General features: G+C 37.5%; 1 protein-coding gene and 2 pseudogenes across 2 annotated transcripts; 1 reads left to right on the top strand and 2 right to left on the bottom strand.

Annotated features, from left to right (window-relative positions):
- Positions 1-51,738: 51,738 nt before the first annotated feature.
- On the top strand, positions 51,739-52,765 carry LOC103542369 (etoposide-induced protein 2.4 homolog pseudogene; annotated as a pseudogene).
- A 22,603-nt stretch (positions 52,766-75,368) lies between these two features.
- OPRK1 (opioid receptor kappa 1) lies at positions 75,369-107,958 on the bottom strand. 2 transcript variants are annotated; one of them, XM_070631645.1, is made up of 4 exons: positions 107,628-107,958; positions 106,949-107,253; positions 90,447-90,799; positions 75,369-79,494 (listed from the first exon to the last, which is right to left on the bottom strand). In XM_070631645.1, the coding sequence occupies exons 2-4, from the start codon at positions 107,203-107,205 to the stop codon at positions 78,962-78,964; spliced, it is 1,143 nt and encodes a 380-aa protein (XP_070487746.1). In that variant the 5' UTR covers positions 107,206-107,253; positions 107,628-107,958; the 3' UTR covers positions 75,369-78,961. The 2 variants fall into 2 exon arrangements, with proteins under 2 accessions (XP_070487746.1, XP_008507474.1); XM_008509252.2 differs by lacking the exon at positions 106,949-107,253 and having other exon boundaries at positions 107,628-107,920.
- Positions 91,185-98,763, bottom strand: LOC139085234 (glyceraldehyde-3-phosphate dehydrogenase pseudogene; annotated as a pseudogene).
- Positions 107,959-144,179: the final 36,221 nt, after the last annotated feature.

Below are 144,179 nucleotides of genomic sequence, written 5' to 3'. Positions count from 1 at the left end.
TGGACACCATGTCTTCTCAGAGAAGGTAAACAATAGAAAGAATAAATAAATGGGACTTCATCAGACTAAAGAGCTTCTTCAAGGCAAATGAAAACAGGACTGAAACAAGAAAACAACCCACTAACTGGGAAAAAATATTTGCAAGTCATATATCTGACAAAGGCTTAATATCCATAATATATATAGAACTCTCACAACTCAACAACAAAAACTCAAACAACCCAATCAAAAAATGGGCTGGAGACATGAACAGACATTTCTCCAAAGAAGATATACGGATGGCCAATAGGCACATGAAAAGATGCGCATCATCGCTGATCATCAGGGAAATGCAAATCAAAACTACACTAAGATATCACCTTACACCCGTTAGAATGACAAAAATATCTAAATCTAATAGTAACAAATGTTGGAGAGGTTGTGGAGAGAATGGAACCCTCATACACTGCTGGTGGGAATGCAAACTAGTGCAGCCACTATGAAGAACAGTATGGAGATTCCTCAAAAAATTAAAAATAGAACTACCATACGATCCAGCCACTCCACTACTGGGTGTCTATCCAAAGAGCTTGAAGTCAGCAATTCCAAAAATCCTATGCACTCCAATGTTCATCGCAGCATTATTTACAATAGCCAAGACATGGAAGCAACCTAAGTGCCCATCAACTGATGAATGGATAAAGAAGTTGTGGTACATATATACAATGGAATGCTACTCAGCTGCAAAACAGAACAAAATCATCCCATTTGCAACAACATGGATGGACCTTGAGGGAACTATGTTAAGTGAAATAAGCCAGTTAGAGAAGGATAATCTCTGTATGACTCCACTCATATGAGGAATTTAAAAATGTGGACAAAGAGAAAAGATTAGTGGCTACCACGGGAAAGGTGGGGAGGGAGGTGGGCACAAAGGGTGAAGGGGTGCACCTACAACACGAATGACAAACACTAATGTACAACTGAAATTTCACAAGATTGTAACCTATCATTAACTCAATGAAAAAAAACGATTAATAATCATATTCTGTAGGGAACATTTTGTTTCTAAAAAATCCATTTTCCATTGCTGTTAGAAGCTATGAAAATAACAAGGCCATAAGAGCACACTCATGATGTGCTGTCGCTTGAAGAGGAACTTGGCGTTACTGTCACGAGGTGTGAGGTTTGAGTGGCTAAAACAATTACGTCTTTCTAGCCAATAGTGCATATAACATGGATTTTTCAGAGGGGGACATTTAGTGGGGTTCAGGTGGAGTACATACCCAAACCGCCAGCTACACACAGAGAGACATTCCTAGGTATAAATAAGTGGAAAGTGTTCTGCTGTAGTCTATTGAGGTCTAATATGTGTCTTCTTGGGTATTTTCATCAGTGTAATTAGGTTGATGATTCTCACTTGTGCCTCACTCATACCAGGGGAATAAATGGAAACTACACAGACTAGAGGCCTTTAGGGCCAAGGGATTGGGGCTATTCTGACTGGCAAATATCCTTCAAAACTCAATCACTCTGCCTACATATTTGTGTTCTTCAAGTTAATTAGATTTTTTGGTAAACCATGGTTCTGTGTATATGTATGTGGTCTTGGTCTTTTTATTTATTTACTTTTTGGTGAGGAAGATTGGCCCTGAGCTAACATCTGTTGTCAATCTTCCTCTTTTTGCTTGAGGAAGGTTGTCCTTGAGCTAACGTCTATGCCAATCTTCCCCCAGTTTGTATGTGGGATGCCACAACAGTATGGCTTGATGGGTGTGTAAATCCATGCCCAAGATCCGACCCCACAAACCCCCAGGCCACTGAAGTGGAGTACATGAACTTAACCACTACACCACCAGGCCGGCTCCAGGTCTTGGTCTTTTGCAATTCAAAGTGCAATGAATTTTAATGTTAGAGAGTATGAAAAGTTCATTGAAATGATTTCAGATTCCACATTGTGACTAACATTAAGAAACTACCACTTGTCTAGTTTTGGTGTAGTATCAAAGGAGATCCAGTATGTAGAGAAAAACTCATTGGCCTAGGGCCCCATTCTCGGTTTTTCAGTTAGAATGAACTTTAGAAAACACAAATCTGATCTGTGTCCTGTCCTTCCCAACACAACCAAAACAGAGAATGTCAATGAATTACTCATCCACTTAAGATGCAGCCCAGACATCTCGGTATGATTTTCAAGAACTAATATTTGATATCTCCTCACCTCTTCAGTTTCACCTTTTGTAATTTCTCCTTTGCATTCTACATTTGCAATTTCCCCAATGTTCAATTCGCTGGGGAGTATTTTTTTATTATTATTATATGTTCTAAGCCTAAAAAAAGTTTTAATATATGGACTTTACTACTTTCATAATATTTATCATCTAGAAAGTGATTTCATAAGTATTATTTCTTTTATTCTTACAAGAACACAATATGTGATATTATCCTATGACAAATTTACAATTTAGGGACTGAGACTTATAGGAGTTAAGTAATTCCCTTCAGATCACAGTTATTAAGTAAATAGGACTTGTACTTAAGTATCAGTCTTATGATCTAACCTCCCTGATAGTTCACTGGACCAATATGGTCCAAGAACGCCTACATCTATCTAACATTTAGAGCTCTGTTATCCTTTTGCCAATCTCAGAATCTTGGGATTTCAGCCAGTTCCAAATGATTCATCTGACTTGAATGGTTCTATATCACCCATTAATTATACCAGGTCACCATAAAGAACCTCCCAGAACCTGATCAACTTTACCAGCTATATTACTCCTAAAGTGTAATGTTAATTAATTCAGTGTGAATTATTACTTCTAGAGAGTAAATAACTCTATTAATACGATATATACATATTTTATATTATCCAACTTAAAAGTTCTTCAGCCTAGAAAATGTCAAGAAATTATGTTTCTTTGAGTTAGTTTTAATCCACAACCTGGTGATTAATAATTAACATTTGAAGAACAATAATAGGGCTGGACTCTTAGCAGTAACTTGCATATTTAAATAACCAAATCAAAAGCCCACACTCTGCTGTGTTGACCACAAGCCTTCAGCTACTTCCACCACATTCAACACCAGAGGTTTACCAGTTGGCATAATGGACATTAGGAATAACTTTTCATTAGCAAAATGAATGGTGTGCATGAACAGAACGTAAGATCTTACACAAATTATAAGGAATGGTAACTCCTTAAGCTTCCCATCTGGCCCTGGATTCAGAGATTGTAAAAGGATTTTATCCCTGGTCTCTGGCTAGAAGGTTAGCCAAATTAGCCAATGGAGTATAACCTTATCTGCCTTAAAAGAGTCTTTCTTACAGGGAAGTGGCACCTAAATTGATAGAGCTTAAGGCTCACTAATATTGGTGTGCATGGCAGGGTTTGGTAAAAGCATGCCTTACTTGTTACCTATTTCTGGGTTTTGGTATTATGTAAAGGAAACCTATAACACTGACCCACTTTAACCATTAGAAGCTACAAATATTTACCCCTCAAAAATCTGATAATTGTGAGTGACCAACTTGGCTTAGGTCAGTTTTCAATAGCTCCTATCTAAATCTATTGTTAAGCCTTATGAAAAACTTAGAAAATTGCTGCTTCATAAGTAATATTGAAGCAAATAATATAGAGTTACTTGCAGTTTTGCATATTTAAAGACTACAGGGAACAGGACTGATTCTCACTTTTTACTTTATGGACTTCTGTATTATTCAAATTACACAATTACTATTATTCTGTATAATTCAAATTATATAATTATTAGTATGTATTATTCAAATTATGCAGTGAAAATATATTACCTTTTAATAAAAAAAGTCAAACAGTAGAAAATAACTAAATTAATTTTATGCTAAGATCGATGTAGGACTGCAACTTCTTGCTACAACTTCTAATTGCAAATTTTTGAGCTCACCAAAATAGCGTTATCTTCTCAATAACTTACGTAGGAAATGTTATTTACTTGAACTCATATATTATTTTTATGTATATGATAATTTCTTTTAAGCCGGAATGACACAGTTCTTTTATAAAACTGAAAAGCTCAGTTAAGATTCTTGTCATCTTCACATTCCATAAAACTGAATTCCTACCCTCTTTTGGAAAAGACAATAGGCAACATGCCAAGAATAATCAGGAATATAACAAAAGGTGAAAAATTATAAAAACTGTAATGTAGTAAATTTATTTTGTTTTATGGATAAAAGCTGAAAGTTAGAGACTTTATTTTATAACCTTTAAAATATCTCCATTGCTTAGGCATGATACTGTTTTTTGCTATATATGTACTTGATTTATTAAATGAACATAGGGTTCCCATCTCAGTCAGTGTGCCTACATATTTGAAAATTGGCTTAAAAAGTCAACTTTTTGTATTATTATGGATTTTTTAAAAGAAGCCAAGTCATTCTTGCTAGCTTTGACGTTTCCTGTAATAATTAAAAGTGAAAGATAAAGATATATTAGTGTATCAGCAAAGGTTCTTCAGTTCCCGGGTTTATTGCAAATCTAGGAAGGGAAAGCTAGACTATAAAAATAACACCAGAATCATTTAAAATATGGAATAAACATTGCAGCTGTGAGAGAAAGACCATATTCTCAGAGGGCAGCCCCCTGGGGCCTACGTAATCATGTAGTAGATTCTGACTTCAGAGCTCCTATATCCTTCCCACTTCTAAGAAAAAAGAAAGTAAGAAAGGATAAATTTCAGAAGTAGAATGAATGCAAGGAAGTACCATTCATTCTACTGCCCTTCATTGTTGGCAAAAGAAAGCTGCACTTCTAATATCAAAGCACGTGTCTTCTGGTTATCTTTTTCTTTACTACATCTGCTCTATGAATAGTCTGGCTTCCTGAAAAGTCAACTTTCTTACCACCTGCTTTTAATTCTCCTCATGTAGACTTCCAGGCTTATGCTTTTTACAAAAGAACATGAAGTACTAAAGGTGACATTCCATTATCAGCATTTTTCCATTTGAAATAAAGGAATTGGTCCCTTTCTAGACTCAAAGTGAATAGAAAAACAATAGCTCTAAATATTCTCCACCCTCACGTAAGTGTTCCCGCAGTTATGTATATAAAACAAATGTCTTTGAATATTGAAATACACACTTTCGTATCCAAGAGAGTTTTTGGACTAGTGCTTCCCAATTTGAATGCAAATTTTATATTGACATGTCAGTTAAATTTGAAAATGCATATTTACAAATTATATGATTTTTGGTCAACAATTATTTATTTGGCTAGATTTATCACCTAAGTAGCTTATGCAGTCATAGAAAACTATAAAAATTATTTGCCTAAGTAACTGAGTGTTTTAAATTCTACAAGTTCTTCCCAATACTTGGAATGAAGTGGTGTGGGCCTCAACAGTTTCTAGTCACATGCCCCCGGGGCAGTAATAATGTCTACTAGCTTATAATCTTCTGTATACTCCACCCTTTGTCTGCATAGGATGTAGTTCCAGAAATCCGTCAAAGAGAAAGGGAGAGAGATTATCAGCTGATTTTGCTCATGCATGGAGCACTTGGGATGGCTGATTTTAGGGATGTAGGAAAGTTTCCCTTAGACCCCAAACTTCTTTCTGAGTGCCTGATTCATGACCTAAAATCCTACTATAAAATATTCATTTCTTCAAGTTAGCCTGTCTTGCTTAATTGCAAGGTAAACATCCTTTCCAGGTGGTAACTATACAACCATTTCCCATTGAATTGAGACCTAAGCTCTCAAACTCATGCTCCTTCACACTGCTTAGTTATCTCTTGGTGACTAGGATTCATTTTCTTCAATAGCTAGTTAATTTTATTATGCAGGCCCTGTTCAATTTTATGACTTTCTAAAGTGAACTTTGGTGGAAAACAAAATCTTCATTTTGAGGTACCCTAAATTCTAAACTCATCATCTTATCCACAGGTGAGAGTCAGTTCCTAAAAGCCAAGGTCCTCTTGTCAGAGCCTAGATCTGCCGCTTACTACCTATATTACATGTTTTTAGTAGTCTATTTGTCAGTTATTTCCTTGATAAAATATGTATAATGGCACCTAGCTTCAGAGGGGAGATAAACATTGAATGGTATACTGCATGTAAACAGAAATGGCTTAAATATTACCCAGCACAGACTGAGTACTCAATACATGCTAAATAGCTATATAATTCAATTTCTCTACCTCACTCACCAATCTCCATCAAATATTCTCTTTCCTGATAAAATCAAAACTTGCAACTTCAGGCTCTTGTTTCAATTTGATTATCCTTATATTGCAATACATCATGATATCAGATTACTTACCAAGTCGTATAGCTTAGAAATTTCAGAGTTGAAAAAAAAATGCTCCACTATAAAAGTAATAAGTGTAATGACAAAAATTTTGAAAATTACATTTTTCAGAGCTCTGGAAATTAATGAAAGGCTTTCAGAAACTTAATGGTGATTTATTTAGGAAAAATGGCTTACTCTTAGTAAGAAAGTGGTCTCTGTGGCATTTTCCAGAAAAGTTACTAAACAAATGACAGCAACAACAAATAGCAAATAGTAAGCCCTAAAGGAAGAAGTCTGATTTATAGAGTTGCAACATTATATCATTTGAAATATCCAATTTTCAACAAAAAAACTTATGAGACATTCAAAGAAACAGCAAAGTATGGACCATGTAAAAAGCAGTCAATAGGAACTGTCATGGAGGAAGTCAGATGTTAGACTTAGCAGATAAAGACTTTGAATTAGAATTATAAATATCTTCAAAGAACTACAGAAGATCATAGCTGAAGAATTAAAGAAAAGTGTGATGTCTTACCAAATAAAGAACATCAATAAAGATATGAAATTATAAAAGGAACTAAACAGAAATTCTGGAGTGGAAAAGTACAATATTTGAAGTGAATAATTCACTAGAATGTCTCAACAGCAGATTAGAGCTGGCAGAAGAAATAATCACAGAACTTGTAAATGGGTCAATTGAGATAATTCAATATGAGGAACAGAGAGAAAAAAAAGAATGAAAAGCATGAACAAAGCCTCAGATCTGTGGAACACCATCAAGTTTGTCAACATCAAAATGGAGTCCCATAGCAGAAAAGAGAGAAAGAAGCACAAGGAATATTCTAAGAAATAATGGCTGAAAGTGTTCCAAATTTGAGGAAAAACATTAATCTACGTATCCAAAAATGTCAATGAATCCAAGTAGGATAAATTCAAAGAGATCTATACCTAGATGCATCATAACTAAACTGTTGAAAACTAAAACCAAAAGAGAATTTTGAAAGTGCCAAGAGAAAAATGACTTACATGAACAAGGGATCCTCAATAAGATTAACAGTGGACATCATATAAAAAAACACGTAGACAGAAGGCATTGGGATGATATATTCAAACTGCTGAAACAAATCCTATAGATGATAAAGAAGTGATTTTTTCTAGACATGTAAACTCCTTTCCCCTCCATTTTCAGGTCATCACTGCATCTCATCAGACAATTGCTGTAAAGCCCATTTGTTCTTCATGTCTCAGTTTTTCACTGCTTCTAATTATGATATGTGTCCTACTGTCAAGTTATTATTTTCTAAAGAGCTACTCATGTTATCTCCACTCCTGAAAATATGCCTACTATAAGATATCAAAACACTATAGAGACATACATAGTAAAACTTAAATTTCCCTCTACCCTCAAACTTACATTCTTCTCTCTCTAAAAATAGCTAGTCTCAATCAGGTGGCATATTCTTGCCTTACCTGTGCTTATGTATACATTTAATTGTAAAGATCATACCTGAGTACATTAAATGTAGTGCAGTGTAAATAATAAGAGTATAGACTCTATGACCTGATGGCTTTGGTTCAAATATTGCCTCTTACTTCTTACTGTCTAAACTTAGGCATGTTCCTTTACCATTCTTTGACTCTATTTTTTCATATATAAAAATGGGGATGAAAATTTTACCTCCTTCATAGAGCTATTGTGAGGGTTTAAATACTGCAACAGGAAAGTGCTATCAGACCTTTCAGACAACTGTGCTGGGGCCCCCCACACCCAATAAAGTGACTGAAGGATCCATAGAAGCCACACACAGCTGAGCATTACAACCAGCTTGCCAAGAGGACAGCCTAGCCTCCCTGGGCACCTGAAGCAAGAGCAACCCTGGACAACAGGACACATGTAGCCCACACAGTGGTCACTCCTGGAACATTTGGGCTTGTGATGAGAAGGAAGCTCACTGCTGGGCATCATAAGGCATCTCTTACATAAGCCCACCTCTCCAAGATCAGGAGATGTAGCTGACTCACCTAATACACAGATATAAGCACAGAGAAAGAGGCAAAATGAGGAGGCAAAGGAATACATTTCAAGTAAGGGAACAGGACAAAATCCCCCAAAAGAACTAAATGAAACAGAAATAAACAATCTACATGAAAAACAGTCCAAACAAAAAGTCATAAGGATGCTCACTGATCTTTGGAGAAGAATGCATGAACTGAGTGAGAACCTAAACAAAGAATCAGAAATTATAAAAAAGAACAAGTTAGAAATGAATCCTACAATACTAGAAATGAAAAATTCACTAGAGGGACTCAATAACAGACTAGGTGATACAGAAGCATGGACCAGCAAGCTAGATGAAAGACTAGAGGAACTCACCCAAGCTGAACAGATAAAAGGAAAAAGAATTAAAGAGAACAAGAACAGTCTAAGGGGAGTCTGGAACAATATCAAGCACACTAACATTCATATTCTAGGTGTTCCAGAAGGAGAAGAGAGAGACAAAGGGGTAGAGAATCTATTTGAATAAATAATAGCCAAAAAGTTTCCTAACCTAAGGAAGGAAACAGACATTCAGGTACAGGAAGCACAGAGAGCACCAAACAAGATAATCCCGAAGAGGAACACACCAAGACACATTACAATTAAAATGTCAAGAATTAAAGATAAAGAGAGAATCCTAAAAGCTGAAAGATAAAGGCAACATGTTGTATACAAAGGAAACCCCATAAAGCTGTCAGCTGACTTCTCAGCAGAAATCTTACATGATATAGTTAAAGTGCTGAAAGGAAAAAACCTACAGCCAAGAATACTCTATCAGGCAAGGTTATCATTCAGAATGGAAGGAGAGAGAAAGAGTTTACCAGACAAGCAAAAATTAAAGGAGTTTATCACTAAGAAACCAGTTTTACAAGAAACGCTACAGAGACTTATTTAAGTGTAAAAGAGGAGACCACAAATAGGAATAACAAAATTATCAAAAAAAAAAACGCAATAAAATCACTTGTAAGGGCAAAATACAGTAAAGGTACCAGATCAACCACCTATGAAGATATGAAGTTAAAAGACAAAAGTTCTAAAATTACCTATTTTCATGATAAGAGGGTAACAGATACACACACAAAAAAGAGGTTAGATATGATATCAAAAACATAATATGTGAGAGGAACAGAGTAAAAGAGTAGAGCTTTCAGAAAGAGGTCAAACTAAAGAGACCATCAAATTAATATAGATTGCTATATACATAGGTTAGTATATATGAACGTTATGGCAATCACAAACCAGAAATCTATAATAAATACCAAAAAAATTACACCTTTCTGAACCAAAACATAACACTGAAGAAAGCCATCAAACCACAAGGGAAGAGAGCAAGAGAAGAAGAAGGGAACAGAGAAGAACTAGTAAAACACTCAGAAAAAAAATAATAAAACGGCAATAAATACATACTTTTCAATAGCTACTTTAAATGTCAATAACTAAATCTTACAATCAAAAAGTGTATGGTGGCTGATTGGATAAAAAGCAAGACCCATGTATGTGCTGCATACGAGACACACTTCAGACCTAAAGACACTCACAAACTGAAAGTGAAAGGATGGGAAAAAGATATTCCATGCAAATGGCAATGAAAAGAAAGCTGGGGTAGCAAAACTTATATTGGGCAAAATAGACTTTAAACAAAAACTGTAACAAGAGACAAGGAGGGTCACTATATATATATATATATATATATATATATATATATATAAAGGGAAAAATCCAACAAGAGGATTTAACACTTGTAAATATTTATGCCCCCAAAATAGGAGCACCTAAATATATAAATCAATTACTAACAGACATAAAAGGAGAAATAGATAGTAACACAATAATAGTAAGGACTTTAAGACTCCACTTATACCAGTGGATAGATCACCCAAACAGAAGTTCAATAGGGAAACATTGGCCTTAAATGACACATTGGAACGGATGGATGGAGTATATATATATACAGAAATATTCCATCCAAAAACCACAGAATACATGTTCTTTGCAAATGCACATGGGACATTCTCCAGGATAGATCACATATTATGCCACGAAACAAGTCTCAATAAATTTAAAAAGTTTCAAATAATACAAAGCATCTTTCCTGACCACAACAGTATGAAATTAGAAATCAACTACAGGAAGAAAAGCCACAAATATATGTGGAGATTAAACAAAATGCTGCTGAACAATGATTGGGTCAATGAAAAAATCAAAGGAGAAATCAAAAAATACCTGGAGATAAATGAAAGTGAAAATATGAGATGCCAAAATTTACAGGATACAGCAAAAGTGGTGTAAGAGGGAAGTTTGTACCTCAACAACAGGCCTACCTCAACAAACAAGAAAATCTCAAATAAACAATCTAAGAGTGCACCTAAAGGAACTAGAAAAAGAAGAACAAACAAAGCCCAGAATCAGTGGAAGGAAGGAAATGTTAAAAACCAGAGCAGACATAAAGGAAATAGAGACTAAAAAAAAATAGAAAAAATTCAATGAAACCAAGAGTTGGTTCTTTGAAAAGATAAACAAAATTGACAAACATTTAGCCAGACTTACCAAGAAAAAAAGAGAGAAGGCTCAAATAAATAAAATCAGAAGTTAAAGAGGAGAAATTACAATGGATAGTTCAGAAATACAAAAGATTATAAAAGAATACTACAAAAAGCTATACACCAACAAATTGGATAATCAAGAAAAAAATGGATAAATTCTTAGAATCATACAAACCTCCAAAACTGAACCAAGAAGAAATAGAGAATGTGTATAGATCAATCACCAGTAAGAAGATCAAAACAGTAATCAAAATCTCTGAAAAAGTAAAAATACACAAGCAGACATCTTCCCTGGTGAATTCTACCAAACATTCAAAGAAGACTTGAAACCTATCCTTCTCAAACTCTTCCAAAGAAGTGAAGAATGGTGGAAGCTTCCAGACTCATCCTATGAAGGAACATTACTCCTATACCAAAACCAGGCAAGGACAACACAAAAAAAGAAAATTATAGGCCAATATCACTGATGAACATTGATGCAAAAATCCTCAACAAAATACTAGCAAATTGAATACAACAATATGTTAAAAAGATCATACACCATGATCAAGTGGGATTTATCACAGGGATGCAGGGAGGGTTCAACATCTGTGACTCAATCAATGTGATATACCACATGAGCAAAATGAAGAATAAAATTCACATGATCATCTCAATAGATGCAGAGAAAGCATTTGACAAGATACAACATCTATTTATGATAAAAACTCTGAATAAAGTAGCTATAGAAGGAAAGTGGCTCAACATAATAGAGGCCACATATGACAAACCCATAGCTAATATCATTCTCAGTGGAGAAAAATGGAAAGCTATCCCTCTAAGAAGAAGAACCAGATATGGATGCCCCATTTCACCACTCTTATTTAACATAGTATTAGAAGTCCTAGCCAGAGCAATCAGGCAAGAAAAAGAAATCAAGTGATCCAAATTGGAGAGGAAGAAGTGAAGCTATCACTATTTGCAGATGACATGATTTCTTATATAGAAAACCCTAAAGAACACACCAAAAAACTTTGAGAAATGGTAAATGAATATGGTAAAGTTTCAGGATGCAAAATCAACATACAAAACTCAGTTGCATTTCTATACACTAACAACAAAGTAGCAGAAATAGAAATTAAGAATATAATCCCATTTACAGTTGCAATGAAAAGAATAAAATACCTAGGAATAAACTTAACCAAAGAGGTGAAAGATCTGTACACTGAAAACTATAAAACATTGTTGAAAGAAACTGAGGAAGGCACAAAGAAATAAAAATATACTCCATGCTCTCAGATTGGAAGAATTAACATGGTAAAATGTCCATACTTCCTAAAGCAATCTACAGACTCAAGGCAATCCCTATCAAAGTCCCAATGACATTTTTCAGAAAAATAGAACAAATAATCCTAAAATTTATATGGAACAACAAAAGACCCCACATAGCCAAAGGAACCCTGAGAAAAAAAGAGCAAAGCTGGAGATATCACACTCTCTGATTTCAAATTATACTACAAAGCTATAGTAACCAAACAGCGTGGTACTGGCACAAAACCAGGCACGTAGATCAATGTAACAGAACTGAGAGGCCAGAAATAAACCCACACATCTATGGACAGGTAATTTCAACAAGGGAGCCAGGAACATACGATGGAGAAAGGAAAATCTCTGCAGTAAATGGTGTTGGGAAAACTGGAAAGCCACATGCAAAAGAATGAAAGTAGACTATTATCCTACACCGTACACAAAAATTAATTCAAAATGGATTAAAGACTTGGCTGTAAGACCTGAAACCGTGAAACTTCTAGTAGAAAACATAGGCAGTACACTCTTCAAGATCAGTCTTAGCAGCACATTTTCAAGTACTATGTCTGACTAGGCAAGGGAAACAACCGAAAAAATAAACTAATGGGACCACATCAAACTAAAAAGCTTCTGCACAGCAAAGTAAACCCTCAACAAAATGAAAAGACAACCTAACAACTGGGAGAAGATATTTGCAAACTGTATATCTGATAAGGAGTTAATACTCAATATATACAAAGAACTCATATGTCTCAACAACAAAAAAAACTAATAACTCAATTAAAAAATGGGCAAAAGATATAAACAGACATTTCTCCAAAGAAGATATACAGATGGCCAACAGGTACATGAAAGGATGTTCAACATCATTAACTATCAGGGAAACGCAAGTCAAATGTACAATGATATATCACTTCCCTCCTGTCAGAATGGCTATAATTAACAAGAAAGGAAACAAGTGTTAGAGAGGCTGTGGAGAGAAGGGAACTCTCCTGCACTGCTGATGGGAGTGCAAACTGGTGCAGCCTTTATGCAAAACAGTATGGGGGTTCGTCAAAAATTTAAAAATAGAACTACCATACAATCCAGCTATTTCTCAGCTATACTGAGTACTTATTCAAAGAAGATGTAATATGAATACGTAAAGATACATGAACCTCTATGTCCACTGCAGCATTATTCACTATAGCCAAGACTTGGAAGCAAGCTAAGTGCCCATCAAGGGACGAATGGATAATGATGTGGTATATATACATAACGGAATACTACTCAGCTAGAAAAAAAGGATGAAATCCAGCCATTTGTGACAACGTGGATGGTCCTTGAGGGTATTATGCTAAGTGAAATGAGTCAGAGGGAGAAAGTCAAATACCGTATGATCTCATTCATAAATAGAAGAGAAAAACAACATCAAACAATCACATAGAGACAGAGATTGTATTGGTGGTTACCAGAGGGGAAGGGTGGAGGCAGGAGGGCAAAAGGGATGATTAGGCACATGTATGTGGTGGATTGTAATTAGTGTTTGGTGGTGAACATGATGCAGTCTATATAGCAAGTGAAAAATAATGATGTACATCTGAAATTTATATAATGTTATACACCATGTTATCACAATTAAAATTAAATAGATAAATGCTTTAATACATATAAAATGCTTAGAATAGTTCCAAATGCAGAATAATCTTTCAATAATTGTCAACTATAGTCCACTATAAATAATTTTTCACATAAGAAAGATTATGATGAACATGTTATTCTAGGGCTTGTCTTATTTTATATCACAATATATAGAGTTCATTTGATTTCAAAACATGTAAATCCACTTTATTATTTCTAAAGTCTACATAGTATTCTTTAATATGCATGTGACATAATTTAGCTATCCTCTCTTTTAAAGATATGTTACTCTTAATTTTTGGTATTATTAACCATTCTACAGTCATCCATTTTTGTAATTGGAATGTGTTTCTATAGAATAGATTTCTAGAAGAATAAGTTCTGGGTCAAAGAGCATGTAATTTAAAAAATCTTTTATCTAAGTGCCAAATTTCCTTCAAAATCGCTAGTCCAGGTTTTACTCACTATAATAGGGTGTGATAGCTAGGGTGTTGTTATGAGTGCAATGTACACACAAGGAGACTAAAGCTTCAAGACGTTAAGTAACTTTTCTCAATAGTTAACAAGTGGCATGGTCACTATGTGCTTATTCTTAAATCTTAAACTCAAGTATGCTTTTCTTCTTAAATCTTGGCTTTTATAAAAGTGATCATAATTAACATTTATTTGAGCACTTTTCATGTGTTTGTCATATGATTTACATGAAAAATTATCTTGCAGCACAGATGATTTTATTACCCTTTTCAGTGACGATGGTGAGGCTCAAAAGGTCACACAGCTACAACTGAAAAAGCTAGCGTTTGCACTCAGGCCTCACAGCTCCCCAGGCTGCCTCTCACCTTCCTATGGTCATTCTAGTCCATTGTTAAGCAAAACATCATTATGCACTGTATGATTATATTATTATAATAATAAAATACAATTATATAGTGCATCAATATATTACATATCAATATTTATGTATCAATATTAATTTTTTATATAATACATTGAATAAAATACATTACAATTTTGAATAGTTGCCTCCTGGAAGGGGAACTGGATCTGGGAAACAGAGGAACTTTATCTTTTGCAACTTTTGGATTTTGTACTATGTTCATATATATCTATTTTAAAAGTAAACTATTTTTAAAATAATTAAATTAACAAATATACAACTATTATATGTGTGTATATATTAAATTTACAACTAGTACACAAATACATATCTCTATATCTCTCTATATACACAAAATTATGGTAATGCTATTATAAATTAAACTATTATCTCTATTCCCCAGATTTTAGAATTCTGTTAGCACTGGAGAAGACTCAGACAGACTGCAATCTGAAATGAGATAATAAGTGCAACATGCATTTAGGGGCAACTCCTGGTGACAGAAGGAAGTGGTTTTGTTAATGCATTTTTATACTTAAGTCATATTTTACAATGCATAGATGGATAGATAGATAGATGTAGACCTTTTATTCTTTTTAAGAGGAAGATCCAAGAGCTGTTAGAATACCAAATGTCCCAGAAGCATGAATTCCACCTGGGGCAGAGCCTTGAAGGGCTCCCAGAACCGTAGGATGAGTTAAGGCAATGATTTCTTTCCTGTACTTCCATGAAGTCCATGGCGTTGACATACATGGTCCCTCCATGGAAACTTCCTAAGCTTTGTGGAGAGCAGCTGCCTCATCAGCATCTTCTGGATGAAGCTGTCCCATAACTTTATTGTGGAAGAACACCCAGGCCCTGTCCTCAGAGCTGAGGATGTCTTAGGAAGCCAGCGTTCCCTCCTGGACATGTTCTGCCTCAACTCATTTGAGTACTCAGGACATTTGGTGTCAACCATACGCCACACAGGTATGGAGTCTGGCCATTCCAGCTGGCATGTCCTTGTAGGTCAGTAGAGAGGTTTGGGAGAATCTGGGCACAAGCAATACGCCTTGATTCAGGTGTACATGAGGCTTGAGGCTGTCTGGTTTTAGTCACAGAAGTGAGACAGAAGCTTATGTATTGAAACCAAGTCATGGAATCAGAAAAAAATGAGCTAATTCTATGTCACATAAGCTATGGAAGTATGCTTTTAAAATCCATGACTAGGAATAGGATTGCTCATTTGCCCAGAGGAGAAAGGTGCCTGCAGTTGGAATGAAGTTGCCCAGTTGTCTACAATGGGGAGGAGTTGAAGGGCAGAGTAAGCTTCTATATAAAGTTCCATATATCAAATCCAGTGCATCTTTGATAACTTACATATTGTATATAAAAACATGTAGTTGCTAATATGTAGTTGACCTAAAAAGAATGTACTGGTAATTTGAGCATCTAATAATAATTTATTTGCTCAGTTATAGCAACTATTGTAATAATAATTTTGTCTTACTTTAATACTCCAAGAGCTTTGCAAAATAATTTGCATGAGTTAGTACTTCCTTTCTATTTTCCTTGAATTAGTGATTTCTTTTTATTTCAGTACATTTTCCCAAAGTTTGTACAGTATTGCATTGACAACAGGCTAAACAATGTATCAAGTATACCCTAACTTTATGCTAGTCATCTTGCAGGCACAATCATCGTCTTGATTTAAACAATAGGCTAATTGGGACTTTGAGTCTAGACAAGTGCAATATAGACCTTCCTTAACTTGCAATGGGGTTGCATCCTGATAAACTCATGGTAAGTTGAAAATATTGTAGGTCAATAATGCATTTAATGCACCCAAACTACTGAATATCATACCTTAGCCTAACCTAACTTAAACGTGCTTGGAACACTTAGATTAGCCTACAGTTGGGAAAAGTCAACTAAGGCAAAGCCTATTTTACAACAAAATGTTGAGTATCTCATGTAATTTATTGAAAACCGTACTGAAAGTGAAAAACGGAATGGTTGTCTGGGTACAGAAAGGTCATAGGTGTATCCGTTGTTTGCCCTTGCAATTGTGTGACTGACTGGGAGCTGCAACTGATGCTCTACACCAGGAGCATTTCCTTAATGAAAATGTTAATTTTGTGTGTGTTTTTTTTATTCACAGGTTTTCATTTCCATGAATTCTAAATGAATGTAACCATTCTCTTGTCTCCCATATTCCTTAAAAAGAATTTTTAAGGAATTTTAGGTACTATTAAGCAACAATTACTTCTTTCCCCCCCTTCCATTTCCTCCTGTTGTCACAAGGCATTTCCCACACAGGTCAGCCAAGTAAGAAATATGCCACAAGATGAAAACTGTTGCAGGCTTCTTAATGTATAAAGATTTTCATTTCTTTTTCTTCACGTATCAGAAAGACTGTGAAGAACAATTTTCTGGCATCCATATTGGGTGTTTTTCACCATAAACACTGAGAGCTAAATGCACCACTACTTTCTCCATCTGACTGTCAGGCACAGGATTACTTATTGTCACATCAGGGGAGACGTAAGATGGAAAGAAACTAGAATGAAAAATACAACTTCAGGCCCAGTAGCAGGATGCTCATTTTCCAAACTCTCACTTCAAAGCCCAGGGAAGCTTGTTGCTCACTTGCAAAACAGAAAACATCTTGATGGCCTCTACTGATAATTATCTGACAAAATTTGGTGCTGAATGTTGTGGCCATATGCCAGTTACCAGTAGGAAGGTGGCAGAGGAGAGAGATTGAATCAATACAGCATAAACAACTCAGAACTCAAAACTGGGGCTCACATAATTTAAGATCATTTTTAGGAAACTTGTGAACACTAAACATCCTCTCTTCATAAAAATTAGACATATGGACCCCAGAGAAAAATTCGTGTTAGGATTTTAGGGATACATAGATCGCCGATTCATTACTCCTAATTTAGAAGGATTAATCTGTGGCATAATTTACACAAGTACTGCTTCCATAATGAGGAAATAAGAAAAAAGAAAAAATACTTTGGTAAGTATTTACCGAAATGAACCTGATTAAAAGAATTGACTTTAAACACAGTACGTACTTCAAGCAGTTCTACAAAAACATCAATCGTTTAATCAAACCATCCAACTGTTCTTTGAGTGTCCACTGCTCTAAGCACTGGTACAACAATGCTTAGATTAATACAAGTCCCTGCTTGGCCCAGAGAGGGAGGAAGACATCAGAACCCAGACATTTAGAAACTTCCAGGGCAGAGATGTGTGTGAAGTGCAGAGAAGATAGCATTCCGGTTTACCAGACAGATCAGTGGTGAACTCTATCTGCTTTTAACTTGGAATTCCTCCTTCCTTCTGTTGTTCCCATGCAGTTTGCACATGTGATTCATGAGCTTAATCTGTCTGAGCAATCTAGGAGTTATGGGCTCTCCAATTTCAAGCACAGAATGAATAAATAGCCAAGTGAGGCAACCTAAGCTAAACCTTTAATTTAGATCTGCTGTCATTTAAGTCTTCAGGTGATTAGTCTTTCTAATAAGAGACAGTCACTGCAAGGGTCTCTCTCTTTGGAAAAGCAATGTAGTGTTCAGAGTCTCTCTAGGAGAACCTAGGTCATAACCTCAAGAAGTGGGTATAGATTTTGATGATGGGGAGCCTGTAAGTGCTCTGAGGCAATCATTTGTGCCTAATTTTTCATCCCATTGTAGGTACCAGTTTCTGCTAGCTGTGCTGAACTTAGGCCCATAATAGAGAACAATCAAATTCTGGATCCAATTCCAGCTGGCAGGACTTTACACAGTGCAATGCTTAGTGAATTTATAAGAAAAATGAACTCTGTGGGAGTATTCGAATAAAGTGAAAAAAGTGACATAAAACAATGACACTAAAGAGCCATGCCTTAGCAGACCATATTCTTTAAAAAATGAAACTTTTTTATTACAGAAAATTTCATATATAACAAAAGTAGAAAGAGCAGTCTAATGAACTCCCAGGTACCCCTATAGCCATTGGCCAGTATTTTTCATACATACTCCCGCTACCAAGATAGCTTTCATTTGCAAATATTTTGGGATAGATCTTGAAAGGTAAGGACTCTTTACAAAACATAATCATAATAATATTATCATGCACATAATTTTAAATTAATGTTAATTCTGTAATATCATCCAATATATAGCTTGTATTCAAAATTTCCCAATTGTCTCATTTTTTTTACAATTTATTTACATAGGATCTCAATAAGGTACATATATTGCAATTGGTTGATATGTCACTTAAATCTCTTTTAACTTATAGATTCTTCTCTTTTTTTTTGCAGTTTATTTGTTCACAAAACTAATTCATTTTCCCTCACTGGATTTTGATGATCGACTTCCCATAGTGTTACTTGGTTCCTTTACTCCCTTTATTTGTTGTGAATTGGCATTTACATCTAGATATTTATCAGATTTGAGTTTCATTTTTTAACAAGACTACTTTATCAGTGTTGTGTAGTTCCATTGAGAGGCACATATGCCTAGGCTTTTTTCCTTTTGTGATGTTAATGACCCTTCATCAATATTGCCTAGATTTATGAACTCATTAGAAGTAGACTATTCACTAGAGGAAATCTATGCCCTTTCAGGACGAGGAAAGATGTGACTCTGGGATGGAGCTCGGAGAGCTTTGGCTGCCCCTTAACTAGAGGCCTTCCTGTCTTTCCTGGAGTATCCCCTCCCCCTAGTGTCCACAGGGACATCTGCCTCAGGTGCTTCGAGGGCTTCACACTGACTGGTTAAGAAGGACTCATCTGGGTTTTTTTATGATTTAATATTTGAATGCAAGGAAAAAAATGACAATTTTTATACATATTTTATAGTTTTATGCCTTAACTATAACCCTTTAGAATAAGTTTAATAATTTTTTGACTCAGTAACATTGTGTACATGATACAAAACTGAAATTAGATAGCATAATATTCTCCAAGCCACAAATTTTTCCCATCTGGGAGCAACCATTGTCCAAGATTGAGCATCCTTCCAGAGATAGTCTTTGATAAACGAGAGCATATGACTATAGTAATTCATCTGTAATTTTTTAACATGAGAGTTTCCTCAGTTTTCTTATTATAATAATAACACTTGATCACTGTGAAAAATTCAAATAGTATAGAAAAATATGAAGAAACTGCAAATCATTTGTATTTATACCACCCAGATATTTTCATGAATAGAATTACCATTATAAACATAATAAAGATACTATACATAGTTCCTCTACCTATACTTTAATGTACTCATCCAACTGTAGTCCTTATTTCATAAGCACAAAGGATTTATTGAGAGCAAGGTACCATGCTAAGCATTGGAGATAAGGGCATGGTGGACTAAGTTCCTTATTCGGGAAACCCTAGAAAGGTATATGTAGACCACCTGCCTTGCTCCTGTATCTTCAACGAAGCTCCCATATGGATACATGCTCATACTTACACACATACTCCTTCACTCTAGGCCAAGAAGGAGCAGCAGCCATAATCTCTAGATAAAGATCCCTGCTCCATCAGGAACTTTAGATTTGGCCCCTAATGACTGCCACCTCCTGGTGAACGGATTTGTTCCCCAGTGAGCCTCATCTCCTGGTATTCACACTCAATTCCTGCCTGCTGAATGCAGGAAGAACCCAGTGACTTGTGTTTACCAATAAAATATGACAAAGTAGAGGGATTTTAATTCCAGAATTAGTTTACAGAAGTTTGTGATTTCCTTCTTAATAGCAGACTCTCTCTGTTGCCTTCTATACCTGCACACTTTGATGAAGCAAGCTTTTCTGTGGAAGAGGCCAACATGACAAGGAACTGAAAGGAGCCTCCAGCCAACAGCCAGTGAGAATGGGTATCCTGAAGGAATTGAATCCTGCCTATAACCATGTAAGCTTGAAGTGGATCCTTTTCCAGTTCAGTCTTCAGACAAGGCCACAGACCCTGAACTGACAGTTTGATTGCAGCCAGATCCTCTTGACCCACAAAAACTGTGAGCTAAGAAATGTCTGTTATTTCAACATATGTTCTATCCTTGAGAATGTTCCACGTGCACTTAAGAAGAATGTGTATTTTGCTGTTTTTGGATGGAGTGTTCTATATGTATATCAATAAAGTCCATCTGGACTATTTTTTTGTTCAAATCTACTATTTCCTTGCTGGCATTCTATCTGGATGATCTAGCCATTGGTGTATATGGAATATTGAGATCCTCCACTATTATTGTGTTGTTGTTAATGTCTCCTTTTAGGTTTGTTGATAGTTGCTTTATGTACTTTAGTGCTCCTGTGTTGGGTGCATATATATTTATGTGTTATGTCTTCCTGTGGAGTGTCCCTTTTATCATTATATATTGCTCCTCATTGTCTCTCATTACCTATTTTATCTTGAAGTCTACTTTGTCTGATATAAGTGTGGAAATACTTGCTTTCTTTTGTTTGCCATTAGCTTGGGGTATCATCTTCCTTTCCTTCACTCTGAGTCTGTGTTTGTCTTTGGAGCTGTGTTTCCTGGAGGCAGCATATTACTGGATCTTGTCTTTTAATCCATCCCACCACTCTGTGTCTTTCGATTGGAGAATTCAATCCATTTACATGTAGAGTGATTATTGACATATGAGGGCTTAATGCTGCCATTTTGTCACTTTTTTCCTTTGTTTGTCGTTCTGTGTATTTTGGACTACCAATTCAGTTAGGTAGTTTTCTGTGATGGTTTTCTTAGTTAAGAAGTGCGTGTTATTTCAAGCTGCTAAGTTTTGTGGTAACTTGTTATGCAACAACAGGTAATTAATATAAGAGCTGAAGAGCTTCGTCCTTATTTGTTTGGACCTTGTTCTCAGGAACTTCTCCAAAGTCTGGTGATAAGTAGAAGCAGAGCATGTAATTGTTAAAGAAGACAAAATCAAAGCTTTGCGGATTTTATCTCATAAGAAAAGTTGTGTGATTTTCAGTGATTCTTTCAAAAGACAATTCTTATCTAAAAATGGAAATTTTTAGTTAAAGCTTGAAAATTTTCCCTTAGCTGACGTTAAATTGTGTCATGAGTCATTGGAGGTTAAGAAAAAAGTGATAGAAATATACCAAGTGGAACATAAAGCCTCAAGTCACAGGCAATTAGTATTCAGCTGAAACCTTTCGTTTTTCCTTCCAGCAATTCTCCATGAATCAAAAATTAAGAAATGAAGAAAGTTTAGAGAAATAATCGACTGCTTTTAAGATGCTTTGGGAAAACATTAATTTTCTTTAGTACCTGTGCAAGCCTTTAAACTTCTTAATCATTTGTTTCTTTATTACAAGTTGGATTTTAATAATGAAATAATTTATTCCTTATCATATTTACAAAAATACAAACCTAAAATTGTATTTAATTGTTCCTTTTTCTACTTTTCTATTTTTTCAATAATTTATTTCTATATGATTGCATGATTTGTACATCAATCTATTTACAAAGATATATTTGACATTCTTCACAGCATTAAGACACATATAAAAGAGGACATACATAGTGTAAAGAAGGAAATTAATAGATGTCCATTTATCCTAGGTCAATTAGCATTAAATTTAAGTATGCATTTTCTGATATCCAGGCAACAAGGGGACCATTGAATTGCCTCCACCTACTAGGAATTCCTTAAGAACAAGGAGCATGTTTTATTTATTCTTGTAATCCAGTGTCTGGACCAGCCTAGCACATAGATGATACTTGCTGAATGAAGGAACGAATGAATGACTGAGTGTATCTCTGATTCCTCTTTCTGAAGCTGTGCTGTTATCTGCAAGTTTTGACTTTTCTTAAGCTTTTAAAGATTCAGCAGATGGGATAACCAAATTCAAATGGCTCAGGCATGAAAAACCAAGGATGAATTGCAAGCTACACAAAATTTAAAGAAAGAAATTTATACCATGGCATTGTGTAATAATTCTTTAGTTAATGTCAAGGTTACTTTGATAAATAACATTTATCTTCATAATCTCACCAATCCAGTAACATATATTTTAGATTCAGCAAAATAGGAGGCTAGCTTCTGTTCAGTGGGAGAGAAGATTTAATCTCTTGAAAGTAAATAGCTTTAAGGTGGGGATATTTAAAACAACAAAGAATACCATTTATTAAGCTCCACCTATGTATCAGATACAGAAGCAAGAGGTTTATACTAATGTATTTATTTAACCTTCACAGAAATCTTGAAAGGTAAATATTATTATATTGATTTTCAAGACGAAGAAACTGAAATCAGAGAGGTTGAGTAAATTTCCCAACATCAAACAATTCATAAGAACCTGAACACAGGTCTATTTCAACACAAATCTCTTTCAGAGCCGAAACTAATTGCAGAGTTTCCTTGATTGAAAAATGCAATTGACTGTGAGATTGAGGATCAGCATTTAGGGAAAAAAGAATCAAAACATTAAATGCATACACAAATAATGATATTAATTGACAATAATATGCATTTAGTTTTACAATTAAATAACTTTCTCCTGCAGAATCACACAAAAAAATCAATGTCTAAACTTCCTTCACATCCAAAATATAAAGATCCTTTTGAATCAATTTTTGCTATTGGAAATTAAACAGAGTATCACTATGATAACTGATTTTCATAACTTTCACTCACAACCTTAGCATCTTTGGCACTATTAAAATTATCAATATAATTTCTGGGGTATACTGCAGATCACCAGGGTTTTAATTATAATCCTTAGTTAATAAGGCTCATACTTTTATTCATAGAGTTAAGGGCATTAATTTTGGATTCACGTAGATCTGTTTTTGAATCTAAGATGCACCATTATGTAAGTTTGCAACTTTCTTATCAGTAGGGACAGGTTAAATCATGCTTTGATATCAAATGATGCCAACATTTTAGTGGCTTACAACAAGGGTTTATTTCTCTCTCAAGCCACATCTCCATTCCATGTTTGCCACAATGGTCTTGCCCATCTTGTGGGGTTAGAAAAATTACTCAGAGCAAATGACATCTAAACCAAGACTGAAAGTGAGTGGGAGGATTGTGGACATGACTGGAGAAAAGCGTTTCAGTCAGAAAAACAATGTAAGCAAAGGTCTGGAGATTAGAGAGAGTTTAGAAATTAGGGGAACTAGGTTTTGATTTACCGAATATTTCCATGACCTCAAGAAATTCACTGAAACTCTCTGAAACTCGAATGGGGAGAACAATACCAATACTTCAGCGTTAAATGTCTAATGATGAAGATAATGCATTTTTTCACACATTTTCTAATTTCTAACACATGTCTGGGACATAATAGCAGTTTTTGTATATTTTCCTTTTCAGGATGTGAAATTGTGCTGTCAGATGTAAATACAATGAAAATGTCAGTGAGAATCTCTCAATAACAACCTTCCTGGGCTTCAAGATGAGGTAAAATGAAAATGGGATCTAGATGCTTTGTGTTTCCAAACAAACAATTGTGACTCAAAATGTTTTGCTTTCATTAATGTTTGTGTTTTATATTTTTTCAGTTAAACAAAACATTCTTAGTATCCATATAAAATCCCTTCTCTGGGTTCTACAGGAATATCAAAGCAAGTAAGACATCATTTCTCAAGATTTGTAGATATCAAAGAGTCTACAACCTAATGGGAGAGACAATTCAAACCATATTGAATTTGCTTGGCATCTATTTGCTAAGTGGTCTCATCTATACACAGTCTGTTCCAAAATAAATTCAGGTTTTCTTCGGCCGTCACAGTGAGTGCCTGTTGACATGATCATTCTTGTCCAGTAAAGCTAGCTAACAAAATTAGATACATCTAATTATTTTATTTCTCATTATTTGAGTTATCATGATAACTGAATTAGGCTGATTTATAAAAATTTGATTGACTGATTTGTTTAATTAAGTTATTAAAATGTCCAAAAAAATCAGTTAATTCAAAAGATTGATTTAATGATGTTGTATTCTTGGGTGGACACAAACTTTCTTTAAAAAGAAAGTAGAGAGAGGAGACACAAGGGAATATTTAAAATGTTGGGCATTTACACTAAATAAAAGTTCTTTTAAATGCAGGAACGTATTGGTTGTAGTTGGCAGCTGCAATCAATTATAACATCTGATAAACAATGATAATGAAGAGCTTCTTTTCACTTGTGTTCAGCTTCATAGAATAAGAAATAAAAGGCTTTTCATTGAAATGATTTTTTTCTATATAATGCCCTTATATTACAGGGTTACAAAGATTCTTTAATTCAAAAGTAAATGGAAGAGCATGTGTTTTTAAATACACATTTTTGGCACCATTGTGCTATACTAGGTTTGGGATATCAATCAGTGAGGCACAGGGAGTTCTTTATGTTTCTTTCTTTAATTGTGTGGTATCACCTGTGGAGTGATGTTTTCCACTTAGCAATTTAAAATAGGAATGAGGGAAGAAATTTCAATTTGCTGATAGCTCACAAGAAGTTGAACTTTCATGTTTTTGCCTCCTTTAACCTTGAATCTGGAATACATCACTGGGTAGTGTGAAAGAGATGGCCAGTGCTCACCAAATAGCCAGGTGTTTCTCTGCTGGGTTGGGGAGAGTCGAAATATGGTTGCTGACTGGGTCCTTGAGTCACTGCTTGGAGAAGAGCCAGGATCCACTTGAAATACATCTGACAGTGATAAGAGCAAGAAAAACACCTTTGCTGCAGCAAGTCCCTGAGGTTTGGGTTTGTCTGTGACTGCTGGCTAGCCTAGCCTTTTCTGATCCTCTGAGGCTGAGACTAACGGTGCTGACCAACACTTAGGCACCCCTTCTCTCTTGCAAGTAGATTGTGGCCATGTGGCTGGGTTCTGCCAGAGCACTCATGAGAGATGTATGAGCCACCTGGTCCAAAGACATTATCACTAGAGAATGCACATTATTGAGCCTCTCTCTAACAGCTTTACTGCCACAGCTGAGTGCTAACCATTCTTTCTCTACTGTGCAACTCATGGATGCTGAATACATTTGAAACAGGACGAGAAAACAAGTCCTGCGTGGGACACCTCTGACTAAGAACTACTGTTTGTTAAATCATGTAACCTTAGAAAAGGAATTTGTCTGTATCCTCCAAAGGGTTGGAATCCTGAAACAAAAGAGACACGGTATCTAACCTACATCCCTCTGAGAAATAATATATGGTATATGGGAAAAAGTAGACTTTGTTGAGAGTAATAAAACCATTATACTATAACGAAGTCTGATTAATATTGTAGCCACATATCCAGAGTGCTATGTGATAACACTATATAAGACAATATAAAAATCATAAGTAAATGTAATATTGTAGAAGCCAATAAAATTTGTGATAGTGCTGATATTGATGGTCAAATGCATTGGTAGATCAATCACAGCCCCTTCAGAGTTCCCTCTGGAGAGGAATTCTTCTGAAGATTTAGATTTGATTAATGACAAATTCATTGTGGTTCTTAATCACTCCATGGATATATACCATAAAGTCAAGAAAGCTATAGATAAGAGAGGGAAAAATAATTGTAAAATGAGTACAAAACCTTGAGAAAGTCTGGACTGCTATTATTGGATGGTGCAACTATCTGTTTAAAGCCATACCAGCCCCTCAGTGCTTATTGAAAATGGTTGGAATCTGTGCATTTTGATTGTCTAGCTGATTTTACACTATTGCAAAGCTAATAATTTCCATCAAACTTGGATTGATTGTCTTGTTGTAAAAGGGCCTTGAGCATGAGTCAGGGAGGCAAGATATGCAGGAGGGCTTCTTCCAGCAGCTCTGTGCTTGGCCGGAGATGTTTTGCAGAACTGAGAAGTTTGTCTTTATTGCGCTGACTTCCAGTCAAGAAATGAAATCTAGTGATTGATAATGTTGCTCTGTGGCCATGGGTCTGAAGCAAGTTTCAGGTGGTGTGTACTAGATGGTCAGTATGGTTTGTTGATAAAAGTGAGTCTTGATGACACTTTGGAAGGCTCTGCTTTTGGGGCTGGTTGCATAGCAAGCATATGCCTACATGGGGGAATAAGGAGCCCTGATGAGACTGATCCCTGATGGGATCCCTGGTTCTGAGGTGTTCTGTGTACAGATTGGTGGTTCCTGATCTGAGAGAGAGAAAGCATGTCCTGGTATGACCATACAGAGAAGGCAATTGGCACTTACCCCTCCTCGCTCTCCAGACTCCTTCCTGTGAGGCAGCCTCTGGCTGTGATGTATATTCACACCTTAACACTGTTACTAAGTTGGATCCTTTTCTTATAATAAACTGAATATATGTAAGCATAGCCAGTTTGGGCCGTGTGAATCTTCTCTAGTAATTAAGTCCTGTCTGATTACCACAATTACTGCAGTTTCTATCTTCCTGTGGACTGGCAAGGTGCCTGGGCTATGGGATGCATCTACTAAATATGAAGTGACTAAAGGATCTCCATACGCCTCCTTGATGGGGAAGAAGCCAAAATGATTTAAATAAATAGCAGTCCATTCAATTAAGTCACATTAGTTGTCCAATAAAATGAAATTTTCATCGTCAAAGAAAATCTATAAACACTGGTGGAAAGAAAGAACAACTCCAAGATCTGTTTGTAAATGGTGGTTCATCATTTGCCCTTAATGTTAATAGCTAATATTTATTGAGTACCTACTCTGTGCCAGGCAAAGCGCTCCATATTTGTTTTTCATTCATCCTTTAATTTATTTAACAAATGGTTGTTGAGTACCTATTTGACAGCAAGTAATGTTTTAGATCCTAGGGATACCTCTCATTTATTCATCTCAGCCACCTGTGAGTTCAGTACACTTCCTCACTTTAAAGATAACAAAATGAGCTTTATTGACATTAACTTGAGTAAGACTGGTGTCATAGAACAACTCCAGGAATCTGGTTCTAGCCCTGATTCCTGTTAGCCTTTCAAAACTATGCTTTGTCCCCGTGAGCCACGGTGCCCTCACCTGAAAAAACGGGCTTGATAATGTTCTCCTGCCTGTCTCATAAGGGCAGTGGCTAAGGACCAAATGAGATAATGTATATTAAAGTGCTTTGCAAGCTGCAAAGAGTTATGTAAAGGCATTATTATTACATGCCTGAGGAGTACTTTTGCAACACAAAATAGGTAATATACTTCTGAACTTCCTTTCATTGTTTATTTTACCTCCTTAAGAATCAGAGGTAGTCTATTTGAAGGAAGTGGCATAAAGATTCTTTTTCTAAGAAGAGTAGTTTCAAGTCCCATAGCCAATGTCTTTATTATTTCAAGGAAGATGGTGTCACAGCCACAGAGCCATGCCAAGGGTAGCATTTCTCCTGACATGCAGAAGACCAAAGCTCTTGAAATAGACTCCATTCATTACCCGTACAGTTTGATTTTGCATTTTGACCCTAAAAATAATAAGTCGTGGTGGTAGATTTTGACCAGAGTAACTCTGCCAAAAGGCAAAATAAAGGATTTAATGACCTTATGAATCCCATCCCTCCAGACTTAGAATTCTGTTGTCTGTAAAATGCTTTTTGAACTAATTATAGCAGAAAATCTACCAAGACTAAAATGATTTTCAAAAATGTAAAATGACTATATGCACATTTTAGGCACTGAAAGCTTTCATTTCACTGTTTTTTTTTTTTTTAACATATTGACTTGAATTTAGAAAAAAGAAAGCTAAACAATGTGTTTTTTTAAAAAAAATTAAAATAGGATTTCCAAGTTACGGAACAGCTTGAAGCCTATATAATAGCAATTACTGTATAATTAAAAGTCAGATGGTCCCTGATCGTAAATGTCAGGAAAAAGACTGCCTCTTTAATGGATTGTCTTTAGGAGCCATCACTAAGCACTGGAAATGGGTAAACAGCTTGAGTTATAGAAGATCTTCTTATCAGGATAAAACTCAATTAAAGAGGTAGAATGTATTGTTTTCAAAATATTTCAGGCCTTTGCATGAAGTTTCAGAAATCTGGCTAGAGAACAAAGGAAGAAGGGTTAGGAAAGGAGCCGGTTAGTCATCCACACTGTGGTGGTTCTGAAGTCTCATTTACATTAGCACTTGATTTTCCGAATTCCTGCTACCAGTGAGCAGTTGAGAAAGTAACCATTGTCCATGTATCTAACAGGAATTCAGACATAATAGCTGGTATTACCTGCGATAGGATTCTTAGGGGTTGAATTATTTCAAGTCCAAGAAAACTTGAAGTCCTAACCTCCAGTACCTCAGAATGTGACCTTATTTGGAAATAGAGTCTTTAAAGATGTAGCTAAGTTAAAATGAGGTCATCAATATAAGCCCTAATCTAATATGACTGAAGTCCCTATAAAAAGGGGAAATTTGGATGCAGAGACATGCCCAGGAGGACTGTGTGAAGACACACAGAGAGAACCATGTGAAGATTGGAGTTATGCTGCCACAAGCCAGGGAACTGCCTGGGGCTACCAGAAGCAGGAAGAGGCAAGGAAAAAGCCCTCCCCTACAGGTTTCAGAGGAAACATGGCATTCTGACACTTTGATTTCAGATTTCTAGCTTCCAGAGCCATGAGACATCACACATTTCTGTTGTTTTAAGCCACCCAGCTTGTGGTACTTTGTTAGAGCAGCCCTAGGAAACCAGTACAAGGATCTTTCTAAAGAAATAAATTTAGTGTAGTCATTAAGAGGATGGGCTTCAAAGTCAGTCATTCCTCTAGCCAATATTTTCTGACTTCTCTGCCTAAGACACAGAGAATATGAAAACAATAGAGATAGGCAGAATCCACCATGTTTGGAGCTCACATCCAGGAAGAGGAAGACAGAAAACGAACAAGTAGGCATATACATAAAGTGAGCTCAGAGTTGGTGAGTGCCCCAAAGAAAAAGAAGTAGGACAATGGCTAAAGAGAGCTATGGTCAGGTATTTTAGAAGGCGCCAGGAAATGCCTCTCTGAAAAGGTGACATTCAAGTATATATGGTGAAAAGGAAGCAGTCATATGAATATCTGGGGAAATAGTATTCTAGGTAAAGAAACCAGAAGTATAAAGGCCGTGAAGCAGGACCAAGCCTGCTATATTCTAGGAATAGAAAGAAGAGTCTCAAATTCAGGAGACAGCAATAAGAGATAATGTTTGAATGGCTTGTAAGACCTGGTAGGGCATGGTGAAGAGTTGGATTTTAGCCTATGAGTAAAAGGAAATCATTGGAGCTTTTTACATAAAGGATTGTTGTGACCTATTTACATTTTTAAAAATTCTCACTGCAGTGTAAAAATAAATGTTAATGAGGAGTGAAAGCAGGGAGAAGTAGCAGTACAGGTAAGAGAGAAAATTGGCTTGGGCTAGTGTGTATTGAAGGGGGAGGTGATGAGAGTGATCAATTTAGGATATATAATTTGGATGCAGGACTGGTTGATAAATTCAATCTAAGGGAATAAAGGAAAGAAGGAATCAGTGAGATTCTTTTCTTTCTGACGTGAGCAACTCTGTGGTGATGCCATTAAAGGAGATGGGGAGGGGCAAGATTGGTGACAGAGAGAGAGTGAAGTCAAGAGTTCCATTTTGGACATGTTTTATTTACAATGTCAGTTAGACATTTGTGTGGTACTGTGGAGTAAGCAGTTATCTGGAACATATTAGAGATTAGTGCTTAAGATAGGAACTTAGGAATGATCAGCAAATAGGTGATATTTACGTCCTTGGATCTAGATTAAATTACCTAAAGAAAAAGTAAAGCTAAGGAAGGAGGTTGGAGAGTATATTCTGGGGCACTCCATCATGTAGAGGTTGGGCAGAAGAGGAGGAGCCAGGCAAAGAGGATGTAGTGAGTTTTGAGGCTGATCAAGGAAAAGACAGGATCATGAGAGGCAGTAACACACAGCAAGCTTTATTGGAGGTGTTTGGACAAGGTTGCATGAAATGGGAAATCTCTCCAAGTAGGAGACTTTCTAGAGACATTTGTGTAGGGCCACCACCCAGAAGGGGAGAGAAAAAGGAACTCTTTAGGAGACAGGGATCTTATGTGTCTTGGTGATGCTGCTCAGCAGCAAGATGGAGAGTCTGTGTGAGAGAGCTCTGAAGGGCAGCAGAGGCTAGGGGTCTTTTATAGCCCTGAGTTTTTCTTATCTATGGCTAGCAGATCTCGGGTGTAGTTTGTAAGGCTATGCCAAGCAAGCAGGCTCTAGATGAATAAAAATATGGTTATTTGAACTAAATTTGAAGCAACTGGTTGTGTAAGAATTTGTTCAGCACTAGTGGCCTTTGAATCAAAGGTCCTTGCCTTCTGTGAAGAAGTAAACAACATAGAGGCCATCTTTGATCCATTTGTGTAAGAAAGGATGACACAAAAAGGTGCAGGATAAAAAAGTAAGAGAGAGACAGAGACAGAGGGAGGTAACTTGAGAAAGCAGTGAAGAAAATCTCAAGAAGGAGGAAGCAGTCAAGTGCTGCCAGAGAGTCAAGTAAGATGAGGACAGAGAATTGACGCTGGAGTTGTTAAAACAAAACAGTTGATGACCTTGATGAGAATACTTTCAGTGGAAGAGTGAGAACAAAACCTTGACTGGAGAGTGTTAAGGAATGGAAGTAGAGATGTGAGTATCAAAAACTCTTCCAAGGAGAACTTTCCAACTCTTTCAAGAAATGTTATGCTATGGTCTGAATATATGTGTCCTCCAAAAATTCATAAGTTGAAATACTACCCCCAAGGTAATGGTATTAGGAGGTGGGGCCTTTGAGTGGTGATTGGGCTTAGTGCCTTTATAAAAGAGACCTCAGAGAGCTAGCTCAACCCTTCTACCATCTATGAACCAGGAAGCTTGTCCTCATCAGACACGGACTCTGCTGGCACATTGATCTTGGACTTCCAGAAATAAATTTCTGTTATTTATAAGCCACTTAGTGTTGAGTATTTTGTTTAAGCAGCTCAAACAGACTAAGACATATTGTTTGAAGGAAAGCAGAGAAATAGGTTAGTTGTTCTGCACTACCAGGGGACATGAAAGTGTTTAGAAACTCTCTAACGGGAAATATTACAGCGTGCTGCGTTAGTGGTGGGTGTAAAGAGGACATCCTTTCCCTGGTTTCACATTTTCTTGTAGAAAGACTTCCACCAGAGTGACAATTTTGGTCTCTTAGCCCACAACTTACTCTTTGCCCCTCCCAGTGGAGGAGGGAGTTGACTGATCCATGGACAAAATCCTTTGGCCCTGTTTCTCAAGTTGGTAGAGTTAATCTATTAAAAGTCTGAGAGCACTGAAGAATTGTTTCTTTCCTTCTTCCTCTCTGTGCCAGACCAGGATGAGGCAACGTCTTGGATAAGTGTTTCTGCTTTAAACCTAAACTTTCCTTTAGGAAGCCTTCCCAAAACCTTTCCCAAAAGTTTAAACGGAAGCAGGAACAAAGTGTGTTAGCAAGCCATTTTGCCAACAATTTAAAGAACTGTCTACAATAGATTTTCAGTAATAATAATGAAATTTTTATTTCCATTAGCTTATTTCAACGGAGTCTATCTAAAATGATTCCATGCTTGGTAGGGGAATAAAAATTTATTGTATATGGGCTTGCTAAAATACATACTATTTGGATGTTAGCAAGAATGATTTAGGAAAATAGGGGTATGCAAGGAAAAATGGTAAGTGGAGGAGCCAAGAAATTGAGGAGGCTGGACCTTAAATATTGTCTGTCCATCGTAACTGAAGAGAAAGAAGAATATAAGGGTACAGATATATATACAGAGACAAGATAGACTTGGGATCAAATCTTGACTCCCTCATTTAGCTAGATGGCCTTAAGAATATTACTCAGTCTTTCCAAGTTTTATTTTTCTTATTTGTGAAATAGGAATAATAATATTTATCACGATAAATTTGCTATGAAGCACACATGAGGTTTCACATGCAAAATGATTAGCAAAAGGTCTGTCCCTTATAATCAGCAAATAAATGACACTAATAATAATGATAATAATAATAATATCTGTAGTAATACAAGTTTAATTATAAATCTATACAGCAGGCTAGACCAAGTATAGAAAAATGTGAGGGCAAGTATAGACATCTTTCCCGTGTCTAGTAAAGTTGTTTAATTTGTAGTTTGTGTATCCATAAAGCCAAAGTGACCTTTCAATCTTCCTTCAGTGAAAAATCTTTTTTGTTGTTCAGTGTTCAAGTGTCTTTTTGGTGTTCACTTCAGGCAGGATAAACAATTTGTTATTACTCTTAGAAACTACGAGCCATGCGGAACAGATGATTAACCTGTTTCATAGTTTCACTTCCAGGAAAATTGAACTTCACCTGAAAATGGAAAACTTTGTCAAGAGTCTGAGAACAGGTTTTTTATTGCAGAGAGTTCGTAGAAAGTTTGAGGACAGATACAGTTTATTGCGTCTCCCGATTCTCTCTTTATTGATCATGTAGATTAGACAGGAGCCCTTATCAAAAGTTTCTACCAAATTGTAGTGATTTTTCTCCATCGGTACACAATGAATAACTGAAGCTGTGCTTCATATTGCCTAGTAGAGCATATTACCCTTTAGTCCACACTGTTAAGGTTTTCCTCTACTAGCAAACCTTCCTACATCAAAGAATCATGAGAGAATAAACGGAATCATGCAGTGTATAGTCTTTTCTATCTGAATTCTTTACATAGCACAACACTTTTGACATTCATCCATATGGTTGCATATATCAGTAGTTCATTCTTTTTATTGCTGAGTAGAATTTGAATTCATGGATTTACCACAATATGTTTATTCCTTCACGAGATGGACATTTGGGTCATTTCCAATTTTGGGTTATTATGAATAAAGTATCTATGAACATTTGTGTTCAGGTCTTTGGGTGGATATGTGTTTCCATTTCTCTAGATGTGGAATTATTGGATCATATGGAAAGGATACATTTAAATTAATTAAAAACTGTCAATCTGTTTTCCAAAAGTGATGTTACTATTTTGCCTTTCCACCGGTGCTATATGAGAGTTTCAGTTGCTCACATAATCCTCAATACTTGTTATTTTTAGTCTTTATATTTGGAGTCATTGTAGCAGATATGCAGTGACATCTCATTGCGGTTGTAATTTTCATTTCCATGACAACTAATGACAATGAGTACCTTTTCATGGGTTTACCAGACATTTATATATCTCCTTTAGTGAAATCTCTGTACAATATTATTTTTTAAATGTAATTGAATTGTTTGTCTGCCTGTTATTGAGTTATAAGCCTTCTTTATATAATATGAACATGTTTTTTAGAACTTATGTCTCACAATATTTTCTTCCGATCTGTATGTGTGTTTTATTACAAATGAATGTTGAAGTTTGTCAAATGCTTTCTTATGCATTTATTGAAATAACTACATAGTTTTCCCCTTTTAGCCTGATGAAATGATGATTTATCTTGCTTGATTTTTGAATATTAAAAAAAAACTTTGTAAACTTCACTCAATAATGGTATATTGTCTTTACATATTACTAAATTCTGTTTGCTAGAACTTTGTTAAAGATGTTTACATCAGTGTTCATGAAGGCTATTGGCCTGTAGTTTTATTTTCTTATAATGTCTTTTTCTGGTTTTGGCACCAGTATAATGATACCTTCATAAAATAATTTTGGAAGTATTTATTTATGTTCTAGTTTCTGGAAGAGTTTGTGTAGGATTGGTATTATTTCCTTCTTAAATGCTCAGTAGAATTTATCAATGAAGCCATCTGGGCAAAAGATTCTTGGTGAGAATCTTTTTAATTATGAATTAAATTTATTTAGTAATAAGGGCTATTCAGGTCACCTATTTTTTCACATGTGAATAAGCTTTAATACCTTGTGCCTTTCAAAAAATGTGTCATTTTCACCTAAGCTAGAGAACATATTGACATAAAGTTGTTCATAGAATTCCTGTATTATCTTTTTAATGTCTGTAGTAAATAAAGTAAGATCTCTTCCTTCTCGGTATGGTAATTTGAGTCTTCTCTCTTTGTTTCTTGTTGGCTAGAGGTTTATAATTTTATTGATCACCTCAAAGAACCAGTTTTTTATTCTATTCATTTTCTCTTTTCTTTTCAATTTTCTATTTCATTAGTAATTTATTTTCCCCCTTTTTCTGCTTAAGTTGACCTATTTTTGTACAGCCTCAGCTAAGCATGGTTTTTATATTTTAAAGGGTTGTAAAGATAACAAAAACAAAGAACATTCAACAGAGACTATATATAATACAGAAAGCCCAAAATGTTTACTATCTGGTGATTGATTTTAAACATTTACCCATTCCTGACGTAGATCATTGACTTGAGACTTTTTTATCTTTTTAAATATAAGCATTTAAAGATAAAAATTTCTGGGCCGGCCCTGTAGCCTAGTAGTTAAGTTCAGCACTCTCCACTTGGCAGCCTCAGTTTAGTTTCTGGGCATGGACCTGCAGCACTCATTGGTGGCCATGTTGTGATGGTGACCCATACACAAAATAGAGGAATATTGGCACAGATGTTAGCTCAGGGCCAATCTTCCTCAAGTATAAAAAGGAAGATTGGCAACAAATATTAGGTCAGGACTAGTCTTCCTCAGCAAAAAACAAATGAATAAAAAATAAATTAAAAAACCAAAAAATAAATAAATAAAGCTTCAAATTTCCCTTTAATTACTACTTTAGCTGCATCTCAGAACTTTGTTACATTGTGTTTTCTTCTTCATTCAGATAAAATTATTTTCCAAGTGATTTCTTCTTTGCCCTATGCATTATTAATTGTGTCACTTAATTTCCAAGTGTTTCTAGATATATCCTCTTCCTTTTTTTGGTTATTAACTTCTAGTTAAATCCTGTTGTGATCAGAAAACATGTTTTGTACAGTTTCAATCATTTTAAGTTTATTGAGAGTTGGTTTAAGGTCCAGAATAAAGGTCATCTTGGTAAATATTCTGATTATCAGAGACTTGGCCCTGTCCAAAATGTCCAGAAGACATTTGGTCTACACCAAAATGTCCTTGATATTTGTTCCTGTCCAAAATGTCCATAAGGGACATCAGCAACATGGTGGAGTGAGTGGTTGCCTTTGTCTCTCCCCTTCAAACTGCAACCAAATGGACATTCATTGCTGAATGGAGGATATTCACACAGCACCTCAGGACACAAGTGAGAGACCCGTGCTTCTATACATCAGAAGGTGGATGGACTACCCCCAAGGAGGTGGTGGAGATACGTGAGAACTCTCCATCCCCCAGAAAGCCCAGTGACTGTGAGAAACTGCTCTCTAGGCAGAAGCGCTCATAGCACCACTGTGTGCATGCACCATGGCACAACTATGGAAACAGGTAACTGCAGCCCCGAGCCACCCATGATTGTTCTTTGGACCAGTGGGAAAATCAAGTCCCACTGCAGCCCCAGGGAGTGACTTGGGCTCAGACCTGGTGGGGAGGCCCAGCCCAAGAAGCACAAAGGCTGGCGAGACCTAGAAGCAGATGCAGCATGGCTGCAAGTCTAACCAAACAAACCCCCAGCTGACTTAAGTGCCCGTAGCTCTGCTGTGGCACCAAAGAGGCAAGTGAGACCTAGCAGGACCATGGGAGCAGGTAATGACAACCATAAGCCCTAGGATGATTGCTCCTAAATCCGGTGTGAAACTCCACAGTCCCACCACAACCCCAGGGAGTGACTCAGGCTCTGTACCTCTGGGGAGGCCCTGCCCACTAAGCACAAAGGCTGATGCAACCTAGGAACAGACAGTGGCATATCTGCAGCCCAGGCAAAAGTGCCCCCAGCTACTGCAAACCTCCATAGTAGCACAGCAGCCTCAAAAGGGCAATATGACTGGTAGGACTGTGGAAGCAAGTGACAGCAGCCCTGAGACCCCGTGTGATCACTCTCTGGACAAGTGGGAGAGTCCACAATCCCACCACAGTCCTGGGGAGCATCACAGGCTCAGACCCAGTGGAAGGCCCCACCCACCAAGCATCATAGCTGGCACAACCTAGGATGAGACAGCAGCAGAGTTGCAAGTCTGGGTAAACAGGTTCCTGGCTTCCTTGAAAGTCCGTAATGCCACTGCAGTCCCTAAGGGGGAAGCATGTATAGGCGGGTCTGTGGGAGCAGGCAGCAGCAACCAGGAGCCCCTGTGTGATTGTTCCCATACTTGCTGGGAGACCCACAAAGCCACTGCAGTCCCAAGGAGTGGCCCAGGCTCAGTCAGGAACAGCTGATGGAGATCCTGATGGGCACAGATTACACACCTCTTGCCCCCTACCCCCAGTGCCAGGAAGTGGAAGCGGTAACTAAATACTGTCTCTATGTGGAGGCACAAATCCACACCTTCAAGCAGTATGAATAAATATATATTAAATCTCCAGAACAGAAGGAAAATGACAAGTACCCAGAAAACAAATGTGAAGACACAGAAATCTATAACCTAAATGACAGAGAATTCAAAATAGCTATCATTAAAAAACTCAATGAGGGGGCTGGCCCAGTGGTGCAGCGGTTGTTTGCATGTTCCACTTCGACAGCCCAGGGTTTGCCGGTTCAGAGCCCAGGTGCAGACATTGCACTGCTTGGCAAGCCATGCTCTAGCAGGCAACCAACATATAAAGTAGAGGAAGATGGGCACGGATGTTAGCTCAGGGCTAATCTTCCTTGTAAAAACAAAAACAAACAAAAATTCAATGAGTTAAAAGAGCATACAGATAGACAACTGAATGAGTTCAGGAGATGCATCAGAAAAGACCTTGAAATTATGAAAAAGAACCAATCAGATGTGTTGGAGATGAAAAACACAATGAATGAGATAAAGAAAAATCTGGACTATCTGAAGAGTAAGGCTGATATTATGGAGGACAGAATTAGCAGTCTGGAGAACAGGAATATAGAAATGCTTCACATAGAGGAGGAGAGAGAACTAAGACTAAAAAGAAATGAAGAAACTCTCTGAGAAATATCTGACTCAATTAAGAAATGCAACATAAGGATTATAGGTATTCCAGAGGGAGAAGAGAAGGAGAATGGAGCAGAAAGGTTGTTCAAAGAAATAATAGCTGAGAACTTCCCAAACCTGGGGAGGAGGCTGGAAATCCATGTGACAGAAGCCAATAGAACTCCAAACTTTATCAATGTGAAAAGACCAACTCCAGACAGATATTGGTAAAGCTTGGAAAAAGTCAATGACAAAGAAAAAATATTAGGGGCAGCAAGGCAGAAGAAAATAACCTACAAAGGGACCTCTATCAGGCTATCAGCAAATTTCTCAGCAGAAAACTTACAGGCTAGGAGAGTGTAGAATGATATATTCAAAATTCTGAAAAATAAAAATTTTCAGCCAAGAATACCATATCCAGCGAAAATATCCTTCAAATATGATAGACAAATACAAACTTTCCCTGATAAACAAAAGTTAAGGGAGTTCATCACCACAAGAACCCCCCTCCACAAGAAATCCTCAGGAAGGCCCTCATACCTGAAAGGAAAAACAAGGAAACAGAATACAAAACCCTGAGCAACAAGGTAAGTAAATAGATAAAAAATCAGAAAATTGCAGCTCTCCATCAGAACAGGTGAACAAATGCTTAATTCTAACATTAAAGATAAAGGGAAGGAAAACATTTATTTTTGAATAAATATAATCTTGTCATTTTAACCACAAACCCATGACCAAGAAGAAATAAGATGTGACAATAACAATTTAGAAGAAGAGGATGGAGATAGAACCAGCTGGGTCTAAGGAAATAACAGGCTGTCAGAAAATGGACTAACTCATGTATGAGATTTTTGATACAAACCACATGGTAACCACTAAACAAATAATTAGAACAGAGATACAAATTATAAATAAGGAGAAAACTAAGAAAACCAGCATAGGAAACTACCTAACTGAATTGGTAGTACAAAATACATGAGACAAGAAACAAAAGAAATCCAAGAGAACCAGAAAATGAGTGATAAAATGGCAGCATTAGGCCCTCACAAATCAGTAATTGCTCTAAATGTAAATGGATTGAATTATCCAATCAAAAGACACAGAGTGGTAGGCTGGATTAAAAAACAGGAACTAGCAATATGCTGCCTCCAGGAAACACATCTCAGTCCCAAACACAAACACAGGCTCAGACTGAAGGGATGGAAGAAAATACTCTAACCTAATAGCAAACAAAAGAAAGCAAGTGTTGCCATACTTATATCCTACAAAGTAGACTTCAAGACAAAATAGGTAAAGAGAGACAAAGAGGGGCAATATATAATGATAAAAACGACACTCTACCTGGAATACATACACTTATAGATATATGCACCTAACACAGGAGCACCAAAGTTCATAAAGCAACAAACCTAGAAGGAGATATCAGCAACAGTACAATAATAGTAGGGGACCTCAACATTCCACTTACACCAATAGATAGATCATTTAGACACAAAGTCAACAAGGAAATTGTAGAATTAAATGAAAAACTACACACGTTGAACTTAATAGGTATATGTAGAACACTCCATCCAAAAACAACAGGTTACACATTCTTCTCAAGTGCACATGGAACATTCCCAAGGATAGACAATATGTTGGGAAACAAAGCAAGCCTCAACAAATTTAAGAGGATTGAAATAATATCAAGCATCTTTTCCAACAATAATGGTATGAAACTAGAAATCAATTACAGGAATAAAACTGGGAAAGGGGCAAAGATGTGGAGATTAAACAACATGCTACTGAACAAACAATGGATCATTGAAGAAATCAAAGGAGAAATCAAATATTATCTAGAGATAAATTAAAATGAAAACACACCATACCAACTCATTTGGGATGCAGCAAAAGCAGTCCTAAGAGGGAAATTCATTGCAATACAGGCTCACCTCAATAAACAAGAAAAATCTCAAATAAGCAATCTCAAACTACACCCAAGAAATTAGAAAAAGAAGAAAAAACAAAACCTGAAGTCAATACAGGGAAATAATACAAAATTAGAACAGAAATAAATGAAATTGAAACAAAAAAGACAATTGAAGGGATCAATGAAACAAGGAGCTGGTTCTTAAAGAAAATAAACAAAATTGACAAACACTTAGCCAGGCTCATCAAAAATAAAAAGAGAGAAGACTCAAATAAATAAAATTAGAAACGAAAGAGGAGAAATTACAATGGATACAACAAATAAAAAAGATTATAAGAGAATACTATGAAAAACTAAATGTCAACAAATTGGACAATCTAGAGGAATGGATAAATTCTTAGACTCTTACAATCTCCCAAAACTGAATCAAAAAGAAATAGATAATCTGAACAGACCAATCACAAGTAAAGAGATAGAAACAGTAACAAAAACCTCCCCCAAAATAAAAGTCCAGGACCAGACAGCTTTGCTTGAGAATGCTACAAAACATTCAAAGAAGATTTAATGGCTATACTTTTCAAACTATTCCAGGAAATTGAGGAAGATGAAACACTTCTTAACACATTCTACAAGGCCAACATCGCCCTGATCCCAAAGCCAGACAAGGACAACACAGAGAAGGAAAATTACAGGCCAATATTGCTGATGAACATATATGCAAAAATCCTCAACAAAATATTGGTAAGCTGAATACAGCAATACATTAAAAAGATGATACACAATGATCAAGTGGGATTTATACCTGGCACACAAGGATGTTTCAACATCTGCAGGTCAATCAATGTGCTACACCACATTAACAAAATGATGAACAAAAATACATGATCATCTCAATAGATGCAGAGAAAGCATTCGACAAGATCCAACATCCATTTATGATAAAAATGCTCGATAAAATGGGTAAGTGCCTCAACATAATAAAGATCATATATGACAAACCCAAAGCCAACATAGTACTCAATGGGGAAAAGCTAAAAGCCATCACTCTGAGACAAGAAACAAGACAAGGGTGTCCACTCTCACCACTCTTATTCAACATACTACTGGAAGGGTTGGCCAGAACAATTAGACAAGAAAAAGAAATAAAAATAATCCAAATAGGCATTGAAGAATTGAAACTCTCACTGTTTGCAGACAACATGATTTTATACGTAGAAAACTCTAAAAAGTGCAGTGGAAAGCTACTAGAAATAATAATAATTACAGCAAAGTTTCAGGGTACAAAATCAACTTACATAAATCAGTTGCATTTTTATACTCTAATAATGAATTAACAGGAAGAAAGCTCAAAAACAAAATCACATTCACAATCACAACAAAAAGAATAAAATATCTTGGAATAAATTTAACCAAGGAAGTGAATGATCTACACAATGAAAGCTAGAAGGATTTTATGAAAGATATTGATGACAACATAAAGAAATGGAAAGTCATTCCATGTACACGGATTGGAAGGGTAAACATAGTTAAAATATCCATACTACCTAAAGTAATCTCTAGATTCAATGCAGTCCCACTCAGAATCCCAATGACATTCTTTACAGAAATAGAACAAAGAATCCTAAAATTTATATTGGGCAAGGGAAGACTCCAAATTGCTAAAACACTCCTGAGAGAAAAGAACAAAGCTGGAGGCATCATGATCCCTGACTTCAAAATACACTACAAAGCTATAGTAATCAAAACAGCATGGTACTGGTACAAAAACAGGCACACAGATCAGTGGAACAGAACTGAAAGCCTAGAAATAAAACTACACATCTACAGACAGCTGATCTTCAACAAAGGAGCTGAGAACATATAACAGAGAAGGGAAAGTCTCTTCAACAAATGGTGTTGGGAAAACTGGACAGCCACATATAGAAGAATGAAAGTAGGCCATTCCCTTATGCCATTTACAAAAATAAACTCCAAATCAATCAAAGACTTGAAGGTAATACCTGAAACCATAAAACTTCTAGAAGAAAATATAGGCAGTACATTATTTGACATCAGTCTTAAAAGGATCTTTTCCGACACCATGTCTTCTCAGACAAGGGAAATAAAAGAAAGAATAAACAAGTGGGACTTCATCAGACTAAAGACCTTCTACAAGACAAGGGAAAACAGCATTGAAATGAAAACACAACTCACCAAAAGGGAAAATATATTTGCAAATCATATATCCAACAAAGGGTTAATCTCCATAATACAGAAAGAAGTCACACAACTCAACAATAAAAAATCAAACAACCTAATCAAAAAAAAAAAAAATGGGCAGAGGATATGAACAGACATTTCTCCAAAGAAGACATACAGATGGCCAATAGGCACATGAAAAGATGCTCATCATCACTGATCATCAGGGAAATGCACATCAAAACTACACTAAGATATCACCTTAAATCCATTAGAATGGCTATGATAACCAAGACAAAGAACAAGAAATGTTGGAAAGGTTGTGGAGAAAAGGGAACCCTCATACACTGCTGGTGGGACTGCAAACTGGTTCAGCCACTATGGAAAACAGTATGGAGATTTCTCAAAAAACTAAAAATAGAATTACCATATGACCCAGCCATCCCACTGTTGAGGATCTATCCAAAGAACTTGAAATCAGCAATTCAAAGAGACCCATGCACCCCTATGTTCATTGCAGCATTATTCACAATAGCCAAGATGTGGAAGCAATCTAAGTGCCCATCAACAGAGGATTGGATAAAGAAGATATGTATATATATATACATTTATATATATATATATATATATATATATATATATATACACACAATGGAATACTACTCAGCCAAAAAAATGACAAAATCATCCCATTCACAACAATATGGATGGACCTTAATGGTATTATGTTAAGCAAAATAAGCCAGATAGAGAGAAATAAAAAAAGACGTCTATAAGACTTTTGGTTCATCCCAAAAGGTTCTTGATATTTGGTCCTGTCCAAAACCATTTGGTATGCACCAAATATGCTCATGAATATTTTAGATAGTACCAAATATGATGGACCTTTTGATGTGGACCAAATGTCTTATGGACTAAGTATTTTATGGACTGAATGTCTTACACACCAAATGCCTTATGGACCAAATATCTTATGGATGTTACCAAATGTCCTGCAAGTCTCCTTCTGTCAACTTGGCTCCAAAAATCCCCTGTGAACACATTACCTCTCTGATGAGTTTAACTTGACTTATTTTTAATTATTTGTCCAGTTTTTCTAGTTGTTTTCAGCAGTAGAATTTCTTCAAAACATGATAATCAGTCAATCCTGGAATCCCTATTTTATGTCTTTTCCTTTTGACTTTGGTGTTCTTTATTTTCACTGCTACATGATTTGGAAATTGTAACCGTTCTTTAAGCTGTGGATTGATGTCTTTCACTCATTCTGGAAAACATGCTGTTATTTCTTCAAATGTCATCTTTGTCCAATTTTTCTATTTTTCCAGAAAGCTAATGAAACATATGTTGGACCTTCCTATTATATCCTCCATGTCTCTTACCTTCTCTTCCTGATTTTTCCATCTTTTATCTCTCTGAGCTGCATTCTAAATAATTTCTTCCTACTTACCCTCCATTTCAGTAATTGTCTATTCATCTGTCTCTAATGAATCTTATATCTAATCACCAAGCTTTCATCTGGCTATTGTGTTTTTCAGTCTAGAAGTTGATTGGCTGATTTTTTTAAATATAATTTTTATTCCCTTATTCTCTTATTTGATCATCTTGCTTATTTCCTTAAACGTAGCAAATACAGTTAATTTGTTGTCTGATAATTTTAATGTCTTAGGCCTTTGTGTGTCTGATTTTGTCTGTTGTTTTTCCTAGGTCTTCTAAAAGTGTGCCTGTGCATCTTTGACCAGGTGCTGAATGTAATATTTGGGGAAGGAGAATGTAAGAATAATTTGAAGCTTAGAATGACACAACTTTTGTACAGAAAACTATTTTTGTTTACTTCTGCTGGGTACTATCCATCTTTATTCAAGATCAAGGCGTGAGCTTCCTTAAACTGCATAGGCAGGCAACATGAACCTAAGTTTCAAGTTAGAGAAGGTCAGGTTATTTCATGTTCACTCTTATTTTGGTGATATACTCCTTTGGATACCAGCTTTAATTTGAGAATTATCCATCTCTTTACCTAGGGCTAGCCCTAGATTTGATTTTTCTACCCTTTTTCCTACAAAACTACCACAACCTTAATTCCATTTTGTAACTGTTTACTTACTGCTCTGTACTCTCTTCCTTTCCTAGAGTTTGGTCTGGTAATTTCTCATTAACTCGTTAGTGCTTTGATACTTTAAAGAAAAACTGTTCATATTATCAACTAGTTGACCCTAAACCCAAAGGAAAAATATAAAATAGCCATAGGTAGAAGCAAATAATATTCGTGGGCAACTTCAGGACAACTTCCTTCACATGGTATGCCATGTAAATCTACTGCCCCATCTCCCGACATAAAGTGTGAGACCTGAAACCAAAGAAAGGCATTCTCATAATCTGATCACTTGAATACTTTAGGTGTATGGCTTTAGAATCTGGCCACCCCATGTTAGGTGGAGGAGGAGGGGAAGAATCTAAAATCACTGGTAGCAACTTTTCCCCTAAGTAATCTGGAACTACTTTAGTCTTTCATGAATATAGTGTAGTTTAGCTTGGTTGATATAACAGTGGATACATACATTTCTGGTATTAGAATATATAGTAATTGTGGATAACTTTCTTGTTGAATAATTTTCCATTAAAAAATAACAGCTAATAGTAATTATGCATTGTTTATATAAGCACAGATTTTGCCCTTCTGGCTATCTTAAGACATCTATTTTCTGGGCTAGCCCCATGGCCAAGTGGTTAAAGTTCCACACACTGCGCTTGGGCAACCCAGGTTTGCAGGTTCAGATCCTGGGGGTGGACCTGCTCTACTTGTCAGCCATGCTGTGGAGGCATCCCACATACAAAAAAAATAGAGGAATCGGCACAGATGTCAGCTCAGGGGGAATCTTCCTCACATACACACACAAAGCAAAACATCTATTTTTGAACTTCTGGCATGAAATTTTTTTTAAACTATAGAAATCGTAGGAACCCCTTGGGCATTAGACCCTTGCAGTATGACACTTTGTTAGCAAGGAAAATTTCCTACAATCTTCCTTTGAACATTGCTATCAACTTTGACAGTAATATCTACTCCAATGACTTCAGTGGGAATTCTTTAAAACAATTGGGAGGGCATCATAAACTCATTATTATGAATATATGGATAAGTCAAGTACAAATGAAGATGATTCTAAAGCTGAACAATTTTTTAAGCTCCAAAACTTGAATTGAGTTTAGGTAATTTTGCTTTATCATTGTCACTCTCTCCACTAATCTTTCTCCTTTATTTTTCTATTCTTAGGCAAGATTATTGTTGTAGAGGTATCAACTTCAAAAGAAAATTGGCCAGTTGTTTTACTAGCAAAGCAGTTTATTTGGGAACAACCAAAAAAATTGCAATATGGGATATGCAGACAAGAGGCTTGATTTAATAAAGGAAAAGGAGGAGTTGGGAAGTGAGGCAAAAAATCTGTTGGAGGAAACTGGGAGTCAAAAGTGTAGAGACTTCTCATTGGTTGGGCTGCTATTGTCTCTCATTGGCTGAGATATTGCCAGATCTTCCTTCCTCCTGTTGGGTAGTAAAGTAGAAAACACTTTTCTGTCAGAGATACAAGGATATGATCTCTTCCTGTTTGGAGCAATTAAGAATGCATTATAGGGCATGAGAGCTCCCTATACAGACGCTCCCAACTCTAATTTAATTGAGGTTTCTTTTATTAATTTCACAGAGACAACATTATGAGAAGACTCATCTTGTATACTTTTAATCTGAACAAAATTATGTAAAGGGTTATTGAAGAAGCAACCTAAAGAAAACCAGACCATTAATAATCTACAATCATCAGATATTTACACTCATCTGAGAGTATATTTAATGCCAACAGATTAATTTGAGATTACTCAATGTTGCAACAGTTTTCTTTCTTACACATCCAAATTGAGTGGCGGGTTCTTTACTCAAACAAATTTTTAAGACAAAAGGTGCATATTTGCTTGATTTGATTAATATTGAAATTAGAATTCCAGAAAGATATATTCCAAAATGGCCATATAAACTGGGATGTGAGGTCTAATAGTTAACATTATAAATAAATGCCTATAGCTTCAGAAATCTGTGTGTCTTCCTCATTAATTTCTATAATTTCTCTGCTGATAACATAAAAAAGGCATTTTTAAGTGGAATCTACTTGGATGTTACCATAACAAATAAATAAATTTTATGACAGCTTATCATTTTAGGCCAGAATCCCTGTCAATACTTAGGTACTGTTCCTCTGCAGCAGAGCTCAAGCTGGGCATGAAGGTGACCTTCCAAATTAAGAGTCTGGAGAGCCATGGCTCAGAGCTACACCATCCAGGGCCAGCTCTTTGGTGTTGGTCCCACTGTTTTACAATGCATTGAGCAAGGTATTTCCCTGGTGTGAAGCTTTTTGAGTCTACAGCACACTTGAACTGAATGTGCAGATGTCTGGGATGCCATGGCAAGTAGCATTTGCAGAGTCCTGGTCTCAGAACCTGGCAGCAGCAAGATAACGCCACTCTATTTAGGAAGTACCTACAATTGGTATAAGATACGTTCCTTTTTTGTCTCTGACATTGAATAGAGTGAAAAAAATGTGCTGTTACCTCAACTAGAAAATCCAACTATAATTAGCAACTATATTTATCTTTGTATTATTTAAAAGCTCATTGGTACCGATGAATTTTTCACAAATATGAGTTCCGGCGATGTTAAAACATTTCCATGATAACTGGCAGCCTTAGCAAGAAAAAAGATGTAGACAGATATTAAGAATAATCCTACATCTGTTATAACTGTGACGGATAAATTCTATTAGGAAACGATATTTCTAGAAGATTTATAAGCAAATGCCTCAGGAAAGTTTATATAACTAAACCTTCATATCTGAAAATTGTTTTCCCTTCACTGAAAAAGAAAACTCATACTCAAAATGACTTGAACCGAAATCCACTCCACTGAAAATTGGTGACATAATTATTAAAGCAATACAGTCTTCCTTTTTAGGGGCCGGCCCGGTGGTGCAGCAGTTAAGTTGACACGTTCCACTCCTTGGCGGCCCGGGGTTCGCCGGTTCAGATCCCGGTGCAGACGTGGCACCACTTGGCACACCATGCTGTGGTAGACGTCCCACATGTAAAGCAGAGGAAGACAGGCATGGATGTTAGCTCAGGGCCAGTCTTCCTCAGCGAAAAAGAGGAGGACTGGCAGTAGTTAGCTCAGGACTAATATTCCTCAAAAAAAAAAAATTCTTCCTTTATAAATACAAATGTAAATTGGCAAAGAGCTCTTTTCCTGGCTTATCCAATGATTTTGGAAATGGTATTATTATTAACTGAATTTATTAGTTATGTCTTAGTAAAGAGAAGATATTAAAATAATTGATGCAAATAGCTGGCTTATTTAGAACTAGTTTAATTATAACATTTCACCTTGAACAGCCATCTCAATGTGTTTTAAAGAATCTATTTGTTTCAGTGGAGCTATGTCCAAGTTTCCTGGAATTATTCAAGGTTACAGACTTTATGGCAATTATTTATATTATCATCACAGATAAATATTTAGTTTGCAACATTCTTTGTTTGACCCAGCAAATTTTAATGAAGTGTTAATCCAACTGTCTCCAAATAAGTTCAAGTTGATTCAAGTTGTCACAAATATTTTCCTATGAAAAAGTTTCTAATAACTGCAAAAATCTGGATTTTAAAAGGACCTCCAAAAACCAAAAGGAAAGGAGTTCTTATGTGCAAAGAGCATTGGATTTGGAATCAGATGATTCAGGCTTAAATTCTGGCCTTTGGGGTGAATTGCTTAGCAAGTTATTCTGTTCACTCTCTCCTAAATAAACTCCAGTTCCTCTATCTGCCTCTTGATACTAAGAACTCCATGATCTGAGAACACTTTGAGGGTCACACAGGTCATATGAGAGGCAGCATCACACAGCATTACAAGATTAACTTCAATCATGAAATTGAAATTCATCTATTCCATGCTAAATCCACAAACAATAACTTCTGAGTCTCAAAATATCTCCCTTATACCGCATCTTTTTATCTCTTTATTTGGTTAGATCCCAGATGTAAAGCACAGATTTATCACAAATGAGCGTTTGATAAACTGTTGTTAATTTTTTGTTGTTGTAATTAACACAGTCTTCTGGAGAGAGGAATTGCTCTCAGAAATAAGCCTCTTCTGATTTTGAGTAATTTCACAGGAATTTATATTGCTTCCTTTAGATATCTTTACATAGGTAATACACAGCCTATGACCATGATGATTGTTATTAATGTTTTTATTAAAAAAGCATTCCAAGAATCTCAGTTTGGGGGAAGAATTAAAATCTATTAGAATTCTCACACGAAGCGTCTGCTCTACTTGGGTTTGCACTGGCTGTCCCTCTTCTTAAAAAATTTTCTCCAGATTTTCGTATGGATGCTCCCTCCACGCCTTCATAGCTCCGTTCAAATCTCACCTCACTGCTGAAGCCCTCTTGATATCCTTCTACAAAGCACCCCATCCATCTTTTCCCCTCGTACTGCTTCCTTTTGCTCTATAGCACTTGTCCCTCTCTGATACTATATTATGCATCTATTTCTGTGTGTTTGTTGTCTATTTCCCTCACTGTAATGGAAGTTACACGAAATTGGAGACTTTTTAAAAATTTGTTGAATTAATTTCTAATGAATGAGAAAAGCACCATGTATATTTGAACTTACATCCAAGAAATTAAAAGCTTTGGATAGTCTAGTTATACTTAGGAATAACAAAAAGTATAGCTTAAAGTATCAGGTGTGTCTACTCAGACAGAGGCCATTCAGTTCTCTTGCTCCTAAAACTGCATGTTCTGAGGCTCAGGCACAACGAAAACCATCCAGTTTATTGCTATACATAGTCAAAACTGTGGCTGTGCCTTCCAGCCTTCCTTCCTATACCAGCCCTCCCACTGGTTGATATTCTCTCTCCACTGTACTTTGGCTGAAAAATTTTCATGCGGCCTTCAGCTCTGCCTACTGGATTACTTTGTTCCAGTTTGTTTTTGAAATTCATCCACAATGTGACATGTATCAGTAGTTTGTTCTTTTTTATCATTGAGTAATATTCTATTGTATGAATACACGCTATGTATTTCTACATTCACTTGTTGATAGACGTTTGAGGTGTTTCCAATTTGGAGTTATTGTGGATAAAGCTAATGAATGTAATGAATAATTTACATATGTCTTCCTATGGACATATGTTTTTATTTTTCTTAAGTAAACATGTAGGAGTGGGACTACCGATTCATATGGCAAGCACATTTTTTGTTTTATGAGAAACTTTCAAAGTGTTTCCAAAATGGCTGTACCTGTTGGCATTCCCACCTGCAATGGTTGAGTGTTCCTGTTGTTCCAGACTTGATATTGTGAGTCATTTCGATTTTTGTCATTGTGGTGGGTATGTAATGTATCACTTTGTGGTTTTAATTTGCATTTCCTGGACAACTTATGATGTTAAGCATTGCTTTGAATTTTTAAAATTTATTTTATGACATATATAAAGTTAAATTCACTTTTTTCATGTCTACATTTATGAAAAATCCATAGGATTGTGCAACCACCACCACAATGAAGGTACAGTACAGTTCCATCTCTGCCCAAAATTTCCCTCCTGCTGTCCTTTTGTAATCAAACCCTCTCCCACATTTATACCTAATGTAATTGTCAATATGGTTGGTTTATATATACTATCTTGTTTGTTTGTTTTCAATTTTTCCTTTCAGCCGTTTATTTTTTTCTCTTTTTACCTTCTTATGGATTAATCAAGCATTTTCTAATGTTTAGTTTTATTTCTACTATTGGCCTATTAGCTATAGTTCTTTGTTGCATTTATTTGGTTGTTGCACTGGGGTTCACAATCTGCATGTTTAATTTATTACAGTCTATTTTCAATTAATACTATAACCATTCACGTATAAAGTAAGAACATTCTAAAACCGTACTTCCACCTCTTCCCTCTCATCTTTTGACTTATTATTCCCATATATTTATTTCTACATATGTTTTAAATCCCACAATACATTATTATTTTTTAAGTAGTCACTTATCTCTAAATTTTTTAACAGCTCCCTTGAGCTATAATTTGCAGAGCATTCAATAAGACATGAAAATATATATAAGAAAATCTTTTATATTTATCCAAACGCAGACCATTTACACTGTTCTCCATAACTTTATGTAGATCCTAATCTCCATTTGGTATCATTTGCCTTCCACCTGAAGAATTTTCTTAACATTTTTTGTTGTACAGATCCTTTATTAACATATTCTCTCAGCTTTTGTTTGTGTGGAAAAGTTTTTGTTCTACCTTCACATTGTTGAAAAATATTTTTGCAGGATATTGAGTTCTAGATTAACAGTTAATTTTTTTCTTTGTGTGTATTCCGTTTAGGTTTCTTGATTCTGTGAATTATAGTTTTCCTGAAGTTTGAAAAGTTTCCAACCATTATTTCTTCAAGTACTTTTTCTGCCCCTCCCTTTCTGCCACCTCTTTCCTTCTGGGACATTAATTTAACATAGGTCAGGCCACCTGATACTGTTCTACAGGTCACTGAGGCTTTTTCATTATTTTATAGTCTTTTTTTTTTGCCTCTGAGCTTAATGTTAGATAGTTTCTATTGCTACCTTCTAAATTCACTGATTTTTTCCTTCTGCGGTGTTGAATCTGTTAATCTTGTCCACTGAGTATTTTATTCGTACATTCCATTTTTCACTTCTAGAAGTTTCATTTATATACATATACACATATATATCCTCAATATGATAGGGTTTTACTATAAATCCTTGAGCACAATTATAAGAGGTATAATTTTAGTTTTGAAGTTCTTTCTTGAGTCCATCACTTCTGACTAATTTTCCAGCTGCTTATGGGTCATATTTTGCTAATTCTTTATATGTCCAGCATTTTTTTCATTGGATGCCAGACATGGTATATGTTATGTTGTCAAATGTTTAGATTTTGTTATTTTACTTTAAAAATGTTAGTTTTCTTTTGGGGCAGCAATTACATTTCCTCTAGATTATGTTGTTACTTTTTGGGGATTATTTTAAAACTTTGTTAAGGCAATCCTAGAGTCTCCTTATCTCTAGAGATAATTTAGTCCTTCTAATATCTTTACTGATTTCCTCTAATTTTGAACAGGTTCTTTGTGCTCTGGCTGGACAGAATTCAAATGCTTGTGAACTGTAAGAATTGTTCACCTTATAGCTCCCAGTAACAGTTCTTTGCATGGACTTGTCGAGTTTCACCTTTCACATTCATGGATTCATACTCCACAAAGGCTCGAGGGGACACCTTTGCAAATTTCTGGACAACTTTTTCTATTTCCCTCCTGTCTAGTGATTTGTCCTGATTGCTTCAGGCATGTCCACCTCCCTGAGCTCCCATCTGTCTCCTCAAATCAGCAAGACGACTGTGCTCTGCTTGGGATGCCCTCCTTATTCTGTGGTCCAGACATAAGCCTCCAGGCAGAAATCATCACCAACTGCAGGGTTTATCTCATTCGTTTCTCTCCTCTGAAGGATCATAGTCCTGTGCTGTCTGGTTTCCAACGTCTTGAAACAATTGTTTTACATATTTTGGCCAGTTTTATAGTTATTTATAGTGAGGAGATAAATCTTATTCCATTCACTCTAGTAGAAGTAGAAATTGAGTTTTGGGAATATTTTAAAGTTAGAATCAGCATTATTTTCTGATGGATTGTATGTAGTATTGAGAGAAAATAGGAGTCAAGTATGTTTCCTACATTTTCATGCTGAGAATCTGGAAGGATGGAGATATCCTCAACTGAGGTGGGAGTCTGTGGGAGAAGAACGTTTTGGGGGAAAGCTCATGTTGGATATGTTAATTATGAGATAGCCGTTAACTAATCAAATGGAGATGTTTAGTAGGTAGTTAGATGTATATTCTCTGGGGTTGAAGAGAGAGGTCTGTGCTGAAGAAATAATTGGGATCTATCAGTATATACGGTACCAGTGCACTCTATAGCACTCTATGTGATCACTAGGAGAACAAGAGTGGCTAGAAAAGGGAGGAAGTCCAATAACCAGCCCAGAGCACTCCATCATGGAAAGGGAATGTGGCTCTGGGAACACCGGTATTAGGGGCAACCAGGTAAGGAGAAGGCAAGCAGCCTGTGGTGGGTGATGGTCCTTCCAGGGCTGCCAGGTCCTTCATAATGAGAGATTTGGAGGTCCTTCCCTTCACACTGTGTAGTTGATATTTTGGGTGGTGAAGAGATGGCTGACAATGTGAAAACCTATCTCCAGGACCTTGCCATGGGAATGAAAGACTCCATCTGGGGTATTTGTACTATCTCAAAACTAGATGCTTGAATCCAGGAGAAAGGAGAAAAGCAGCATTGAAGAAGAACAAGTAGTGCCCTGGCAAGGTGGAGAGAGTGGGATATGGAGAAGAAGCGAGAGAATGAGCCACAAGTTATTTCTGGAAGTTTCCAGTGCTATGCTTAGAATGGCAGAGCATTCTGATTAGGTCTCTTCTTGTTTCATTGAGTATTTATTACTGTGCTTCAGCCAGTAATAGCACAAGTTACCGGTGACCCATCACTACATGGAGATGTTTGGCTGTGGCTGGAATTCTTCCTTCCATTACATCCAGTGCTCATTGGGTGCTCCCCAGTCTGTGTTTAGCAAAGTTGTCAATGCCTTTTGTTTTCAAGATGGAGCTGATCTGGCCTTTGAGGCATCAAGGAGGAAGCCTCATCCATTCCCTAGTGTCAGCGAACAATTGTTTACATGCTCTTCAATGGTTGGCTGCAGGCTCTTTTCTTCCCCCAGGGGATGTTTTTAAGTTTCCTTCCCATCCATCTTGTTGGTCAGCTGGTTAGTCTACTGCATATATCTCTCTCTACTCATTATACTGCTTCAAATATCACTAGTTCAATAAAGAAATTGAAACACACAACGGTTGTCAAACAAAGAAAAGAATTGACCTTACTATCTTGGATTTGGTTTGCCCCTGACTTTCCTCACAACAGTGCAGTCCTCATACATTAGCAGTGGCTGCCTCTTCTCTACCCTTTTTCCTTTATTCATTGTCAGCTTAATGAATGGCAAAGAGCCAGTTGTACCTCTTCTTGGTAGTCTCTTAAGCAACAGACTCTTCTACAAGACTGTCTGCCTGCTGTCTGTCCTGAGCCGCTCAGAGGAGTTCCCTTCACAGCATCTCTTGTTAACTGGAGGCTGCTGCAGAGGGGATGGGCAGCAGTGGAAGGAGGTGTGACTGCTCTTTTCCCTGTTCACCTCTCCCCAGAACAGGAGGCAGGATCCGTTCTGCCAACGGCCCTCTGCATATTCTTGGAGGAATTGGGATTTTTGTCCCTGGTGCATGTAAGGCAGAATTTTCCTGACACTAGTATGTTGATTTTTCACACCAGTCAGCTGGGAAGGACCACAGGTTTTTCTACAGCTCTTGAGCGTTTGCCATCCCCGGGCCAGCACTGATTTGATACTTTTCTGCTCTGTGCCATTTACCCCCACTCCCCTTCCTGCCCTCCACCACCCTTGGATGAATGGATTTGGTAATTTTAGCTGTTTATATTTTATGGATTTGTTATTTTTGTTGTTTTCTGTGAAGAACACACATTGGATGAGAGGGTGAAGGAGTATATCAGTTGCGCCACATCACTCCCTTCACAGCCACCACTGTCTTGTTTCTTGTAACTCAGCATAGCTTTTGGTCTCTTTTGCTCCACTGAAAAAAAAGTCAGCCTGAAGAGATGAGATAGGAGAAGAGACCTCGTTACAAACAGATCTCCTGGGTTTTAAGGGGTAATTTTCCTTCTTCTCCTTGAAGAAGAAAAAGCTTTTCTCACTGGTACATTTAAAGTTCCTCAATTCTGGGGAAGTACCAGTTCTGAACAAGTGACACTGTGACACAGAATACTCAGAGAACCTGAACTTTTCTCACACTGGAGACCAGAAATTCACGATTGGCCGCTGCCAGGTCTATCTGGTATTGCAAAGGAATATTGGGTGCTACAAATAGGAGCTGAAGGAGTAAACTTATTAAACCCAAAATCTCCGACTGGTTAATGTTTTTCTGTCATTTTAAGAAATTAAATATGGAGGCATGGGGTGCAGAAATCCAAACAATTGTACAATGTTAAAATGTCACAGTTAAACCTGAGCTGGTCTCTCCTCCAGTCCCCCATTGCTAAAAGTGAGTCTGTCACTAATTAGCAATGTAACCTTTGGTAACTGACTTTCTCTCTGTGTCTCAGCTGCTTCATGTATAAAAGGAAGCAGGTGAATTGATAATATCCAAGATCTCTTTTAGCTTTGAAATTATCTTCTACCTTTTCTACTTCTGAAGGCTGCTCCAATCAGACAGAAAACTGCAGTTTTAAGAAGTTCCAAGGTCTTCCAATAATGTTCAACAAAGGTAATTTAAATAAGTTAAAGTATTGTAAAAACACATCAAATCAACGGCTCTGAGATTTCAAGGTCTTCTTCATTACTTTCTGGAAGAAAATTATAGCAAAAAATAAAGAAGCAAGGATCAAAGCTAAAAATAGAAAAAAGAGTAGGTGGTAGAATATATAATTGTGCAGAAGTTTGAGAAACATGCAGACTAACAAATGAGTTAATATTAAAATGTCAAAGAAAGAGTCTGAAAGGAATAATTGAAGATCTAGAGGAAGTCAGAGAGCCTTTGACTGAAGAAGCTATAAATATACAGAACAGGAAGAAATATAGGAAATATAAATCTATTAAAATATTTATTTAAACAAATAAAGGCTATAAAACCTGTGATGACTAAAATAGAAAGTAGAAGAAATAATTAGCATTTACTGAATGCCTATTAGGTGCCAGGCTTTGGGCCAGGTGGTTTACATATCCTACGTAATTTATGAGTTCATTGAAGAATTAAAAAAAGAAACTAGGATCATCAGGAATAATTATTGTTTATTATATGCATAAGCATTTAGGATTCAAAGAAGGCTTGGTTGGTGGTTCAGAGTTTAGTAGGCCTGCAGCACAGCCTTGTCATCTGTATTTTGAATGTTCTCAGGTGATTGTGATGCGCAGCCAAGCTTGAAAATCTCTGATCTAATGCAGCACTTCCTTTGCCTTGGTGAAAACAATGCACTGCTATAATTGTGCACAAGAGAGTGGAGGGCTGTGGAGATGTGGAGAGATCCCTGGAAGAGCATGAAAACGGAAAGGAGAGAAGAAACGAAAGCAGTTCTGGGCTGGACCAGACCTGGCCTGCTCAGGAAGTCAGGCTTAGGCAGTGTGAATTTTAATTAGGATAAGACTAGAGAGGAAGACAATGTCTCAATCCACTAGTCTTAACTACTAGCCAGGGTAATATCAGCACTGGCAAAGCGGTGCTGGAGAGTTAAAAGGTCCTTAGGAGAGCTGTTGTAAGTTCAGATTACAGTATACCAGAAGCTCCCTCCAGGTTTATATACAGAACTCCAAGAGCCATAAGAGCAGGCATCTCAGACAGGTAACAGCATTGAGGACAAATAGCAGCTGGGCAATTCTTAGGTGTGTGTCATGGGGAGGGAAGATAGAAGTAACAGGAATTACACAGGTCAACAGGGTCCCAGACAAGGAGGTGGGGTTCAGATCTGGGGGGCTCTCCTAGTTACTGGGAACTAGAGCATACATGAGATAACAAGTCTGGGGTCCTTCCTACTAAATGAGGTCAAGGGGGAAAGCTGAATTCTAGCATGTACACATCCAGGAGTCGACACCAGGACCCCAGATTCCAAGCCACTCTTGTGTGGGAGACAAGCCCGTGTGCTCCCCAGGCAGGTGACCTGTTCTCAGTTCAGCTTTGACACTCACACTTGTGTAAACTTAGCCTCTGTGAGCCTTAACTTTCTACCTGTAAGATGGGGATCAAAATAATAGCATCTACCTCACAGCGTTTCTGTTAGGATTATATCAAGTAAGATGTGTATACCTCATAATAAAGAACCACTCAGAAGAGTTAGAAAATGCTCAAAAGGACTGTGTTGTTACCATGAGCTGGCAGTGGCTGTAGAATTAGGGGGTTGTGGGGGAAGAGAGATCTAAGGTGAGAAGACAAATCGGAAATGAGAACGGTGAACTACGGAGGTGGAAATGAAGAGAGAGTTTTAAGTCACATGATAAAGGACAGGGTAATAGGTCTTGGTGAGTGGCTGTGGAGAAACCACGGCCCTGCCAAAGCTGCCGCAGAGCTGACCGGGATAATTACGATAACTGTGACAGAAATAGGAAGTTTGCCAGGGAGAGAGGGTTTAGGAAGAAGAGGAGACTGAGTCAGAGATATTGGGATTTGAAACTAAAATGTAGAGAGTAAGTCAAAGCACCAGGTGGAGTTTTGAGATCCATCCAAAAAGAGCTGAGAGAGATAGTGAGGTCACAGCGTGGGGCCGAGAGGAGGCCCACAGAGGGGGTGCGATGGGGAGGGAGAGAATACATCAAGGGAGAGCAAACTTGGGGCTGGAGAGGGTGGAGCTCCAGTGGCGTGGAGTGCGCTGGAAACCAAGGAAGGGCTAACCAGCAGCACTATCAAGCCTGTAAGAAGTGGGAGGACCTTCTGGAAGAACCCTCCACTAGGCAGGAGGATAGATGCCAGGTACTGATCATACACATCAACCACATGTGGAAGAAACAGCCCTATTCAGGCCTTAACTTTCCTCTGTGGTGAAAAGGGGGTTAACAGGTGATCTCCTTGGTCCTTCCTCTTGTGAAATGCTGTGCAGAACCAGAGCGGTGAGACAGAAACCAGGCTATGTGAAATAGACACAGTTTTTTAAAAAGGATGCAGTGAGCAAACACAGTGTTTTTCAGAATTTTTAAGGTGAAAGGAACTTATGTAATAGCTTCAAGGACTAGCAAGGTCAAAGAAAGATGATTCAGTAACCATAGGTGCACAGGACCACTCTGTGTTCCAGTGGAAAAGTAGAACAGCCTTTAATAATGGGCACAATAGAGTAAATTCAGCAAAAGAATCCTATGAAGGATGTACTTTCTCTCAGATAGTCCATGTGAAACATTCTGGTTCTTACAAATTGAATTGAATCCACCAAAGCCTGGAGAGATCAAAAGCCAGGATCATTGAGACCCACGGAAAACAAGGAAGTGCTTTTTGGAGAATATAAGTATATATTCAAATATCTTAGGTTATAGTTATCTGCTTAATTTGCCGGGGGCTAGTCACAAAATTACATTCTCACATCCATATACTCTATTAACCTTGTACATTGTATAGCATGAAGCTTGTTTCTCACCACCAGTGGGTTCAGTAGGCAACTGTTTCTATATGTAAAGTGTGCTTGAGACTTCATGTTCATGGACCTAAAGATGAAATGAAGTTTAATTGAGCAGCGGAAGCCTAGAACTGTTGTGGTGTATTGGCAATGACAAAACCAACTGTGTCTTTGTTATAGTGATCTACTTCACTATAAAATTGTTCTAGGCAAAACTAACCTCAGTCTAAGGGCTCTACAATACATGAAAGCACATTTAAAGGAAAATAGTTTAGGAAAAAAACCTCTCAGCAGATAAGCATTCAAATTATTTAGTGGACTTGGCTCTTTAACAATGAACAGAATATATCTTCAAAGAAAGATTTTCTCAGAAAAAGAAGATTGCTTTTTCATGGATGATGATGTTATTAAGAAAACGTTTTGTGTCTGAGAATGAGAACCTTGAACTTAACAAAAACACTTTGAATTCCAGCCCAGAAAATCACTCTGGATTTTGATTTAACCTTTACCAAGTATATCTGACATACAGACCCAGCCAGACGTAGCTCAGTATTGTGAGTTAGTTTCTGAACTTACTTCTTCCCTTAGGTCACAAAGACTTTAGTTTTAAGCTTAATTTCCTTCCAGGAAGGCAGTAATTGGCCCAAGACAGACTCCTGAATTTACCATTAAACAAAGACAATAGAGAGTCTTAATTTTGGTATTCAGGAAAGTTTTTTGGTTGCTAACCCATAGATCATTATTTAGCAGGTTAATAATGACTCATTTTTGTGTAGAGCTTGATCATTTACAAATCATTTCATCTCATCATCTCTGTATAACCATCCTGAGTTAGATATTTTCATTCTCAAGGTAAGAAAAACATGACTAACTTAAGCTTGTTCGATTAGTAAATGGTTCAGAATATAGGTCTGCTGCTGCCATAGCACCATGCATTTTCTACTTCACATAGTACATTCATTTATTCAGCAAACATTTATTGAGTGCAAAAAAAAAAATGAATACCAGGAGGCATGTCTTGGTCACAAGTATATGAGCCTCTTCTGTATAAATAGTTTGAATTTTCTTAGTCATAATCCTCGAAAAATGACCCCTGATATCTCTAGAAAACTAAATGATAGGCTGTATGTATGGCATTATAGTTCTAGGACTGGTTTTACTAAAAAATAGAACGGAAATAAATATAAGTTAACGTTATGAAATATTTTCTGGATTCCTAAGGTGATTTGAGGGGGGAGATGGACTCATAAGAGTCCTAGGAACTAAGAAATTTGGAGAGAAGACCACGTGAAGGAAAGAGCAGGAGTCAGGCAAGTAGAGAGCATCTGAGTCTCTGCAGTTTCACAGAGATTTTTTTCTACGAGGATCCAGGTCTGGTTGGGAAGAGAGACCACCTTCTGTGAATCTATAAGAATGATACCTAATCTGAAATTTAAAATGGAGGCAATCATGGAAAAGTTCAGGATATATGGTTAACATAGACAGGTAGCTGACTCTCTAGAGTTTAATTCAACATTGAACTCATGGACTTTTAGTTGGTTGGACCTTTGAAATTTCTCCATGATCTTTTAGACTCACAGGAGCTAATATAATGAGGCATGGACTTTTTTTTGTTTGTGATTTTAATATGTTTAAAATTAAAACCGCAGTAATGTTCCAGAAGAACTGTTGGTTTTCAAAATTTGCGTTCATTCTCCATACTAAAATGATTGTAAAAACCATTCCATTTTATTCCATTTGTTTACTTATTAGAAAAGTCTTTTTTGAGCACCTGCAAGTGCAAGGTGCTTTGCCAGGTTCTATGGAGAAATAAAGATGAATATGACCTCAGTTTTTAATTATACTTGTTAACCCTGAAAATGTAAATGTGAAGTACTTGTGTAACATAAGATTCTTAACTGAATTTGCCTGAGCCTTTAGATTCCTATACCCAATATTTGAGGTATTCATTAGGGGAAAATAATCACATTTAATATTCAAGCCTCAAAGTTTAACATCTCAGTTCAACAAGTACTTGTCACACATGGTTTATGAATTCCACCCTACTCTAGTCTTTGAGGATACACAGACAGGTAAAACCTCCTTTTGTCATTCAGCTCATTAAGACCCAGAGCCTTGGTTATTAACAGCTGCTCCACTGGAGAATGTTCTGTGGTGCTTTAGAAATACAAGGACCTCCCACCGTGCCCCTCAGTGGTGGTTTAGAACAGGGCTTGGTATCTATTATTTTTATGCCTCATGGAGGATTCTGATACCTAGTCAGTGAAAAGAATCACTAACCTCATGGAAATTCTTTTGCTTATAACCTTTTTTTTTTAAAGGATCATTTATATGCATTTTCTCATAAAACTAAATGTACACCTACCCCATGGCCCAGCAATTTTACTTCTAGGTAGTTACTCAAAACAAATGAATACATATGTCCACAAAAGGACATGTACAAGAATATTTATGATATTTGATTAATAATAGCTCATGTGTCCAACAAAAGAAATACAGAAAAAAGCCCTCTGATGTACTCTTACAATGGAATACCACTCAGCAAGTAAAAGGAATGAATTACTGATACACACACGACATGAGTAAATCTCAAAAACATTATGCTAAATGAAAGAAGCATTACACAAAAAATTGCATACTGTATCATCCTATTTATATTAAGTTCTAAAACAGGCAAAAGTATTTATGGTGTGAAATAATCAGAATAGTGATTGCCTTGAGTGGGCTGGTAGTTTGGAAAAGCCAAGGGGAAACTTTCTATGGTGATAGCAATATTCTACTTATTAACAGAGGTTTGACTACACTGCTGAACACACTTATCAAAACTCACAACATGCAACATTTAAGATTTGTGCATTTGGTTATATGTAACGTTTACTTCAAAAGCAAAAACCATAAACAGATATTGAATTCTAATTGATGATGTATATATCGAAGTATTTAGGGGGAAAATGTACTGAGCAACTTGTTTTGAACAAAGGAAGTAGATTAATGGATGGAGAATAAGATGGATAGACAGAAATATAATAAAGCAAATAGGATAAGTATTAAAGCAGACTCTGGGTGGTGCGTATATGGTTATTCACTATAAAATTGGTTCAAATTTTTTATATATTTGAAAATTTACATAATTAAATGTTAGGCAAAAATTTTAAAGCCTGTCTGTGATGTTTAAGGTACCTACTATTACTCCAAGTCCTTTATACATGTTAACTCATTTATTTTGCATAAATTTTGTGACAGAGAGAGGTTAGCTGTCCACCAAACTTACATCTTCTTCTTCCTGATCACACAGCTATTTTCTAATCAAGCATGTGCTTAAATGTGGTCACATGACTGAGGTCTGACCAATGGAATGGGAGTAGAAGTGATGTGTACCTTATCAGCCCGGGCCTGGAAAAACCTTTCCCTTCTGAGATTGGATGGAAATGCTATAATCTTGGTTGAAGGTGGTGGAACTGCAGCATGGTGAGGCCCTGACTCGCTGAAGGAGCAATGCTTGCCTCTCAGAAATATCTGTTTAGGACTTCCTATGAGCTAGAAATATACTTCTCCTAGTTAAACCATAGAAATTTGTGATTTTATCTATTATGGTAGCTACTGCCACTCTAACTTGTACATAATTCTACATGATAGTGACAAATAAAAATGGCAAGCAATAGGATATATTGGAGTATATGAGGAAGCCATTTGGTATAAACCTAATTCGGCCTGACTTTGTTTTTTCCAAAAGGGCCTGACTGTGGCCATTGAGCATGCATTGTATATACATTTCCTATGGCAAGATCAAAGGCCCTTGAGATAAAGGTGCAACTTCCCTCTCCCTCCCAACCTTGGCATTTCCTTAAAGATTAAGCATCTTTCCTTAGGCTAGGAGCTGATTGCTGCACTCACCTTTGACCACCCAGCTCACCTGTGACCACCCTGTTCCAGACAACAGACTGCCACCGTGCTGTGTTCACTGAGACAGCAGACCTACCTGCTATTTCCGTCAATCCCTGTGCCGACAGAGCAGTCTCACGACTATTGTAAAAGGGACATTTCAATCATATGTGAAACATCCTCTTTGAGGGTATATAACCACTCTGTGCACCCCACGTCTTTGGTGCCCTTTCTTCCTTCGGGAAGAAAGGTCCCGGGTCATGGTCCTCAGATTTCAGCTCATAATAAACTCTCCCAAATTTTCATGGATTATTTTCGTCGACAATAGATACTATTAGTATCCTTATTTAGCATGTAAGGACACAGTCCAGAAGTCAGACAGCTCAGCAGCAGCCCTGGGATTCAAACCTAGGCAGTTTGGCTCCAGAGTCTAGACTCCTAAGCATTACACTATTCTGCCTCTTTCTTCCTTGGGGGTACAGATATAAGATAATTATTTGTTTGTTTTTCCTTCAAGCCAGTGATATAACTCAGTGGCAGGGGATCATCTTTCAAAACACAAATTTGTATTCTCAGGAGCAGACTTTTCTTAATAAGGACTGAGCATGCTGGTCAGCCAATACTGTCCCATGTCAGTTAGGCCATTTCCGCCAGCTGGAAGGTGCAAGGTACACAGTGTCTGGGGAAAGCAGGGGGAGGCAGGAAGGAAGAAGAGGACATAATTATCAGCACCACTGCAGGCCCAGTCTTAAGGGTTCCCCCACACTTTTGTGAATTTTACTTCCAAGAACACCAATAGGTTCTCAAGGCAGAAAATCAGAGAACAATCCCCGCCTGCTTCAAGCAGTAGGTGGGGCTGTGAAATATACCCAGAGCATTCTGTTCTCATTAGCAAAGGCCTGCCCTCAAGGGAACCTATTTTACCAGAGCCTAACTAGCTTTGGTTTTACCAGAGTCTAACCAACAAGGGAGAAGGGAAACCCCCAACTCCAGCCCAGCTAGCATTCTTATCTCACTTAAGAGGGTGGAAAAAGGGTCCGGCCCTGTGGCCGAGTGGTTAAGTTCCCACAGCCTAATTCGTGGCCCAGGGTTTCACCAATTGGGATCCTGGGCACAGACATGACACCGCTCATCAGGCCACGCTGAGGCAGCATCCCACGTGCCACAACTAGAAGGACCCACAACTAAAAGTATACATAAAACTATGTACCGGCGGGCTTTGGGGAGAAAAACGAAAAATAAAATCTTAAAAAAAAAAAAGAAAAAAAAGAGGGTGGAAAAAAAGCTGAGACGCACTTGTGAAGGTCATGGCCTAGGGGCATGAGTTGACACCTAGTCATAGGAATATAGAATGCATCTCCCTCCCCCAAACCTTACCAGATAGCGAAAAGACTCCTTTGTAATAACAGAGAACTACAGCTAAAAAGAACTGCAAGGCTCAGACTCTATTTTAGGAGTCTCTCGGAAAACCTAAAGACAACAGAGGAGACAAAAAACAAAGACACTAGAAGAAATGTCAGCCTCTGACAGGTACAGCTACAGCAAATGGTAAACACAGCTTGGCTCCTCACCAGATAAATATGAGACCTCACACTAAAGGAGTATTTACCTTAGTTCTTCTTACCCAGTATATTATGTCTGGCTTTCAACAATAACAAAAACCACAACACAACTAAAAGACAAAAACACAGACTGAAGAGGCACACCAAGCATCAGAACTCCGATGTGGCAGAGATTTTGGAATTATCAGACTTTATCAGGAATTTAAAATAACTATGAATAATATGCTAAGGACTTTAAAGTGGACAGAAAAACAGAAAAGTGGGCAACATGCTATAACAAATGAGTAGTGTAAGCAGAGAGATGGAAACTCTAAGAAAAAATGAAAAGGAAACGCTAGAAATCAAAAACACTGTAACAGAAATGAGGAATGCCTTTGATGAGCTCATTAGTAGACCGGACATGGCTAAGGAAAGAATCAGAGAACTTTAAGATTTGTTAGTAGAAACTTCCCAAATTAAAAAGCAAAGATAAAAAAATAATGGGGAAAAGAAACAAAACCAAATCTGCAAGAACAGTGGGGGGATTATTTTTTTTTAAATAGACTTTATGTTTTAGAACAGATTTAGATTTACAGTAAAATTGAGAAGATAGTACAGAATTTCCCATGTATTCTTCATCCAGCTTCCCTTTTATTAACATCTTGCATTAATATAGTACATGTGTTACAATTAGTAAATATTGATGAGTAAGTATTCAATAAGTCCATATTTTATTTAGATTTACTTAGTTTCTTCCTATTCTTCTATTTCTGTTCTGGTGTCCCATCTAGGATACACGTTACATTTAAGTGTCCTGTTTCCTTGGGCTCCTCTTGACTGTGACAGTTGCTCAGACTTTCCTTATTTTTGATGATGTCAATAATTTTGAGGAGCACTATTCTGGTTGGGATTTTTCTGGTGTTTTTATCTTGATGTAGATTTGAGTTATGGTTTTTTAGGAGCAAGACCAAGACAAAGTGCCATTTTCATCACATCATCAAGGGTACATACTTTCAACACGACACAATGCTGATGTTGCCTTTGGTCAACCTAGCTAAGGCAGTGTGTGTCAGCTTTTTCCACTATAAAGTTACTTTGTCCTCCCTGTCCATACTAGACTCTTTGGAAGGCAATCACCACGCACAGCCTGCACTTAAGAATGGGGACTTATGCAATACCTCCTGGAGGTAGAGGGAGGACTATCTATATAAAATATTTGGAGTTTGCCCCTTTTCCCGCATTTATTTATTTATTCCATTATTTATTTATACTCATTTATCTAGGAGTATGGATTCATGGATATTTATTTTACACTCTGGGTTATAATTCAATACTATTTTTTAAAAGTTTTTAAAAGCTCAAACTGTTCCAGCTTTGGACATTGGGAGATCTTCAGCTGGCTCGTGTGTCCCTTTGACATCTCCATAGAATTAGGGGTATACTTATTTATTTGAGCACATCCTTACTTTCTGGCACTATAAGATGTTCAGTGCTCATCTTGTATGCTACCTGTCTCAGTCCTAAAATCATCCTTTGTGACTTGTATTGGAGAATAGTATTAGACACCATGATCTGGGCACTAGGTATGCTCATCGCTACTAGGGCATTGTTTCTTTTAGACTCTGTCAGTTGACAGAGAAAAGAAATACATATTTATATAAAAACTCAAGTATACACACATATCTATAAATTTTTCTATATGTAACCATCTGTATCCATATTAAAGTAAACACAGGGTTACACTGAGATCTCAAATTCTAATCCATTTCTTCATGGATTATTCTAGCTTCCTCCCCTTGCTTGTCTGTAAATTCCCACTCCAACTGGAAAAGCTGGTTTACACCATCTGCCATCTGTTTACTTAATTGCTCAATTCAAATATACATGTATAGCAGCATCAGCATTATTAACCCTTACCCTCATGGGAAACAACTTGATCAACTAGAGTACAATGCTTATATGCAGTTCCTTTTGCCTTTAATCTTATAGACTTCCCTCATTTCCAAAGTTATGTAGGTCGGCACCTTTTCCTCCACCCCTTCAGTGAACTTGTTTCATATATTTATAACACAGTTACAAATGATCTGCATTCCTTCCTGGGATCCCTCAACTTCCTAAATTATTTTCTAAATTTATATACATTAAGGCTTACTCTGTACTATAAAGTTCTAAGGGTTTTGACAAACATGTATTGTCATGCATCCACCATTGCAGTATCAAGAAAATTGTTTCACTGCCCTAAAACCCCCTTCTGCTTCACCTATTCAACCTTCTCTCCTTTCCCTGGAACTTCTGGCAACTATTGATTTTTTTTATCTTCTCTATAGTTTTGTGTTTTCCAGAATATCATATAATTGGAATCATCCAGTATATAGCCTTTTGAGGCACTCACTTAGAAATATGTATTTAAGGTTCATCTATGTCTTTTTGTGGCTTGATAGTTCTCTTTTTTTATCATTTAATAGTATGCTACTATATGTTGTAAATATCACAGTATGTTTATGAATTCAACTACTGAGCAATATCTTGATTGCTTCCAGTTTTTGTCAATCATCAATAAATCTATAAACACTGATGTACAGATTTTTGTGTAGACATAAGTTTTTAAATCAGTTGGATAAATATCTAGAAGCACAGTTGCTGGATTGCATGGCAATACTATGTTTATCTTTGTAATAAAGGAGAGGGACTATTTTTAAAATCACTTCCAGTACCAATGTTTTATGATCCTGCCAGAATATGGCAGTAGCTTCATTCTATAGCAGTGGTTAATAGTGATAAAATACAAAATACGAATGTGAGGATAGTGAAAATAAAAAAGCATACCATATCAGCACCAATTTTTCCCCCAGTGTGTTCTTCTCAGTGAATTAATACTTTATCTCAGCTGGCTCATTTGGGATTAACAATAAATTCACATAGCAAAACAGGTGCTGATCTGTGTGATTACCACCTTAGGGATCTCAGATAAATCAATGTGTTTTAATGATGATAGCCATTAAGAAGTCGTTTTCTTTTCCAATGTTTCTGGGCGTATTCATTGGCCTATCTCCAGCATGCAATGAGATATGTTCACATCATATATCTCAGTATCATATATAGTCACATGGCATCAGCCTAGTGGTTTATGAACTCTTTGGCAAAATGCAGTTTGACTCTTAAGATTGATTATAGGTAACAATATTGTACTATATACTTGAAGTTGCTAAGATAGTAGATCTTAATTTTTCTACCCACAAAAAATATAGTGATAATCATGTGATGTGATGGAGGTGTTAGTTAATACTACAATGGTAACAATATTGCAATATAAGTACATCAAATCAACATGTTGTACACCTTAAGGTTACACAATATGTCAATTATACCTCAATAAAATTGGGAAAAAATGAGACATTTTGTTGTAAATAAACCTGATTTAGAAAATGAGGAATTTTCTAAAAATCCCTTAGTTTGATTGTGTACTCCTGTGTAAATTCTAATTAAAGAATATTGTCTACAAGTGAAATATTTTCAAATTTATTATGTACTGTATTAGTTTGCTAGGGCTACCATAACAAAGTACCCCAGACTGAGTGACTTAAACAACAGAAATGTATTTTCTTATGATTTTGCAGGCTAGAAATCTGAGATCAAGGGGTCAGTAAGGTTGGTTTCTTCTAGGGTCTCTCTCCTTGGCTTGCAGATGACCAGCTTCTCCCTGGATCTTCACATGTCTTTACTCAGTGTGTGTCTGTGTCCTAATCTCCTCTTCTTATAAGGACACCAGTTTATTGGATTAGGACCCATCTTCATAAACTCATTTTAGCTTAATTACCTCTGTAAAGACCCTATCTCCAAATATAGTCATATCCTGAGGTTAGGACTTCAACATATGAAATTTTAGGGGACGTAATTCAGCCTGTAACATGTACTTTCATTTTTTACTCTCAATTTTCAAATTAACATTTATCACAAATTTAGTGTAGACTGGATTTTCCCAGAAGCGTAACAGAAAACTTTTATAAAAAAGTGACTCTCAGGGAATAATATTTTTTTTAAGAAAGCACTCAGAGGGGCCCAGTAGGACAAATGCCAGTTCTCCCAGTCAGGGCTTTAACACCATTTCCTGCAACATCATTTTCAACTAAGCTTTGGAGTGACAAAAATATCTGTTATCACAAGGACTAATTCCTCCAGAAGAAATATCCCTCATGACACGCTTTCCTCTCCTTCTCATCCCCCCACCAATTTGGTCACAGTAAATCTGAGAGGTAAAATTAGGCTTACTCAAAGAATACAATATTTGCAATTATCGTTTACACTTTCCTGTTTTATAGTGAAAATAAAGAACTGTGGAAGGTAAGACCACGATAGCTAGCTAGTTAACAGCAGAGCCTAGCTCCAGGTTCCTAATCTAAGGTTACTACATATTGTTAAGGATTCTTTAGCTTACATGTAGAAAATGGAAACATTTACATATCTGTTCCAAATGCTTAAATGATTCTACAGTATATAAGGCACCATGCCAGACCTTGAGAAAATACAAATTATCCATAAGACTCTGCAGCTGGACTCAAAGAGCTTGTAATGTATCAAGGTGGTTAATGGAAAGGGGATTGGAACATGTTCCTAGACGTTTCTAGAAAAAGATAGTTTAATATAAGCATCATCTGAATTAAACAGAAAAGTATCACAGACACACTGAAGATAAAGAATGTATTTCCTGTGGGAGTGATCAATAAGGTTAAGATTCCCACAATTGAGCAATGTCAAACATGTGGACTTATATTTCTCAATAAAAGCCTTTAAATTCCAACAGTAGTCTCAATTTCATTTGAAAGAGGAACTTTATAAATCAAGTATTCGTTGGTATAGAGAAGTAACTATAAGTTACCATGTTACATGCCCCATTATTAAAATTAAGCTTGATAGTTACCTAAAAACTGGACAATGCTACCAATCAGATGGGAGTATTAGTATTTCATGGAGGTTGTTCTCTCTCATAGATAAATAGATAGATAGATAGATAGACAGACAGAAATATATATGTATGTATGCATATGTACCTATATATATGTATACATATAGATGCATATACATACATATAGGGTGTTATTGAGAAACATTTAATAAAAGTAAAGTAATGCAAATTAATATGCAAATTCAATTTCCAAAGCAAAAAATTAAAAACTTTGTATTTTTTCTTTTCTAAATAAACAAAACTCTATGTGCTTTTGTGTGTGTGTATGTGTAGCATGAAACTACTTTTCAAGCAATGTAAGTTCAAGTCATTTTCATCATTTCCAAGTCATTTATTGAGTTTAGAATTTCTTTTCCACATAATCCATTGCGTTGCTTGCTGATCACTGGTTTTCCTGTGCATGCTTAGTTGCAGTGAAAGAATGGCTTGGGGTGAGAGTCTACTTCTCAGTCCCAGGGTCTGCCACAGGCCCTCTGCCCCTGCCCATGGTGCTCCATCAATGCTGCTGGTCTGCTGCCTCTTCCACTGGCCCTGCCAACTGAAGCCTTGCTGGGGGGAGTGCCCCTGCTGCCATCCCCAGTGCCTCTGCTGCCACCTCCATCTCTATGCATTTGTGCCTGCTCACAGCCTCTGCTGCGGATGCCATCCTCCTCTGCTCTTAGCCAAATGGCTTGGAAGGATTTGCAGTTTGCGCCTCCAAACCAGGGCCACAGTTTATGTGTATGTGTGTGTGTACGTGTGCATAGAGATAACATGTATGTGTATATTAGATAATGAAAATAATGATTCTATGCATTTAAGTCAGTTATAGCCTCTCTTTTGTGGAAAATAATGGAAATAAAAGGCTCCCCCGACTCTACCATATTTTTGCCTGAAAATCTATTCTCAATCTTAAAGGAAAGTCACCGTAAACTACACTCCAAATATTTTGGGTTTTAAAGAGCTGACTTTAAACCCCCCAGCCTAGTTATTGTGTGAAGCTTTAATGAACCTTCCCTATAACTAGTCATATAATCTAAAATTCCCACCTGCCATTTTTTCAGATAGAATAAATTGCCATTACTCTGAGAGCAAATAATTACAGGCTCTTTGATGCTTTGTTCAGCCTGTTAAACTTTATCTTGCCTCGGGAAATATACTCAACACTGTACCAAAAAAGTACATATCTATTTGTATTCCTGATTTCTAACCCAAAATTTCAAACAATATGATTTGATAACAAATTACCTGATCTGTTGTACTTTGATAACAGAACAAAGTAGATTTGTGTGAGTGCCTGTGGGGGGAGATTATCTCACAAGAATTTTATTTTGTTCATACGTATGATTTTTTTTTGGAGAGGAAATTCCTTTTTTATTGAGGTAACAATGATTTATAACATTGTATAAGTTTCAGATGTACATCATTATATTTTGCCTTCTGTATTGCCTACACCGTGTTACTTGCCAAAAGTCTGGTTTCCATCCGTCACTGTACACATGTGCCCTTTTATCCCTTTCACCCTCCCACTGCCCCCTCAAAGTAGATATTTTTATCTTTCTTTTTTTAGTTCATAAAGAAACTAGGATTGAGAACTGTTAAATAACACGTTCAAAGTCACAAAGCCAGTAAATGGAGGTGATTACAAATCCAAATTTCTCTGGGTCCCAAAAACATGATCTTTCAACTTTCCCTCAATGTTGTCAGTGATAACATTTGTATAATTTGATACAATAGTGTTTAGGAATCTGAGATAATAAGAAACGATAAAGTTACTTTTTACTACAAAATATTATGATAGGGAAACGATCCAAATCTAAGAGAAACTTAGTTTGTGTTATTATAAAACTTCTACATTCATTGCTTATTTCCACTGTTAATAAATTCACTGCAGAATTATCTGCCACTACCGAACTGTCTTTTTGGTTGTGTTCATTATCTGTTGTCGATGGTCCAGTGGTAGCTGGAGGGAAGAGGATCCTATGTGAGTACCTCAGAAGCCTTAGCATTTTATATATTCCTGCTCCTCAGAAAGGATGTGAGTTGCTGAGCTCACAAGATTTGGAAGAAAGGCTAAATCTGCTTAGGATTCTTCTTTTTATTACTAAGAGGAGTAGTTTTTCTCATCTGCAGCATAGAGAGGTGAACAGGGAGGTTTTGAGTGGAGCAAGGCAGTAAAATCTGACTGCTTCTGTGCGTGTGTTTTCGAGTTATTGTCACTACATGACAAACGAAGTGCCACAGAACATAGTGGTGTAAAACTACCATTTTATTATACTCCTTACTTCTGTGGCTGAGGAATTTGGAGACAGTGGGATGGCTTGCTCTGCTTCACAGTGTCTGGGTTCTCAGCTGGGAGTGACTTTACATCTAGGGACTGGAATCACAGGTAGGTGTCTTCACTCACTTGTCTGGTGGCTGATGCCATCTGTTGGCTGGGGCCCCTGCTGGGCTCTTACACTTACCCATAGCCTCTTTATGTGGCCGCTCTGCAGGGGTTTGTTTGGGTTTCCTCACAAGACGGCATCTGGTTCCAAGAGAGATGGCATCCATACCCAGAGAGAAAGGCAGAAGTATGTGGTGTGCTATGATTTAGTCTCAGAAGTCACATGGAATCATTTCCTCCATACTCATGTCTTCCACCATGTCTCATACTGATTGGTACAGTAACACTGACTTATCCAGCTTCAAAGGAAGGACATAGACCCAGAACTAGACAATAAAAATGCCAAGATCGCATCGCATGAAGATTACTTGGAATGAAAGATACCGTCATGCCATTTTGGAAGACACAGTCTGCCACAGTGAGTCAGATCTTTAAAATATACCTTTAATACTTTATAAGCTATGTGGTTTTTCAATGGCAGAAGTATGAAAAGCATCATTGATCTGGGACTATTTGCCAATTAAACTATTCATACCGTTATGGGCCTCTCCCTAGAGACCAATGAAACTTGACTGCATATCCATTCTTTATGACTAGATCTTTGTTTTCCTCTGATATAGAAAGTATGATGTAAGTAGTAGCTGATACTTTACCCATTGATTGCCAATCATTAGAATTTGTTTCATAATAATGGTGAGAAAGACACTAGCAAAGCCTGCTCAAGTAGATGTGGCAGGAAAAACTCAGTTCAACATGGCTGAATCAGAAGACATGAAAGCCTAGCCATGCCAGAAAACCTTGGCCAAAACAGTTCAGTAATAAAGACAATGTTGGCTCACAATTTCTGGGGGTTTTTTGAGGAAGATCAGCCCTGAGCTACCATCTGCTGCCAATCCTCCTCTTTTTGCTGAGGAAGACTGGCCCTGAGCTAATATCCGTGCCCATCTTCTTCTACTTTATATGTGGGATGCCTACCACAGCATGGCTTGCCAAGCAGTGCCATGTCTGCACCCAGGATCCAAACTGGCGAACCCCAGGCCACTGAAGCAGAATGTACACACTTAACCACTGTGCCACCGGGCCAGCCCCTCACAATTTCTTTTTATTCCCTGACAAAACGTTTGTGTGTTTTTGGAAAGGAGGTGATATTGTTTAATATTTGAATGGCTGCATCAAGAAATTTTCTGTAAGTCAAATAAATTTTGTCTGAGTGTTGATCTAAATGGAAATACCCTCCATTTTTTAAAAAATAGTCCTTAGAAACAAATGCATGTATACAGAGGAAGGATTTCAAAATATGACTTGGAGGAACACTGAGGCCTGTTTTTAAATGTGAAAATAATGAAGGGGGAAAATATCACAGAATAAAGCATAACTGTGAAAGGACCTTGAGAGGGTCATCTTATCATTGTGTGTTCATCTCAGCAAAACTCCAAAATGAAACAGTCTATGAAAAATGTCTTCTAATTCACCAAAAAAAAAAAAATCTATTCAGTGTTTATTGGTGCACTATTCCTCAAATTATCTCAGAATACAAACATTCTTAATTATCACTCAAATGGAAGCACACTCCAGCTGGCATATGTCACAGTTTTGTGCGGGGTTACAAGAAAGAATGGCAGAACTCTCTTCTCTGTATACAGATTGAAGACACATTGTTTTGTGTCTTTTCTTCTCACTCTCCCTGCATCATAATCTTTTCTCCAAGCCAATAAAATACCTGGACCCATCCTCCTTAAAGTGGTGTCTCATTTAGACCTGATATTTCAACTTCGGTATAAAAAGCCATGATATGATAAAGTCTGATTTTTATGGAAGATATAAAAATGTGTAAGATATGGAAGGTATAAGAAAATCGTTAATGTAGTCAGCAGATAATCAGTTGCACATTGTGTCTCATATTAGCAGTGCCATTTTTAGTTTTATTTCTAACATCTGCAAATATTCATTTTTTTCTAACAGATGTCACCTTGTATTATTTACAAAATACTGTCAGTGTTAGAACTCTTCAGAAATACTACTTACTCTGTGGTTTATGTGTTAAATTTTACTCACTAATTTTAAGACTACTCTATTCTATTAATAAAAAATTATAAATTTTGATACTAATTCCTGTTTAGAATTAATACTCAGGAATATAAATATTTTTAGCATGGGTTTTCTTCTTGGCAATCTATAAATCTAGAGGCCAGATCCAAGAACAGAAGGAGAGAAGTGACACAGGTTGTCAGAACGCCATGTCACTCAATCCTGTGTAGCCTATGCTAAGAATACTGCCGCTCTCATTCTCTGCTCATCTCATACCTCAGCTCACCCTTCCCCTTCTCCTGCAAATACCTTTTACACGTACATTCCTTTCACAGCTGCTGTCCCCACTTTCCTATTCCCACCAGATTTTTCCCCTTTCTTCCTGTAGAGCCATTGAGGAAGTGGCGGAAGTTTGAGTAGCTGGATGCTGTGGTAGATGACTGTTGTATTTCTCTTTCCAGAGTCTCTTTTCCCTTCTCTGGTGATAGAGTCCCTTTTTCCATGGAAATCCATTTAATGAGGTTCCAGGAAAACTAACCCTTCCCCACTCCCCCCTGTTAATACACACATGGGGCAAGAAGGAGTCCATAACCTAGGCCTGGCCCTCAGGAGTACTGCATCCCCAGTATTAATGAGTGATTCAGGATCAGGGCAATTAGAATCTCTTCCTTGGATACAAGGGTGCTGGAATGAGACGGCCTCACTGTTCCTTTGTGTGGACCACATGAGCCTGGAGCTCCCAACACCACACTTAGAGAGAGATTGCTTGAAAATGAAGACAACACAGAAGGCACTAGAACAAAGGAATAAAGAGAGAAACAGAGCCCTGACATCATCATTTGAGCACTGAATCCATATCTATCATCTGAGATGCTCAGTGTCCCTCAGCTGCACTACAGATGAAGCCCCCACTCCTTATGAGCCAGCATCTGGGTGCTCCCCTTCGGATGAGAAAGCAATAAGGTCAGTCCTTTCCTTACCCAGTACAAACCCTCACTTACAGGAGGGACCAGTCATGGATGATAAGGCAGTCTCTTTGTCAGGAATGAATAATTTTTAGGTTTGGAGAAGAAAACAAAGCCCAGCTTCTCACTATGCCAGAAGACCAAAGACATGTGTTTCATCATGCTAGGATACTCGGACTCTCTTCCCAGGGCATAGTAGCGTCCAAACTTTATTTTGCAACTACTGTCGGGAAAGAGGTGACAGTAGAAATGAGTTGTATCCTCACTACCCCCTAGATCTCATGTGTCTGTGATGTGTCAGACGGCAATGTGAAGCAGCCCACAAGGAATCTCAGAGTTGTGAGCTTTTAGAATTGAGAGAAATCTTGGAGTAACAGAATCCAATGTTTTTGCAGTGAGGCGAATTAAGAATAATAATTCTTATGTTAACTAACTCTATTGAGTATTGACAATAGTTGTATGAGCCCAACAACCTTATGTGGTAGATATTCTTTTCATCACTATTTTACAGAGAGACTGTAGTGCAGAAAAGATAACGTCCTGCACAAGACCACACAAATCCTAGCTGGAGCTGGGATTTAAAGCCAGGCAGTCTACCTCCCAGTCCACACTAGTTTTTATCCTCCTAATCTCACCCATTGCAACTCACCATCCTCCCATGAACACTGACCCTGAGAAGTCCCATCATTTTGAATGTAATAATCACACTTTTTCCACCTCTGCCACTTACTATGTGGCACTGAAAAATTTAATCGACATCTCCATTTCATTCAACTAACTCATAGGCTTCTGGAGAGCACTAACTCAGGACATATAGAACTTGAGACACATTGACATAGAAATATCAAGTCTTTTGGTAATTTCAAGGACACGGAAAAGTTACAGCTTAGATAAAGTAGAGAGATATCAGAGACTTCAAGGGTGGTTCCCTGGTCCTTCTTTCCCACAATAGCTGTGGACTCTCTTCCCCTAAATTACAGCTGAGGCTTCTGACGAAGCTGTCGGTCACCTCAAACAACAAAGAGAGCATTTCAGTTATGAAACATATCCATTTTATACCCTCCAAACCATAAACCTATAGATTACAGGTTCGTTACATGTAATAATCTAGCCAGGAATATCAAACTAAGGGCATCCTGTGGATAAGGTCTCTTCCATGTAGCAAAAATCATTGTCTATCAGAGGTCCAATGAGGAAAGATATTAGATTGTAACCTGTTTTCTTTCCTCTTCCCACCTGATTGAGGGGGATCCTCCACAAGGGGAGTTAATTGGTTGCAGAACAGCTATTTTAACTCTCCTCCCCAGACGCATTAAAAAAATATTAAGTGACTACACTGCACCCTTTAGTTTGGTCTATGTTTTACACACAACTTTATAGCATAGCTCATAATTATCAATGTCTCACCTTCTGGTATAATTTCAAGACTATGTTGTTCTTAAATTGTTTGGCTTTCAACATATTGGCTTCATTAATTCAAACTCAAATAATTCACTTAGTCATAGTTGCCATTTTAGCTATCTACAAATATTGGAATACTGTTATTTTAACTTTTCTAGTAGCTTCAAGTATAACATAAAGACATAGATAAAGCAACTTTAAAAATACATCTAGATAAATGGATATAGACCCTTTAGGATAAGTTGCATTCCACTAACTTGTTCCCTATTGTAATACATTGTAAGTATTTCCTTCCTTAATTTTGCTCGTTTTTCTTAAACTGTAAGCATCAAACGTTTGTGTTTTGTTTACCTATATACCTATATATCCAGAATGTAGCATAGTTACCAGCATAAATATGAGTGAACATGCTCTCCAGTACCATTTATTGAAAAAGTCAATTATAATTTTTTTTATTTGTTACTGTTATCGCTTGCTTCCATAAACCTGGAGACCATCCACAGGATCGTGTAAGTGCTGCAACTTAACCAGAGAGAGGAGAAGATATCGTAATGCCTAACACTTGCTGTATATTGTGTTCTCTTTAGTCAAATATATTAACAATTTCCTTAGAAAATAAATTTCTAATCACATTCAACATATTCAGATATTTTTATAACCAAATATGTAGCATCCAGCTCAAGGAAAGGGTCTTGTTTCAAATGAATAACTATTTGCTTCCTTGGACTTTCTCCAATTTATTTTTGTCCCTATTTTACTAAACAAGCCAAAGAATCCACCAAACATGGATGCTTATAACACACTTGAGCTCCAATTACTAAGGAAATTGAATTATCGAATATAAACAGTAATAGAAATCTGCTGTTTTAAATGAGAATAGGACCCGCTAGTGGGTTGTTCCCAGTTGCAAGAGGACTCCACTTTTTTCTTTCATTCTCTAAGTTTTTACTTCTACTGGAAAAAAAAAAAACTTCCTTTTGTCAAGATCCTGGTTTTTTACTTGCTTTTTGTGTGTACAGATACCATGAAGTTTAGAAACAGTCATTCACGGAGTGATGTGGTTATAGTGTATTGGGAGCAGAGCAGAAGGCTGCTTGTGTTTCTGGGAGAGTTTGGTTTCTTTATGTTCTTATTGGTGGGACAGTTTGATTTTGAATTTTGCATAGTTTTCGTAGTTAAAAAGTGTTTTTTCATGGAGAGAGCAGTGTGTAATATTAATTCTGGGATTTTGACAGCACTACTGTGGCAACAGGTGAATTTTCCTAAGTGGTTGATGGGTTTGGGAATTTAAGATCATGGTTTAGAACCTACATGTTTTGCTCCTTTCTATTAATTATCCACAACAATGTCTTGGATGGAAACTCAAAGCAACTGTTTATAGTTTGAGAAACAGTTAACACCATTCTTGTTGAAGTGCAGCATCATTGAAGCCATTAAAGAAAGGTGATTCACCACAGTAATTGACTGGTGTGATTTTTAGCAGGTACAATTTTTATTTTGTTGCAAGGCTCACAATCATAAATACAATGCATAATTATCACTTTCTCAAAGAACAAGATATAAATAATATATGTCATAGTAAAGAATATATGAATATACTTTTGTTTCAGGGAAGAAAACTGATATAGACCAAGCAGGTGTATGCCCTTTGAGGATGGGATTTTCATATTTATGCTGAATCCAGCTCTTGCTTAGAAAATAAATCTCATTGAATGGACATACAACCTTGTCACAGTTTTCTTTTTACAAAACTCTAATTTAAAGCCAGTAAATGTATTCCTTTTATTCCAGTTATCTTATGTCCCAATACTAGACGAAACATTTATAAATGGTCTGACAACGGTTATAATTTAAGAACTTTTATTTCTCAGCTATACATTATGGAATGGAATAATTTTCTTAAGATTTATGTGAATACTCCTTGATTTTTTTCAAAACTATCTTTTTAAACTATGCTTCCTTTTTAGTTTTCAGCTTGGAGTTTTGAGTTAAACTCTTTGCATAAGGGATGCTCCTAGGCTCATAAGAGTAGTCTGAGACACTAACAGTACTTCCACTCTCCTCTTAGCTAGAATTATGGTTTTTCATCTTCATTGCTTCCTCCTGCATGGCTGTTTTATTTCTGCATTTTTTTCTGACCTCTCACTAGATCCTATCTTCCAGAAGTTGTTACCAGAGCAGGAAAATGGAGTTAATGTAGAGAGTTGATCTCAAGGTTAGATGCATGCAGTTCTGGTCCCAAAGAGACAGAATGGACAATGCTCTCCTTACTGTGACGGGAGAACAGGAATATCAAGAGATGGGACATATCTGGTGGCCTAGTGGTTAAGTTTGGTGCGCTCTGCTTTGGTGGCCCAGGTTAAATTCCAGGGTGCAGACATACACCACTCATCAGTGGCCATGCTGTGGCAGTGGCTCACATACAAAAAGGAAAAAAAAGAGGAAGATTGGCAATAGATTTTAGCTCAGGGCAACTATTCGTCAGCAAAAAAAAAAAAAAGATAGAGAGATGGGACATATCTGAGAGGCAGTGGCGCTTGCACAAATGCATTGTCTGGAACAATGAAGGAATGGCAATATGACCACTGCTTCACAGCAGTACACTCACACCTTCACACACACACGTGCATGAAGGCACACACACTGACTCACACAACTATCACACACACATGTACACATTCACATGCACACTTACAAACACAGATACATGTGCACATATACACTGCTGATAAAGAAACACATTTGTGTGTTATTTTTCCTACCACACATGATTCACTTTGCTACTCTTTAAAATGTGCCCTGAAATTACATATCTATCCTCTTTTCTCTTTGAATTTGGGGAAACTGGTGTTAATAATAATGGAGAAATTTGGAACATCCCTCACGGTCACTTAGAGCTAGTTCTCTCTCTCCTTGGGCTGCCAATTTACATATGAAGAGATGCAAGGTAATCAGGCTAAAGATCAGACTCCAATAATGGCAATGGATCCTATGAGAATATGTGGGGTGCTAATTTAAGGAGAATACATTACTATAATTTCATCCCATGATTGTATCTCTGTTATATTTTTGCACTGCGTAAGAATCCTCCAAGAAAATCTCTGAGGTTTTACGGTTCCATAAAGAGGTTTTTATAGTTCCCATTTCAGTAGGGTTTGTTCCTAGAACTGTTCCCTATATAGATATCCCTCTTATGACAGTCAAGATTTTTAACCATGGGGTGAATGTCAACAAATATTTAAGCCATTCCTATACACATTTATCTATAAGAATACAGGGACACCTTAAAAAATCAATGAAATTTAAGAAATGCTCAAAGGAGAACTTCATTTTCATTAGGAAAACCCTTGCCTTGCTGACTTAAGTCATCTGTGTTAGATGTCAAGAAAATATGGAATTTAGCTAAACGTCATCACAGTAAAATTCTGAAGCCACATATAAAATCTTTAATGCAAGGTCTGTTTCCTAAAGGAGAGAATATATACACAAGAGAGAGCACACAGTGAACAGAACTTACAGACGTAGTCATGTCTATAGTTATTTAGATCTTTACAACTGATTTTCCTACTAAATTCCAGAAAGTGCTACCCTAATAACATATAGGCTTAAAGAAGAGATGGGTGTTATTTCTAAACTATCCCTTTCTTCTGCCCAGGCAAATGAAAGAAAAAGCCATTACCTCTGAAAACTAAGTTTCAGGAGAAAGAAGAGGGAATTTATATATCATCTAGAAGTTTTAAGAAAATTACCCTAAATGTGCTGCTCATGGCATTATCCCCAGCAGGTATGCTTTTCATAAACACAGTGCAAGATATGTCCAAGCAACACAAATGACATAATGTCCTCCTTCAGCCCACAATTAGGAACAATTGTACTTCCTGCTGAATGCTACTAAATAATATCTCAAGATCTACATGAGCAAAATGCCCTCCCTCCATGAATAGAAAGAATCTAGTAATAGCTATATATTCATAAAGAGATGCGGTATAGAAACTAGATTCTGCCAAGGCTACAACCTGGAAGCAAGTTAAATATTTCGTGATTCATTAACACATGAGTTATGAGCACTGTTAAAGAACTAAACGGTGCTCAGGGAGTCTGAAAGATATGGTGCCATGACTGATTCCCAGAGAAGTTTATGTTGCAGCGAAATGTTTCAGCATCAACTCTAAATAACTCAAATATTTAGTACATCCTTAGTGTGCCCTTGGGAAACTGCCTGGCTGGAAGGCAAGCTGATTCCCAATGTGTACATATACCATTATTTACAGATGAAACTATATATACTTTAGGTGGTATCTAAACTACCTTATGTTTCTTAACATCAAGACACACTTTATCATGAGATTATTTATCTGAATAGCATGGTAAAAAAACAAAATATAGTTTTCAAGAAACTAAACTATGTTGGAAACCACCTTTTGCAAGTTTAAGTAACCTCATAAATATCAAGATAATTTCTACTATAAACATCACACATCCCAGGCGTGGGTCCATGTCATACTTAAGCTGGAATCCTCACCACATAGCCACATGAAAAGTGTGTCCAAATACTATAAAGTGAGCTGGGCATGGGCCCTGGAAATGGTACTTGTTCTTACTGAGGTTGTTGCTGTCGATGTCAAGCATCTGAATTGGATGCCCACTAAGCTCTGAAACCTATGTTTTGTTTTTTCTTTTCCTGTTTTCTAAACAGAGTTTTTCAAAGCACATTGCATACGAAGGCCACAGCAGATGGCTCCTGAACTAAACCTGGGTAACCAGAAGAAAAAGGCTTGTTTCTTTGACCATCAAAGGAACTGGGAGTCAACTTTGCTTCCCTGCCCTAGAGAGGGGTTGTATTTGCTTGCTCAGGTCTTTTGTATTCCATCCCTACAACCTTGATGCTTCCACTGACCTGGGTCACTAATGCAACCTGTATCTTATGACGTCAAACCATGAGATTTCTAAAAGTTTGTTAAAAATTTTCCCTTTCCATCTCAGACTGCAGTAGTAATCTGAGTTAAACCTAGATCATTGAACTCTTCTCTTCCTAGAGAACTATGAGACATCTCCATGACTAGTCATACTGGTTTATTTATCCCATCAACATCCTTCATGTAAGCAGGATCCTGAAGTGTATTTCTGACTCTACTAGTGCTCTGTCGCTCCATCCTCATCTTAATGGGAAAGCAGAAGTCCCTGAAACACCGCTTGAAGTTTTCATCAAGAAAGGCATAAAGAATGGGGTTCAGGCTGCTGTTGGTGTAACCTAAGGCGATGCAGAAGTAATAGCTGGAGAGGGCAGCCGTGCTGTGGGAGGTACTCCCCAGAGCCTCCACAAGAATAAAAATGTGAATGGGAGTCCAACAGATGATGAAGACTGCCACCACCACAAGGACAAGCCTGGTGATCCGACGGAGGTTGCGATCTTTCTCTCGGGAGCCAGAAAGGAGTCGGACGCTCTTTAAGCGCAGGATCATCAGGGTGTAGCAGATAATGATGATGAGGACAGGAATCACGAAGGCAAAGACGAAGACGCAGATCTTCATGAAGAGGTCCCACCAGGAGTAATCATCATCCGGGAACTGCAAGGAGCACTCGATGACATCCACGTCTGGAAAAGGTGAACAAAACAAAACCAGAAGAAGAAAATCTACTCATATTACTGTGGCTGCAAAGAGTTTTAAATGTAAATTTTAACACCTTTGCTTGCGAAGGTCCAATTACAGTATAAGATGATATTACCTAAAGCAGATCACCAAATCAGGAATGAATGCCATATTTATTAACCATCTTATTTTTGTGCATAAAACAATGAAGGGAGAGAGTCACCATTTATTGGTAACATACACGAGGCTATAGAATGAGTAAGATTAGCTAGCAACATGAATTATCTAGTTGTGGAAACTCATTTGAAATTGATGAAGATGAAGTTGATGGAGCTTTCAGAAGAGCTAAATTGTTAATTTACAGCATGGGCACTTATTTGCATTTCCATTTATTAACAGTTCTCCCAGACCTAATAAAAGATTGTATCTATTTGTAATAAATGACTAAGTATTTTAGATCTAGTCATTCAATTTGACAAAAGCCAACTTGTCTGAAAAACATTAACTGGCTTACAAGAAATCATTATGTAGGTCAATAAAAATTTATATAAAATTTGTCGAAATATGACCTAGGTATTGTGATCGAATGGAGCCAATGGTGAACATTATGATTAAGGGCATTGCTGAAACATGAGTAAAACTTTTGGAGAAGAGGGAGAAGGAAGAGGAGGAGAAGAAAGAAAATAGAAGGAGGAGGAGGAAGAAGAGAATCATCATCATCATCAAGGAAATCTAAAAAAATCAGGCACATTTTAAATTTTTTGCCAACATTGATTACGTAATTCAGATAAAACAAATATTTTTATATGATTACATAGAAAACTGCTTATTTGCTCTGCTTCTCTTTGCTGGATAGTAACTCTTTGTAGTGACCATAATATTAGAAAGAGCAGAGGCAAGAAAGAGGAAAGACCCAGGATAAATACCTTTTATAATACATTCACTGGGGGCCTGCTTACCCCTCCATGGATCCCCTTTTCCCCAAGCATCAACTTTTTCTCCTTGCCTCTGATCAGTCATTGAGCACAGAGTAGGCAAAACTCTCTTTGTCCTGATCCTTCCTTACACAAAAAGTAATCATGAACAATACTATGAATGTAATTTTTATAATAAAAATATTTTCTTCAGATATTGGAAAAATCTGCTTCAAAAATAGCATAGGAATATTTTTTAAAATAATGAAACTGCTCTCATATGGGGCAACAAAAGACCTCGAATTGCTAAAGCAATCCTGAGAAAAAAGAACAAAGCTGGAGGCATCACAATCCCTGACTTCAAAACATACTACAAAGCTACAGTAATCAAAACAGCATGGAACTGGTACAAAAACAGATGCACAGATCAATGGAACAGAAATGAAAGCCCAGAAATAAAACCACACATCTATGGACAGCTTACCTTCGACAAAGGAGCTGAGTGCATACAATGGAGAAAAGAAAGTCTTTTCAACAATTGGTGCTGGGAAAACTGGACAGCCACATGTAAAAGAATGAAAATTGAACATTCTTTTTCACAATTCACAAAAATAAAGTCAAAATGGATCAAAGACCTAAAGGTAAGACCTGAAACCATGAGGCTTCTAGAAGAAAATGTAGGCAGTACACTCTTTGACATCAGTATTAGAAGGATCTTTTCAGACACCATGTCTTCTCGGACAAGGGAAACAATAGAAAGAATAAACAAATGGAACTTCATCAGACTAAAGAGCTTCTTCAAGGAAAGGGCAAATAGGATTGAAACAAAAGAACAACTCACCAACTGGGAAAAAATATTTGCAAATCATATATCTGACAAAGGGTTAACCTCCATACTATATAAAGAACTCACACAGCTCAACAACAAAAAATCAAACAACCTGATCAAAAAATAGGCAGGAAACATGAACAGACATTTCTCCAAAGAAGATATAAGGATGGCCAATAGACACATGAAAAGATGCTCATCATCACTGATCATCAGGGAAATGCAAATCAAAACTACACTAAGATATCACCTTACACCTGTTAGAATGGCAAAAATAACCAAAACAAAAAGTAACAAATGTTGGAGAGGTTGTAGAGAAAAAGGAACCCTCATAAACTGCTGGTGGGAATGCAAACTGGTGCAGCCACTACGGAAAACAGTATGGAAATTTCTCAAAAAACTAGAAATAGAAATACCATATGACCCAGCTGTCCCACTACTGGGTATCTATGCAAAGAACTTGAAATCAGCAATTCCAAAAGTCCCACGCACCCGTATGTTCATTGCAGCATTGTTTACAATAGCCAAGACGTGGAAGCAACCTAAGTGCCCATCAACTGATGATTGGATAAAGAAGATATGGTATATTCACAATGGAATACTACTCAGCCTTAAAAAGGGATAAAATCATCCCATTCACAACAACGTGGATGGACCTTGAGGGTATTATGTTAAGTGAAATAAGCCAGATAGAGAAAGACAATCTCTGTATGACTCCACTCATATGTAGAGGTTAAACATGTAGACAAAGACAACTGATTAGTGGTTACCAGGGGAAAGGGGGTTGGAGGTCGGCACAAAGTGGGAGGTGGTGCACCTACAACACAACTGACAAACAATAATGTATAACTGAAATTTCACAGGTTGGTAAACTATCATAATCTCAATAAAAAGTTAAAAAATGAAACTTCTCTATTAATAATGTTTTCTAAAACATTTTAAATGTGGTCTTAATCAAACACCCTTTAGTAAAACAAAATGTTATCTTCTTAGAATTTCAATTAGACATACTTTAAAATATAAAACTATAATCATTTTGGTCAATTAATAAATGTGACTATCTTAGAGACATACCTTTTATCAATTAAATACCAGATCAAACCTCTGAGTAGTGAATGAAAGCTCCCAAAGTAACTTGTTTTTTGATTCTCTAAAAAAATCATTGTCCAAAGTACTATTACTATGAAGACTATTAGAAATGAATGAGCATCTCTTTTAATTTTTGCTTTAGTGTTTATGGAAATGATAACAGTTAAAATCAGTTTTTAAAATCATCACTATTATCATCAAAAAACATTTTTTTGATATTGATAAAACAACTTTTGATGGCTGGTAGATTGCAAAAGTTTGATTTTAAAAAATATCCTATTCTAGGTTTGATTTGTCTGTTGACTCTAGCTTCCTTGAACGTAGGGAAAGGTTTTTTTTTTCTGTTTAACAATTGTGTATTCTGATATTGTCTCTTTCTTGTGGTTGACCTCAGGTTAAATGCCACTTCAGAAACATTTATATAGAGACTGTTATATATGAATAGTCTTCTCCCCTGCAACTTATATTCTCTTTATATATCATATTCACCCTATTTATTTCCTAGACAGAAACTCTTCTGTAACAATGTGTTACCTTTCCTAACATTTTTCTCTCCATCTAGAGTATAAACTACACTGGGCTAGGTACCCAGCCTGCCTTATTCAATATTTAATCCTTGCCACGTAGAGTGGCAGGAACATACGGTGCTTAAGAAGAATTAAGAAGAATAAGATGTTAAATAAATGAACACAAGACTACCACATGGAAGTCCTTGACAATATAGACTGATTACAGTGGTTATTATGGAAGATTAACATGCTAAGATAAGCAAGGCAACACAAGGGCTGATGTTTAATTTGGATACATCTTTTAACTCTGAGAATAAGCTTCCTCTTGAACAAATTGTCTTGCATGTAGTAGGAGCTCAACAAATATTTGATGAGTGGGTAAAATAATCACCTACAGATACTTTTACAAGACTTTGGAAAGCATCCAACTATAGCATTGGAAATGTCCTCCAGTAATGTCAATGAAGTTGAATTTATACCATCAAAGAGAAAGGGAGAGTACTGAAGCAATTATCGAAGAAATTCAAGTCTGAGCAGACCATTTTTATTAAGTGTTCTCTTTCAGGAAAATGAGTCCATCTTTAGCTTTAAGGACACAGAGAGGTTGAAAGCAAAAGAATAGAAAAAGAGGGTCCATACAAATGGTAAACAAAAGAAAATGAGGGTAGCTAAATTTCTAACAGACAAAATAGACTTTAAGTTAAAAATTGTCACAAGAGGCAAAGAATGTCATTATATAATTATAGAAGGGTCAATTCATCAAGAGGAGATAGTTGTAAACATATATACACCCAACATTGGAGCACCTAAACATATACAGCAAATATTAACAGAATTGAAGTAAGACATAGACAGTAATACAATAATAGTAAGGAATTCAATAGCCCACTTTCAACAATAGATATATTATCCAGTTAGTAAATCTATAAAGCAATAGCAGACTTGAACAATACTATAAGTAAAATGGACCTAACAAGCATATACAAAACATTCCATCCAAGAGCAGGAGTATGCACATTCTTCTCAAGCACACACAGGTCATTCTCCAAGATAGATCAAATGAAGGCCACAAAACAAGCCTTAACAAATTTAAGAAGACTGAAATCACATCAAGTATCTTTTCTAACCACATGAAAATAGAAATCAATAACAGTAGGAAAATTAGAAAATTTACAAATATGTAGAAATTAAACAACACACTCCTGAACAACCAATGGGTCAAAGAAGTAATCAAAAGGGAAATCAAAAAATCTCTTCAGGTAAACGAAAATAGAAACACATATACCAAAGCTGATGGAATGCATGAAAAGCAGTTCTAAGAGGTATGTTTATAGCAATAAATACCTACATTAAGAAAAAAGAAAGACTTCAAATAAACAACCTAACTTTAAACCTCAAGGAACTAGAAAAAGAAGAACAAACTAAGCTCAAAGTTAGCAGATGGAAGAAAATAATAAAGATTAGGACAAAAATAAATGAAATATAAACTAGAAAAAAAAACAATTAACAAAGACTTGGTTTTTTGAAAACATAAAAAATAGACTAACTCTTAGTTAGACTACCTAAGGAAAAAAATACTCAAATAAATAAAATTATAAATGAAAGAAGAGACATTACAACTGATAACAGAAATACAAAGGATCATAAGAGACTCCTATGAACAATTATATGTCAACAAATTAGATAACCTAGAAGAAATGGCTAAATTCCTAGACACATACAACCTACCAAGACTGAATCATAACAAAGTAGAAAATATGAACAGACCAATAATGAATAAGGAGACTGAGACTGAATCAATAACCTTCTAACAAAGAAAAGCCAAGTACCAGATGGATTCACTGCTGAGTTCTACCAAACATTAAAGAAGAATTAATATGAATCCACCTCAAACTTTCCCCAAAAATTGAAGAGGAGGGAACACTTCTGAACTCATTTTACAATGTAGGCCAACGTTACCCTGATACCAAAGCCAGATAAGGACACCACAAGAAAAGAAAATTAGAGGTCAATATTCCTGATGAACATAGATGAAAAAATCCTACAAAACACTAAAAAACTGAATTCAATAGCACATTGAAAGGACCATATACCATGATCAAGTGAGATTTATCCCGGGATGCAAGGATGACTCAACACACACAAATCAATAAATGTGATACACCATATAAATAGAATAAAATATAAAAATCATATGATCATCTCCATAGATGTACAAAAAGCACTTGAAAAACTCAGCATCCTTTCATGAAAATAATTCTCAACATCTTAGGTATAAAAGGAATGTACCTCAACATAATAAAGGCCATATATGACAAGTCCAAAGCTCATATCATAATCAGTGGGGAAAACAGAAATCTTTTCCTCTAAGATCTAGTACAAAGCAAGGATGCCCATTCTTGCTAATTTTATTCAAAACAGTACTGGAAATACTGGCAAGAGCAATCAGACAAGAAAAAGAAATAAAAGGCATCCAAATAAGAAAGGAAGAAGTAAAATTATCTCTGTTCACAGATGGCACGGTCCTATAAATAGAAAACTCTAGACTCCACCAAAATTCTGGGAGAACTAATAAATGAATACAGTAAAGTTGTGGGATACAAAATCAATACACAAAAATCTATTGCATTTCTATACACTAACAATGAGCTATCTGAAAAAAAAAATAAGAAAATAATCCTATTTACAATAGCATCAAAAAAAAAAATAAAATACTTAGGAAGAAATTTAACCAGAGAGGTGAAAGATCTGTACACTGGTAACTATAAAACATTAGTGAAAGAAATTGAAGACACAAATAAATGGAAATCCATCCTGTGTTCATGGATCAGAAGAATTAATATTGTTAAAATGTCCATATTACACAAAACAATCTACAGATTCAATGCAGTCCCTATAAAAAACCAATGGCATTTTTCTCAGCAATAGAAAAAAACAATCCTAAAACTTATATGGAACCACAAAAGACCTTAAACAGCCAAAGCAATTTTGAGCCAGAACAAAGCTAGAAGTATCACACTTTCTGATTTCAAATTATATTACAAAGCTATTGTAATAAAAACAGTGTAGTACTGGCATAAAAACAGACACATAGATTAATGAAATGGAATAGACAGCCCAGGAATAAACTCACAAATATATGGTCAAAAAATCTTCAATAAAAATTCCAAGACGACAGAATGGTAAAAGGAAAGTCTCTTCAATAAATGGTGCTGGGAAAACTAAACACTCACATGCCAAAGAATGAAATTGGACACTTATCTTACACGATACACAAAAATCAACTCAAAATGGATCAAAGACTTAAAAGTAAGATCTGAAACCTTAAAATTCCTGGAAGAAAACATAAGAAAAAAATCTCTTTGATGTTGACCTTGGCATGATTTTTTTGGATATGACACATAAAGCACAGGCAACAATAAAAACAAAAATAAACAAGTGAGATTACATCAAACTAATCCAAACTAAAAAAGTTTCTGCACAGCAAAGGACACAATCAACAAAACGAAAAGGCAACCTACAGAATGGGAGAAAATATTTGTCAATCATGTATCTCATACGAGGTTAATATCTAAAATATATAAGGAACTCAATATATGTACAACTCAACAGCAGAAAAGCAAACAACTTGATTAGAAAATAGGCGAAGGACCTGAATAGACATTTCTCCAAAGTTGTTGTTAGTGCCAGTGAGTCAATTCTGACTCCTACTGATCCTGTGTACAGGAGAGCGGAATACTGCTCAGTCTTTTCGTGCCATCTTCTCAACTTCCAGTGCTGTATCAGACAATGCTCTGCTGCTATTTATAGGATTTTCATGGCCAATTTTTTGGAAGTGGGTGGCCAGTTCCTTCTTTGTGGTCTGTCTTAGTTTGGAAGCTCTGCTGAAACCTGTCCGCCATGAGTGACCCTGCTGGTATTTGAAATACTAGTGTTATAGCTTTCAGCATCACAGCAACAAGCAGCTGTCACAGTATGACAACCAACAGATGGGTGGTGTGGTTCCCTGACCGGGAAATGAACCCAAGCTGCCACAACAAGAGTGCTGAATTTTAACCACTAGACCTCCAGGGCTGGTCATTTCTCCAAAAAAGACACACAAATGGCCAACAGGTATCTGAAAATGTGCTCAACATCACTAGTCATCAGGGAAATGCAAATCAAAACCACAATGAGATATCACCTCACACCTACTAGGGTGGCTATTATCAAAAAACCCTAAAGATAAATATTGGCAAGGATGTGGAGAAAAGGGAGCCCTGATACACTGCTGGTGGAAATGGAAATTGGTACAGCCACTATGGAAAACAGTATGAAGGCTCTCCAAAAAAGTAAAAATAAAACTACTATATGATCTAGCAATGCCACTTCCAGGTATTTATCCAAAAGAATTGAAATCAGGATCACAAAAGATACCTGCATTCTCACATTCACTGCAGCATATATTTTGCATATTGCATCACAATAGCCAAGATATGGAAGCCAGCTAAATGTCCATCAATGGATGAATGGATAAAGAAAATGTGGTATACATAATGGAATATCACTCAGCTTTTAAAAAGAAGGAAATCTTGCCATTTGCGATAACCTGGATGGACCTGGTGAACATTGTGCTGAGTGAAATAAGCCAGACAGAGAAAGACAAATACAGGACAATCTCACTTACATGTATAACTTAAAATAGTCAAAATCATAGGAGAGTAGAATGCTGGTTTCCAGGGGCTGGTGGGAAGGCGGAAATGGAAGGTGATGGTCAAAGGGCACAAAGTTTCAGTTATGAGTAAATAATTTCTGGAGATCTACTATGCAGCATAGGTCCTATAGCTAACAATACTGTACTGTACACTTAAAATTCACTAAGAGGGTAGATTTTATGTTAAATGTTCCTACCACACACACAAAAATAATAATAAAAGGGGCAGGAACAAACTTCGAGAAGTGATAAATATGTCTATGGTCTTGATCGGGTGATAGTTTCAAACGTGTATACTTAGCCCCAAACTCAAGTTGTATACAGTAAAAATGTACAGCTTTTACATGCCAATCATTACTCAACAAAGTAATTTTTTTAAAGTAGTCTTTCTTTTTCTTTTACATTAATATTAGAGGGTCATAGCTTTCTTGGGCACATGTTCCAATGTCTCATGCTGTTGTAATTATAGAGTTAGTTCTAATATCTAAACTAAAGCTTTCCTTGAGTATATTCTTTTTGTTAAGAATACTTCTGTTTCTGTTTGTATTATTATAGTAATTCTTAGCTATCATAATAATATTAACAGACAGGCTATGAATTACCCCCCAAAATATTGTATACATGTATAATATGTAAAATGTTATATTTAACATCTTGTGCCTATAAAGTGAAAATTTTGCTATATACAAGAGGCCTTGATATTAAGTAAATACCTGATAGATGTGGATAAACATAAGCAATAAGGCAGGATCTGTTAAAATCACTGTCAGATGATGATGCCAGCTAAGATTTATCAAGTGCTTACAACACAAAGGGCACTGCTTCACCAGCTTTCCATGCACTGATTCAGTAGATGTAGAAGACACCTTCTAGAGCAGGCACCATTATTTTACAGATGAAGACACTGAAGCAGAGAGATCTAAGTAATGTCTCCAAAATGACACTGCCCATAAGTGGTAAAATCAGGATTCAACCCCAGGCAGTTTGCTTCCAGATCCATGCTCTTAACCAAAAAGAAATATTGCAAACTCAGAAGCATTAGCTGAGATTTCTTGTCCAGGTAGACGTGTTCTAACGCAATTGACATCTGATTCCTTTCAGTGAGCATCCTCCACAAACAGGAGACTATGATCTACCAATGTCATTCAGCTCTGATTCATTGTATAGTGATTATCTACGATACTGGTCTTGGTCGTCCAAGGGTCTTGACATGCAGCATGATGTGACTTCAAAATGAGCACACTAGATGGTCTGGAGACAATCTTTCATCACATAAAAAAAAACCTGCTTTAGAATATAAAAGACCCAAAGAAAGAATGGAGCCCTCCAACAAGACTATTTTAAATTTTATTCCATTTTTCCCCTCTATTTGCTGCACAAATTAATCTTCTGCCAACACTGGTGGATCTTTTATTCCATTGCCTCTGCACACATTCATCCATAGCAACTCCCTCCTGGAAATTCACATGTATCTTGATTCCCTCTTTGAAAAACCTAATTGAAATCCATTTCTTTTAGGATGTCATTGTCTGACAATGATTAGAGGAATGTAGTGGTTAAGTTTATAAGTGTAACATGAAATATAAAAATCAATCCTTTATTTGTCCTGGGAAGAATCATCCATCTTCCTCTATTATTTAGCCCATTCTTCTTAGTCTCATAATGTATATGCAGCATCTCCTCTTGAATCCGAGTTATTATGCATAAACACCTAAGGCTCAGAAGAGCTCTTGCAATTTTATTCCCATTTATTGTGTGCTTGAAGAAACAGAATCCTATCTGTAAGTAATCCTTTTAAAAAAATGGTTCTCTGATAAAGTTTGACATTTTGTAAAATTTACCAAGTATTATAGCTTAACACCTGCAGTGCCTATGCTGGAAACTCATTTTACAGTTTCAGAGGAAAAAGATTATGCTTCATTAAAAAAAGAGTACCATGCAAGATAAGCTACGATTTTAGCAACTGCCCTGGCACTATAACCTGGAAAGTCCCTGCTACCCGTATTCAGTGATCTGCACTGACAGTATCATGAACTTCCCTAATAAACTGGAGCATTCAGACAACTGCTAAAGCAATAAATAGCATTTATAAAGTCCAAAGTGACCACTCTCCTCCTCCCCCCTCATAAATTTCTATTAAGACCAAGGATATTTTCACAGCTTTATCTTTTACCAGTAAGCAAAACTCCAAGAACCTTGGCTGCAGGTCAGAGTTACCCAGGAAGATCTTAAAAATCTTGACACACAGATTTTGCCTCAGGTCAATTAAACCAGACACTCCAGGGGTGGCACCCAGGCAGCAGTATTTTCTAAAGCACCTGGGTGATTTCCATATGCGGGCCAGTATGAGAATCGATGTCTTAGAAATACAGGGAAAACATCAAGTTTCTGTTTGCATGGGGTAAGAACGAAAATGTCCAAACTCTGACAGCTTTGCTCATCTGTACTACAATGCATCTGTGAACCCAATTTTGAAGGGCCTCCAGCCAAATGAAGTTGTTATGATTGAGACATGGAGATTAACCCCTAAGGGAAAAAGAGTAACGAGGCAGCATATGTCTCTAATAATTCAAGGAGAAAGAAGAGGAACGAGGAGGTATATCTTGGAATTGCCAGGAAGTGTATTTTAAAAATTCACATGCCTGTGGTTCTTTACTTCATCCATATCCCTCTAGATTCTGACAAGGATTTCCAGAATAGGAGATAGGTCAGGTGTCTGTTTTGGGTAACGTCATTATCCCATTCTTTGTTTAGATGTGGAAAGGAACACAAAAGTGTTTTATTTCTCATCTTCCATAGATTTAGGCATTTTATTTTTATTGACTTTTGGCTTTTCCCTTAGAGGTGTGTCCTACTCACTCCCAAATTAAGAGTTTGTATAATCAGAAGTTTTAAAAAATGGAATGAAAATGACTATCCTTACCTTCCCTGACTTTGGTTCCTCCAAGAACTATTGCAGATATGCCAACAGATGAAGACAGAAGCCAAATACAGATATTGATGATCTTTGCCTTCAAGGGTGTGCGGAAGTCCAAAGCCTTGACAGGGTGGCACACAGCAATGTATCGGTCCACACTCATCATGGTCAAGGTGAATATGCTGGTAAACATGTTATAGTAGTCAATGGAAATGACTATCTTGCACAGCACATCCCCAAATGGCCAGGAATTCATCAGATAGACCGTGCTCTGGAAGGGCATGGTTGTAGTAACTAAAGCATCTGCCAAAGCCAGGTTAAATATATAAATGTTAGTTGCTGTCTTCATCTTCGTGTATCTAAAAGACAAGAAATAAGATCAGTTCTCTCCATCTTCAAGTCAAATCCATGAGGTGAATGTGTTTGTGACAGCCTTTGGACTGTTTTTCATTCACATATTCTTCACACATTTATTGAGTGTCTAATATATGAAAGGACTGTTCTAGACACAATGGGTAGAAGAAAAATGGGCAAAAATCTCTGACTTTATTTAGGTTTTTTTTCTCGTGCTTTGCTCAAAAAATATTTAAATAAAAATGAAAACAGCATAGATAGATAAATAGATAAATACACATATACATCTTTTCAACAGATTTGCATATAATACAGGTCTTTATTTTGTGGTTGAAAATTCATTTTAATCCTACCCCGAGTTGCTTGGCTTTAAGCATTTTTTCTAAATACTTTATTCTTTTTCTTTCACTATGTAAAACAAAGACAAAACACATTCAGTTCTCTTCACGGTGACTTTGAGAAATCAATCATTGTAATTACAACGTCTTTTGAAGATGCAAAATAGTTTTCATTTTTTAAATACATCCAATTTCAATGACTAAAACACAGTAAAGTTTGTTGATTGTTGTTTGCAATGTGCCACTAGTTTTTCATTTTAAATGCCTTACATAGATAAAGCAGGCTGTGTTCTTGCCTTATACATGTCATAGCACTAAATGTAATCTGGTATAATAGGTGAGAAATAATTGTTTTCTTCTTTACTCTTATCTTGAGAGACTTTTAAAGCACATAATTTGTTTCATCTTTCAATGAGGAGATAGTAATTTTCAAAGTCAGAAAGATTGCCTTTAAGCCAAAATTATTCTTTGCATTATAACATGAAGATGTTTAGAACAATTGCATTTTCAACTAAAACTGAAGAGGATTGTTTTATTTAGAGAATGCTTCCTCAAGGATCTACGGGGCATGAAACGTTTCAAACTATATCCCCAGCTTTTCAGAGTCAACTGCTAAGATATGTTAGAAAAATTCACATGTTAGTACATTCTACACACCTCAGATTTATAGACCACATCACAATTAATTCAGCCATGCGCCATATTCCTTCAAGGAGCTTCAATGCTACGGCCTTGACTTTTATTAAAGGTCATCTATAAGGAGCTGTCTTATGGAAAACTACTTCTGCTTTGGCTATAAAATCAATATCAATAGTATTTATTGATTATTACATTGGTATCTTTCAATACACAAATTTCTACATGAGAAACTTCTGACATGACGTGATAGTACAGCCTTGGCTCCCCTTGGAGGCAGCGTGGTATAATGTGAAGTCAAACAGTACTGAGTCTGAACTCAGTACATGACTTTTGCGAGTTTCAGTTCCTGTTAAAGATAATACAACTGAACCAGCAGTACATGAGACAAAGACAGTAGATGACCTGACTCAAAATACCTGACACAGGATCACACTTCACTCTCAGCATCCCACTGCCTCCCACACCAATTTTCCCCTGCTCTCTTCTCTTCTTGTTAAGAAAAAGATTTGTCTGTGTTTTGATGAAGGCATTGTAAAGACTGGTACTGGAGTCGGGATCTGTTGGTTTCCATTCTGATGTCTGTTAACTAAACAGTACTTTAATCTGGAGCATGAGGACTTTATTTAAAAATATGTTTTGTCTTTACAGTTTTTACTCAAATATCATTAAAGGACCTGTAAGTTTTAGAAAGTGATCGAATGTACATGGCCAATGCTCAAAGCATAGGCTTTATAAAGACACATAACTAAGCAAGTACACTTACCAAGACAAAGCCAAATGCTTTTTTGTTTTTAAGGTATACTTTTTTTTGGTGAGGAAGATTGGCCCTAAACTAACATCTGTTGCCAATCTTCCTCTTCCCCTCCACCCACCAAAGCCCCAGTACATAGCTATATATCAGAGTTATGAGTCCTTCTAGTTCTTCTATGTGGGATGCCACCACAGCATGGCTTGATGAGCAATGTGTAGATCTGCGCCCAGGATCCGAACTGGTGAACCCCGGCCTGCTGAAGTGGAGCACACAAACTTAACCACTCAGCCATGGGGCCGGCCCCCAAATCCTTCTAATGAGCAAGACTGAAATGCTGTTTAACTAGTGTCTTTTTAAAAATATGGACTTACGTTTCAAAATGCCTCTCATAAGTCAACATCCTATTCTTTCAACATTTTCTCTTCGAATCCCTGATATTAGCAAGGATTTCAGCAGGCAATATCTTTGACTTCTACTCTCATATTTTGTGACTTTGATATTCTCCTTTTTCTTTATGAAGTTAGACTGATGTTCTCTGCCTTATAGTTAGGTAGACCCGGATTATAGTCCTTGTATTTCCCTACCACTGACAGACTTTGAAGAGGTCACTAAAAATCCTAAGCTTCAGTTTCCCAACTATAAAATGGGAAATGCAATGCTTATTTTCTTAGAGCTCCTGAGATAATTAATGAAATGCACCTGATCAGGAGAATATGTCTAACTTATTTCATCTTCTCCAACTCCTCTTCTCCCTCTTATATGGGTGGAAGCCACCAGTTGCCATGGGAAGCAGAGAAGAAGGTAGTTTCTAGTTAACACCCATAGTAGTATTTACCCAATTCAGCTTCAATATAAAAGACAAGAGTAAAAATGAAGCCTGGGATCTTACATGCTAAAAGAACATGAATGGAATGATATGTGAGTTCCAATAAAATATAATATGCATCTTTATCATAAAATGTTGAGTTGTAACCTGCTCTTAGTTTTTCAAAATTATTTATAACAAATATATATAAGAAATTGCTTAAGGTTTGAACTTATATAGAACTCAAATCCTTTCATCGATCTCAGAATAAGAGAGATCAGTACCCACAACAAAAATGTCTACAAATTGTGTTAATTGTAGCAAAAGTCTCTGCTCCCAGAGAAATAAGCTCTGCCCAGATCACTTATATAGGAGCTACCACTGCTACCATCCCCAAGGCTCAGGAGACATCCACCAGGGACCTAGAAAGGTGTCTGCACTCTCCTGCCATGAGACTCCTGGATTTGCCAACATCCCAATATCATGGCATCACCCCCCTGTCTTGAAATGGTTCATGTTAATGACAATAATCATAACAAGCATTTATTTCAAAACACTCTGTGTCAGGCACTCTGCTGTACATTCCCCATGCTTTATCACTTTTAGTCCTCACAGCAACTCTGTGTGGTAGACATCAGTATCCCTATTCAATAGATAAGGTTCCTGAGAATCACAGGAGTTATATAAATTTCTCAAAGTAAAACAGTTATAAAAAGCATCACAAGCATTCAACCCAAGGGGTTTGATCCCAGTACCTGCATTCTTACATCTCCCCAGCACTTTTTAATTTACAAAACCCAGTATTTTGACTTCCATGTACGTTACTTGATTCTCACACCTGCCCTTTGAGCTTACCCAGGAGATTTATGTATTTTCCCTAATATAGCTGAGGAAAGTTGGACTCAGGTGAGCAAATGATTTATCTAATGTCAGCAGAGGCAGGAGATCAGTGGGAGGATCCAGAAAGGGCAGCAGGACAAGGCCCCTCTTCCAGGGTTCTGGAAGACCTTATAAATCTACAACACTGAAAAGGAGAACTAAACAAGTATAATTAAAAGTAATAAACAAACTATGAGTTCAAGAAATATTTACTAACAGTCTGTTTTATACTACACTGGACTGGATCCTGTGAACACGTGATTATAAGACAAGACCCTCACCCTCAGACAGTATGGTTGAGCACTTGGGTATTGTTCATATTTAGCCAAAGTGAAACGGCAGTTAGTCCTTTCAGTCATTGTATATCCACTGGTGAAAAAAAAAAGTAAGCTTTCTTACTATGATAGGATATGAAATTATTTTCCATTTCATCCAGACTGCTTTACAAAAATTCACAAGTATTTCAAGTAAAATGGCACCATCTGGGTGCAAAGTTTTGGCTTGTATGGAGAAGCTGGAGGTGGGCTGGCAGCGAGTGGTTGCACTTTTTAGGGTACACACTGTAGGAACATATGGCACTAAAAGAGCAAAGTCTGTGGGCCGTCCTCACCAAACTTGACAATGTTACAAATCCAGAAACAACAGTACGGTGTACTAGGCAGGATGCATAGGGCAAGCCAGGAAGACGGGTCAAATAGGGTACTCAGGGTATTCATGAGGAAGGTCACTGCTGGGCAACATGGCGGAGGGTTTCTCTGGGAGGTAGAAATGTTTGCCATCACACCTTAACTCAACACCCTCCCAGTGTAGTTCTCTTGACAGAGAATTGAGCAGTGGCTTCTAAATTAGCAATCATAAATGCCTGTGTGATGGCGAGGGGAACAAAGTTTTCTGCTGAGCTATCAGGAACCAGTATCACCAGGAAGGGTTTCTGGGAGAGTGTAGCACTTTCAACGCAAGAAATGAGGCACTAGCAGGAGGAACAGTGACCTTGTGGCACAGTGGTCTCAGGGCTTCTTGTCCTTTCCATGTGCTTGCTGTGCTCAGACAATATGCAGGTAGAAGAGACCATTCCTGGATTATTAGCATCTCTTGCTATTGAGATGAACTGCCCAAGTGGCTTCTTTTTTTTTTTTGGCTGGGTATAGTGTACTTTATTGATGGTACATGACAAGGTAGGGCTCCCCAAGCCCCTCCCCTTCTTCAGGGGGTCTGAGATGGAAACTGTGGAGGTCAGGAGACTCTCAATATGTTAGGGGATCAAGTTGAGGCAAGCACTCCCAGCAGCTGAGGGCCTTTCTCCTTCTCTCGCTGGGTGATTGGTGGTCCAGGGGGCTCTTACTCCTTGGAGGCCATGTGGGCCATAAGGTCCACCACCTTATTGCTGTAGCCAAATTCATTGTCATACCAGGAAATGAGCTTGACAAAGTGGTCATTGAGGGCAATGCCAGCCCCAGCATCGAAGGTGGAAGAGTGGGTGTCACTGTTAAAATCGCAGGAGACAACCTGGTCCTCAGTGTAGCCCAGGATGCCCTTGAGGGGGCCCTCTGATGCTTGCTTCACCACCTTCTTGATCTCATCGTATTTGGCAGCTTTCTCCAGGCGGCAGGTCAGATCCACGACTGACACATTAGGCGTGGGGACACGGGAGGCCATGCCAGTGAGCTTCCCATTCAGCTCAGGGATGACCTTGCCCACAGCCTTGGCAGCACCAGTAGAAGCAGGGATGATGTTCTGGGCAGCCCCTCGGCCATCGCGCCACAGCTTCCCAGAGGGGCCATCCACGGTCTTCTGGGTGGCAGTGATGGCATGCACTGCAGTCATGAGTCCCTCCACGATGCCAAAGTGGTCATGGATGACCTTGGCCAGGGGGGCCAAGCAACTGGTGGTGCAGGAGGCATTGCTGACAATCTTCAGGGAATTGTCATACTTCTCGTGGTTCACGCCCATCACAAACATTGGGGCATCAGCAGAAGGGGCAGAGATGATGACCCTTTTGGCTCCACCCTTCAAGTGAGCCCCAGCCTTCTCCAAGGCAGTGAAGACACCAGTGGACTCCACAACATATTCAGCACCAGCATCGCCCCATTTGATGTTGGCGGGATCTCGCTCCTGGAAGATGGTGATGGCCTTTCCGTTGATGACAAGCTTCCCGTGCTCGGCCTTGACTGTGCCATGGAACTTGCCATGGGTGAAATCATACTGAAACATGTAGACCATGTAGTTGAGGTCAATGAAGGGGTCATTGATGGCGACAATATCCACTTTGCCAGAGTTAAAAGCAGCCCTGGTGACCAGGCGCCTAATACGGCCAAATCCATTTACTCCGACCTTCACCATCGCGTCGCGGGCAGGTGGCTAGCAGTGCAGAAGGGAAGCGGCTGTCTGTCAAACGAGGAGGAGCAGAAAGCCCCAAGTGGCTTCTTTTTTTAACTTAAATGATGCTTCTTTAATCAGGAGCTCCTTTTTAGCTTTACAATAACATGATAAATCCATAATCTTGATAGCTAAGTATCACATATCCTTAAACACAAACACGTTTTCAGTTTTATTGATTTTAGCTATTTTTAGCTTTTACTTGCAATTGCCCCCCATGTTGACATACACACATCCTCACTTCTCTCTCTAGTTATGTTCGTGCTCCCTCTCCTGTCTTCATCCTTTCATTATTGCAACACATTTTTAAGTGCCCACTCCATACACAGTAATATACTAGACATTGAAAATGGCTGAAAAATATATTCAATAAACGGATCCTGCTCCTAGAATCTTTTAAACTAATTGAGTCAAAATTATAATGTGAACAAGAGGAATAAACAGAAGGGAAAGACCAGTGTGTAGGGAAGAGATCTTAAAGAATGGAGAACCTGGACAGGATCTTGCACTTTGAGAAGGATGTGGATAGATAGAGAGGTTTGGGGGCAAGAGTCTTTTTCAAGGATCAGGTGTCCTGTTGCAGGGTAATGAAACGCTGGTTGTGATGGGAAAAGGGGTGTCAGGCCACAGAGGACCTTGAACACAAGGAGGAAAACCCACTTTAAGCATTTATTGAGGACTAATTATGTGGCAGACACTGTTTTAGGAACTTTATATTATCTGGCAGTTGTCATGATGATTAAATGAGACAATACCTCAAATTACTTTACACAGGACTTGGTACTTGATAATTGCTCAATTAATGCCAGCCTCCATTGTCACCATTGCTGTTGCTGCTGTTATTATTATTATTACTGTTATTATTAATTACCTTCCACAGTCCTAATAACCCATATTACACTCCCTTAAGACACTAATGTGCTTTTCTGAAGATGATTCCCAGGGGTTCTCAGAGTCTATACCTAGTAAGTAAAGGACTTCAGGGCTGTCATGCAAATCTTCTTGAGGAGTCAGAAATTTTATCAGAGAAATAATATGATTCTTCAAATTCTGCCACTTCCAGCAGCTAAAGATCGAAAAACATTCTGAATTGTGTGGTGAAGTATGTGTCATGAGGGGAGAAAACAATTGACATGAGGACCACAGGGTATGGTCCAGAAGGGAATACTGATATACAACATCAGCATACTGCCCCTCACTGGGCTAATGTTTTATGTTTTCCAGATACATAGCATTCTAGGTTTATGTTTAAAATGATGAGGAATAATAATTGCTGTACCGATGTGAATTCTCAGAAGAACTCTTTGAAAACATAATGAGTTTGCTTCCTTAAATTCTCCAGATATCTTCAGTTCATCTCAATGAAATTAATTTGCTATACATCCTTGTGGATTATTTACTATTGAAATTATGGTTCTTCACCAAAGAGCAGTAGCTTATTAATTTTTTAGAAAGAAGGGAAATTCAGTCTTTGTTTCTCCAATGATCTGACTTTGAATTTGCCTCTATCTGAAGTATTCTAAGGGAGTCCCATTCACATAGGCATCAGGCCCCTTTGGTTCCCCAGAATTACCCTCCTACGCAAAGAGCAAAAGTGATAAAGATAACAGGAGGAGTAGAGCCCGTCCCTGAGTTCTACCGCTGTCTACACTGCAGATACACAGCCAGATGGCAGACATGCAACACACTGCACCCCAAGCAGGCTGTCCAGGCAGGGTAGGGGTAGAGGGGAAGGAGGGGAAGGGTGAAGAAATGATTTCACTGCCAAGCCAGTGCCTCGGGAACTGTTCATCCTCTCCATAGTCATGGCCCTGACTTTCAGAATGAATGTTCTGGTGCATTCAGCTATGCACACATGCCCAACAGCACCCAGTAGAAAACTACAAATCTCAAATGACTGATGTGTTGTTTCCTAGTGTACAACTATCTGGATATCTAGAAGTACCCAGATTTAATATTTAATATCTTAAATTATTTTTCTATTTTTATACAGAAAATTGACCTAGCTGAGGTAAGACACAAGGTGCCAGCAGGGGTGCCACACACTACTCTCCTACCTCTGTCCTCTGTTGGAGGAAGTGAGCCCTTCACTAGGTGGAAAGCAACCTAGTCAGGCAGAGAGAGCTCAGAGTTTTGTTGTGAGTTAAACGAGTTAATACTCAACAGGAGCTCAGAAAATCGTCCCTATTGTTATAGCTGATCTCTAAATGCTCATAACTGGAGCCCTTCTTAATCTGAAGGCTTCCCTCCCCACCTTCAGACCAATCCTTTGGGATCTCTCAACTCATCACATTTTATGTTTTTCTCTTTTTTCATTTAAATTCTGACTTGCTTGACCAGTGGAGAGGATAAATACAGAAATACAAGACATTTACAAGATTATCCCCATGCTTAGAAATCTATTCTTCTTACATAAGTCTTCCTTATCTAAGACGTAAGCCAGCATCCCCTCCAAAGAAAGAAAGAAACAAACAAAACTATTGACTGATTTTCTTTTGAGGAATAAACGTTATTCTGAAACCATCTTTTGTTAATACAGTTCTAAACCTGTATTACTTGTACCACTGAAACTATGTAAGCCAAACTTTAGAAAGGCAATTTTCCAGCAGCCTCACAATTTTAGGTTTTTAGCTGAGCACAGAGCCTCCCAGGCAATGACAACTGAGTGTATCCACAAGCTGATCTGAAGTGAAGGAGGTGCCAACCACATAATTCACACAAAAATGCAGCTGCTCACGAGATACTGCTGGGTGATTTATGGAGAGGAGCTATCATCTCCCAGCGAGAAGTTCCTCCTGAAACTAACTTTAGTGTACAACTATCTAGATACCTAGAAGTATATAGGAAAAATTGTAATGTCAGCACAATCAAAAAGTGATTTTGAAGACTACAATTTTGCCTGGAGTCTGTAAAGTTTAGGAGCTCTATACCTGACCATCAAATTGGGTTTTTTCTCTTTCGTTTTCTTTGTTGTTTTCTCCTTTCCCTTTTTCTTTTCTTGGGGGTGGAGGAGGGTAGCTGTTTAGTCTGTGATCTCTGAAATAGTTCCAAGAGGATTTGGACTTCTGCAATCACATGTCCCACAGGGAAGAAAATAATCGCATTTAGCTAATCCATATAAACAGTTACAATGAAACCAATTCTCTCTTTTAAGAGCTTGTCAAATAATAAAAGTACTTTGAGAAATGCAAGATAGGCTCTTTTGAAAATAATTTCTGAAGTTATTTTTGTTAAGCTTGCTTTAAAGGAAATGCTTAATTTTGACTCCAAGAGGGGGTTCAGGATAGATTAAACCATATTTTTTGTTTTTTTTAAAGATTTTATTTTTTCCTTTTTCTCCCCAAAGCCCCCCGGTACATAGTTGTGTATTCTTCATTGTGGGTTCCTCTAGTTGTGGCATGTGGGACGCTGCCTCAGCGTGGTCTGACGAGCAGTGCCATGTCCGCGCCCAGGATTCGAACCGACGAAACACTGGGCCGCCTGCAGCGGAGCACGCGAACTTAACCACTCGGCCACGGGGCCAGCCCCTAAACCATATTTTTTTAATCAAAGCCTCAGGTAAGTCTGATGTTAGATAGGGAGCGGCACATGGTTAATTATATCAGTATACCTCTGCCTCTTCTTTAACACCTGTCTAGGTGTGGTTTGGTGATATTATCTAAGGTAGGCTATATAGCTGTGATGCTTAAAGCAATGCCACCAGTGTCAAACACCAGCAGGATCACCCATGGTGGACAGGTTTCAGAAGAGCTTGCAGACTAAGCCAGACTAGGAAGAAGGACCTGATCACCCACTTCCAAAAAAACTGGCCATCACTAACACTAAATTGGCCAGCCCTAGCAAAAAAGGCTATGCTGACATTTAAGAGAATATGGAATATGTGTGTACATACAATTGCAATGATTACAATGAGCACTTCACGGAGGAGGAAGAAGACCAGGGACGGAAAAGAGGTAGGCACTGTCGTAGACGCTCTGACTGGGTCATCCCAATCCTTCCTGTACTTCCCCAATTTGGTGACAGCCATACAGTTTCGACGGGACTGGCACAAGTTCACCAATGGGGCCCAGACTGGCTCAGGGGAGACCTGAGGGAGTCAGTATATGCTACGTAACCTAAGATGGTCTCAAAAGAGTAGAATGTGGAACTTCTGTCAGCGGCTTGGGGGAGAAACCCTCTGTCCCTCTATTTAGGAGCAAGAAAACAGGTACCTTCGTGAGAAATAACCTCCATGCCTAGCAAGCTTGGGTGGGTTGTCTGCCTATGGAGAAGAAATTTGAGTTCAATAAATGGAACCACTTTCACTGTATTTTTGTGGTTTTGTTTTTTTCTAAGCCCCTTATAAAGTTACTCCTTTTAGAAAATTTCAACACTGTCCAGGCTGAACCATAAGGAAGCAAAAGTCTTCTACTCCCAGGGCAAGGCCAGCAGAAGGCTGATCCCTAGAGGTCTTTATTGTGGTAGCAACAAATTAATGAAAACTAGTGAAAAGAGGAACAGACAAACGTAAGACCTAGTACCAAACAATTTTCTGATTTCTGCTATTCTTTTCCTAATAAATTTTTCCTTGTTTGTCTTTACTGCTAATTTACAAAGAAACATCCCTTTACAAGAGTAAAACTTTCTTTAAATTAAACAAAGAGAACATATACATAATCATTGTGGAAACTGAAGCTGGAGGAGAGTGTTTTCTTAAGGAGCACAGAAAGGGGATGGGCAGTGTTTAGGGTTCATTCGTGTCCCCTGAAATTCTTATGATCAAGTCCTAGGCCCCAGTATCTCAGAATGGGACTGTATTTGAAGATAGGGACTTTAAAGAGGTAAAATTAGGGTAAAATAAAGTCATTAGGGCAGCCCCTAATCCAATATGACTAGTATGTTTATAAGAAGAGGAGATCAGAACACAGACATGCACAGAGGGAAGACCATGTGAAGACACAGAGAGAAGATGACCATCGGCAAGCCAAGGAGACAGGTCTCAGGAGAAGCCAGCCCTGCTGACACCTGGATCTTGGACTTCTAGCCTCCAGGAGTATGAGAAAATAAATTTCTATTGTTTAAGCCACCCAGTCTGTGGTACTTTGTTACAGCAGCCCTAGTGAAATAATACAGGCAGTTTCTCTAGAAACCTGAGGTACGTATGACATAGTCACATAAAGCCAGAAGGATGGAGACCAGCTGAGTCTTTAGTGAGGGATGAATAACTTGGAGACTGATACATAGACTCAGGATTGGTCAACGTTTCCCTGAAAGTTATGGCCACAAAATGGATGATAGTACTGAGAGTGCGATGGTCAGTCTGATGTGTCTTCTTGGCCGGGTTACAGTTCCAAGATATTTAGTCAAACACTCATCTAGGTGCTGCTGTGAAGGTGTTTTGTATATGTGGTTAAAGTCCATAATCAGTTGACATTAAACAAGGGAGATTATCCTAGATAATCTGCGTGGGGCTGATCCAATCAGTTGAAAGCCTTAAGAGCAGAGCTGAGACTTCCCTGAGAAAAATAAATTCCACCTAGGATGGCAGCATGTCTTTCCTGAGGCCTGCTCTATGGGTTTCAGACTTGCCTAGCCAGCCCACAACCATGTAAGCCAATTCCTTGCAATAAATCTCTTAACATGTTCATCTCCTACTGGCTCTGCTTCGCTGGTTGAATCCTGACTCATGTGGAAAGTACACAAAAAGAACAGAAGAGAACTAAGAAGGCTCGGGATATGATCATTTAAGAAACATCAGAGGAAGAGGAATCAGTGAAGGAGACAGGAGAGAAACCCAGAGGAAGTGGAAGGAAGTCAAGGACAGAGTGCTATTGGAGAAAGTGAGGGACAAAAAATTGGTCAAATATGCAAAATCTCCACAGAAGTCAAGTAGCCAGCCTAAAACGAGCATCTGAAATGTGAATGTTATAGCTTTGGTAAAGCAGCGTCAGGGAGGGAACAGAAGTGCACTGGGCTAGGGAACAGGTGAAGAGAAGGACACTAAGAGGAGGGACCATTCCTCCAAGAAGCTCACCTACGGCAGACAGGAGAAGGAAGGGACGTTAGCTAAGGGAACTCAGAAAAATGGAAGGTTGGTGGATGTTGATTGTAAGACGACAGAGACTTGAGTATGCCCAGGTGCTTAAGGGACACAAGCAGTGCAGAGGGAGAGCTTACAGGTAGGGTAGAAAGGAGATAGATACCGCAAAGACGTCAGGAAAGCAGGAGGCGATGAGATTCAAAACACAGAAGCAGGGATTTGCCCTGGATAGAAGGAAGGAACGTCTTCAACTGAGATGGAATGGAACAAGGGGAGGGTGCCTGCCAAAGCACGCATGTAGGAGAAGGAGCATTCCCAGCAGCTGGACGCTAGTGTCACAGTGAACTACAGGGTAAGACGATTGCTGACCATGAGGCGAATATGGTCAGGTAGAGGGCTTCGGAATTAGTACTGATTACATTAAGGTTTGTTTTTTTTTTTTTTATGGGAAATGGGAAAAGAAATTGGCTCTTTCTGGGAAACAGGAGAGAGACACAGAAAAACTAGGTAGAATTGGTGTCAGATACACTTGAAGGCAGTGACTTTGCCTTGACAAAGATAAAATTGATTTCATTCAGCAGCATTCAATTAGCTGGGTATAGGAACAAGGAAGATAGGTTACTGGCTTGATCCAGGGTTAAGCTTTGGTGGAAGACAGTGGCAGAAAGACAAGAAGGCAAGACAGTTGAGTGTATCGTCAACAGAGGCTGAAGTGATGGTTCCTGGAGTCTAGGCTAGGTAAGAAAAGAAGAGAGAGTCTGGGAGAAAATGAAGGACCGCCAGGTAAGAAGGTATCCAAATGTCTGCGGAAGTGATATAGTGGAAAATGAATAGCAGAGTGGATCAAAGCACAGGACCTGGGGTCAGGCTGCTGGGACCATCCTGGCCCCACAAGTTAACAAGGTATCACCTTAGTCAATTTGTTTACTCTTTCTTTGCCTTAGTTCCATCATCTGTTAAATGGGTATGTTAATATACCTATGGTCGTGAAGATTAAATAAAATAATTCACAGGAAGTAGGCAGTTTTACTGGCCTGGCACATATTAAGTGTTCATTAAATTTTAATCATTTTTGCTAGGAGGAGAGACAGCCGTATGTGTGGGAATTTGTAACAAGAATGGCAGAAAGTGTGTTTAAGATGTCAGAGGTAGGACTGTCTGGAAACCTCTAGGGTGTGGGCGTGTGTGGGCATCATAGCATTCATTGCAGGCGACCTGCGCAGGAGGAGGTGAAGAGAACAGGAGGTTAGGACCCTGAGTGTCACACCCAAGGGCACATCCATGGTGTTAAGACCCAGGGACATGAATCAAGGGGCTGAGGTAAGAATTTCCCACCCAAGGACCACAAACCCCAAAGCCTGGAGAAAGGCAAGATTAGAGTGCTTAAATTTTAAGGTTTTCACAGTGAAAGGTTAATGGGCCCTAATATTCAGGAATTATGGCAGTTAGTATATGTTAAATGATGAAAACCCTTGAAACTTTAAGTATCTTCAGAAGATATGGGCAGCATTCCAGGTGCCCAAGATAGGAAAAGCTACTTGTAAGGCAGGTTTAAAGAGTCAAAGCTTTTCCCACAATTCTCACTTTCTCCCCAGGTCTGAGCTGGCCATCCTATACCCACACCTGCCCCACCATCCAAACATCTAAATTCCATCTCCAGAATGATGTCCTAAATGACTGAACCACGTACACCAGGATCCTTTTGATGTACAATATTTTAAAAATAGGATTCTTCTCAAAAGTGACCCTCATTTTTTAAGCAATGTTGCTCAGCCCTCAACATCAATTATGATAGCTGCATTTGAATTCCACACTCTGGGTCTGCTCTCAGTTCCAGTGAGCATACCATAGCCCTCTTGATGCCACCCTCTCTCGAATCTTCAGTCCTTTCTTCTCCTGAGTGAAATAAACCCAAAGCTATCCACCTCTCTTCTGAGGTTTTATTTCTCAATTCTTTGACCATCTATAAGTCTGAACAAACACTAAACACTCCTTAATCCTTTTAGCGATAGTTTTAAGTGAACTATTGTTTTAGTAGGTTAGCATTTCAAGATGACAGTATAATTCTTCACTTTTCATTTATTATCAAAGTTAATCTCCAAGTAGTTGAGAAGAGGGTGGGAGGATGGATGCTGCTGCAATGTGAACTAACTTCTTTTGGTTTTTTGAGCTGAATTCATCCCCTGCTAACAAATTTTAGTCCTGGATATCTTTAGTCCTAGACAATTATGATATATACATTTATATTTAAATTGTCACATATATTTATATTTAATTTACATTTCTTTAAATTTATCACTAAAAGTCCTAGTTAATTTACGATTCCATTTTTTTCTTTTCTTTTTTTTTTCGGTGAGGAAGACTGGCCCTGAGCACTAACATCTGTTGCCAATCTTCCTGGTTTTTTTCCTCCCCAAAGCCCCAGCACATGATTTTATATCCTAGTTGTAAGCCATTCTAGTTCTTGTATGTGAGATGCCACCAGAGCATGGCTTGATGAGCGGTGTGTAGGTCTGCACCCCGGATCCAAACCAGTGAACCTGGGCCAGACGTGAAGCATGCGAACTTAACTGCCAGGCCATGGGGCCAGCCCTTACAATGATTCTTGTTTCCTTCTGACACATCTAATGTTCCCCATGGAGTTGTCTTTGCACATATTTTAGGATTCTTCATTCTTTTAAATCCTTGTCTGTAGTGCTGTATAAAAATTTATAAGAAGCTCTTCTCAAACCCAAAACTTCAGGTGTTCATTCAAATGACAGTAAGATGTATCTGTTTTACTCAAGCATTTAAATTTGATATGAGTAGGAACAGAGTTTTTTTTTCTTGACGTCCTCCTTTTGTGTAACAATGTTTCATTACAAAATGGCCTATGTACCAAAGATCTCCTAAAAACCTTAATTATAATTTAGACCACAACTGTCTTTTCTTTTCCTTTGGTTACGATAATCTTCTCTCTAATGGAGAGCAGCCCTGAAATTACTAATGACTTGAAAAAATTTGCCTTTAAAACATTCCCCTCTTCTGTAGCCTTTACTCATCACTGATAGAATTCCTGTAAAATGCAATAAGCAATTATGGAAACCAAGGGTATCAAGCTACAAACACGAATGGGAGGTGAAATAAGCTTTATAATATGTATTCGGAGGTTTAAATGATTGTTTTCAGTTCCAAGCACAGATAAAGACGAAAGACCTGACATTCCCAAGACAAACAAAAAGGAATAAATGGGCATTTTTATGATGATGATTTCCCAAGAGAAAGAGTCATGCTACTGTAGATATTGTTCTCTAAGTTCATCATAAATAAAGAGTCTGTTTCAAAACTAAAGTCAGGATTTAAAAAAGAGAGAGAAATTAGTTCTTCATCCTTTCAATGCTCCTAAACAGAATGACTGCATCCTTTATTTCACAGGGACTTCTTAAAGGAAGGTAAGCTTTTTATTCACTCTCAGAGGTCTATTTCCAAAGCATCAAGTCTCCCAGAAGGTGAAACACATATATCTCAAAGGGCATCCAGAAAAAGCCTTGGGATTTTTTTTCTTTTCTTGTTTTCTTTGTGGAAAGAGGCCAAAATAAGAATCACTTCACTTACTAGAAAATTAGCGTGTATGTGGATATTTGGATATTTATTATTGGAAGTTGACTTCAATGTAATTCCACAAAAGAACAATAAAATAAAACCTGCAGTTTCTCACGGTGGAAAGTAAAAAGCAAAGCAATTTTGAAAATCTCCATAACCCATACTTTAGAGGATAAATATTGGAGGACTTATTTACAAAAGTCACTGATATTCTAAACAAATAAATGGAATTTCAGTACTAAAAAGGCTCATGTCTAGATACCAACAATCCTAAACAGTATAATAGCTTTTGCTTCATAAACCATAACAGTGATCTTATGAGTCACAGAAAATTCTGAATTATCTTCAGTGCTTTCGTTGGGCCTAAATTTTATCTTAAGAAAGATTTGCAAAGGGCAAAACAAAGTGCTCAAACTGGCGCAGGCAACCAGGCAAAGGGCCAGGCAGAAGGACAGTTTCCTTACCAGGAGATACTGACCCTGTTCCACACCCTAGCACTTTCCCGGTCCACGCAGTTTTCAGTGGCCTCTGGCCGCTCGCAATGCCCCCTGTGTGAATCTCTCAGTCCCGCACCAAAAACTCTCCCAGGAAATCCTTCACTTCTTCTAAGATACCACCCTCTCAGAAGCTCTGGAGCCCTGTACGACGGAATAGAGTCCCCCCCCCCCCCCCCCACCTGGCTGGCGCCCCACCGTCCATCCTGGTGGCCGGGCTCGACCCTCCCTCCCGGCTCCGGCCACTGCGGCGCCCGGACCCCGCGCTCACCGGATGATCACGAACATGACCAGAGAGTTGCCCACTAAGCCCACGACGAACACCACGGAGTAGACCGCCGTGATGATGACCGGGATGGCCGGGGAGATGTGCGCGGGCTCCAGAGGCGCGTCCTCGGAGCCCGCGCTGCTGTTGCCGTCCGGCTCGGCCCAGCCCGGGAACCAGCCGCTGTCGTTGGGGAGCAGGCAGGTGCTCGGGGCGCAGGTGGGGCCCGGCTCCCCGCGGAAGATCTGAACCGGCGACTCCATGGTCGGGCGGCTGCAGCTAGAGGGCGAGGAGAGGCGGCACCTGCAGGGCTGCGGGAGCGAAGGAACTGGGTGGACCCGAGAGGCAAACTTTGCCCACGCCCAGGCCAGTGTGCGTAGGCCTGCGGCGCTGGGATCCCAGGCCTCGCTAATGCCCAACCTGGCCATAGGTACCCGGGGGCGGGACAGGGAAGACGGACCGCTCGCTGCCACCCTGGCCAGCAGACGCACCGCTGGGTGCCGCGTGGGGCGGAGAGCGCTTGCTCCTTTTCCCAGGCTCCTGAGACGCCGCTCTCCCTTTCCTAGGCATGGTCCCCTGGTGGAACTGTCCCCAAACTGCCGCTCTGAGCCACACAGGGACAAGAAACTCCTCGAGCACAGAGCCCTCGCTCCCAAAGACTGCTCCTCGAAAGCCCAAAGCTCACCTCTGGCTCCCGGAGACGCGCGGAGTAGTCCAAGGAGCGCCCTGGCGGGTGCTGAACACCGCGTTCCCGGGTGCCGCTCCGCCGGGGTGGCCGCGCTCCCGCAGCCCCGCGCCGCCGGCTCTCACACCTGGGCCGGCGCTCTGGCCGAGGGCGCCTTTTCAGCCAAGCGCCGTCCCCAGCGCTCAGCGCGCTGCTCCCACTTCTGGCCGCGATTCAGCCTGGCCGGACGGGACGCGGCCAGATCCAGAGAGCCTCGGGCGGGCGGAGAGCCCCGTCGGCCAGCTCCGCCCCGCGCCGCGCCCCGCCCTCCGCCCTCCAAGGGCCCTCCCGCGGAGGCGGGGGCCGCCCGGCGCCGGGAACTTCCCAGGCGGTGCACAGCCTCCCTCTGACGGCCGGGCAGCCTCCCAAGCGGCCGAAGACAGGGAGCCTGTGCCTTTTAGACTTAGTAATAAGAAAGGGTGCGCCTATTCAGTGCTGTGCATCTGGATTATTTATGCATAACATGTCTAGAACTTGTAGGCATAATTCTCAAGACACATCTTTCAAGTGAGGAGAAAAATCGTAGTTTTGTTCATTTGAATGACCTATCTAAATAAATTAGCAAAATGATCCAACGAGAATAAGACCAGGTCATAAAATGCTAATGATTTAATATACATATATAGAATATTTCTGCTCATTCTTTTTCTTTCAGTCCCTTCTAACTGGAGCGACACGCAGAGTGCACCTTACAGGTATTACGTGTCCTGCATAGTATCACCTGTGGAAAAACAAAAACTCTCTCCTTACACTCAGGTCTCAGTGTTGGTCCAAGTAGGTGAGGATCTCTTCTTTCTCTTAGAATAATCCCTACAGCCATCATGTTCTCTTCACTTCTCGTTCATCATAGCGCCTTCTCTATGATACCTCTGAGAACCTGAACCCCCACAGAGAAATTTAATCATCATCTCTTTGCATAGCTCTGCCTGTCCAAGGATTCTGTCAGATTCTGTTGGGTGAAAGAGGACCTCAGGCAAAGGGATCCACCCACGGGCAGTGAAGAAAAGGAAGGAAAGCACACGTGGGTTGGAGGAGGAGAGCCAGGACTCTGCCACTGAGGCGAAGATCCTGAAGGAGAGTGGCGAGGGGGCGGGACAATCGAGGTGGGGGCAGGGGATCCCCTTTCCCAACTGAGTATTGGAGGACAGATGCCAGGAGTCCAACCACCTGAATTTCCAGAGTGGATTCCTTATCTAAGGACTGACTGACTTTTTGAGACAAATATGGCTCCTCCACTACTTTCCACAGCTCGCATCCATGCCTACCCCTCAGTACCATACCAGCTGATTCCATCCATCCACTGACAGCAAAAGAAGGCCCCTACCTCTTCCAAGATACTGTGACCCCCAAAGAGTCTTACCAGAGCCTGGAAATGGACAAGTCTCTTCAGCAGTGATATGAAGAACGACAGGGAAGCTCCCTTTGCCCAACATTATCCCTCCAACTCTGGGCACTTTAGGAGTTTTGAAAATAAGTATTATCAAGTCTGATATTTCTTTTAAGTCTGATTGCAGACTTTCATTAGAAGATGACATCTGCTTTTACAAAACATCAGACCTGCTGGACCCTCCATGAGTATGAGAGCCCCTCTCTGTTAGGATAATGGCAGAGGAATCTTCTCTCGATGTCTGGGGCTCACTTCCTGCAGGTGGGATCCCGGGCTACCACCCAACCAGCCCAGCAAGGTGTTTTGTTTGAAGTTCACAAAAACTGAGCAGTATCCAAGTCAGAAATAAAGTAAAAGCAGTATGTTAAAGGAAAATACCTGGGAAGTGCAGAATTATTCATCTGTCTATCTTTCTATTACCTAGCTAAAGGTAGATAGATGAATGAACTCGCTTATCTATGAGTTCATGCACTGAAGATACAACTGCGCCTGTGCTACACACTTTTGAAATGTGTTTACGGTATTTAGCCTCCTTTTGCACTCATCTACCACATTGGTTACCTTTTTATTTAGCACACATGTGGCTCATACAGCTGGTGATGTTAGAGTTGGGTTCAAACGTAGGTGTTTCTGGTTCTTGCCATAAGCTAATTGAACAGAACAATTTCCTGTAAGGGAACAAATGTAGAGCTGCTCTTCCCCAGAAGACAAAACAAATATAGGAGGGGGTATTTAGCAAGGACAAAAAAGAAGAAAGAAAAAGATTGAGGTAAAGATTTAAAAAGGTAAAAATTTTAAAGAAGTTTCCAAGTTGGTACAATTCCAATAATTCAAACTCTTGCTCTCTCTTTCTCACATATCTACAGTGTATGTGAAAGGTTTGCTGGGAAAATACTTCTGTAACAAAAGCAGAATGCAGAACTCAGCCGGGGATGTGTCAACTATAAGATGATTATTCTGATCATTGGTAAGAAATCTCTACTGATTGAGACAATCTTTTGAAGGCAAGAAATTACTAATTATGATAAAAGTAGTTTTGTTTTATCTGAGTATTCCTATTTTTTTTTCTTTTTTACCAAATTAATGACCAAAATAAAGTGAAGCCAGAATGGGTAGAGCATTAAGGAGACTTCAGGTGGCTCTGGTTGCCAGGGGAACATGCCTGTGTCTCTGAAACCAGCCAGAGAAGCTGTTTATGTGGAGCCAGCTTGTCAGGGGTATGAGATTTTATCATAATATTGAAGAAAAGCCTATAAAATTGGAAGGAAAAATAAACTACTAAAGTGCTGTACTATTACACACTGATATAAAGCACATGTTGTTAAACTTACTAGCCCTTCATCTTTACCTGCCATTCTGCTCAATGCAGACACTATGCTTATAACTACAAGTAAGGCACTTTTAAAGTGAAAATGTGTTTCCAAGGATTTTTATTGGTTAATGCTACAAAGCATCTTGGGTGGTGAGTGCTTTGGCATTTGTGTCATATAGACCAGAAAACCCACCAGCAAACTGTGATCAACTCATTTTCTCGAGTCTCTAATGACAGACATAAATCTGCAACGAATATATAGCATAGGCGAAGAGAGCGGTTACGTTCGCTTAAGACCCCAGGTGCAGCCAGTGAAGCCCCAAGAAAACCAGAATGCAGCCAGCTCCAGATCACCTCACTCATCAGATATTGCTGAATGTCCCCAAGTGGCAAATGAGAAGACAAGACTTGAGATTGCAACAATAATCAAGGTAAAGGCAATCCCTTCCCAAAGGGGATGTATAATCTGGTGTGAGTGACAGAATCTAAATTTTTTTAAAAACTTATGAATAGTTAATAATGAATACAGTTAACTCTGGTAAGTGTTATGTAGGAAAAGTGTTTAATAAAACAGAGTAGCAGGAAGCCAATTTAGCAAGCTTATGCAACATAAAAAATGGCTCCCCTTCTTCAAGACACTTCACTAATATCTGTCAACAAACTGCCATAATAAATATTCAAGTCCCCTTCATGTCTTTGGCATGAAGGCATCCTGTGACTATTGCAGGTACACAACCTGCACGTGTTTGTAGGGACCTGAAGACCAGATGTCAGGGAAGCTTACTCAGTACAAAAGCATCAGGGAAGTACTTCCTGACCAAGTGACATTGGAGTTGACATTTAAAGACTGTATCATAGTTCTCCAGGTAAAGAGAAAGAAAGGGAACATTCTAGGCAAGGAACAGTGTATATGAAGGACATGGATGGGCAGGAGTAGGCACATTCGTATAAGTGAGGGGAGACCAAGGTACCTGAGCCTGGTGCCCAAGGGAAGTATGGACAAGATAAAATGGTAGACAAGCCCTAGATCATGCTGAACCCTAACAAATAAATGTTGAATATTTGGGATTTCAACCCAAGAGTCAGTCAAGAGATTGAAGAATCTCAGGAAGGAGAGTGGCATGCTCAGACTTGGGATTTTGGAAACTACACTTATCTCTAATTTGTAGAATGTATTGGAGGGCACAAGAGAAGATGTGAGGAGTTCTATACTGAATCAGCATGATGAACCGCTCTCACTAAAAGGCATTGTGGTAGGTTGCAGGGCTCCGTTATTATATAAATCAGGAGTAAAATGAGGACTCCCATCCTCGTGGAGCTGGGGCTTAAACCTGAAACTTCTTATACTGAAAACCTTGATTGGACTGAATCCACAGATTTGAAAATTCACTGCCAGATCCAAGCTAGGCACTAGGTTGGAGAGTGAGAGAAATTATGGCAACACAAAGCAATAAATGGCATTAAAGACGTATGGGCAGAATTAGTCCAAAGGAGTTCAGAATTATGTCTGGTAGTAGAGAAAAGAAGACGTCAAGGAAGGGATTGAAATTTGACCAAGACTTTACCAGGAAGAAAAGGCATGGAAACACAGAAGCGAAGGCGGGAAAGTCTGACACATTGGGTTGCACCTGCAGTGTTATCAGCACTGATGGTGCTAAGGTGAGAGCTAGGTGGAGGACGGAGGGAGATGGAAGTGGAGGGTCAGAAGGTCGACTGGGCTCAGACTGAGGGAATGTGCTGGGCTTGTGGGTGGATTGTCGGTGGTCGTGGTGGTTGATGGCTTTGAGGAGGGTGCCTTTGGAGAGAGAACGGTGGTAAAGTTATTGTAATGGTCTGGGTAAGAGATGGTTCAACTCTAAAGCAAAACAATTGCTGAGGAAATAGAGAGGAGATGATAGTTTTGAGAACCATTTAGGAAATTCAATTGGCAAAAGTTGTGATTTGAATGAATATGGAAATTAGAGAGGAAGAAGAGCCTAGAACTACTTTAGGCTTATGCTTGGGTGACCAAGTGAAATAAGGTTCCATTAAGTGAAATAGGAAATACAGGAGAAATTACAGCAACTGGAGGGAGAACATACTGAGCTCAGGTTTTGCGATGCTGTGTTTGAGGCACCAGTGAGGCATTTGTTTGTGTACGTGATATAGGACCATCTAATGCTGGGAGATTCAGTGTTGGAGAGGTAAAGGGCAGCTGAAGCCATGGAAGAAATAAGGGTGCCACAATAAGAATGGCAAGAAAATCAAGATGATGAGAAAATGCTGCAGAAACACACCACTTAACAGAGATCCAGCAAAGGAGACTGATCATAGGCATAATTGAAGGAGGAGAAAGAGAAATAGACTCAGAGAAATCAAGAGAAGAGAGAATTTCAGGAAGGAGAGGTGATCAACAGTATCTATGCAACAGAATAAGATATTTGACAAAGAGAAAGTCACTGGGGTTCCAGCGTTATATGTAATTAAAATTATGATTTATATTTGTACATTAGAACAGAAATGAACAGACAATAAAACATAACGAAAGTCTGAAGACTCACTTGATATGAGTTCTCTGTTGAAAGTACTCTTTTTTTTTTAAAAGATTTTGTTTTTCTTTTTTCTCCCCAAAGCCCCCTGGCACACGGTTGTATATTTTTAGTTGTGAGTCCTTCCAGCTGTGGCATGTGGGATGCCGCCTCAGCATGGCCTGATGAGTGGTGCCATGTCCTCACCCAGGATCCGAACTGGTGAAACACTGGGCCGCCGAAGCGGAGCATGTGAACTTAATCACTTGGCCATGGGGCCGGCTCCTGAAAGAACTCTTCACACTGGGAGAAAGGGCTATGTCAGGTGGCTAGTGTGAAAGACGTCTGCCTTTTTCTGCTTTGCTTGAGGCCATTCCTCATTGTTTATCACACTGTGGGAACAGAAGGGCTACCCTGTCTGGATGCACTCTGGGGATGAGGGGTAAGTACCCAGGATTTCAGCTTGTGTGATGTTTGGGACTCAAGGACTCAGTCCTGAGGCATGAGGTCATCAGCTTTCCTGTTTCCCCAGAACCATGTGGATATTCTCTGTTTGCCTCTGTGCATTGTCTCTCCACCTTTTCTACCCTGCTCTGTGTCTGGAAAGTTCTAGTTGCGTCCAGGTATGAGAGGCACCCAAACAAGAGATCTGAGGACAGGCAGAGAATGAAGCCCTGTTTTTGTCTCAGTGCCCTCCCACTAGGGCTCGGTGGTCAGCCTACATCCCTTGATGAAGGGCACAGATCCTGCCCAGCAGCCCACTCTGTACAGCTTCCCTCTCAGAACTCCAAGAACTCTTCCTTCCTCTTGCCCCTTCAGGCAAGGGGCAGAAGAATGTCCTCCTCCTGCTTCTCTTGCTGGGGTACTGAATTCGTCCTTTGCTTGTTTCCCTTAACTCTTCCCACACTTTAGAAATACCCCTTCTTTAAACTCTCTCAGGTTCACGTATAAGGCATTGGTCTGTCTCCTCTCAGGACCCACATTTCTGATTCATACTGGATCTTTGCTGTTGTGCTCACAACAAGGAGGGAGCTCGGCAGTAGAAAGTCATATGTCACTCTGGTCACACTTAACCCACATTCCCAGAGAAGGAAGTGACTTTCTTGAAGCTCAGTTTGAAAGATTACACTTCTACATTTGATCATCTATCTTCCTGAATGCCCTAAGTGAACGTAAAAAGATACTGTATTGCCCAGCCTTGATTTTCTGGGGAAGGGCTTGCCTTTGAGTTGTCTTGGCATGGATGAAACAATTCATCAGTGCCACAAAATAGCATCAACACGGAGGCCCCCAAGCACAAGTTCCCTCTCCCTTTTAATCATCAACATTGAGTAAGAGTTCACTGAGGTTAAAACATAGTCAATTCCACACACTGTAGGTCATGACTAGACAGGATATTGACCAAAGAGTGTCCTCATTAGCTAGTGTGGAGAGAGATGGCTGGCTGATCCAACCCTGCCAGGCTGTGGGGTCACACATATCGAAGCCACATTGTTTCTCAGCTAATTAGACTCTGTGTGCGTTATTTGTAGGAAGTTGAAAATTTTCATTTGGCTCCTAGTGATATCATATTTCACATAATTTTATTTGTCTAAAGCCTTTTGCAGAAACATTAGAATTTTAAGAGATTCTTTAATTTTTTTTTTCCTTTCTCTTTGTCTGGTTTGGTTTTTGTCATACCAATAGGGCTGCCTATTCCTAGCTCAGCGCAAATCAGTACCTTACATTAACTGTCACTAAGACTGCTGTTCTGGGCAATATGCCTTCCTCCTCCGGCTTTACGTGCCCCTCTTTGGACTTAGAAGAGGCCCAGTAAGAAGAAGAGTATCCCCCCTAGGGATCCTTCTCATAAACATATCCTGACCCCATTTCTCTATCTCTGATACAATCCACCCCAAATAGGTCTAGAGGGAGGAGGATGCTTCTCCACGTCCATCTTTGCTGCCTCTGCTCTACTCGAAAACATGAGTTTGGAGTGTAGTTGGAGAAAATTCAGATCTTCAATTTCTAAGAATTGAATCAGAAAAGCCATTTTAAAAACATGATCAACATTTAAATAATGTGCTCAAATTTATAAAAATTTAAAATAATTTAAGTAATTAAAAAATCTTGCTTGTTTTGCAATAAATTTCACAATTATTCAGTTACCACTCAGAGTCTAGAAACAAAATCTTCTGAGAGGAGAAGACACAATAGCTCATGACATCCAATAATAACGTCTCTGACGCCTTCATCTTTTAACATATAGATCTCCTCCAATTTCTAGCATTTTTACAGCATGTGCCATTAAAATTAAAAGCTTTAGACGGCACTCAAAGAATAATATTTAAAAGTAAGATCAAAGTTTAGTTTTACAAACTGCCAAAAAAAGAATACAGAATGTTTGAATAATCTCCCCTAAGAAAGAAAGAATATTTCAGGTGACATAGAAGTGAATTCAGTTGATTTTATTCCCAATTTCTTCCCACCCCTTTAACAGAATGGGAAAGCAAGGACATTTGAACAGAAGAGTGAGTAGGTGCTATGACATATTCCTTTTTGTACAGAGATCAAAATAAATAAAAATGGAACTGACGTATAAATATTTTCAATAATACAGCAAAACTTGAACTTAGCTTTATTTCAAAGGTACTATTTCTTTCGGATTTCAAAATTTATGCAGCATATTAAAACATCTCTTTGTGTTGATGGCAATAACAATATATAAATTTGTACAAGCCTTTAATTTTTCAAAGTACTTCCTATGATAATATCTCACTTAGTCATGATAACTTCCTTGTGCTTTATGCAGAATAACCTTGACTATCTCTATTCTATTATTAAAAAACAGGCTCCAAGGAGTTAAGCCAAGTAAGCACGATCATTTAATAAGTGGAAGAACTAGGAATAGAACCATTCTTTTGAATCCCACCCAGTGATCTTTTCACCTCCCCAGATTGCAGAAGTTTTTAGTTTGAATGAAAGCAGAGATGAGTCATAAGAGTAAAATTAAAATGTGAGAAGAATGTCAAGTGTTTGTTTTAATATTGGAGTATGAATTGTGGAGTCATTGTCTATTGTGCAAGACCTAGTTAACATATTTTATGAAACAGAAAAATGGTCACAATGGAAAATATTTAGAAAAATTACATCAATATTAGCATGTTAAACTCCCCTATAAAAGGGGTATATTTATACAACTAAAGCAAGTAGATCAATGCCACTGTCAATGTAAAGATATTGAATAAGTGAATCCTGCAATGTGGTTGAGGAAAATAATTGATATGAACAGGATTATATAGCACATGTGAAAGTAACACTCACGATTATAAATATAGTACAATTTTTCAAGTTTAGTTGCTAAACATAAGAAAATATAATTTATAGTTCAAAGTAGATTAAGATTTATTTTTATTGATTTAAAAAGATTGTTACTTGCTTTGAGAATACATTCACATGAACCAAAAGGCAGAATTATTTACGAAAGTATCGAGAAATTTGCTCCCTCCTGTCCTGTCTCTGTATTATCCATTCTGTTCCTTCGTCTCATGTAAGTAAATCACTTTTTTGAGTTTCTACTGTATTTTTTTTTGGTGTTTCTTTATGAAAATACAATTGCATTGCTTTCTCTACATTTTTACATGAAAAAATTTCATTGTTCTGCATCATGTGTTTTTCATATAGGAGTACATACTGGAGATATTTCTATATCAAACATAGTTTTTCATTCTTTTGACAATTGTTTAACTTCTTCAGAGCATTCTATTTCGTGGATGCACCAGAGTTTGTGTAACAAGTCTTTCACAAAAAGAAATTTGAATTGTTTTCATCTCCTGCTATCACAAACAATGCAGCAAGTGTGTTTCTATGTCATCATGCATGTGTGCAGGTATATCTGCAACTAAACTTGATGTGGAGAAAAAAGAATCCTGTGCACTGTTTGTGGGAATGTAAAATTGTAAAACCACAATAGAAAAAATTATGGATGTTCCTCAAGAAATTACAAATAGAATTTCCATATGATACAGAAATCCCAGTTCTGGGTATATATATCTTGAAGAATGATCTATACCCCTTTGTTCATTGCAGCATTATTCACAATAGCCAAGGTATGGAAACAAACTGTAGTGTCCATGAATGGATGAATAGATAAAGAAAATGTGGTGTGTTTATACATATACAGTGGAATATTATTCAGCCTTAAAAAAAAAAGGAAATCCTATCATTTGTGGCAACATGGATGAACCTGGAAGGCGTTATGCTAAGTGAAATAAAGAAAACATAAAAGACAAATACTGCATAATAACACTTACATGTAGAATCTAGAGAAAAAGATTAATCTCATAGAAACAGAGAGTAGAAAAGTGGTTGTCAAGGACTATGAGGAGGGGAAATAGGAAGAGGTTGGTAAAAAGGTACAAATTTTCAGTTATAAGATGAGTGAGATATGAGGGTCTAAGGTATAACATGGCGCTATATTGATAACACTGTGCTGTATAATTAAAATTTGCTAAGAGAATAGAACTTAAATGTTCTTATCAAAAAAAAGGTAAAAATGTGAGGTGATGAATGTGTTAAATCAATGAAGTGGAATCCTTTCACAATGAACATGTATATCATTGCACTGGACTTTAAATATCTTGCAATTTCATGTTCAATTATACCTCAAAAATAATTAAATTGAAAAAAGATAGTTTTCTTCCCTCAAGAGGATTGCCAAAATAGTCTCATAAAACATATAAGTAGGATGCATTTTTTGTTTCCTACTCCTTCCCAACTTAAACAGATTGTATAGTATATTCCAAAGAATATTTAGATAATGTGCAAATATCATGTGAAACAACTTTGCTCCAGAAGCTTTCTTTATTTTTGAATGAAACGTATCAATTTTGAATTTAAAGAAATTTTACTACTTACCCAAATATTTGTTAAATATTGTCATGACTAAAAGGTAAAAAGTAAATTTGTCTGAATTTTTTCATCTTTCCTCCTTTTTCTCCTTTTTTGGAATATATTGAAATTTGTCTCTGTGATTTAATAGAAGGTATATGTGAATGTTCCTTGAGCTTTTGGGGAAAAAAAGATTTTCTCCAGTTTAAGGATAAGACTTCAGTAAATGTCAATCATATATACCTTTTTAATCACGTAATTTTAATCCTTTATATTCTTACTTATTTACTGTCCACTTGATGTGCTATATGAGAGGTGAATTAAATTCCCTTACCACAACTGTGTTTCTTAGTGTTTCTCCTTTTGTCTTCTGTTAATTTTTGTTTCATAAATGTTACTGCCCTATTTTTTGATGCATTTGCTACTCATAGCTATTACAATTGTTCATTTTTCCATGCGGATTTCACTTTTTAACATTATTAACTTAGTTCTTTCTGGGCTGCCTTACATGTTTCCTGATAACAACATCCAGGAAGGAAGGAGTGAAGCAGCTGGCGTGCAATCCATTTCTCTTCAGTTACAGGCTTTGGAGGATGCTCCAGGGTAATAAAGGAGGCAGGTGACCCAGTCTAATTACCTATAAACATGCCATAATACATGCCTTAGAAAATAAACTAATGGAAACAACTCGGAGGATTGTTCTTATTTATTAAATATTTTTGGCAAAGTGTTCCTGGTCTAGGATTGTGTGTGGTCAATAACTTAAGAATCTTTGGATGTATGAGCCATGGCTCTCTGGAAAATATCATATAAATTACATAAATCTGAGATAAAATGGAGGTTTTTTAATAACTTAAATGCTCCCTCCTTTGCCAGTAAGGTGACCATGTGCCCACTTCAAGATATTGTCTTTTGAGTAGGCAGAGAGTATGTCCAGTGCAAGAAGACCTGGGCAATGTGCTAATGTCCTGGACACCTCGATGCTGTAATTGTGCCACTTGATTGCTTGTCTCTTTGAAATCACTAAAGTTTGATACTGTGTTGGTTGAATGATTCATGTAGCTCCTATTCAACAATTCAATACTTTGTGGTAGCACAACATCATTTCTCCTGCTTTTATTTCATTTGCATTTGTATAGTGTAATTTTTCACCATTCTATTTGCAACTTTTCTGAATTATTTCGGTTTAGGAATGTCCTTTATATATAGCACAGAATTGAGATTTACCTTTTAATTCAATTTGAAAATCTTTTTACATTTATAGGTGAATTAGGCCCATTTATATTTTTTAACTAGATATGTTTGGACTTAATTGTGTCATATTGTTTTGTGTTTTCTATTTTTTGTGGGGTTTTCTTTTACAATTTTTCATAATATAGGCTACTTTCTTTTCCTTGCTTTTTGTATGTAATTCCTCTGATATTTAGGATGGGTTATATGTTTGTATAAGTCAGCTAGGGCTGTCATAACCAAATACCACAGACGGGGTGGCTTAAACAACAGAGGTTTATTTTCTCACAGTTCTGGAGGTGGGAAGCTGAAGATCAAGGTGCCAGCAGGGCTGGTTTCTGGTGAGGAATCTCTTTTTGGCTCATAGATGGCCACTTTCTTGCTGTGTCCTCCCATGGCCTTTTCTCTATGCATGTCACAGAGAGAAAGCTCTGGTATCTCCTTCTTTTCTTATAAGTGTACCAGTCCTATTGGATTAGGATCCCACCCTTATGACCTCATTCAACTTTAATTATCTCCTTAAAGACCCTGTCTCCAGATACAGTCACACTGTAGGTTAGAGCTTCATCTTATAAATTTGTGGGGACATAATTCAATCCATAACAATGTTTCTAAAGATAAAGACCAATACTGTACATTTTCAATTTTATAAAATCACCTTAATCTTCTGCTTCTTAATAAAATATGCATTTGTTCCTTTGGTAAGCTAAGTAATGACCCCCAAATATGTCCATGTCTTAATCTCTAGTACTTGCGAGTATTACCTTATATGTCAAAAGGGACTTTGTAGGTATGATTACGTTAAGGGTTTTGAGTAGGAAATTATCCCAGATTATCTGGGTAGGCCCAAAGTAATCACAAGAACCCTTCTAAGAAGGAGGTAGGAGGAGTCAAAGTCAGAGGAGAAGCAATATGACAACAGAAGGAGAGTGAAGTAACATGCTTTGAAGATGGAGGAGGTACTATCAGCCAAGGAATACAGGCAGCCATTAGCAGCTAAGAAAGGAAAGGAATTGATTCTCCCCTCAGAGCCTCCAGAAGCAAGCAACCCTGCCAACACCTTGACATTAACCAAGTGAAACTGAATTTGGAGTTCTCACCTCCAGATTGTAAGAGAACAAATTTGTGTCGTTTTGTCACTAAATTTTCTACGGCAGCAAAAGAAATTAATACAGTTCCTTATACAAGTAAGAAAAAAGTTAGCATGTTTCTTTCCTCTTTCTCCTGCCCAGTTTTAGTTAATAATGTTATATTTCTTAGTGTTCACCTTTGGATTGTGACAAATGGTTAAGATTTAAGAACTTGATTTTTCAACTTTATGTGATAGCTTTTCATTCTTAGACATTACAGATTAAGCAATTAGCAAAGTTATCCTACCTCACCTCTTTTTTTCTACCTTTCCTCTCAATTACTATTACACATATCATTTCTCCATTTCCAACGCACATAATTTCCATTCTATTCTGTCACATTAACTCTCACATTTCTTTCATCTTAGTTTTATGATTAGATATTGTCAGTGCTCACCCCTGTTCCCTTTGTTCTGGCTTCCTTAGCCACATTTTTTTTTATTTACTTGAGGTTTGCGCTCTATTATTTTCTTGGAAAGGGTTCAGGAAAACAATGTTTTCTAAGCTCTTACGTAGTCTAATAAATTTGTCCTTGTTATTATACATGAAATATAGTGTGACTGGATATAAAATTTGGTTCACACTTTTTTCTTGAGTATTTTGTAAATATTATTTCACTGTCTTCTGGCATTAAATGTTGCCATGTAGAAATGAAGCCAGCTTAATTGTGTTTCTCTCATAAAGACTTGGTCATTTTTCTTAACTGCCTATAGAACTTTTTCATTATCTTTTAAAGCCCAATAAATTTCCCTGACTATTTCTCAAGATTGACAATTTTAGACCAATTTTTTTGGTACAAAATATGTCATTTCAGATTATAGAAGTCTCTCTCTGTGGCAGAGACTCTGTGACTTCTGAAAAATGGACTGTTATCTTGACATCATCCTTTCACCACAAGAATTTTATACAACTAGATACTCCAGGAAAATAAAAATCAGTCATTGATGAATAATCTAAAGGGGAAAATAAAATCTATTTAAAAGGAGATTAGAGATAAATGCTATATAGAGAAGAGATGTAAAAATGGACAACTGAGGAAGAAAAACAAAACAGTTTTATGGAAGAAATATTTAAAGATATAAACCAGGAAACATTGTCTGACATAGTGGAAAAACCCTACTTTTGAAAAAGGGACTGCTTCCTCCCACCTCTCCAGGTGCTCCTCTTCTCCATCCTCCACTGCACACACAGGTGTCTGTCTGGTGAAAGAGCTGGTCCAGCAGGCTTGACAGCTGAGTGGCTGTTCCTATCTCCTCCAGACCCTTGCAGTGAAAGAGCAATTTCTGATGGATTGAGTAGCCGTTGAAAATCAGAAGATCCCATTTTCTATAGCTCCATGCTGCAAAAATCATTTATCAGGAGGATGGTGGAAGCCAGGCAATGGTGCCCATTCCTGCTCCCTTAACTCCCAACCATAGTTGGCTCATACAAAGTAGTTCTCAAACAAGAATAGAATTAAATTACAAATAACTCTAAATGCATTTATTTTTTTAATGAATTTATTTAAAAAGAAAAAAAATCTCAAATCAATAATCTAAATATCCATCTTGGAAACAAGAAAAAGAAGAGCAAACTACCAAAATTAGCAGAGGGAAGGAAATAATAAAGATTAGAGCTAACACAAATAAAATATATACTTTAAAAACAACAGAGAAAATCAATAAAGCCGCTTTGAAAAGGTAAAAATTGACAAAATTTAGCCAGTCAGACCAAGAGTAAAGGAAAAAATTTAAATTACTAAAATCAGAAATAAAAGAGGAAATATCACTAATGGCCTCATAGAAATAAAAAGGATTGAAGAAAAATACTATGGAAAATTGTATTCCAACAAATTAGATAACTTAGACAAAATGAACAAATTCCTAAAAAGACAAAATTTACCAAAACTAACTCAAGAGGAAATAGAAAATCTGTATAGGTTTATAAAAAAGAGAATGAATTAGTAATTTAAAAATTTCCACAAAGAAAAGCCCAGGTCCAGATGGCTTTGCTGGTGAATTCTATGAAACATTTAACAAAGAATAAATACCAATCCTTTACAAACTCTTCCAAAAATACAAGAGGAGGGAAAACCAAATCATTCTGTAAGGCTAGCGGTAACTATTGACAAAGTAGATAAAGACATCACAAGAAAAGAAAACTATAAGCCAATACCCTTATGAATACAGATGCAAAAATCTTTGAAAAAACACTAACAAACCAAATCCAGTAACACATAAAATTATATACCATAACCAAGCAGGATTTATCTCAGGAATGCAAGGTTGGTTTAACATCCAAAAATGCATCAATGTAATATACCATATGAATAAAATAAATGCCAAAAATCATAGGATTATTTCAAAAGATGCAAAAAGCAAAAAAAAAAAATATCACGTTTGACAAAATCTAAAACCCTACATGATAGAAATATTCAAAAAAGTAAGAATAGAGGAACTTCCTTAACTGATATAACCCACCAATGAAAAACTGACCACTTACATCAAATTTAATAGTGAAAGATTGAATGCTTTCCCTCTAAGATTGGCACAAGAGACATGGAGATTCACTCTTGTCACTTCTATTTAACATTTTCTTGGATGTAGCGACTAAAGCAGTTAGGTGGGAAAATGAAATAAAACACTTCCAGACTGGAAAGGAATAAGTAAAATTATCTCTATTTGCAGAAGACGTGATGTTGTATATAGAAAACTTTGTGAAATGCACTAAAACCAATAAATGAATTCAGCAATGCTGTGGGATACAAGATCAATGTAAACAAAATTAGATGTACTTCTACACACTAGTAAAGAACAATCAGAAAATGAAATTAAGAAAACAATTCCATTTACAGTAGCATCAAAAAGAATAAAATATTTAAGAGTAAATTTTACAAAAGTACAAGACATATACTGAAAACTACAGAACATTGTTGAAATAAATTAAAGGATATTTTAGTAAATGTAAAGATATCTCATATTCATGGATTGGAAGACAATATTATTAAGATGGAAATACCAATACTCCATAAATTGATCTCTAGATTCAATGCAATCTTTATCAAAATCCCAGCTGACTTTTCTGAGAAACTTGGCAAGCTGATCTTAAAATTCATAAGGAAATACAATGGACTCAAAATAGCCAAAAAAATATGAAAAAGGATCAAGTTGGAGAGCTCACACTTCCCAATTTCAAACTTTACTGCAAAGCTGCAGTAATCAAGACAGTGGAGTGCTGGCATGAAGATAGACATATATACCAATGGAATAGAATTGAAAGCCTAGAAATAAACTCATACATCTGTGGTCAATTAATATGCAACAAAGATGCCAAGACCAGTCAAGGGAAAAAAGATAGGCTTTCTAACAAATGATTCTGGAACAACTAGATATGTGCATGCCAAAGAATGAAGTTGGATCTCTACCCCATATCATACACAAAAAAAATTAACTCAAAATGGATCATAGAGCCAAATGTAAGAACTAAAAATATAAAAATAATAGAAGAAAATATAGGAGTAAATATTCGTAGCCTTGGGCTAAGCAATGGTTTCTTAGATGTAAAACCAAAAACATAAGTGGCAAAAGAAAAAATAGAATAAATAGCCTTTATTAAAATTGTAAGTATTTTTCCTGCAATAAGACCATCAACAAGATGAAAAGAGAAGCCACCAAAATGAAGAAACTATTTGCAAATTATGTATTTGATTAGAGATGTATCTAGACTATGTAAATAACTCACAATTCAATCAGCAGCAGCAGCAGCATCGTTCACTTATAAAATAGAGGTAAGATGTAAATATGCAAGTCTCCAAAGAAGATATAAAAATGACCAAGACACACATGAAAAGATGCTCAGCATCATTAATCTTTAAGGAAATGTAAATCAAAACAATAACGAACTAGTACTCTAGACTTACTAGAGTGGCTATAATCGAAAATATAGACAAGTGTTGGAGAAAATGCAGAGAATGCTGGAGGGAATGTAAAATGGTGCATCCACTTTGAACAACAGTTTAGGAGTTCCTCAAAATATTGAACATAGACGGGCCGGCCCCGTGGCTGAGTGGTTAAGTTCACCCGTTCCACTGTCTTGGCCCAGGGTTTCACTGGTTCAGATCCTGGGGGCAAACATGGCACCACTCATCAAGCCATGCTGAGGTGGCCTGCCACAATCCACAGCTAGAAGAACCCACAATTAAAAAATAGACAACTGTGTACCAGGGGGCTTTGGGGAGAATAAAGAAAAAGAAAATCTTTAAAAATATATATATATTGAACATGGAGTTACCATATAACCCAAAAATTCCACTCCTAGGTATATCCCAGAGAAATAAAAACGTATATCCACACCAAAACTTGTACAAGAATGTTCATAGCAGCACTATTCATAATAGCCAAAAAGCGGAAGCAATTGTAATGTGTCCCTCAGTTGATGAGTTAGTGAATAACATGTCATACATTTACACCATGGAATATTATTCAGAAAAAAAAGGAATGTAATACTAAAACATTGACTGTACAGATGAGCTTTGAAAACATTAAGTAAAAGAAGCCTATGATAAAAGACCACATACTTCATGATTCCATTTATATGAAATGTCCAGAATAGGCAAATCAGTAGAGACAAAAGGTACGTTAGTGGTTGCCTAGGCCTGGGAGCAGGTAATGATGAATGATTGTCAATGGAATGGTGTTTCTTTCTGGGGTGAAAAAAATGGTTTAACATTGTGGTGATGGTTGTACAACTCAGTAAATATACCAAAAACCTTGTATTGAACATGTTAAATGGTTGAATTCTATGTTATGTAACTTACATCTCAACAAAGATGTTTTATAGAGAAAGAGAAAAGTAACATTATGAAAGGAGACAAAACGTCTCCACTGTCTTTCCAGGAAGAAGAAAGAATGTATGCATCTTATATATCTTATGAAAGAATGTATCTTATGAATATAGTGATCTGTGTAATATAATGACCTAACAGTGGGGTTATTGCCAATAGTTAAAGAAAGAAAATCTCAAAAGGATGGGAGTCATTTTAATGGGATAATGGAAAAACAAGGAGTAAAGGAGGTGGAACATTCCAAGTGTTAATGGGCACAAATGGGCTAACTCAATACTGTCACCTTAGAAGTGTGTCCCTATTGCATGTACGAATGCATTAGGCTATCATGGCACAACCAGCTACATCGTTTGTACTGAATCTATATGCATTGAGCAACCTTTTCACTGTATTTCACTTTTCCAATATCTTTTCCTATAGGAAAAAAAGACACAGACCACTCTAGAAGAAAAGTATCATTTACTTTGCAATTGAATATCTCTTTACAAAACAGTAAATTTAATTCTCTTATTGGCCAGCGTCTTGTGAGTTTGGTTACTATGAGTCAGTGCCTAAGACTGAGTCCTCAAGAATATGTTTCTGAAATCTCAAAACTGAATACCAGACTGTGGATTATGAACATAACTTCATGAAGTTTCTGGAAATACAGCCAGATGATTGACACTCTTTCCGTTTTGATATTCAATCAAACTGCAACAGTTGTATGCCCTGACAATAGCTCTTAAAAAATAATTACCTGGGTTAAGTAACAGAATATTTTCCACTTATCCTAAACACTGGGTCCTGCTAACAGTAAATATTTAGGCCTAGGGATCAAGTAACCATTAAAGAATTTTTGTCTTTAAGAAAGCACATTTAAAATTGTAAACATAACAGAAATTCAAGTGAACAGAAGCATCAAAAGTACATTTAAATGCAGCCATTTTTCTCATGTCAATCTAAATTTGTCCAATCATTTGTTTCAATTGCAGATCAGGTCATGAAAATAATTCTACCAAGTATCTCTTATGAAGGCCATTATACCTGTGCTTTTATTGTTACAAAAGAAAGAAAAGTTCCAGAATTTTTTTCTCTCCACAATTCCTTCTTCAATTTTCTAATATGAAACCATCTATTACCATAAGCCCAAATTTTATAATTATAGGTCCATAATCCCACATATAAATCCTTGGGCCCTCATTTACTTTAATTGAATGTTTTCACAGTTTAGAAAAACTATATGGTGTATAAATCATGTTTTGTATAACTTCTTCAGTAGTGCTGAGGTAGCACTCTTGCAACCAAACGTTAATACCTCTGAAGTGAGACAGAACAGCATAGAGACCACACGTGGCCTCACTTCACCTCAGACCAGATTTTGCCTCCCTATGAATTTGCTGCAATTTCTGAAAAAAAAAATTTAATTTTCAGAGCTTTATGAATTTTAGAAAGACAATTAAGTGATTCTACACAGGTAGCCTAAATGACTAGGGCTCTTCAAGAAAAGAATGAATTTGTCATGTGACAAACAACAAAGGAAAGTGAAAAAGATGCAATTCTTCAGGTCTAATAAGAAATTGTACTCAATTCCCTCATCTTCTCACCATCCTCATTCACCCACATCAAAGCCAGAATCAGCGGGGATAGGAGCTTTAGAGATTTTCTTTGAGTTATATAGTATCATGAATTCAATATACTTGCAATACAATTAATCCTGAGGATTAAAGCCACTTTTTCTCTTTCTTCTTTCTCTCTCCCAGAATTTTATCGGTGGTGTTGATTGTGACAACCTTATATGAGATCTGGAAGTAAGAAAGAGTGACCAGAAAAAAGGTTCTAATGCACACACAACTCCTCTTATATTTGTAAATTTATATAAAATACAAATAAATGAGTTCATTATCCAATTTAAGTATTAGATTTTATTGATATATGTATACTAGAAAACAAGATTTTGTAAAGCACCCCCAGATGACAGAATTTGGAGAAAAATATTTCAAATCAAAATTCAAAGATTTCCCCCACAAGAGTAGCACCATCTAGCTCTGAAACGAAAAAGTTTACATTTTAGTTTGATAATGCCGTAGAGGGGGTGAACAGGTAATAAACCAAGTCAACAATTGCTTGTTCTACATTTTTATAGAAATTACAAACAATACTACATCAAATTTTGCTCTGATGACTAGTTTCTTTTGTGAAGGGAAATATTGCATAACTCATACCAGAATTCAATTCCAGGAATTGTACTGCAAATTAATTAATGTTTTTCCAACAAGTATTTTAGTGGGACTTTCACTGTCTCTTGCTCTTGAGAAGCCTACAGTGGTGAAGGGCACAACTTCCTGAAGAAAGCTCACTGGGAGATGCACGCACCAATACTGCTGTGAAACACGCTCAGCTCGTATTTTGAGACTTAAATGACTGACACTCATTTTAGTCACATTTGCTTATGACCTTGGCTTGTTTTTCTGTATGTTAAACCCATTCAGTGAGCTATTTAAGATGTCGTATTTTTAAGTCTATAATGCTCATTTGATTCTTTTTATAGATTCCAATTCTTTGTTGAAATACTTCTTTTTAATCAGTTTTGTCCATTTTTTTCTATTACATTGATAATAGTTATTAATAGAGCCTTGTCTAGTATTTCAAAAATCTGGATCATGTTTGGTATCCTACTGATAGAATTATCTTTTGATTATTGGCCATATTTTCTTGCTTATTGAAGTATCTAGTAAGTGAATGCTAGATATTGTAGACGATAAATTATGGAAGCTGTCAATTATGTTCTCTTCTAGAGTGTTGGATTTTGTTCTCACAGGTAGATAGATTACTGGCAGATCACCTATATCCTTTCAGGTTAGGCCAATTCAAATGTGGTTTGTGTTTATTCCTAAAGCACAGCCCTAGCTCCGAGTATGTGATCCTTTCTTCTAAGGTGTGGTCTTTCTAGGGTCTCAACTGAAGACCTGAGATGAATATCTCCCCCAAAAGGTCTCTCCACTCAAGCTGGAACTCTGACATCTCCCTCAACATGTTTGCTCTCTAGAATCTCCACTGAGCTCTCCTCCTTCTAGCAGCTGCTTTCTTCTATACACTTACAGAGATACAAACCACCCAAGAACCGGAGAGAAGTTTCTACTCACATTTTGAGATTCTCTCTCTGTCACTCTGCCTCCCAAATCCCAGCCACTTTAGGACTTTGAACTCATTTCTGTCTCTTCTACCCAGCAAGACCACTGCTTCCTTCTCCGGCTCATTTTCCCTGAACAATGGCCGGAAAACATGTTCCCAGGATGCAAGCCTGTGTGAATTTGGGACTCACCTTTGGCCCCAGGTTTCCAGCATTGCAAACTTGCATTAGTTGCTTTCCAATACCTGCAAACTATTGTTTTTTAAATATGTTTTTCCAGATTTTATAGTTGTTTATGACAGGATGGTAAGTCTGATTTCATTTACTTTCTTATGGCTAGCAACCTAGTTATATTTTTATAATTGATTTCTGACTTAATTTAACTTTAATCTCAGAATATGGTCTCTCTGATACCAAACCTTTGAAATTTGCTGATGGTTTTTTAAGGTTTAGTACATAGCCAATTTTTATAAATTGCCCATGTGTCCTGGAAAATAATATGTATTCTTAACAGGTGAATATAGGATTCTACATACACTAATTATGTTAAGCTCACTAATTGTGCTGTTCACATCTTATACATCATTATTAATTTTTTTGCTTGCTTAATCTATTAATTACTAAAAGAGGCATCCTAAATTTGTCAGTTTCTCCTTGAGCTTCTGTTCATCTTCACTCTGTCTTTTGAAGTAATACTGTAAATTCATACAAGTGTGGAATTGTTTTCATATCCTGTGTATTTGATCCTTTGTCTATTATTACTTAGTAACTCCTTTGTATTCCCAATAATACTTTCTGACTAAAAGCTTAATTTTCTTTTTATTAATATAGCAATGCCAGCTTTCTTTTTTTATCCCTTTACCATAAACAGTTTTCTGAACTTATATTTTAGGTGTATGCCTTGTAAAAATATATTAAGAGTTGGATTTTGTTTTTCTATCCAATATGACATTCTGTGTCTTCTCATTTTTAAGGTTAGCCCATTTACATTTTTGTGACTATTGATGGATTTGAATTTATTTATATTATTTTATTTCTCTCTATATTTCCATCTCTTTCTATACTTTCTTCTCTTTTCTTTCTTCTTTTAGATTGACTTGGTTTTTAAAATTTCATTCCTTAACCTCTACTCTTTCATGGGTTATATACTGTTTTCTTTTCTGTTTGTTTTTTCCCTTTTTTGTTTTTTAATTTTATTGAGGTCACCATAGGTTACAACATTGTGAAATTTCAGTTGTACATTATTATTTGTCAGTCACCATATAATTGTCCCAGTTTACCCCCGATGCCCACCTCCAAACCCCTTCCCCTCTGGTAACCACTGATCTGTTCTCTTTGTCCACGCGTTAGTTTATCTTCTACATATGAGTGAAATCATACAGTGTTTGTCATTCTCTGTCTAGCCTATTTCAGTTAACATAACACTCTCATGGTCCATCTATGTTGTTATGAACTGGATGATTTTGTCATTTTTTATGGCTTAGTAATGTTCCACTGTGTATATATATACATATACATATATATATATATACATATATATATATATACACATATATATATATACACCACATCTTATTTATCCAATAATCAGTCAATGGACACTTGGGTTGCTTCCACTTCTAGGCTATTGTGAATAATGCTGCAATGAGTGTAGGGGCATATAAGTCTCTTTGAATTGTTGATTTCAAGTTCTTTGGATAAATACCCAGTAGTTGGATAGCTGGGTTGTATGGTAGTTCTATTTTTAGTTTTTTAAAAAATCTCCATGCTATTTTGCACAGTGGCTGCACCAGTTTGCATTCTCACCAGCAGTGTAGGAGGGTTCCCTTTTCTCCGTATCCTCTCTGACATTTGCTATCTTTTGTCTTGGTGATTATAGCCATTCTAACGGATGTAAGGTGAAATCTTAGTGTAGTTTGGTTTGCATTTCTCTCATGATTAGTGATGTTGAACATCTTTTCATCTGCCTGTTGCCCATCTGTATATTTTCTTTGGAAAAATGTCTGTTTGTATAATCTGCCCATTTTTTGATTGGGTTGTTTGTGTTTTTGTTGTTGAGTTGTGTGAGTTCTTTATGTATTTTGGAGATTAACCCCTTGTTGGAGATTATTAACAAATATTAACAAATATTTTCTCCCAGTGGTGGATTCTCTTTTCACTTTGTTTCTGATTTCCTTTGCCTTGCAGAAGCTCTTTAGACTGATAAAGTCCCACTTGTTTATTTGTTCTTTTAATTCTTCTGTCCGAGTTGACATGGTATTCGACAAGATCCTACTAAGACCAATGTTAAAGAGTCTACTACTTACATTTTCTTCTAGGAGTTTTATGGTTTCAGGTTTTACCTTCCAGGCTTTGATCCATTTTGAGTTAATTTTTGTGTATGGTGAAAGATAATGGTCTACTTTCATTCTTTTGCATGCAGCTGTACAGTTTTCCCAACGTCATTTATTGAGGAGACTTTCCTTTCTCCATTGTATGTTCTTAGCTTCTATGTCAAAGATTAGCCATCTGTAAATGTGTGGTTTTATTTCTGGGCTTTCAATTCTGTTCCATTGATCTGTGTGTCTGTTTTTGTACCAGTGTCATGCTGGTTTGATTACTATAGCTTTGTAGTATATTTTGAAGTCAGGGATTGTGGTCCCTTCTGCTTTGTTCTTTTTTCTCAGGATTGCTTTAGCTATTTGGGGTCTTTTGTTGCCCCATAGGAATTTTGGGATTCTTTGCTCTATTTCTGTGGAGAATGTCAGTGGGATTCTGATTAGGATTGCATTGAATCTGTAGATTACTTTAGGTAGTGTGGACATTTTATCAGTATTTATTCTTCGAATCAATGGTCATGGAATATCTTTCCATTTCTTTATGTCATCATCTATTTCTTTCAATAATGTCTTATAATTTTCATTGTATAGGTCTTTTACCTCCTTGTTAAATTTATCCCTATATAACAATGACAACAAACACATAGCAACAGAGATTGGATTGGTGGTTACCATAGGGGAAGGGGGGAGGTGGGAGGGAAAAAGGGGTGATTAGGCTCACATGTGAGGTGATGGACTATAATTAGTTTTTGGGTGGTGAACATGATGTAATCTACACAGAATTCAAAATATATTACAATGTACATCTGAAAGCTATATAATGTTATAATCCAATGTTACTGCAATAAAAAATAAGATAAAATAAATTATTCCTAGATGTGTAATTCTTTTTGTTGAAATTGTAAATGGTATCATATTCTTGAGTTCTCTTTCTGCTAGTTCATTATTAGAATATAGAAATGAAACTGATTTTTGTAAGCTGATTTTGTACCCTGCAACTTTGCTATAGTTTTTGATTATTTCTAATAGTTTTACAATGGATTTGTTAGGGTTTTCTCTGTATGAAATCATATCATCTTCAAACAGCGAGAGTGTCACTTCTTCATTGCCTATTTGGATTCCTTTTATTTCTTTTTCTTACCTGATTGCTCTGGCCAAAACCTCCAGTACTATGTTGAATATGAGTGGTGAGATTAGGCAAACTTCTTGTCTTGTTCCTGTTCTCAGAGGGATGGCTTTCAGTTTTTACCCATCAAGTATGATGTTGGCTATGGGTTTGTCATATATGGCCTTTATTATGTTAAGGTATTTTCTTTCTATAGCCATTTTATGGAGAGTTTTTATCATAAAAGGATGTTGGATCTTGTCAAATGCTTTCTCTGCTTCTATTGAGGTGACCACGTGGTTTTTATTCCTCATTTTGTTAATGTGATGTATCCTATTGATTGATTTGTGGATATTGGACCATCCCTCTATCCCTTGTATAAATCCCACTTGATCATGGTCTATGAAATTTTTAATATATTGCTGTATTCAGTTTGCCAATATTTTGTTAAGGATTTTTGAAGCTATGTTCATCAGCAATATTGGACCGTAATTTTCCTTCTTTGTGTTGTCCATGTCTGGCTTTGGGATCAGAGTGATGTTGGCCTCATAAAATATGTTAGGAAGCATTCCATCTTCTTCAATATCTTTGGAATACTTTGAGAAGGATAGGTATTAAGTCACTTTGAATGTTTAGTAGAATTCTCCAGAGAAGCCGTCTGGTCCTGGACTTTCACTTTCTAGGAGGTTTTTGATTATTATTTCAATTTATTTTATTTTATTTTATTTTATTTATTTTTTGAGGAAGATTAGCCCTGAACTAACATCTTCTGCCAATCCTCCTCTTTTTGTTGAGGAAGACTGGTCCTTAGCTAACATCTGTGCCCATTTTTCTCTACTTTATATGTGGGACACCTGCCACAGCATGGCTTGCCAAGTGGTGCCATGTCTGCACCCGGGATCTGAACCGGCAGAAGTGGAACAAGTGCACTTAACCGCTGCGCCACCAGGCCAGCCTCATTATTTCAACGTTTTTACTTGTGATTGATCTCTTCATATTCTCTATCTCTTCTTGCTTCAGTTTTGAGGGATTGTGTGATTCTAAGAATTTCCATTTCTTCTAGATTGTCCAATTTGTTGGCATATAGTTTTTCTTACTATTCTATTATAATCCTTTGTATCTCTGTGGATCCATTGTAATTTCTCCTCTTTCATTTCTAATTTTATTTATTTGAGTCTTTTCTCTTTTTTTCTTAGTGAGTCTGGCTCAGAGTTTGTCAGTTTTGTTTATCTTCTCAAAGAACCAGTTCTTTGTTTCGTTGATCCTTTCTACTGTTTGTTTTGTTTGTTTCAATTTCATTTATTTATGCCCTAATTTTTATTATTTCCTTCCTTAGGCTAACTTTGGGCTTTGTTTGTTCTTCTTTTTCTAATTATGTTAGATGTAGTTTAAGATTACTTATTTGCAATTTTTCTTGTTTGGTAGTGTTGGTCTGTATTGCTATGAATTTCCCTCATAGGAAAACTTTTGTTGCATCCCATAAGAGTTGGTCTGATGTGTTTTCATTTTCATTGTCTCCAGATATTTTGTGATTTATCCTTTAATTTCTTCAATGATCCATTGGTTGTTCAGTAACATATTGTTTAGTTCTTTGTATACGCCACTTTCCCAGCTTTTTTCTTGTGGTTGATTTCTAGTTTAATAGCATAATCATTGGAAACTTGCTTAATATGAATTGTGAATCTTCTTAAATCTGTTGACACTTGCCTTGTTTCCAAACATATGGTCTATCCTTGAGAATGTTCCATGTGAACTTGAGAATAATGTGTATTCTGCTGGCTTTTGTTGTAGTGTTCTATATACAACTATTAAGTCCATCTGGTCCAGTTTTTCATTTAAATCCACTATTTTCTTGTTTACTTTCTGTCTGGATGATCTATCCATTGATGTTAAGAAGGATGTTAAGGTCCTCTACTGTTATTGTGCTGTTGTTAATATCTCCTTTTAGGTTTGTTAGTAATTGCTTTATGTACTTTGGTGCTCCTGTGTTGGGTGAATAAATATTTAGAAATGTTATGTCTTTGTAGTGGAGTGTCCCTTTTATCATGATATACTGCCTCTCTTCGTTCTGGCCCCTGCTCTGGCAACCAGCGGCCATCAGGTGTCACCTGAGTGCACCTCACCTCAATGACACCATGTAGCTTTTGCTTCTGCCATAATGTTTTAGCTACTGTTATTGAGGAGTCCTGCAGGAATCTGCTCAGTTATTCTGGCATCAGCACAAATCTAGAAGTGGGAGGGAGTTAACAACCCTGGAGCAACTCTTGTTCAAGAATGAAGCCAATCTATAAATTCTTCCCTTTTTCCACATCTCTGCTGGATGTTTCTATGCATTCTGCAAAGTTCTTTAGAGGCTTCTCAGCAGGAGCCCTGGTTGCCCACTGCAGTGACCAGCTCAGTTATGAACTAATGCCTCTTTAAGTCGAGTTTCTCCTTTTCTCTCTGTTATCCTTCCAAGTCTCCCAACCCCCATCTTTTTCCTTTTGATTATTTTGCAATATAGTCTACTTTTGTGAAAGCTATAGTGGATGCTATGATGCTCCACCCAGCCTTTCTCTGAGGATGAAGCACTCATGTCCCACGTTGGAAGTATTGTTGTTGACAGCTTTCTGAGAATTGTTTTTGACTGAAGGAGCTGTACACTTAAGGCTTTGCTACTTTGCTGGGGCAAGTTAATACCTGATGACTGGTCAGTATTGAAGTACAAAGGCCTAGACCCTTTGCTGCTATTTGGAACAATTCTGTGAGGCCATCCCAGGTTCTGAGCTCACTGTGGGATTGGCTGAGGCCTCTGTCACAATTGCACCACAGTTCAACTTCTCTATTTGTCCAAATATGCTTCCCTCACTCACTTACGTGTTAACACAGAGAGCACATTTACTGATAAAACTGCTCAGCACAAATTGACGTCTCAGGGTCTGTTTCCAAGTTTCTGAAGATATAAGCCCTTGTCCCAGGCTTTGCTTTGGGGAAGTAAGGCAAGCTAAGACAGTTTCCATGAGTCTTCTCTCTCTCTTCTCCCTCATCCCATGTGTGTGTACCTGTCTGTATATGTGAATTGGGGGGAGGGGGTTGATAATCACTTACTTTCAATTATATTTTCTTAAGGTTTTAATTGCAGTATCTCTGGCATAGGCATCAATCATAACAAAAGAGAGAGTAATTACTTTTTAAGATAGAATTCAGGACTAATAACTAAAGCACTCCAATTAGTTATTGGGTAGATGAAAGGCAATGGAAAGAACTTGCATCTCAGTATGTGGGGGGTGTTTTCTATCTTATTGAAAAATTATATTTATTTACCATTATTTGGGGACTTTCTAACGAATGATGTTGTAAATTTGTGGGTTTTTCTCCAATTTTTCTAAGCATTGGAGATCTACAATTAACTGTCACCTTTTTAGGCTATATAAACGTTTTTCCCTCTAAACACACCTGGAAATTCTTGGCACTTTGGCATCTTAGCTGCTCTGAACTGTGTTTTCCATTGTCAATTAACTACCCTTTTTAATTGCATTTTTAAAATCAGCAGGTAATACATCACTGTTTCAAGGTAACTAATAAATTCATAGGGATGTTAAATTCAAGTCTAAAGCTGATTCCGCCAGAGCCATTCATCTTTGGCGTTGACCACCACCTGCCCATGCAGGAAATTAAGTGCTGTCCTTTCCTTGATGTGATTTTTTCTTTTAATGATGGTATAAATAGAGTAATTGCAGAGAAATAATAAATCACAGAGAAAAGAGAAACGGGACCAAATATGTAGCTGTTTGTGACTACACTGCTTTTTTCAACAAGGAATGATAAAATGAAGGATCCAGCAATAATGTAATGATTTTTACCAATATGGGCAATCAATCTAGAGCACTCATGCTTTTGAAGCAATGCATTTTAGTTAATGGAAATAAATTTAAACTGTACGATTCATTACTTCCAATATTCATTTTATTTTGCTGGTTGGTGACAAAGCATCAATATCACATTTTATAGTTAGGAATATCATGTCATTTAAATGATGCTCATCCTCGGGCCAAACTGGACCACAGGCTGCCAATTTTATGGCATCTGAAGCATAATATGATGTCCTAAGAAGACTATGTAGGTCTTGTTCCTGCATCTTTAGAGTTTAGCACAGTGTCTCACACGTTGTAATAGCTAAGTCACTGTGGGGCTGAGTATGAACATATTACCAAACGTTCCCAGGTGAACCTAATGTCGAGAACAATTGTATTAAATCTATGAAACACTGCTGGGCCCTGGAAAATGAATATCTACAGATTTTCTTTTCTCTTCTAAGAAGAAAATCTTTACTTTTACAGGCTTTTACCCTTACCACAATATATCAAAAATATAGAAGAAGACATAAAAGTCATTCAAGGCAATATTATCAAAGATTGTAAAGTAAAATCCTTTATTAAAATAATAAACCCTTGATATGTTATTATGTCAGGTTTGACTATAAAAACAAATCTGACAAAATATGTCTGGATGGTGCCAAGTCCATTAAGCTTCTTCCTCTGGTCACAAATGACACTGGGTGATTTTCATGAATAATTTCTCACTTACATTCGTGTTTGCAGTGCTCCCCATGTCGATAAAGTTGTTACCCTGGAAATTGTCAGAAAAAGAAATTTGAGCTAGAGAAAGTGCCCTGAAGAGAGTGAAGAATCACTCAATTATATGAGCTGGCTCTCTGCCAACAGAATTAAAATGAACCTTAAAGCAGCCCTCTAACTTTATCTACACCAAGGTGCAGTAGAGAGTTGGAGAAATTAGACTGACTTCAGACTAAAATAAGAGTTTAGCCCAAAGGATTAAAAAACCAGTCATCTGTTTGGTTCAAATTCATCACCTAATATGGCTTTTTGCTTGTTTGGATAGCCTAAGTTTAATCTCCTTACTTTCCACTAATGTTGGTTCCATCTGTAAGAAGAAGATCTCTGCACTACTAGTCTTTGCATCTACGTGTTTAAACCTGGGGTGCACACCTGAGCCTCAGGGGTTCCATGAACACTTCCTTAAATTGTGTGCAAAATATTTTCTGTATATGACATCTTTCTGAGAAGGGAGTTCAAAGCTTTCATTAAATTCTCAAAGGAGTAAGGAAATATTAATATCACTGACCTAGAAATTTCCCAGTTCCCTACTAACACTGAAATTTCTGTGATTATTTCAGAGTCATACAAAATAAATATGACTATAGGAATAAATAAAAATTGTGTAAATATTTTATTGGAATAATAATTTATTCCACTTAAAAATAAATGGAAAATGGCTTGTTTTTCAAATGTAGGGATTCTGTATCTTTTGAGGTTGTTTACTATTATTACAAAATGAAAAGCCAACCTGCAATATACAAAGAACTGTAACAATTCAATAAAAAGATGAATGAACTACTCAATAGAAAAAAATGAGCAAATGGCATCTCCCCTCCTAGCACCAACCCTGGTGTGTTACAAAAAATTATAAGTATAAATATGAATATATCTATTCTAATGGGCTATATCCAGTTACCTATTGGTTGGTAACAAATCAACCCCAAACTGCGTGGCTTAATACAATAATTGTCTATTATCATGCCTCTGTGGGTTGGCTTGAGGTTGGCAGAAACCATCTGCAGTTACATGTCTGCAGGTCAACCGAGGATTCTACTCTCACCTGGGATTGGGTAGAGCAGGTTAGGCTAGGCAGCTCTGCTCCATCTTCCTTCTAGGAACAGTGGGTAAACACTGGTGTATCCTACTCATGGCAATGGCAGAGGAGCAAAAGAAGCAGAAATTTTGAAGACCTCTTAGATCCAGGCTGGAACTGCCACACCATCAATTCTGGCTCATTCTTTTGCCTAAAGCAAGTCATGTGGGCAAGGGTTGGAGAAATAGAGTTGGCATCTATAATGGGAAGAACTAAAAAGTCACATGTAAAATAGCATAAATACAAAGAGGAAAGAGAACTGAGGCCATTGATTTGCTCTATCACATGGGCCGAACTTTTGAAGAGTCCAAACAAGAAGCAATTTTATTTTCCTCCCAATATTGCCTTAAAATATGCTCTATTGAATCTCCCTTGCCCAATCCCTTCGCTATATCTCTAGTTTTAGCTTGAACAGTCTCATTTGGGTAATGAAGCCTCACTTTCTGGCAAGAATATGTTCAGAACAACCATACTCAAATTTCCATCTCACATCCAATTCACAGCTTCTCTCTTGTCAGGCTTCTTGTCTCAGAGACCTGTGGTGGAGACAGGTTTGATAGACATGGATGGGGACTTCCCAGAGCCCACATCAAGGAAGGACACTCTGGCGAGCTGTCAGGAGTGGACAGCAGACAGATTCAGCTGTCAGCTTCTTCAAGGCAGCCTCAGCTGCAGAGGGATGCCCTGCCTGAAGCCATGGGGCAGCTGCATCCCATGACTGAGTGGTGGGAACACAAAGGCCTGGCCAGTTGGCTCAAATCTGGACAACGCTGATGAGCAATTCTTGCTTCAGAGTTCCTATTGGGTTGGCTGAGCCTTCCTCGGGCCTGCCTCATGGTCTGCCTAATGCTGCTTCCTCCTTCTTCCTTTCAGAGGTGTTGATCCCAACAAACATCTTGCACCCCTAACTCCATTGCAGTGTCTGCTTCGAAAACACCCAACCTGTGACAGATTTGCTCTTTAACTCCTTCTCTTTTCCCCTCTCTTTCTGCTGACTTCTCCAGGGAATACTCCGGGGGAATGGGAGAACAGAGATTAACGGCAGGAAAGTATTAGTCACTGGTGGTGTTGTAATCCAGATATGTGTAAAGCATATATATATTTATCCATATCTATACATACATATCTATAGCTATATATACATATATTTATCTATATCTATTAACTTTATATATCTATACATACATACAAATTTATACCTCCCAGGTTCCTGCCTGTTTATCATGCCTCTGTGTGCTCTCCCTTTTTGGCACACCTCTCACTTTTGGAGAAACAGATTATCTCATGCCCTCTTTGTGAATACTTCTCTACCCTCTTCTTATCTCTGCCTTGAGCCTCTGGTCTTGTAAGTGTAGCCTGTCCTCTCTGGTTGCCCCTGTATCCTGGTCTTACAGAGTCTCCAGTAGGGAGGCCACACCTTCCCTTATATACCTGTTCTCAATGTTCTGTGAACCCACTATCTATGTAAGGGAATAGATTTTACGTGAGTTTCAGAGATATCTACAGAGAATTGCAATGTTGAATAAAAATTTTAAACTGGATACCTAATATGACTGATTGCAGAGTCCAAGGGAGAAACAAAGAAAAATTAAATCATTCACATGAAATCTTTATAATGGTGCCACTTGTTTTCATAAATGAAGTTTCGTTGAAACACAGCCACACACATTCATTTACATTTTGTATGACTGCTTTCACACTACAGCAGTAGATGTGAATAATTGTATCCAAGACCATATGATCTGCAAAGTCAAAATATTTACTATTTGGTCCTTTATATAAAAAGTTTGCAAACCCCTGCCCTAGGCCATATGTAAATTCTAAAAGGGAAAATATAAAATGGGGTGAGGTCAGCCACGTGGCAGAGTGAACTGTTCCCTTTATCTCTCCCCCTTTGAACTACAACTAAATAGACATTCATTGATCACTGGAGGAAACCCACACAGCACAACAGGATGCTTGAGAGGCCCATGAAGCTATACATCTGAAGGTTGATTGGCCCTCTGGGGAGTGGTGGAGATAGGTGAGCACCCCTTGCCCTTCCCCAGCAGGCTGTGCACATGCATGAACACTTTCCAGTCTGCATGAGCACCTATAGTACCACTGCCTCCCAAAAGTGGGAAGACACCCCAGGGTGACCTTAGGAAAAGGTGACAGCAGCCCTTAGCCCTTTGCCCTTGGTCCTGGTTGGGTCCCCATGAAGAAGACCCACCCACCAAGCAAAGTGGCTGGTGGGACTGCAAGAAGAGGCAGGGGCAGATCTATGAGCTTGGGTGAACACATTCCTGGCCCAAGTGAGTACCCATAGTACTGCTGAACACTGAAAGTGGGAACACACCCAGGCAGACTGTAGGTAGAGGCAGTAGCAGCCCTTAACCTGACTGTGACCACTTTCCTGGCAGTAGGGGATCCCACAGTGGTCCTATTACCCCAAGGAATGGCCCTGGCTCAGACTCCATGAGGAAGCCCTGCACACCAAGCACAGTATACACACATGCCCAAAGGGCCTCCAGGCTGGCATAAGTTTCCATAGTACTCCTACAACTTTCAGCAAACAGAGTGGGATCAGAAATCCCACTCCTGCTTCTGCCTAGTGGTAGCAGGTGGAATCTGCAACCTAATACTGCCAAAAATGTGCCAAATGACAGAGAATTCAAAATAGCTATCATAAAGAAATTCAATAAGCTACAAGAAAACTCAGAAAGACAGTTCAATGAGCTCAGGAATAAAATTAATGAGAAGAAGGAATACTTCACCACAGAGATTGAAGCTATTAAAAAAAAACAAGGAAAAATTCTGGATATGAGGAAAGAATTGATGAAATAAAAAAATAATCTAGAATCCTTCAAAAATAGAGCTGATGTTATGGAGGAAAGAATTAGTGAGTTAGAGGATAGAAATACTACAGATAGAGGAGGAGAGAGAACGAAGATTTTTTAAAAAGGAAAGGATTCTTCGAGAAATATCTGACTCAATTAGGAAAAGCAACATAAGGATTATAGCATTCCACAGGGAGAAGAGATAAAGGATCAGAGAGTCTGTTCAGGGAAATAATAGCTGAGAATTTCCCAGACCTGGAGAAATAACTGTACTTAACAAATACACAAAGCCAATAGAACTCCTAATTACATCAATCTCAAAAGACCTTCTCCAAGGCATATAATAGTACGACTGGCAACAGTAAATGACAAAACAGTATATATTAAGGGCAGTAAGAGAGAAGAAAATAACCTACAAAGGAACCCTGATCAGGCTTTCAGAGGATTTCTCAGCAGAAATCCTGCAGGCTAGGACACCATGGAATGACATATTCAAAATACTGAAAGACAAAAACTTTCAGCCAAGAATACTCTATCCAGCATAACTATTCTTCAGATACAAAGGAGAATTAAAATCTTTCCCAGATAAAGAAAAGTTGAGGGAGTTCATCGCCACTAGAAATCCCCTACAAGAAATGATCAAGGATGCCCTCATACCTGACACAAAAAGGCAAAGATCTACAAGGCTTTGAGCAAGGAGATAAATAGACAGGCAAAATCAGAAAACTCCAGCTCTCTATCAGAACAGGAAAGCAAATACTCAATTATAACTTAAAAGGTGAAAGGAAGGAAAGCATCAAAAGCAAATACAAAAACTTCAACTAGTCACAAACTCACAATACAAAGCAAAATAATTTGTGACAATAATAACTCTGAAGGGGAAGAGGAAATAATTGGAACATGCTTACGCTAATGGACATAAGAGGCTATGAGAAAATAGACTATTTCATCTACTAGGTCTTTTACATAAACCTCTCAGTAACTGTTAAACGAAAAATCAGAGCAGAGTCAAAATTTAAGAAAAAGAGAGAAAACTGAGAAAATTTCCTCAGAAAACTACCAAAATGAAAGGGCAGGCAGAATACAAAGGAAGAGAAACAATGGAAACATAGAACAACCAGAAAACAAGAGATAAATGGCAGTATTAAGCTCTTATACATCAATAATCACTCAAAATACACAGAGTGGCTGGATGGATTACAAAATAAGACCCAACAATACGTTGCCTCTAGGAAAAACATCTCAGCTCTAAAGGCAAACATAGACTCAGAATGAAGGGATGGAAGATGATACTCCAAGCTCTTGGTAAACAAAAGAAATCAAGTGTTGCCATACTTATATCAGACAAAATAGGCTTCAAGATAAACACCAATGAGAGACAATGAGGGGAAGTATATAATGATCAAAGGGACATGTCATCAAGAAGACATAACATATGAATATGTATGCATGTAACACAGGAGCATTAAAGCACATAAAGCAACTATTAACAGACCTGAAAAGAAAAATTAACAACACAATAATAGTAGGGGACCTTGACACCCCACTTAGATCACTGGACAGATCACCCAGACAGAAAGACAACAAGAAAATAATGGATTTAAATGAAACACTTGATCAAATGGACTTAATTGATACACAGAAAGCATTCCATCCTCAAACAGTAAACTATACATTATTCTCAAGTGCACATGGATCATTGACAAAGATAGACCATATGTTTATAAACTAGGCAAGTCTCAATAAATTTAAGAAGATTGAAATCATCTCAAGCATCCTTTCTGACCACAATGATATGAAGCTAGAAATCAACTACAGGAAAAACACTTGGAAAGTCAGAAATATGGGGAGACTAAACAACATGCTACTGAACAACCATTGGATCAATAAAGAAATCAAAGGAGAAAATAAAAAATACCTAGAGACAAAGGAAAATGAAAATACAACAAACCAACTCTTACGGGTTGCAGCAAAAGCAGTCACAAGAGGGAAATTCATAGCAATGCAGGCCCTCTTCAACAAACAAGAAAAATCTCAAATAAGTAACCTTAAACGGCACTTAATATAACTGAAAAAAGAACAGACAAAGCCTAAAGTCATCAGAAGGAGGGAAATAATAAAAATCAGAGCAGATATGAATGAAACAGAAGCTAAAAAAACAGTAGAAAGGATTAATGAAACTAAGAGCTAGTTCTTTAAGAAAATAAGCAAAATTGACAAACTCTTAGCTGTACTTATCAAGAAAAAAGAGAGAAGGCTCAAATAAATAAAATTAGAAATGAGAGAGCAGAAATTACAATGGATACCACAAAATACAAAGGATTATAAGAGAATACTATGAAAAACTATATGCCTACAAATTGGATAACTGAGAAGAAATGGATAAATCCTTAGACTAACACAACCTCCCAAAACTGATACAAGAAGAAATAAACAATCTGAATAGACCAATCACAAGTAAAGAGATTGAAATAGTAATAAAAAACTTCCCAAGAAACAAAAGTCCAGGACCAGATGGCTTCTGTGGAGAATTTTACCAAGCATTCAAAGAGGATTTAATACCTATCTTTCTCAAACTATTCTAAAATATTGAAGAAGACAGAATGCTTTCTCACTCATTCTATGAGGCCAACATTACCCTGATACCAAAACCAGAGAAGGACAGCACAAAGAAGGAAAATTACAGGCCAATATCACTGATGAACATACATGGAAAAATCCTCAACAAAATATTGGCAAACCAAATACAGCAATACATTAAAAAGGTCATACACCATGAACAAGTGAGATTTATTCCATGGATGCAAGAATGGGTCAACATCACAAATCAATCAACATGATACACCAGATTAACAAAATGAGGAATAGGAATCACATGATCACATAAATAGATACAGAGAAAGCATTTGACAAGATACAATATCCTTTGATGATAAAAAATCTCAGTAAAATGGGTATAGAAGGAAAGTACCTCAACATAATAAAGGCCATTTATGACAAACCCACAGCCAACATCATACTCAATAGTGAAAAACTGAAAGCCATCCCTCTGAGAACAGAAACGAGAGAAGGGTGCCCACTCTCACCACTCCTATACAACATAGTACTGGATGTTTTGGCCAGAGCAATTTGGCAAGATAAAGAAATAAAAGGAATGCAATTTGGAAAGGAAGACGTGAAACTCTTGCTGTTTGCAGATGAGATGATTTTATATATGTAAAATCCTAAAGAATCCACTGGAAAACTATTAGAAATAGTCAACAACTACAGCAAAGTTGCAGAGTAGAAAACCAAGTTACAAAAATCAGTGCACTTCTACACATTAACAACGAACAAGTAGAAAAAGTCAAGAATACAATCCCATTTATAATCACAACAAAAAGAATAAAATATCTGGAATAAACTTAACCAAAGAAGTGAAAGACCTATCTAATGAAAACTATAAGACATTATTGAAAGTACTTGAAGAAGACGTAAAGTAATGGAAAGATATTCCATGCTCATGGGTTGGAAGAATAACAAAGTTAAAATGTCCATACTACCTAAAGTAATCTACAGATTCAATGCAATTCCAATCATAATGCCAATGACACTCTTCAAGGAAATAGAACAAAGAATCCTAAAATCCATTCCATTTAAAACAACAAAAGACCTCAAATAGCCAAGCATCCTGAGAAAAAAGTTCAAAGCTGGAGGCATCACAATCCCTGACTTCACAATAGCCTACAAAGCTATAGTAATCAAAACAGCATAGTACTAGCACAAAAACAGACACACAGATTGATGGAACAGAACTGAAAGCCCAGAAATAAAATGACACATCCATGGACAGTTAATCTTTGACAAAGGAGCCAAGAACATACAATGGAGAAAGGAAGGTCTCTTCAATAAATGGTTTTGGGAAAACTGTACAGCCACATGCAAAAGAATGAAAGTAGACCATTGCTTTACACCATACACAAAAATTAACTCAAAATGGATAAAGACTTTAATGTAAAACCTGAAACCATAAAACTCCTAGAAGAAAATAGGGGCAGTACACTCTTTGATGTCAGTCTTAGCAGCATCTTTTCTAATCCCATGTCTATTCGGACAAGAGAAACAAAAGAAAAAATTAAATGATGCTACATCAGACCAAAAAGCTTCTGTAAGGCAAAGGAAACCATGAACAAAATGAAAAGGTAACCCACCAACTAGGAGAAATATTTGAAAAT

The sequence above is a fragment of the Equus przewalskii genome, chromosome 8 (genome assembly GCF_037783145.1).
Source record: "Equus przewalskii isolate Varuska chromosome 8, EquPr2, whole genome shotgun sequence".
NCBI classification, from domain to species: Eukaryota; Metazoa; Chordata; class Mammalia; order Perissodactyla; family Equidae; genus Equus; species Equus przewalskii.
Note: the sequence above shows the minus strand (reverse complement) of the source record. Positions and strands in the feature narration are given on the sequence as shown.

Bases quoted from the DNA above. Each gene is read 5' to 3' on its own strand.
- OPRK1 (XM_070631645.1), bottom strand. From the start codon at position 107,205: ATGGAGTCGCCGGTTCAGATCTTCCGCGGGGAGCCGGGCCCCACCTGC. The intron at 90,800-106,948 runs GTGAGCGCGGGG...CTTGTCTTTTAG, and splicing joins GTCATGTTCGTGATCATCCG to ATACACGAAGATGAAGACAG. The intron at 79,495-90,446 runs GTAAGGATAGTC...CACCTTTTCCAG, and splicing joins AGGAACCAAAGTCAGGGAAG to ACGTGGATGTCATCGAGTGC.